General features: G+C 37.0%; 1 protein-coding gene across 3 annotated transcripts; it reads left to right on the top strand.

The window, feature by feature from the left end:
- The first annotated feature begins 24263 nt into the window (after window positions 1-24263).
- Window positions 24264-143537, top strand: LOC137122946 (glypican-6-like). 3 transcript variants are annotated; one of them, XM_067496203.1, is made up of 11 exons: window positions 24264-24870; window positions 50138-50296; window positions 84802-85193; window positions 98424-98589; window positions 111535-111665; window positions 113012-113155; window positions 115509-115538; window positions 132804-132934; window positions 136383-136558; window positions 137933-138061; window positions 138244-143537. In XM_067496203.1, the coding sequence occupies exons 1-11, from the start codon at window positions 24714-24716 to the stop codon at window positions 138348-138350; spliced, it is 1722 nt and encodes a 573-aa protein (XP_067352304.1). In that variant the 5' UTR covers window positions 24264-24713; the 3' UTR covers window positions 138351-143537. The 3 variants fall into 3 exon arrangements, with proteins under 3 accessions (XP_067352304.1, XP_067352306.1, XP_067352305.1); XM_067496205.1 differs by lacking the exon at window positions 115509-115538; XM_067496204.1 differs by having other exon boundaries at window positions 24265-24870; window positions 137933-143537.
- Window positions 143538-144179: the final 642 nt, after the last annotated feature.

Genomic DNA, 144179 nt, shown 5'->3' with positions numbered 1-144179 from the left:
AGAAGAGTGAGATAAAATTCACATAATGTCTACTCTGGTGATGATTTAAAATGGTTAAACTTGTTTGATGTCACACAATTGATGGGAGATTGGGTCTGATGTCTAAGGGTGCTGAGCAGAATCCACAGTTTAGTATGTCTCTTGAAAAAGCTTGAGGAAAGGCTTATTTAGGCACCATGACACAGAGAGTGAAGTAGGAGGCTGAGGATAAAGAAGCTAATCTTCTCAGCCTAAAGCCTGCTCGTCTTTCTGAATAACACTGCAGTTTGGTATTCTTTGTCCTGGCATTTAAATGGAAATATTATGAGGCTTGGGCCTGTTGACGAACATTTCACAGCTGTCTCTGCCCTAAGAGAAAGCAGACAATTTAGCATTAAGGATTCTGCAAATGCGCTGCATGTGTTTATCTGTTCTAATGACCTTAAGAGTATGAATATTACCAGCATACTAATCACCTGTGTGCTCTGCTGCTGTTTTGCATTCAAATAGCTTGTCAGGAACAACATACAGTACATGGAGGCAATGCCAGTTGTATTTTTCTTCCGCTTCTCACCTTTATCTGTTTAAATGAAATACAATATGTTACATTGTAAATGTGCAAGAAAATGCCACAGTGAACAAGGTAATAAAAATTTTCAGCGAACTGAACCTCCTGTCATCATGAGAGTGAGAGAGAGGGTGCAATTACGTTGATTTGCAGCGATTAAAACATCATCTGAGTGTGTTCCAGTCACATCTTGTGGGTGATAGAAATATGACTCATACAGTGTAAGACATTTCAAAAACCTACAGACTGGGCTGCTGTCACTTGGCGTATGTATTTAAGTTGAAAAACATTGGCTGTAGCTGCATTTAGACAACCATTTCCAACACTGTGGGGGGTTCAGCTTCAGTCCTTTCTTTTAAAATTGATTGAGCCTGCTTGTAGACTAAAAGAATGTTGAAAGCTACATTTTTCTCAACATTTACAATTAAGTTTGACTTGAAATTAATATTTATTGGATCACAACCTGAAGCTTTAACTGTAAAAAAAATAAAAAAAATAAAAAATAGTTTGCCAGAGCTTTTTTTATTCCAGTGACAAAAAAAATTACCATTTGCCGCTTTACTTTTTGTTAAATTATATCTGTAATTACCTTTTTTATTTTACTCCGGCTTTTGCATTTTCACCTTGGTGCAAGTGTAGATGCTTTAACTGCCACTGTTATAACAGCCACAAAAACTGGCCAACCACACAAAGACAAACCACAGATCCATAAAAAGTCACTATAAAAGCAGTACCACCAGAATATTTAGTAACCTCAAAGGTGTGTACAATAGCTATTGATACATGAGTTTATTTTAAGACACTGCAACATACCCTTGCTAGGCATGTATTATTCATACATTTTAGCAGCACAATAAGCAGTTTGTAGATTTGGGGCTGCCAATCATTGGCATTCTTTAAGTGGTCTGGCTTCTCATTGAGTCGGAGATACATGAGGATGGGGTGCTCCATCACTCTTCTCCTCTTCCACTAAAAGGCTCTGACATATCTCCCTGGAGGCCTAAAGCCAGCCTGGTGCTCTCTGTACACAACTTAATGGCTGCTGTCACTGCACAACTCATCCATGATAGCCCACTCAGCAGCAGCCCAATTACCACTTTTTGGAGACAGTTTTGATATACATGCTGCGTAGAAACAGTACTACACAATAATTCCGCTGTTATCTCAGTTGTTACATTCATAGTAAGAAAAAAGAATGGTAGAAATGTATTATAGCCTCAAATGCAATATTTACATACTGTAAAGTAGTACACCCCCCAAACATGTCCACCAAACTTATTTATTTTACCAAATACGTTCTGCGAGTAATGGCTGTCTCAATCAGGTTTACTGTAATTTTTTAATATTTGTAAACCACACATAATGCTGGAATTATGTTTCTCCCAAGATACATGAAAACTAAGTGCAGAATGCACATCCTTTTCTGAGGCCATTTTGACACTGGCATAAAAGCAAATGTACTTCTAATTGTAAAATTATACAAATATACATTTAATTTCAAAGAAAATTCCCACAGGTATACAGTATCACTGACCCCTGTAAACATTCGCCTATAGAACTGGGAACTGTAATTCCAGTTTGGAATCCAGTGTTCTGTGTAGAGAGTGGGAGTACATGATAATATAGCTGGGAATCTGCAATAAAAGGCCAAAAAGGGGAAATCTGCCAGCTCACAGGGCTATAATCAAACCAAGTTTTTTCTTAGTAAAAACATCATTGCAAATGATTTATGAGGAAGTAAATGCACAAAACAATCTTAGCTGAAGACAAGACACGTAGACACAGAGTGTTTTACTACAAACATAGCTTTGTATCTTTGCAATACAAATTTTACAAGACACATTTGACCAGGAGCCTTGGTGCCTAATCAGAACCATTGAAACAAGCTGATGTTGTAGAACAAAAACCCTACATTGTCTCTGAGTTTCCTGGTAATATTGATAAAAATCTTACTTGTTGTGCAGTACATTGTTAGCGGCTGTCATTATTGTGTTTTAGGTGCTCTCCTAACAAAACAGGAACCTGGAGCTCTGCGACCAAATGAGGACACTCTAAATCAGTGAGAAGCCTCAATTCAGAGCAGTGGGCTGACGGACTAGCTGTATGCTGCGCCTTCAAATAGCTGTCTTGGGGACTACTCTGCACAGAATCAATATCCAGTTAATTTGAGGCCACACTCAGATCCTTCAGCAGTGGCTCATACGTACAGGCCTCCTCTCCGGAGGAAAACTGTCAATGAGCAGAACACCTGCTGAAGGTTTAGGAACACATCAGGGCACTGGATAAACCTGACAATGATTTGTACAATAATGATCATGGTTTAGTCTATGTTTTGTTAATAACTATTTCTTTGTTCAACAACTGATCATTTGACCTGGAACATTTTGAAGTTATTTTGGTGTACAGCAGGTTCTAGCATGAGCTCATTGCCTTGTTGTGGAGTATAATCATTTAATGTGAGATGTGAAATATTTCACACAAACTAAGATTTGGTTTATCAGAACTCACACAGGTTTCCTAATGTAAACAGGGCTTTTGCTGGCTCGAAATGAAAGTGGTGAAAGGAAGTGGTCACATCCTGATGTGCATACAAGTACACACGTGTACTGTGCATTACACATTTTAAACCCATGTTTAATTAAGTTGTTATAAACAGCATGTTTTAGGAAAGTAAAAAAATGTAAATAATAATATCACATTCACACAATTTTTGGAACCTTGTCCACAGTATCATGGCTTTATGAGTGATGTAGGTCTACTAGATTTACAGATTTTGGACTGGAAATATTAGATAAAAATTACAGAAACAACACAACACACACACGGGATACACAGCAGCAGAAGAGATCAAACGGTGATTAAACATGCATTTACACATTGCCAGGCAACTGACTCTGGTACAGTACATCTCATTTTCTTAAGTATAAACCTTTAATGGGATGCTGGCATACTGACACTGATACTGACATGAGGTCAGCTTTTATTAGAGAAGTAATTTTATTCTGCTAGAGTTGAGACTACAGACTACAAAAATGTATTTTCCATCAGAGTAATGTGACTAACCTTATATAGATCTGTGGGTTTACAGACAGCAGTGTTGTCTGTAGTCTGTCAGTGACTGACAAAACGCTCACACACACAGCAAATTTCATTTCAACCTTGAGTTGGTTTAATTTGGTGAATCAATGTTAGCTAGCGACAGCTGTTTGAACTCTGAGGCATTTCATTGCAGCAGTGGTGATCATCAGCAGCTAAAAACACAAAGCGGTTCGCTAAAAGTTTTAGTTTTCCCTGAGCTTTTCTTTCAGGAGAAACAGAAGCACCCAATCACTCAAGTCTGTTAACAATAATGGAACTATTAGTTTGTAAAGTACATCAGGTAAAGCTGATAATCACCACCACTGACCCTTGAAAGAGAGTAACTGTAGATATTAGTTTAAAAAAAAAAAGAGTTTTGTTGAGAACTGGAGGCGGCACAAATTTTGACAGCCTCCTAATTCTCTATGCAGGAAAACCCTAGTAAAGTAAATATAGGGAGAACATCAAATTGGCTTTTCAAAGGTTTTACAAAATGCAGGCCAAGAAGTCCCAGAGGCATACTATACATTCTAAACATACAGTCCCTGCTAATTCTATGTATGTTTTATTTGAATCGACATGTGAATCTTTACACTAGTCCGTCTACGATAAAAACATCCCAACTTCTTTCAAAGGACATGTCTGAAAGGAAGCACTTAGGCAATTAAGTTTGCTTCACTATAATTAATCTGTGAAATCCATTATTTCTGTCTTCACTGTGTGATTCACCAGGACAACAGAATAATTGCTTTCCATAAGCTTTAGGAACAGTGGTGTGTCTGATGGTCTTAAATGCATTTTTTTGTTCTGAATCTGTAATTTAGCCCAACAAACGGAGATGGTGTGTTTTTGCTAAAATCAAAGATATCATCTTTTGAATTATCACAAATATGCATCTTTTCAGACAGAGCAATACTATGCATATTTACTAAATAACACTACAGCCAACCTCATAAAATGTTGTTTGATCTCAACAAGACAATTAGGTGCAGTATTGGAGTGAAATGGAAGCAAAAACGGATCGATTGAATGTAGCGATTAAAGTAATGACTGCATTTTTTCACAATTATATCCTGGGAGCTAAATTTTTCTCATATTCAATTTTTTAAAAGAATGTATCGATTGTTGTTTGAAGCTCCAGAAGGCACAAATTATATTATATAGCAAAATTTAAATGGGCAAAAGTACTGTTTTTACTGTCAAGGGTGATTATGTACCAATGCTATATGATAAAATACTTTTTAAATTGATGAGATGGAATACAGGCATGCAGTGGTGGTAGTGTCTTTGTATGTCACCTATTGTTGACCCTGAAATAGACTGGTGACCTTTCCAGGGGTTACCCTGGAGAGTGGGGATTGGCTAGATGGATGCATGATGACGAACTAGACATAGGAAATTCTTCTGATTATTATTAATAAGTTAAATTGTTGTACATTGTTAAAAATGTCATGGTAACAGATGATGTTTGTGTATTGTCTTATCAGAACATACTGCAACATGTTGACTATCCATTGGAGAAAGACTTCTTTTGATAAATAATATCGGAACTAAATGCATGGTGAGACAGAGGCTAATGGGGTGAAGCAGGAGGGGAAAAACTGAATTGGAAGAAGGAACAATAGAAAATGATGAATCTAACCCAGCTGTTTGCCAAGGCAGGAGGTTTCTGGGACTACTGCTGATATGAAGTTGGCTTGGATGTCATCCAGGAGAGCTGAGTGTTATTTATGACAACAGCAGGAATCACTTGCTCATCATCAGGTGGAGAACAGTCTTCATGAGGCAATAGAAGAATTAACTGTAGTCAAGGAATGCAGGGAATTCTGGGGGTTGGAGCCAACTCCATTAATTACACTTGTATTGTCAAATACATTTCCACTTCAGCAGTGTGTGGTCAACTCACTGCCTTACATACACATACAGAGGCATTCACATAGAGATGTGAGTTAACAAATGTTCTGTGCAGTAATATTTACAATTTATGGTTCCCCATTTATGCATTATTTCAATGCACTGACTTTGATATATTATATACAAATATATCAACTTCAATCAGAGACTTGAAACGGAACCTAACAAATAAACATATAACAAATAAATAAACCCCAGCTCTATCCCATTTCCATTTAATGTGACCAGTAGGGCTTGAATATTAATTGAGCCACACTGTCGGCTGGATCTCTTTAATATCAGTAAAATAACATAAGAATCGGTCCTGTAAGGTGCTACAAGAATCTTAGAAAAAAATCTAGCCAGAAGAGGCCAATGTTTGGATTCACTACTGTTGTGCATTTTTATGAAGTCTCTTTGTCTCCTTGTCAGACTGTCTCTCAGGAGACAGGAGTGGGAGTAAAAAAGAAGTCTTTAAAGTATTACGTTTCTGCCTCCTTGTCAACTAAAATAAATTTATACCTAGTTATGGATTCAGATATTAGGGAAGACAGTGCTCCAAAGGTTTTCATAGTAACTCTTATTTAAAAGGAACTTAGGTACACACAAAGGGAAGTTTAGATCATCTTTATTTACTGTATGTCTATTTGCCTGCGTAGAAAATGTCCACTCACTAACAAAATTCTCAGTGCCAAAATGTCAATAAAATATAATGTTTTGGTCAATAAACTGGCAGCACCATGCACAGATTAGTTATTTACATCACTTTTCCACATGAAACAAATGCATCTTGTTGGAATTTGAAGAGCCTGTTTGCTATTAGTCAGTGCAGGCCATTTTTCAATGAATGGGACTTATTGCATCTGGCCACATGCACATGACTTTATCTTTTGAACCTCCAGATCAAAGAGTGCAAATCCAATTTTCTATTTGTAGGTTTAATGACTTTACTGGTACTGCTTCTCCAATCAAGTTCCATACACTTTTAGACCCACCAGCATAGTTAAAACACACCACAGCAAACAGTCTGAATACTTTTTCAGTCTCAGCGCCTTTTTTTATTCTTTCACCCATCCAAACACAAGACAGATAGTAGGGGGCACCTAAGGAAAAATTTTAACATTGAGTCTTGAAAATTTTAAAACATGGTTCCATTCCAAGACAATGAGGCATCTAGTCAGCAAATCAGTGAAAGCCAGGACCCTGGGTCAGACAGGTTGTCATCAAAATGAGCACCAGCAATTGATCTCAGTTGACTGGGTGTAATTGTTATGTCGTAAACGCTGTGAAGCATGGGGCTGAGATGTCTAGCCAGACTGGAAGTCAAGCATTTATTTTAAGTGAAACACTCAGCAGCTGATTGGAAATATTGGGGCTTTTAACGTTTTACTGTGAAAAACAGTAAAACGTAAGTGAAAAAGCAAGTATTAGTATTAGTTTAAAAGAGGTTTCTGTTTCAGTATGGCTTTTGTAATGTGCCCTATGATCCCTAAATAAAACAATTCTGTAGCAAAAAGAGCAAATAAGAGATCAAACACATCATCCAATCCATAAAAGAAATACATTTTGTCATCAAGTTCCAGCCATATGTTGTGAATGCACCATAATTATGAAAATGTATCAGCAATTTAGAAGCAACAGTTTGTGAAACAGGAAGCTGCCATCATATGTGACGTTAGCGTAAGCAGTGCTAGCAAATAGCTTTAGTGAAACCAATCAAAAGCTCACCCCACCCCCCTCTTTACCACAGAAATAAATGCATTATAATAATTTATTTATGTTTGCGGCAGTTTTTTTTATGTGTGTCTTGACCATGGATGTGATGGTGTCCACAGATAACTGTGGTGACATACAAACCATTACACACCAACAAAATTAAATTAGCTCCCCAGTGAAGGATGTTTCCTATTGATGCATCTGTAGATTTAGAAGTCTGATGTCCTCTGTTGAGGTCCTGTAACACAATCCTGCATGCTTTTTCCAGCAGACATGGTCTTATTTTTTTACCAGTAGTTACACTGCCTTATGATATCTTTACTGGTCAGCAAGAGAACTGTGTTGGCAGGACACACTTTTTATTAATGTGCGGGACACACTTACATCCAATTTAAATTTAAGCAGACTGGCTTGACTTTCTCAGACGAGTTGACATGGTTAAGTTAGCAATCCCCCATTGTTTAATTAGGTTTATTTTGAAGGTATGGTTATCTTTGCTGGTGGAGAGAGCTGGTGGAGAGTAGTAAAGAATGTTTCCACCAACTATCACAGATTTCTAGTCTCTGATAGTGTGGCACACACCTAACAACGCAGTAAAATTGGGGAAACACAATTAACAACTAGTTGGGAATGACTGGATGAATATACAAAACCCCTAATACACCAAAAAAAATTATTGCGTATTCTTAAACAAATATGGCGGGACCAGGATTTTTGATATGCAATATGAAAGACAGAAGTATTTTAATGAGAGCAGACAACAAAATTGCAAATCTTTCATGAACTGTTAAGACACACTTATGACCCGCCTCCTCACGTTTACACATTATGTATATTTTATCCCTGGATCACAGGGATGTTTTTGCTACAGTGGTGTAGCATCATGTTTATAATTTCAGTATTTGCTGCATTTTAACATTGAAACAGAAATGTATTGTGTTTTTACATGTCCAAAGTGATATTGAGAAGATGAGATTTAGGGACTTGTAACTTGTACTACCTCTATGGGTTTCCAGTGCAATATAAAACTTTTATTTATCCCTTTTAGGTTATTTTAATTGCTTACAGCAGCAACCTCAGCATTAACAGCCATGGCACAATCTTGTCCTTAAGCTTAGCTTCATCAGCAGAAGTTGTCCTGTATCACCCAATGCAGATTCCCAGAAAGTCAGGCTTCACTGTTGACCTATAATAATAGTGCTTAGACTAGAATTCCCTCAGAGCAAGCAATTTATTATGCTCCTTGTAGCAGCACTGTTGCTATCACACCTCGAAAGTAAGCAATCACTCCCTGTTTTATGTGACAGCAACAAGGATAGCACAATTACTTTGCTTAAATGCCACTGTTTTTAGGTTTTATTTGAAGGTCCTTTGTCTCAAATTTGGTAACTGCTGCTCCAGGAGATTTATTGTCTTAGAAATGTAGTGGGAAGTGTGCGAGAACAGACTTTACAACTTTACATATTTGTCTTTTGTTATACAATGCAAAAAAAAAGAACTGTTCTGCCATTTTATATTCAGCCCAGCATATTGATGTCAGCATTGAAAGGCAGGGTTCTATCTGTTTTTATTAAGAATATATAAATTCAGCTATTTTTTCAAATTCATGATATAAAAAGATGATAATTTATTACCATGTAAGGCTAAAGTATGTTTCTTTCACATGTTACTAAACCAAGCCTGCTGATAACCATCTTTACCTTTCCAAGAATCTTTAGGAGATCAAATGATGCATTTGAAGTTCAAGGCTTCCTATTTCATCTGTAAAGGTCAGTGAAATCGTTGGGGTTCTAGAGTTGATCTGATGCATGCATTTTTTCATTCTTAGCTTCACAGAGCAGGAAAGGCCAACATTGTCATTAAAAAGGAGATACAAGAACGAACCCTTTAAAATGAGACCAAATAAAGAATGAGGGATTGGCCCGGAAATTAAACTTGATCATCCCTGTACTTACCGCAGTGAAGATGAAGTAATACAGTCTTGGCGTCATTGGTGGTTGGTGTGTTGATCAAGGAGTCGTGTTTTGCTTAATGGCTTCTCATGTGGCAATATCTATGTGGTCTTCTTTTCTTTTTTAGCTTACCATTTAGATTGTGTATGTGCTCACGGATATGCAATCACAGTAACTCACACATTATGAGCATTTTCTCAGTTTCAGCTGATCGTAAAAGAATGAGACTGCATGCACAAGAAAACATAGCTTGTTTGTTCAGGCAGCCCAACCCTGTCACCTATTTCTACTCAACCAAATTGCAAACCCAAAACCATCTTTGTATGAAAAATAATTGCAACTGCTTTCTACTTGCTTTGAACTGCTTCTACAACTTGTGTGTATATGTTGGCTGGTTATGTAAGTAATTGTTATTTCTGCCAATATTAGCTAGCGCACTTGGTTAAATAAGGGTTAAATAAACAAAATGAGGGTTGTTTGAATAAAACAATAAGCAATAAATTATTATGGGTATTTTTACGATAATGTTGTGCGGAACAGGAAACAGGAAAATAGTTTTTCAATTTAATGAATAATAAAAATAATCATTAGTTGCTGGCCTATGCTTATGCTTGTCCTGAAAAATGGCTATGGAAACAATGACTATCCTTACAATAAAAAGGCAGATGCAGCATTCCATTTTTAAAGTGCTATGAAACCGCTTAAAAAGGAATTTGGACTTGATGATGTGTTTTTTTGTTTTTTTTTTTACAACTTTGAGGTATAAAATTGAAAAAGTTCCAATGATGCCACCATTGCCGCCATAGAGTACATATTTTGTAAGCAGTAAATGTGACAGAGAAGTTTTAGTGAAATGACAGATAAGAAAAAAGCAGCATAAACAAGAGACTACAACTCTTGCTGCCTTTCTTTCCAGAAGTAAAAATATATTGGAAGGATGGAAAAATGATGAGGCATGTTCTCAACAATAAAACTGTGATGTTTTACATTTGTATATTTTAGCTTTCAGATTATGGCCAAGACAAAGTTAAAAGAAAGGAAGAAAGTTATTTATTTCACTGAGTATTGAGCCTTAGAGACAGCAACATCTTAAAGGACAGAAAGACAGAGAAGAGAAAAATTATTGGGAGATTCTAACATGAATGTTCATCCTAGAAGGTTGGCAGCATCTGAAAGACAAAAGAGAAAAGACTGTGAAGTCAGACTGGAAGAAAAAAAAAAGAGGTTAAAAGGTTAAGGTTAAAAAAAAATCCCTGCTTATCATGACAATGACAGCTCTAACGGTTGACTACTGCTATCATCCTTAATATTTAATTTACTGTAGTAAAATGCTTTCTTAAAGAGACACACCACCCTTGCCAAATTTAGCTTTTTTTTGTCAGTTTGGATTTTAAAATGTATTTATAATGTATATATATATGTATATATAATGAATCATCTGGCTTCTCCCAAATCATAACAAAATAGGCCAGATTTTGGAGACAATTAAAGAACGAGGAAAATAACTGAATATTGGTGACTGTTTAATTAAATTACTTAAATTTAATTTCTATTAAATTAATTTCTCTAGATCACCTTGTTATTTACCAGTAGTAATAATAACAATAATATTCCCTTTGAATCACGGCAAAACATATAACTCTAATATAGCCTAGTATAGTTTAAATAGCAGTACATTCCAAACATTTGCCACTAAAGAAGAATAATGGAGAAGAAGGACATATTCAAAGAAAATTTGATCATCTGAAGCTGAATGGAGAGCAGCACATCACAAATGTAAAGTCACCAGTTCATTTAACCATGAACTCAGGTTCAGGTTCAAATGTTTAGTTCTTACCCAAGTTTTGATTTAACCAAGATGTTTAAATTTCTTTTGACCTCCAACTCACCAAATCACTGCTAGTGGGCTACAAAAACAGCTACAAAAAACCTTGGATGTAGTGTGAGGCAGTGAATCTTATTTCAAGGCAATTTTAAGGAAATGCATCAATCATTGGTTGAGGTCTGGACCAAAGTAGTGTACTGAACGACTGACAGACCGACACTGCTGTCTCTACACCCATGCGGTTAGAATTGCTAAAAATAGGAGCTCCTACCCCAAGACTTGTAATAGACTGAACTAGATCTGAACAAATGATTGATATTCCTAGCTGAATCGTCTGTCTTATCACATGAAATCTATGACTGTTAGCCAGTAGGGCCAGTAATAAATGACGTTATTCTGAAAGGTAGTGTGTTATACCAAGTGAAATTGTTTGTCAACCAGGAAAGATAGAAACACATAGAGAAGGCAGGTGAAGTGGTAAACACAGACTCTAAGGGAGATGGAAAGCTGAATAATATGAAGGTCTGGATTTGGTTTGGTTTGAAATCCCCAGGAGATTTGGCCAGGGTGGAGTGGGACAGCTGGGGCACTCTGGGAGACAAATCAAATGCCAAAGCATCAGCTGAACCTGACACTGTCTTCCCATCTTGCATCTGCAACTTGCACAGAGCAACACCATCAGTGTGTGGAGATGTATTTAAAGGACGGGATTCCCCAAGAAATATGTATCCAGAGGTTGCCTCACACCTGTCCAAGCTGTATCTTCTTGAAGGTATTTAGAATCTAATAGACTCTGCTTCTGTCCACCATGTTGCTTCCTCTAAGAGAAGTTTGACCACCCTGCGCCACCACCTTCAAACCAGGTTATGGAGAATCGCAAAAGACACCACACTACCTGAGTCATTCAGTTTCATGGTGCTATAGTTTAGCAAACTATCACTTCATTCTAGTTGAGATAGTAACTTTGATCAGTGTCACCCCCAAGCATGTCTTAATGAACAGTGACTTGTCAATGTAAGTCAGAATCATCACATTCACCATTATCACCTTAAGTGTTGCGGTGAATATGAATTGCATCTTGCTGAAGGTGGTATCTTCTTGTGCTCTACGACAGAGTGGGTTTTTGCAGAGAATTAATTTAGTAGCTCAGTAAAGTCCAGTGTATAAAGTACAGGTTAAAGATTTGTGGCGCAAGACCATATCTCAACCTGACACAATTTCTTCTATCCGTTATTAAAACACATAAATAAATGTACCGGCAGAAAGCCACTCTTTGATGAATAACTGCAGTTAAGCTCTGTGGCATTCTTGTACATTCACACTGCCGAAGAACACTCCCCAGCTAAGTCCATCAAACCTGCCATTTTAGTGTGGATTAATTTATCTGTTTGACAAGTTAACGGGAACAAATGCCTTTGTTTGTGTTCAGGTGATAATTGAACAAACACTGGTAAAAACAATCAAAAACACCACAATCCTGCAGCTGAACTTCTTATTGCATGAACTTATACAAGATTCAACTTGGTATAATCTTTTTGATGTCATGCAAGTGATTTCAATTACAATTTTAATAGCCACATGAGCACTCGCATTAATCAGTATAGTGCTGATGGTAGATGGCCTTTATAACAGAGTTTGTGGCTTAGACTTACATTATTATTTGAAATTTTTGTCAGCAGCAAAACAAAGCTTTATACTCAACAATGACATATTATCATCTTATAACAACGCCAGACTTGTTTGTGAACAAGTCCAATCTTCAGTCTCCCTTAGCCTCTGTTTTTGGTCTTCACAGAATATCTGGGGAAAAAGGTTTTAGTTTGCAGTTTGCATTCCCTTATGTTGAAATGGCAAAAAAGTAAAACAAAGAATGTTTTTTTCATCCACATCTTTAATGGACATTCAGCTACTACAAATGTTTCTTCAGAAGGGAAAGAAAGGTCAAGGACTATATAAAATGATAAACCCTGATAAACCCTCTAGGTTATTAACCTATATGTAAAATTTACTGTCAAAATGGTTGATTAATGGCAGCTGATGTGTTATATTTGGCTTGACTTTAAGTTTGGGTAGATCTGCAGGGACAGTTTGCTGAGAGCAACAGAAATAAAGACACAGGCCAATGAGTATGTGCACACCGAATGAGTTCTCAAATAACTATTTCTTGTCTGATGAGGCCAAAGTTGAGGAGCACAATTCAACATGATGGAGGCTCACTGGTGTTTTGTTTAGTGGGGTTTATGTCTGCCTCAGGGACCAGAGCGCTGCACAAAGTGAAAGGATGAATAAATGCAGCCAAAAATCAGAAGAGTTTAAAGAAAAGTGTCCTACAATTATTAAAAAAATAAAAAATGAACAAGATAATGATCCAAAGCACAAAGCAAGTCAACTCTGGTATGTTTAAAAAAATAATCTCAACGCTTTACGGTGTCTTTTCCAGTCTCAGGGATTAAATATCGTTGAAAACCTGTGGCTATACTTGAACAAGGCTGTACATGGCAGACAACCAAGCAATCTAGACTTTGAAGAATTATTCAAAGAAGAATATGGTAAAAGTACACCTGAGAGGACACTAATGCTAGAACCCAAAGAAGTTGAAAGAGGTTATAAAGGTAAAGTGAGGACATACTGTACAAATTATTAGAGGACTTTTTATACATGTGATGAATGTATACTTTTGAATTGATACACTAATACATACTATAACTGCCTTTTCAAACATTCCTTGACCATTTTTATTACTTCGGGAACAAGTAAGGAACATTTGTTCTAGCTGCAATATTAATGTGCATTAAATATTATGTTGATATGTTTTACCCTTTTTGCCATTTCAAAGTAAGGGGATTCAAGGTTTTGTTCTCAACTGTTTCTGTCTTTTTCTGTCTTCTGTTTGGTGCTGGGCATGTACTGCAAAATTTTTTTTTTTTTTTTTTTTTTTTTTTTTAGAAAAATGACTGATTAAAAGAGGTGAGAATGAACCAAAACATTACACTTATGGGCCATTAAATCAAATCAATGAGCTAAAAGATGGTATTAGACTCCATAGAGCTGAGGAGACCTACTGTACAGTGTTAGACAATAACTCTGTGTGTATCACTGTGATCAGTGCATTTCACATTGCACATAGTAATATGATTAAATTTAGATATAAAAAATAAGATTGTACCTGCCCAATAATCATAGACAATACATTATTAATTGATACATTAGTTTTTTAAAATATAAATATTTACTTTTTAGGAATACTGTTTTTAAAACTAGTAATCAATAATGAAACAAGGTGACAAAACTGTAAAAGAATGCTCTTGCTGTCAAAAAGATAAACAGTAGAGACTCTATTGCATGGCCTATGAATTTTAATGCTGTACTTTAAATGTAAAGGTCGCAGGCGTATGTGGGGGTCCTGTTACTCTGTGTGCGTGTGTGTGTGTGTGTGTGTGTGTGTGTGTGTATGCTCACTGTTTACAAACCATCCTGTTATTGTCGCCTTGATAAATCTGCTGACTTGACTGGTTTTGTGAAGACAAGAAAACCATCACAAATGAATGAAAAGGTTTCTTTTTTTTATTACACCCAGCTAAACCTCTGGATCGAGCTAAAAACACTGTTCAATTCGCGAGTTAATCCCACAACATGAATAATTTTTCCCTGAGGGTGGAAGTTTGTTGTTAGTCCTTCACGCCTCCACCTCAGCTGGTTAGATTATCGCAACACTTGTCATTTATCTTGATGAGCTGTCGTCTTTACAACAGTGTCTATCCTGAGGTGACAGGCATCTATAAAGCTCATACCAAGCATTGAAGAAGCAAGTAAATTGTCTGTGTTCACCTCTCTTTACAGGCAGTCTGCAATAAAAAAGCAGTGTTAGTATTCACCTTTGCTGTTGCACAGCTTGTCTGACACATGTTTAGTGTGTTGTTAGATTTTAAAATTTGCTGTTATTGCTTTGACTTTAATGCACTTGACTACCTTAGTAGCAAAGTCAACACTCTGCATCCAAAGTACAGGGTGGCATAAAGTCCTTAGCTCAAAAACCTCATGGCTCATGTCTGAGTAGACAAAAATACCAACTTCAGCTATTAAATGTTCAACCCCTATAAAAAGTGAGTAATACAACAGATTATAATTTGGGTGAAATACAATTTAAAGCTGCTTTGGCAATCAATTACATTTGTTATGGTGCATGGATCTGCCATGAAACATTTGCATAGATTTTAAATGACTAATTACTTGTTACACACTAAGAACAGTCTTAGTCACCTAGATAACAGTATCAAAAATGTTTTTTGTGTAAGTGCACTTTATTAAGAAAAATTATCAGCATAAATACTTCACTTGACAAGTGGCACTTGTCAAGTATTTAAATTTTCCATAGTCTTAAACTACAAACCTCATCTGTGAGTAAAACTGACACGTCACCATAATTGCACATTACACATGCACACTGAGTGTGTTCACAGTGACATCACCGGTTTTAAGAGTAATTCTACTCCTCACTGTAGGTGAGAGGATTTATAAGGTAAGTCCTGTTCTGAGGTAGGAGTATTTTAGTCTGATGTTAACTTTGAGTGTGATTCTCAAGAGTTATTCTGAGATGGTTGTTAAATACGGGTTTAGGCTAAAGTTTTGATGGGGCTCAAATAACATAGAAAACTTCACGTAATACAGTACAATGTAAAATTTGCTTTATTTGAGATCATCAAATTCTGTAACATATAACATCATGGGCAATAGATCATTATCATATATTAAATAACACATTTTCATATTAAGATCATCACTCTTCATCTTCAGCCATACCCCCTGTGAGTCCACAAACCCTATTTACGAGAAGATTGGTATCCCTAATTGCCAAGCCTTAGGAAATAATTATTTAGCTCAAAACTGTTTTCATCCTAGGAAAACAGCCACCTGAAACTATTTTGAATTATGTATGATATATAGAAATGGCTCACACTGCAATAATTTGAATACTTTTTCAACACTTAAATGCATATCAGAGAAAATGAAGTGTTCTGTAAAGAATTAGTTGAATTTGAATATGAAAGTAAAGACAAAGTTTACCCAGGAGATAAAATGTGATAGAGGTAACCTATTTAGAGAACATTCTCATTAAATAGTAGCTTGTGAATAGTAATTTTCTGATGCTCCTGACATCAGAAAATAATGGTACTTTCAACCAAGGCCCAATCTGAGACTTTGTTGAAATAATAGGTTTTCCAGGTCTGCTTGTTTAATCAAAAAATTGCCTGTCAGCGGATTGATGCTTCTCTGACACGACCTTTTCCATGTTGTGTGAAAATGATTAAGGACTGGGCATACTGTGATTTAACATTTGAGCCAGCATGCAAGCTATTGATTGTGTGTCTTAACATCATTAGTTAGTGTAGACTTCTTCAAATGAATTTGATTCTCTTCATTTTTTGTTGAGATATATACAATTTTGTGTTTCATTACACATCCCCATATGTAGATGCAGTATTCTGACTGCCTCAGAAATGTAACACCAGACTACTGCAACCCATATCTTCAACCAATTTGAATACACATTCTAATACCAAAATTTCAACATCTTTTAAAATATGTGAATGTAGTAGTAGTAATAATAATAATAATAATAATAATAATAATAATAATAATAATGTCACTGCTATGGGTGTTTTTGTCTTAAATGGGATTCTAACTCTGAGATCCAATACAGAATGAATGTGACGTCACAATAACAAACACTAGAGTTTTTGCTCTACACCTTACCAAAGTACCTCATTACGCATAATATATTACTTTTTATAGTAACGCTGTAATAGAATGCATAACCTCATTAGCTTAGTATTATTATTACTAGTTTCCTTATGCAGTTACATGTTACCACATTCAGAAACTGTGGTTGTTTTTAAAGCTAATTTATGTTTATTTTTTTTCATGAACTGAATCTCCTCAAACGTCTTGTTCATTTCTGGTCCACTCACATGTTACACTCACTGAGACTCTGAACAGCTGTCTGATGGACAGCGAAGTCTCCGTGCAGCAGGAAAAGTTGGAGCTGAATCTCGACCATTGGTAGACACACAGGGTATTTATTGAAGCTAAGACTCCTCGTAGTGAAATGCAGACACGATTAGTGGTGAAATTCCTGAGTTTTAGACCAAATGGATTCAGTCAAACAATGAAGTGGTGAGTTGTTTACATTAGCTATGCAGCAGCTCAGGCGCTGCTCATTTTGTGTATAATCAAAGCTGGTTTATCTTCAGGCTCTGTGGGTAGGAAACATGAATGTTGTTTAGGTAGGTTGTATGAGACCACAGGTGTTGACTAATGTTAGTTTGAAAAGCATGAGAAGCATTTTAAAGATGTGAAGCTGATGTTTATTTTGGCATCTGAGATTTAATAACTTTTGTATCTTGTTTAGTTTATGAGGAGAGCCAACTTACTTTTACAAGGAGGAGTTTTGTAGTTTGAAGGTGTCCTGGCTTATGAATTTGTGAATTTGGAGATTTTGCACAGCCTCTGCAAAACTGTTGATGAGGTTCAAGGGATCTGAGAAAGTCAGAGTATGCAACAGTCACTCGGTTCAAAAACAAAATAACTGACAATGTATGGGTATGTGAGTGGAGAGTTCCCATCAGGCTCGCTTTTTTGGCAAGTTGGCTCATTGTGTAGTTCACTGACACTACATTTAACCATGTAGTGTCCCTTTTTTTCTATCTCCCCTTTTGTCTCTTTCCTTCTCCATCAATTTTAAACAGGATTTGAAGAGCTTCTTACTGAAAGAAAACAAAAGGTATGCAGGTAATCAACCATCTGTAGTCGCAGGTAAACAAACCACATATACCCCAATATGGCTCCGCATCTCAACTTCTAACAGTGTGACGTACCTTCATTCTCTATAGGAAAAATTGATTTTGAAAATTCTACTGCTAAAGTTCATGGTGCAACAACCACTCTAACAACTAAATGGCCCCTAGCCCGCAAAACATGTTTTAAAAATGTTACATTTTGCCATTAAATTAATTTGATGAAATCCTACAAATATACTGGTAAAATGAACCTGTTTGTTTTCTGTGGTTTTCACTCACTGTGAACTTTTGGTAGTGGCTATAAACATAAGATTGTCTTGGCAGGGTGTCTTGTTTCAGCTAGTGATGGGATGAGGTGCCTAACATTGTGCTCCAGTTTAAAAAGTGTTAGGATTATTCTGCCATGCCAGTCTGAATGTCTCCTCTATCTGGACATTTACCAGAAATGTTGAACAGGAAGGAGGTTCTCGAAGATGCGAGATATATTAAAACTTGGAACTACAGGGATTGGGACTGCTGATATCACCTAGGGGAAGCTCGAGGACATGGCTGGGAAAACGGATGCTTAGGTGATGCTGTCTGCTCTGTTGCTCTTCTGGAATAAAGTAGAACAAATAAGAATGAATGAATGGCCATTTGTATACACCACACAATGTGTTTGTGGCTCAAAGTGTCATTACATATTAGCACAGTATGTTTAACCTCAACCCCACAACTGCACACACACAGACACACACACACACACACACACACACACACACACTTTGTTTGTCTGAATATTGTTATCAGTACACATATTGAAAAGCCAATGTCTTCTATCTGAAAAAGACTTTCCTCTTTACAGTAATTGCACTTATTTGTCTTAAAGATCCATGAATTATAAATATGTGATTAATTATTCATCTCTTTGCTTGCTGTGCTAATGTGAACAAAGTGACCTTATTTTTCATCTGTGTAAAGTGTATCTTACATACACGCGAGACTTTGCATGCTACAGCCTTTAAACTGTGCAAAAATGTAAAATTGTGTACTAGAACTTATACATGTCATTAGGGCAAATGCTGGTATACATGTTTAACTTGTGTCTTTAAAAACAGTGACATATGCTTTTAATGTTAAAGCAACCTGCTGTTTTACGTATAACTGAGCAGTTGAGGAAAAGCAGTTGCAACCCGATCCTTTTTAATCGCTGACCTTATTTTGCTGTTGGAGTTCTACCAGTGAGAAGTCTGTGTACATCTCTTCATTCATTCATCCATCCATTCACAGTATACAGGAACTGCGTCACTCAGCTGTGTTCTCAGTGGCTAGTGCGTAAATCCACCATCTAGTGACTCAGTTCAGTTGGTCCGTCTATATTTAGGTCTATTCAGTTTGACTGTCTTGTAAGGATTTGTAGTTAAAATAAAAATTTGGAACATTAATTACCCATGAAAAGGTGAAAATGTTTCTGATAGTTCACACAGTTTAGTAGAGGAAACAGCAGGCCTGGATAGTGAAAGCTCAGTTTTCCTCTTGGTGCACTAAGTATGAGTCATGATGAACCCTGTGCTGACTCCTCGTGGTGAGCTATCGATCCACTACCAGGATCACCTTCTGGCTATCATCTCTAGGCCTCATTAGCAAGGGCTTAATAGCTGAGTAGGACTATTACTGTGCTGTGGAGATGAAACTTGTGTTGAATGGGGAAAACACTTTGATCTCAGACTTTCATCCCTGGCTGTCATTGCCTTTCTAAAGGGGATAGAATAGATAATTGAATAAAATCCCAAAACAGTAAGACCCTTGGATGCCATAAATGAAAATCAGCTTTGTTGGTTGATTATTTAATTAACACAAACATGAAAACAGTTTCTGTCATTATTCTTAATTTTGGTGACTTATTACGTAAATGTAAATCAGAGACCCACATAGACGAGGGGTGTCAATGTGTGAGTTATGCACTCAGTCTGCTCTGGTTGTTACAGTGGATTATTGTATCTGCATACTTTGGCCAAATAGGGGTTTAGGTTTAAGCAGGACCTATTGGGTGGTGCATTTAAGAATAATGACAGAAAGTCAAAACACAAACTCCAACTCACCAACCAGGGGATCCTCACAACATGGTGCACAAAAACAAAATATTCAACACAGTGTGGCATTACCCTTGCATTCTTTATACTTTGCTCTTGCGAACTGAATCTACAGCAGTTTGACACTGGTTTTAAGTCAGTTTATTTCATAGATTCTGAGATGTCCATTGCAAATAAAAGTACATCTCATTCAGACAGTCATACATATTTCTACTTGGAAGATGCCTAGTGGTGCCTTTTCACTATTTCACCTCAGTTTTAATCCTGCCTGTCTGGGGACTAAACCAGTGAGTATCACCTTTTGTACTTCTAAGATTTTGGCCATCACTCTACCTTGTTCTTGATTTTTTTTTTTTTCATCTAAATGTGTATATTGATGTAACATGGCATGTACTGTAGCAGAAGTTGGTCATTACTCCAGATAGATAATTAGCCTTATTAGCACGTTTTAGTCACATTCCATGGACAAAAAAAAATACAGTTAAATAATATACCTGTAGACTTCTTAATCTGAGAAAAGAGAGAGAAAATATTATTATTATATTTTATTATATGTTAATTTACACAATACGTTTCTAAAACATCTTGAAATATCACATTTCCTTTTCAGTCTCCACAATCCTCAATAGACAAAAACTGATTTCCCCCTTAATCTAATTAAATCAAGGCCTTGTATAATGTGAGTAATACGAAGCAAAATTAATTTCATTTTCAATTTAATTTAGCTCACAGTGACCAAGTCTGTCTTCCTCAACAGCACAAAGATAATGTCCAGGTCTAACAGAGGAGTAATGTCCTGACTCTTGTCCTACAGAGCTCTTCTGTACTATATGATATACTGTATCTTGTAAGATTTTTCAATGTGATTTGATATTTATCTTATATTAAATCATATTCATAAATGTTAATTTTTACATTTCTAATCAAATGGAGATTTTCTTTATAAACTTTTTTTGTCCCATTTTAACTGTATGTTCTTAAATATAGTACAGTATTAGAGATCATGATTGCTGAAATAAAGTGAGGCTAATAGTAGCCATTTTAAAAAAATTATTTAGGAAATAAAGACCTGGCAAATGGTAAATTGTCACTTATATAGCGCTTTTATCCAAAGCGCTTTACAATGTTGATTCCTCACTCACTCACACACCGATGGCGGTGGCTGCCATGCAAAGTGTTCACCTGACCCACTGGGAGCAACTTGCGGTTCAGTGTCTTGCCCAAGGACACTTTGACATGTAGCCAGGAGCGGGGATCAAACCACTGACCCTGTGGTCCATGGTCAACTGCCTTAGCTACAGCTGACCTACAGCTGCCTGGCACAAAATGTTTCCTCAAACATGCAAAATGTAACTTTTTGACAATCATATACAGTGGGTGTTGAAAAGACACCGCTCTTGGAAACTTTCATCCATTCATTATTTGTAGCTGCTCATCCTGTTCAGGCTCGTGGGGGGCCTGTCCAAGCTGTCATTAAGGCAAGAGGTGGGTCAACACAGAGAGACATACTCAGACAGCCAATGGTTCACACTCACTTCACTCAATTTATGTCTTTGGACTGTGGGACGAAGCAGGAGTACCTGGAGGGAACCCACACAAGCACAGGGAGGACATGTTAACTCCACACACTCCATTGCTTGGAAAGTCTCACCTTCTTTTACATTGAATTAAACTCAAAAAAGAGACACTATAATGTAAAAGTAAAAATAAAATAGCTATTGCAGATTAATGAAAATTCACCTTCTTTAAATTAAGGCACCTAAATTATCATTGTTGCAGCCAGTTGGTTTTAGAAGTCACACAATTAGTTAAATTACAATCACCTGACTGTAGTTAATGTAGACTTAAAAGATTGTAGTATAAATCGAGGATCAGGTGTGTTCAGTCAATGGGAAGCACAAATATACCTTATCAGAAAGAGGGTGGAGTAGAGTGGAATCTTATAGCTTCTTATTGACCTTACACCTTACGCAGAGCAGGTGTTATTAAGGACCAGGAATATGAACCCCAGCTGTACTGGAAGATCCATTTGCTTGTTTACCAATGTCTACAACATGAAGACAAAAGAACATTCCAGTCAACTTTGTCAAAAGATCATTAAATAGCCAAAGTTGGGGGATGGATACAACAACATTTCCTAGTTCCAAAATAGCTCTTGGGGTACAATAAATTAATAAACAAGAAATGGGAGGAATATGAGAAAGAATAACACAGCCCAGTCATACAGTCAGTTAAAAATATTTCCTAATTAGTTTTGCTTGGTCAAAGAAATTATAGGGCATTAAGGGAATGGATAAACCATAATTCTGACATTGTGGCATCACCTTAATTTCCACATCACACTACAAGCCTATAGGCTGAAGCATCACATTCATTGTTTACAGTTTTATATTGATCTGCTCAATATTCTTCCCACACCAGAAACTGAGTTGTTTGCCATTTGCACAGGTGCTGTTCTACAGAATCCTTGCACAGTTCCCTCAGTCAGTTTTTACATGGGCGTTGCACAGATAAGGCAACTATTTAGATTTAGGAAGTAAATATCTGAAAATATACTGTTGACCCAGTGTGAGGTAACATATCTTGCAAAGAGCTGTGCCTGGTTTTTAACGAGAATATATGCACTCTGTGCATGATGGATGGCAGGTAAAGAAAGAGGTCGACTATTGATATTGCACTTAAAATTGCACAAAGTAATAGACCCATAAGGGCACTACATGTTGGAAGTGTTAAACAGAAAAAAGTGTAAATAATTAATTTATGGGCATAGGACTTCCTCTGTATTATTTACTGACTATTTAGATATTGACTAACCTAAAGATGTGATTTATTTTTGTAAATTCTATTGGTGAGCATTCCACTTATTCTGTCAGAATTTAGCAATGGACTTAGTACTATGGATTAGGGCACTGTGGGAAATGTATTTCCTATAACTTGCACGTTACACTTTGGGCAAAGATATGTATTGGCCCTCTTTACTTTAACTTGCCTAGGTGTCATGTATTCGTAGGATTTGATCGCAAAATTTTTAGACATGACTTTACCTTCAACATGAGCAATATCAAAAATAAGACACGTCAATAATGTTATGCAAATGCAAGAAAAGTTTTAAGAAAAGTATTTATCTGTACTGCAATACTTTTGACATATTGTGAAAAAGCTTTGTATTTGACCTGGATACCTGGATTGACTTCAAACAACCTCAAGTTCAGAATTGAACCTTTGTCATTACATGTTTTTCATGTTTTTAAGAAAAGAAAGAAAACAGAAAAACAAAAGAAGAAGAACAAATTTGGCATATTGCATAAAATAAGTTACTTGAAACATCTTTACATAAGTAAGGATCTGTCTTTCTAACCAAGGACTAATTATTTTGTCTTTCCCAAACAGAGCTGCAGAGAAGACATCATTCACAGGTGTTCACAAAGTTAAGAAACATATTTTGCTTATAGCATTAGCAAAACTTCATATTTTGCTAGCCCTAAAAAATTTAAATATGCCAATTCCCTCAAATTTTCACATTTATGGATTTCTTCAATGCAGCTTTTATGATGATCCCATTAAATTTCACAACCCAGGATTACAGCTAATTGCACTGTTACAGTGCGTTTTCAAGTTGATTTTAACTAGCCAGCTGTAGCTGTGGCTCCCATAACCACAAAAACACACTGTGGGATTGTTTGTATGGAATATTATATCATGCAGTCTACTTTTCTGGTCTCAAGAGAAAGTCTTTCAAGCTATAACAAGATAGTTTTTCTTGTTAGTTTTTCTTCATTATAACAAGAAAACTTCTCCGTCTTCTCCTAACAAAGTTTTCTCATTGTTAAAAGAAATATTTTATGAATGACAGACTTTGGTACTGTGATTGATTCTGAGATACATAATACATTATTTGTGGACGGTGTAGTTAAATTAGGTAAAATCATCTTTTGCAGTATAAAACCTACAGAACCATATGTTCTAATGAAAGCAAGGTGGTTTTGCAGGCAAAGAAAAGATCATCTTCCACATCTCAAGTAAACACAATGATTTGGGAATCTGACCCAAAAGTGGCCAATTCAATTGCAGTAGGAAAACCGCACCAAATGGACAGATACGAGTGGGCTTTATGTGCTAAAAGCTTCCTGGTGAAAATGTTGACAGCTGCTAAAATAACGTATTTTCCGCCCGGTTCTGAGTACATCTCACGACCTTTATCATATTATTTCCTTAGGTTATTATCGCCATAAAAACGCTGGGTGGTCAGAAAGGGGTCTGTGCAGTTTAGGGGACCAACTAAATATGTAGTTCTACCATGAGCCGAGACGACCCCAGCACCCCGCGCCTCCACTAATGTGCTCTGGTGCGCATTACCAAGGATGTATAAAGGCAGAGGACAGTGCGCGCTCCTGGACGCGAGCAGCTGAAATCGCGGCCGCTCCACTCCGTGTTTTGCTCTACCCCCGCGTGCGCTCTGCTCGCTGTGCAGCGTGCGCCTCCGTTGCACTTCGCTTTTCTTCACGCTGACACAAACGCGGGGCAGCTGTGTGTGCGGGAGAAGTTGTTGGCACAGACAGCCCCCCAGCTAGCAACTATCCCCTCCAAACGGATTTGTTCACGCAGGAAGCAAGCGGACTCACCAGGTTCTTTTTTTCTTTTCGAGGGGAAGCCACGGAGCTTTTGCGATGAGGCGGACGTATCACTATCTAAAGTGAGGAGCGATTTTTTTTTCTTTTTTAATGGACACCAGACATCGCGCTCAGTGGAGAAATCTTTCAGTCAGCCCTTTGGATTTCTTTTATTCTATCGGAGCTCGTATTTCCCCGTAAAACATCATCAAGGATTTCACTGATGTATGCGATGTGGAGACTGCAAGTCGCCTTATGTACTCTGTCGGTGCTGTCCCTGTCATCTGGTGAAAGCAAAGCTCGGAGCTGTAGCGAGGTTAGACAAGCTTATAACGCCAAAGGATTCAGCCTCGTCCATGTACCTCATCAGGAAATACCAGGTAGGACAAACTGACAAATCATCTCGGTCTGGACCCCTCACCACGTGTTGTGTCCTGTTTCCCCCTCACATTAAACATTTTAATGATTGCCACACCAAACCTGAACTATGTGATCTTCCTCCAACCTTTGATCGTTGACTCGCCCTGTGAATTCACTGCTCAAAGGCTTCTAACATCCCGTCGTCACGTTTATATTAAAGCATTCAAACGGAGTCGACCTAGCTGGGCAATAAAAGTATGAGTGTGCTTCAGCGACACGGTATTGGCATGGGATACATTTTATAAAAGCATTTCCCAGATTTTATTCGTCTTGCAGCCGTGTGATTATTGAGCTTATTGTAAGAAACTACAAATACATTTTGATTATTAAAAGGTTTATGTCTTCAAATTTGCATTTTGCACAGTAAGCTGCACTTACACTTGATTTAATACACAGAATACGGGTAAAATAATCCATCTGTTCAGAAGCAACAATCATGTTGCTCTTGTAAAATATGTGAGATCATATATTTAAAACCTTTGTTAATAGATTGTTGGCATTATACATATGTTGGCATTGTTTATAGAAAAACTGGCTAAACCCACTTTTTACTTAACCATTGGCTGAGAGTCGTGCCTCTGCTCAAAGTGGTGACTTCAGCCACAGGTTATCAATAGATAAAGGGATACAGCCAGAGAATCCTGTGATGCAATAAAAGGAGAGACATCAGTAAGTCATTTACCTGCAGTCACCCACATTTAAGTTCTTTTTAAAAATATGTCTACATAAATTAAGAGACTGAAAACTGACTTTGCAACATTGGCACCTGAAAATTTATTTTGAAACTGGCTGCATACCTGTTGCTCATATTCAACAGAAGATCATGTTGTGTTGCATTTGGCTAAATAGTGAATACCATTTGCCAGTAGGGGGCTGTATGATCTCAGCCCGAAATACTCCTTTTGCTGTTGATTTTTGATTTTAGATTTTTTTTTTTTCCTTTCCGATATTCCTCAAGGCTACAGCTTAGGTTTTAATTCATGCTCTTTGGTACAGCAGAGATATGGGGTTTTATTATCTCTTGTGTGGTGGTAATCACATTTATGGTCAAAGCAGGAAAGGAGATTAGTCAGTAAACATAGTCTGCTTCACGAGAGAGAAGAGGGGCAGCAGAGAGGCCTGAAGTTAATTCCTCTATTGCCTCTATTCCTCTATTACAGACAAAATAGAGCTACTGTATTGGTAATTGGCAGTGTCAGGCAGTAATGATTATACAGCCGCCTTATTTGGTTTTAACATGGTTTGGACTAGATGGGAATTTGATAGGTTTGTTACTGATTAAACATGTGTTTCAGTCCATGCAACGTCTGGGAGTGGTGTGTGAGGGGATTCAGCTTATTACAGATACATCTCTTACCACTTTCATCTAGTTATGAATATAAGTCATTCTATATTTAACATTAGTGTCGCTAGTTACTGTTCAAATACTGCTTCAAATAATAAAATTGAATTCATTTGCTCTGAATATCAGGAGCTGTAGTTAAATCTGACAGAGTAGAAAGGAAAACTCTGTGTACTGATTCTGCTGCATATAATGACTTTATCAGCAGCTCAAAAGGAGACCTCTTTAACAGACTATTCAAATAAAAACACCAGACACTGTTGTTAAAATGATTAGTCTTTTTTTCCACTTCCATGATATGCTTCTAAAAGCAGCAATACAGTGCTGCGTCTCTGTTGTTTTTAATTCATTATTTGTTTCTGATATGACAGAGCACAAGAAGTTACAAAGACATGGTGACTTCTGGTGTTGGCCCCTTTTCTTTTAACGAGAAGTGTTGCAAAGCTTGCAGTTTGCGATTGAAGATGTCAAATTGTCACACACATTATTAGGCATTGCGTGAATTCTTATGTGCAAATAGTAGTCTGCTGAGTAAGTCAGACTTTTGCACAACATATTCTGTAATAACAGGGTGCATTTCGCAAGTTTTGGATATCTAGTTTATATTTGAATCATTTATCCAGTCCTATTCGATTATTTTAAATTATTCAGACACAGAATCTTGGAATTCATTTGTGCAGCTGTTTTTATTTCATTTGACAGATTTATAGCAGTGATGAAAATCATGGAGTTTTCCAGTACTTGACCCCAGCTTTTGTTGGCCTCTGCCTCTCCTCTCACAGCAAGAACTTTTATTGTGTTAAAGTTTTATAAATGGATCTGGAAACTTGGACATCTTTTTATTTAATTATGTAGAGTTATCTAGTATTCCTTACTCTATGGCAGGTAACATTTCTCATCTGCTGGGACCCTCAGGAAGTTAAAGTCAAATAACGAATTCTGTTTGCACTCTTTTGAACATTATAGATCAAAACATATTTGGACCTGTGATCAAATCCTAATTACAATTCACATACAGTAAAGGTAATTGGTTTTTGTTGTTTCCAAATAACCTTTGCATAAATACAACAGTGTTTAGATTAGGGCCTCGGGAGATGGGATAGTAGAAAGCACTCAATTATGCCTAATTAACTATGCTAATACAAACGTGTGGTAAGCTGCATGAGCAGCGTTAGCATAAGCTAATGACTTTGATAGCTTTTTGCTTCAGACAAGCTGAGCTATATCATCTAAGAGGTGACAAACCAAGATCTGGTCAAACAGATGTTAGTTTGAAAAGCAAAGTAGGTTAATTATTACATCTACACTGCAATAAAACATCAATCTCATACACTTAAAGTAACGTATATGGAATTGTGAATAGACGTTTGTGTGCTTGCATTTTTGTCAAACCTTTTTCAATAAGCACATTCATCCAGCTTCCACCTGAATTCTCTCATCCATTACTGAAGGAAGCAGTGTTTGAATGGGTCTCGTGGGCTCAGTCATAAAAGTTTTCCAGAACATAAAGGATGTTATAAACCAACATGGCAGAAACCCGCAGTTGATGTTTGAAGGTTTACACCAAGGAGCTAGGTGTTGGATTTCATTAAAATATTAGCCACTACATTTCCAGCACTGGTCGTCTTAATAATGTCATGGACGACAAAGGTCAGCATGACCACTCGGCAGTCTGAAGCTACACAGCCCCATAGAAGGAAATGGTCGAGGTGGTAGAAGTAAACAAACCTAATACTCAAGTACAAGTATTGCTTTGAAAGCTCTCCACTGCAACTTTAAATCTTTTGCTCACGTTAAATTAACATGCAGATTATCTTCATTTACCTAAAATAAAGTTTCTTTACTGAGAACATTTATTTTAACCGATACTGATTATGATATTTTGTAAATTAAGTCTAATTAGTTTATATAACACGTTTTTATAACATCATGTTGACCAAAGTGCTTTACATAAACAGAATTTAGAAATAAAGTCATAAATGGAGGTGAAATGGGATCATTGCAACAAACAAAATACAGAGGAGAAAATAATGGCAAAAATGTACTGCAGTTAATAAAGAAAATGGGTCAAAGATCACTGTTGGTACAGGTGGAGTGTATTTATTTTATTTATTTTTTTTGCTGAACTAGTACTAACCCCTACCAATGTTATACCTGTAGAAAGCAGAAACTCTTGGTCTGTAGTCTCCTGCTGTTTCAGATTTAAGTGCATGGTTTCACCATGAAGAGGTGTAATGCAAGCTCAGCAGTCTAACACTTGTATCATGCTCACTGCTGTGCTTGGCAAATTGTCATCATACATAGTTTTATTCTGGAATTGAAATAACTGTTTGGCACTGATGCAGACATAAAGTAATTGGCAGGGTTAGCTGACTTGGATAGAGGTCAACCATACTTTCCACTTCCCTGATTAGGGTACTACTTTCTCCTTTTGCCTAAGGAGTCTTGAGTACAACAGCTGGCTTACAGCACAGGAGTGGTGGGAGGTAGAGGCCAGAAAGAAAGATCTTACTGGCTTTAGAGTAGTTTTTATAGAGCAAGTGGTCTTTTGGAAAAGTGCCAGAATTTTGCAAAGAGCAGGTGAGTAGGATGGAGAGGTGGTACTGAAATACACTACTGTACAGTATGTGGGGTAAATCTGACAAATCTCTGAAAGTGGCTGGTGGACAGCTTCATTAAACTCCACGAGGCTGAGATTTCGATTTTTTTTCTGCTCTTATGTCCATGTTATACATGTACCAATGTACGCCTGATGTGGTACACAACAGCCAGCCCTGAATTCTGCCAGCCTGTGAGGATCACACCCTTTGTGCACAGGCATGTTAGTTGTAGTGACACTCGCACAACACTGCTTGGTTGTCTGCCCTTTGTTCATGAACATAACTGCCCCTGAATGCATCAGTCAGTCCCTGCCATGGAGCTCTTGCTCTGAGGCTTTGCTGTTAATATAAACACCTACTTATACAGAACAGTTTGGATTCTCATGGGTGGACAACGGCTTGGAAACAAAACTACTTGATGTGCTGCAGCTCCTATTAATGCAGTGCCCGGGCATTATATTTCCTTTCTCAAGAATAATAATCACCTTTGGGGTTCATCTTTGGCAGCCTTAAAGAATATTATTAGATTTCTCTTAACAGAACGGTTATTAGCTGTTATTCAGCACTGACTAAAATTTCCTCATGTGAATTCCTAATGCTACAACTGTCTGTGTTTGTTGCTGTGATCTGTACCTGGCTGTTTGCAGGCTGAGGATGTAGTTCCCCAATTCCCTTAAACAAAGCTCAGACATCAGAGAATGTTGCTGTTGCTACTTACATGACTGTCAGGGCCCTTGTGAACCTTCAGTGTGTAGCCATAATTATTATTGTCAGCTTTGTGAGGTTTCATCACATCAGCTTGCATCAATGCCTAGATCTAAAATGCATGATTTATAAAAGGCTGCCTACAATATACTTTATCTAAACTAAAAACCACATAAAATATGTTCCATATTTTAGACATAATTTATGACTAGAATTCATTTGTTTAATTGCAAATGATTTAAAGAGATTGTATCATTAAGGTGTAAATACGGTTTTCAGCATAGTGCTCCATTAAGATTCCCTTGCAAGAATCAGCATTTCATGTTTGAAGCCATTTAGCATTATCACATACTGTCTGTCTCATCATTTCTGTCAGGAATTCAAAATGAGACAGTACAGCACAAAAAATGCAGACATTTTATCTGTGATCTTAATCTTCTGGCATCATATTTCTGCCTGTTGTCACAAAATGTTTGTAACCAACAGCCTCGTTGTTGCACTGATATATTTTTAATATGTAAATTTGTCATGTAGGGCAGGTATGAACTTTTTAGATGTGTTAGCAGCCAGATGCCTAATCACTAAGTAATGGAATGAAGTGAGACCTTTAGTGAAAGAGTGGGAATACCAATCTAAAAGCTCTAGATCATCAAATATCCATATGAAAATTCTGTGGGGCGTCTTTTTTTTTTTTTTTTTTTCCCAAAGCCCATTAATATGCTCTTGGCTGTGCCAAATTGGAAATAAGTCTCTTGCCAGCCTGTATACATCTTCAGAGAGAACAGTTAATGAGATGTGAGGGAGATTAGGCTGTATGTGTTTGTGTATGTGCATGTCTGTGTGCGCTAGTAGTTTAGCCTCAATTTTCATGGCTTTCTTTTCCTATTGTGGTAGGAAATGACAAGTGTTTTTGTTTTTTCATTGCATAAGACAGATTGACTGCATGGTACATTCAAATGAGTTTGATTGTGAATCCTCGAGCAGTACTTTTCCATCTTTTGTCAGATTTGGTAAATGAGAATGTCTGACAGTTGTCCTGACCTGAACAATGTGTCAACCCTCTGAGAGCAGTCATGCCTGAAATGTATATGGGCTGCAAACATCCTGCAAGCCTTCCTCAGCTGCATGTATGGTGTTTTCTGAGTAGTGTGAAAACCCTCCGGCTAGCGTAGGAGACTGCTACAGCACTTTTTCTACTTTTCAATCAACTACTGGCCTAAATCAGTAATGGAGGGGGGGATTAAGGATCTCTACCCTCTCAAGCCTTGACAGGAACTAGCAAATAACAGGAAGAAGTTACAGGATGGATGTGATTGTAATGTTTAGGGATTAGTTTGGAGAGTAAAGAGACAGCACAGAAAAACAAGCAGCAAAATCAACAAATTTATTCCATAAGAGAGAATATCAGCGTGGACAGCATCCATGACTAACCATGTGTTGAAATCATCACTTGAGTGGTGTGCAAGGTGGGAGAGGTGCTCTGGGATACGAGGAGGGAGTCAGGTGGGATGTAATACATCTGAACTTGAGGGATTGTTCGTCTGACTCGCTGTGTGTTGCAGACTGCCTTTCATACTTGTTTCCCCAAATAAAAAGAAACATTAAACTTTGCTTCTCTTGTTAATACATTAGTCAAAGGAAAACCGCCTCAGGCGGTAACAGAAGGGAAAGTTGCACTTTTCTCCACTGAGAAATGCATTTCCCCTGTGATTTCTCTTACAGTGGGTGAATGTGTTGCAGGAATGTTGTTGAGGGAGGTGAAGGTAACTGTAGCATAGTTGTTGACATGGGGAAATGGTGGGTAAGTGTTCACAATTATAGGCCATTTTCCTACTAATGTTTATGACACATAGGAACTTTAGAATTGACTGAAAGTCATATAAAACATATAGTTTACTACACAGAAAACACATATAAACTTATTCTACTTTCACCCTCTAGCCAAGTGGTTGTTTGAGGTCTTCATACTGTTATTCATTATGTATGTTAAAATACCAAATCATTCTGTTGTGTTTATGATCTTTCTTTAAGCCCACAGAGCCTTTCTGCCTCTGGAGGCTAGTCTGAGAATAGAAGTCCCAAGCTTGACACCAATGATAAGGCTCAGAGAGATGAGAGCCACACAGTGCTTTTGGAATACCCACATGGGTATTTCATATCGAGGTGTCAAGGATGCAAATACATTTCACACTGGGGAGTTTTTATTTTTGTTTTTCAGACACAGAGTTGTACACATGGCTGAGGTGGTTTGCTAAATAACCTATCCCTCAGAGACGTGGAAGTAAACAAGCATTAAGCACAGTAAACATGCTGTGCTAAAATTGTCATGGCAACATCAGATGCTGTCAGGAAATGCTGACAACAATGGTGGAATGGACGTTACAGACTAGACACAGTGATGACACTTGAAGACACTGTTGTTGTGTTAAAGAAACATAGACAGTTTCAACCCCTGAAAGACGTCCATGGTGTTTTCACTACAGTGAAGCCACGGGGGGGTTTTGATGTATCACAATCAATAGAACTGATGCTGCAACATGCAGACACTTTTTTAGTACAAAGGAAGTCACAGTGGTACATCAGTGGCTAGATTTAAGACCTGTGAACATCATTCAGAACGCTAAATATAGTAATGCTTTTGTTGCTGATTTATTGAAGCAGGAAAGTGAATGTTTGGATTAGACTTTTACCAGTTATAATGCTAGGATTGAAAACAAGGCATATTTTTATGTAAGGTCACATAGGGGTGTCTGCAAAGACTAGTAGAAGAAATTGAATAGGGTTTTGTTTTGTGCACAAATCCCAACCAATGACCAAAACCATATATGAGCTAGTCCATTTCTCTTTTTTTGTTTGTTCTTTTTTTTTAATGTTAAGTCAGTGTAATGTTTGCAACCTTTACTAAAACAGAAGTAACTATTGTTGGGGACTACAATATTTAGGCCATAGTACCACGTGACTTGATTTGAGACATTTTGTGGATGATTCCGTGCTACGTTTGTACGGTTCAGCCGAAGCTTGGGTCAGTTATAAAGAAAATCACTTTGTGGTATAAGGATGATGCCTGTGTGAAATTGTGTGTTGCTCCTGCTTCTCTCATTTCTATAAAACATACATTGCAACACTTTATCTGAATTGTGTAAGCAGTAAACTTGTAGTCTAGTTCAGTCGTTTCATCAGCAGTGTTGCAATAGTCTTAATAAGAGCGGTCCAACTGGATGACTGTATCTCTCAAGTGAGTGGATGATAGTGACTCGCCAAGTAACAACACAGTGGGAAGCTGTAGTGCCAACCTTGCAACACTCCTAAAGAGTTTTTGTAAATTGTAGACAAGACATACAATAAAAGCATGTTCAAGTTATACATTTATGCTCAATAACACGGGTTCATGACCCAGTTTAGTGCAATTTTGTTTGCGCCTTTGAGGTGGAGAGACTAATTGGGAATTATTATTATTTTTTAGGTTAATGCAAAAATGTAAAAGGCTGATTTTTAACCCCAGGTCACATTTCTGGGCTTTAATTATAACATTAAATAATAGGCTTGGTAATGATATAATGACACTCCCACGTGTATGAGAGATCTACCCTATGTTGCTTCATCTTGCGTTGCCTCATTTTCCTTTTCCACTGGTTTTGGGACTGTGTTCTTTTCAGTCAGTGATCTGTGAGAAGCAAAGTTTTATTGATGTTAATTTGTTTTATAATGACTGAGTCAAGAAAAAAACATTAAATCGGTCCTTTAAAAAATGCTTCTTTTGCCAACTGCTAAAAGTTCAGTTGGCTTAAAAAATGTCTGCACCATTTTAATTATAGTGGCTCTGTATTACTGGATGTATGTTGCATGTATAATGCCACTGCACATTGATGATATTTGACATTTAATGAAGCTTGTTGGATGTATGTCTTGCATAGTGCTGTAGGAGGGTACCAGAAGTTAACCAACAGTTCGTTTGTCACCTATCTTTGTAGCTGATGAGGGCACTGGGCAGTCTTGCAGGAAAATATATTTCTAGGCTCACCCCACTGACTTAACTGAGGCCACATATGTCTCCATAGTGTGTCTCCAGGAGGTGGTGAAATCATGACAAATGTGACGGGTTCATATAAGCTTAATGCCAGGAGGAAAACAAGTTTGAAGTGTTATCGAATGTTGATGAGGTGTGAGAAGGAATATCTCCATCCTTCATAGGTTGTTTTATTAATTCAAAGTCTGTTGGAGAAGAGGAGCATTTGGTAAAGCTTGTTGAGATCATGAGTTAATGAGCCTATGTCCAGTGTTTATACCTTTTAAATCCATGAATTTCTTTTTGTGTCAAATAAAACATCTGCAGTTGTAATGCTTCTTGGCACATCCTTGTTATTTGGCTCCTAGACTCTGAAAAGAAGCCAGTCTCATCTCCTGCTCCCAGAACTCCGCTGTTTCCTGTCCCCTGTGTAAGCTGGCGGTAAATGAGTGGGCTGGTCATCTCACACCCTGGGGCTCTACCTCAGGCTCTTCAGACCACCAGCTGTTGTGTTTAGGACTGAGTCATGCACCAGTTACTATGATGAATCCAGAGCAAAAGTGCAAGACTTTAACCTCACTGTATGTCTCTTCTTCCTCCCTCATAGCCTCTCAAATTGGAGCAAGTGTTATGAAGTGCACAAAAAAAATGATACAATTGTACGTTTCCAAGTCCCCCTATCGTTGAGATAACTACACCATACAAATTATGAGCAATCATGATCACGGCCAATAATTCAGGCACCACTTGAGTGGTTTTTAATGCGTGGCGGTACGTTCCTCTGGCTTTGAGCGTGCACCTTTTAGGCCACAGGACTGCTGGCTAACAGGATGTGATGGTTTTGAGAGGGTTAGGGATAAAGTTAAGCAAATTGTGCTATTATTGTACATAATCCTTCTGAAATATTACATTATCACATTAGTGCAAAAGATTAGAATATACTGTATACAACCGTATGTTGCCATGACGAGCTTTGTGTTGTATATTTATCATGATCGGGATTTTGCTCACACAAAGCTGAACTGTATACTAGTGAAACGTGACGGCTACGGTACAAACAAATGTAGATTTGTTATAGCATTGAAAAACTGCCAGTTTAAAAGACTTGTGTGTTCATTTTATGCCACGCAATTTTTCAGATGACAGGTGTCGCAAAAGCAAAGGTGTTCGTTCATCAGTTCACTGTGAAGCAGGGTCAGCATTTTTTAAGAGATGGCGCTTTCATCTATTTTTATTTAATATACACAGTGTTTCTGATACATTACTTACCTTGTGTTGGAAGAAGGCTTTAATCCACAAAAATCATGTAAGGCTAAATCATTAAATACAATGGGGAGATATAATAACAGACTTCCTGGTGCAGATAAATATTCATGAATTGAACAGTCTAGCCAGTTGGGTATTTACAAAATATTGATTTTATTCCATAGATTTGACCATTTGATTGTAATGCACACGACCTCTTATCTTTGTGACATTTTCCACACAAGGGTAAAAATACCCTGTAATCAGCTAGGGATTTATTTAGAAACAACTTATGAGGCTGCGTGTAACACCTCTTCCCACGTGTGTGACTTGGATATTCATATGCTGTTGTTTCTTTTTTCTCATACAGGGTTCAACAGAGACTTTGGTGTATGTTCTTTTGGAAAAATGGTCACAGGCATTACCCACAGCAGAGGCAAGCATGTTCTAGGTCTGCTCATATGGACACATGACTGAAGCTGGTGGCCATAAGCTTTAGTGTGTGTTAATTTGTCAGGTATTTTAAGATTTAGTCTTTGACTTTTACTTTTTATTATATTTAGTCACTAAAATTTATTTCAGTTTTCAAAATACTAGACAATTTACTCAAAGCAAGTCATTGACATTTAGTCTAGTTTTACACAAAACCAAGAATGTGCATTTCTGTCAATTTTTAGCAGTCTGTTTTCAGTAAGGACTGCATCGATATAGGGTTGCAGGCTAAAACAAAATGGATATGATACAGGCTTAAAATTAGAATAACCAGCAGCTTTGCAGAGAAGTTGGGTGTGATTCTTTTTATTTAAAGCACAACATTTAAACATAACAAAGAATGAAACCATGAAGTGTGGGGAGATAAAACCAAGTTGGCAAATCCAAAGCAAGTTATTTTCTGAAGTATGAAACAATCATCACCATAACTTTATTAAGAATAAAGAAAGCCCTACGCAAATGAAAAGAACAGTAAATCTTTTCTATAAACATACTTTATTCATCCCAACAGGAAATTCACAATCCACCATTCAAAATGTATAAAAAAGCCCATAATGTTGTTAATTTTATTTTGTAATATTTTGGGCATTAGTGTTGGTATGCTGTACTACAGTATATTTGTTAAGTAGATATAGCACGTATACAATGGGTTGTACCTCTACCATGGGTTGGATACACCAGCACTAGATAGCTGGATACTCCCCAACAGACTTAAATTAAGCTGAAAACCAATCTAATAGATGCCTGAAGATTAAGTCATGTCAACTGGACTTCTTTCTTCTTGGTTAGAAACGTTTTGCTACATTTCCAAGCAGCTTTTTACCACTAGAAAAAGGGGCTAGTCACTAAGTTGGCAACACTGATCACCACTGGCTCATCAAGTTTGACAGCAGTGCTGTAATTTTGTAAGAAGGGGACGGGACACTTATAAAGTTGATTGGCTAAACATGTTAGTTGGTTTGCTAAGTTGAGTGACCCATCAAATTTGACTAATCATGTTTTCAAATGTATGTAGGATTCCTTAACCCTTTGGAGAGCTACTTGGAAAGTGCGACATGTTGGAGACCTAGTTAGTTTTATGTTGTCAGTGCACTGTATAATCCTTCCTCAGTCAACAACACAGTCACACAAGGTGTGTTTGAATGTTGACCATTTGTCATAAACGATTAAATTTTTCCATCTTTCATCCCACATGATGGACTCATGACTTGTACATGTGTGTCACAACTTTGCCTAAATTCCACCAGTGTTTGTAAGCTTGGGAATATGTCTGGAAATTTTCCATTATTTGGATGTGTATGTAACTTTTATAAAACTTTTACAATAGTGTAATATTGGCATGATTTAAAATAAGCTCTTCTTTTCACACGTTTGGAATCATAGTGTAAGGTTCATGCCAATTGCCTGCAATTTGTTATATTGCCTTTTCATATTTCCAGCCCAGTAATAGCTTCTCATTTAGCCCAACTAGTTTTTCAGCAAAGAACCTGGCAGGTGCAATTTTTTCATTGTGCAAAATGGAATGCCTCCAGCCCTTATCATCTTTGGGGAAATTTAACAGAAGATGTTTGGAAGAAAATTTTTAAAAAATGTGGAAAAACAACAATTTTTTGAAAGTGCATTCCAAACCAAACCAAACCCTTTTTGACTATACTATATGTAGGGACACAGTAATGCTGTAAATGCAATTAAAACAAACCATATTGTTTTTATCTATTCAGATCAGAGTTAATTGTAAACAAAATCGTCTTCACATTGTGTTATACATAAAAGTTTTAACACCAACACTGCTGTCATGTTTTAATTGCTGAGATAGTTCATCAGACCAAGAAGAGTGCAAAGTTGACATCTGATTGGCAAGTGCGCCGTGAAATTCTGACATGCAGAAATGTCAGAATGATTCTATGCAGGACATTATTCCTCACCTCGCTGCTTTACACCCCACTGTGAACCATATATTTATTTCCCTTACTGTAATTTTATTTTTCCATATCCAGAAGTTATTTGAAAGTTAGAAAATCTTTTAGGAGTCTCCAAGTGCTGTAACATATGGTCGGAGCGATTGTGGGAATTATCTATGTCATCTTGTTTGGACATATTCAATTTGGGTCTCCAGCCCCAGCGGAAATAGTTGAAAGTGGGTGATTTGGGTGATGGAGTGGAGATCCAGATGGCAGAGCCGCAGAAAGATCAATTGAGCTTGATGCATTTTTCTCACTTCAACATGCCGACAGATGTGATTTAACACCTTAATTGGGTTTACTTCCAGTTCATGGAATTCTGTTGACAATTAATAACACCTTATAAAGCATGGTAACAATTATCCATAGCCACCCTCTGAGGTGTAAAACCTATAGAGGGCAACCTGTTTATGATCTATAACAGTTAAAGATTTATTTTTCTCTGACTAATCATGTATTCAGCCACTGATTTCAGATCCAATAAATGCAGGTCAATGAAACCTGGTTACTGTTTTATATGTATATTCATGCCGGTGCTTCTGTTAGTTTTCCTGAAAGCTTATGTCCTTCTGCACGTTAAAATGACATGTTTTTCAAAAGAAACATCACATTTCTTGAAATTTAACAAGATCTATTTTGAATGTGCCTGTGATCAACAACAAAAATTAGATACAATTAGATGATCATTTCTAATTGAGCACTTTTATAAATTAGCAGTAATTTGTCTCAGGGTATAAGTCACTTTCCAGCAGCCTTTTTATTTTGTGAAATAAATGTTTTGGGAGGAATTGAATTAAATAAGGTGCTAAAATATATGTTTTTAATAATAAGCAGCAAAGCACAGAGAGAATCATCTGACAGTTGGCAGCCTACTTTTGCTTTGCATTTTAAATACAACTCAGATGTGTTTAGAGGAAAATGATTTCCCATTACATTTAGAATGTCTTTGATTGCAGGAATCCTTCATTATGCTGATTTGAAAAGTTAACATTTAAACAGAATGCGTCATCTGGTGTATTAAGCCGACAACCGCACCTACTGATTTTTACCTTGTTTCGCTCAAAGCTGTTCTCTCTTTCATATACCATTATACAGCATATTCATACAGGCTTCTATCATTCAACAACCTTTAATTCTATCTGCGATTGTGATTGAGCTCCATTTTGCCCTCTAATCTAGGTCGTGTCAGCTGAATAAAGGCCCTTTTAAATGTGCAGACCAAATAAAGAAAGGACAGTCATGGGCCAGATGTGTGAGGGTACCTGAGCTGTACCTGAGTCAATAGATCTCAGAGATAGAGGTGTCAACCTTTCACAGTGTGTTCAGGCTCAGCCAGCCTTTTAGTGTCCAGTGTGGTGAACTTGGCTGAATCATTTAGTCCAAAGAGAGTAGAGAAGAGGAGAAAGGGAAAAGACAAAGAGCAGTACTGTCAGGAACTGTCATTTAGAGGAACTCATGACATTGCCCCTCCTCTCCCGGTCACATACAGTCAGTTTTCTTTAACCAGTGGCTTTTTTTGCCATATATTTTGTTGTAGTGCTGATAGATAATTGTGCTGCTTTTAAAGGCTTCAATGAATTTTTGTTGAGAGACAATGAAAACAACAAAATCTATGAAACCCCAAATGTCTGTAAATGTACAAATGTACATGTAAATGTACATGTTTTAACTTTCTTTAGGAATAATTCAGTGTCACACTGAATTTGCATTAATTCTGAATATGATAACAATCATGGACAAGCAAAGAATATGTAATCTTATACATTTATACTTTTTCTGAAAAGAATTTATAGAAGCTGTTAATTTATTGGTAGTAGTATTTTTTGGCTAAAGGTATCATCACATTATGTTAAACTAATACACCATGTTATTCATTTACATTATTGCCCTCAATGAAAAGAGTACGAAGTATAAAATGCTACAGCAAAAGCTTCTTTCTTCATGCGTCCACAGGAGCAGAGCCTACTGGCAGTCCCTCACACCAGATACAAGAGATGGGGTGACGTGGTTTCTTTCTAGTAGCACCTACTCTCTAGAACAATCGTCCCCTACAACTGCATCTGGCCCCAGATTTAATATCTATTAAATCAGAACTCAAAGCACTTCTTTAATTTAGTTGAGCCTTGACCATATTTATTGACACCATATTTATTTATTTAAGTATTTCTATTTATTAATACGTGTGTTTTCTTTTCTGTCTTACAGTATTTTAATGTTATGTTTTGTATTTTGACTTGGTAGCTCAATTATTTTATCGATGTGTTAGTTTTAAATCAGTCTAGATTTGTATTTCTTTTTAGTACTTGAAGCATTTATCTGGTTCTGTAGATTATTGTGATCAATAGCACCTTTGCATTTTATACATTTTAAATCTCTTACTTTTAATGTAAAGTACTTTGGTCAACCTGTTTGTTGTAGTAAACTTTGATTTGATAAAAAAAGTGACAAAATGTGTATCACACTAGACTTTCAATACTAAAGCTAACAAATGTGTGTTTTTAAATATATAATGCTGTATGATAAGTCTTCATTCAATGCAGGTATTTAAAGAAGCAAACAGTGTTATACATTGAATTGTTTGTCATTTATTCTTGTGCAGTTTTATAGTGTTGAGTCTGACTGTTTTTGACTGGTTGAAGAATGTTTTGTCCATCGTAGTTTTGACTTGAATCAAAGCTAAAAAAGTCGAATGATCTGAATTATGAATATTGTAGGAGGCCTAGTTCAATTGCTGAATTGAAATGTCAAGTACATGGATGTGTTTCTACAGTCCTCTGCCCTCATTTAAAGGTAGAGAGTCTCTGTGCACTGCTGCTGGACTATAAGATAAATACACCATAGACATTTCTGAATGAGACTGTAGCTGGAATCTGGTGGTAGATGAATGATAAAAAGTGTGATTCATTCCAGATGGTGTGTCACTGATATTGAGCTTGACTCTGATGAGATGTGAAAACCCCAATAAAAGGCAGCAATCTAAGACATCCCTGGAACCAGATAAAAACTAATCCTCATTCAGTCTATATGTAGGTCACTTGCATAGCACCTACTGTAGACACCACACATAGCTCTGTTTGGATCTTTATTAACGTTTTTTTGGGACAAACTTGAAATAAAACTCACCCACTCAGTGCACAAATAAATTTAATTTAATGCATCACTACACCTTTTTATAAGTCTTCGACATGAGTGAATAATAAAATTTTCTATCGACTTCATTATCTGTTGGCTTGTTTGGGAGGCAGCTTTGGTGAGAATGTCCTCACATGTTTTAAATGCTGGCAAGGGTGGTCAAGGGATGTACCAGATGGCATTGTCCATATGCAGTGTGCCCTTTGGCCAGGTAGGCTAATGAATCCTTTTGGGAGTTAATCACACATCTATGGCCACAGCTTTCCTGAATTATTCTGGAGCTTCCGTGTTTCAAACTAACATATGTTTATAGTTATAGGAATATAAGTATTTTTAGCACTTTAAATCAAGTAAAAGTTCATTGAGAAATCCTCTGTTAGAATGTAGACTACATTATGTCTGTAGATTAGAGGCCATTTTGAATAATCAGTTCTTTATGTGAGTCAGGGTTGACCTCCAGAATGTGGACGTAAAAGTGCTGCATGGTGTAGATAATTAAGCCTAGCAGGACTTTCTTGGGTGATTTCTTGCATTGTCATCTGTAAAAAGGCATAGTTTGATTAAAAAGCGAGAAACATCTCATACTGTAAAAGGGAATTTTGTTTGTCCAGGTAACTTGTAACTGACCGAGCAAGACGGCAGCTTCGGATGGTCAAACAGCCTGGTCAATATTGGTCCCTGGTTGGTTCTTTGTTGGCAAACTGCTGAGAATGCAGTTGAAACATCAAGATTTAATGGGGAGTTATAGAAGTAAGATTTCTGAAAACGGCACAGCCTGGAATAGACGTTTCATTTATTTCAACATCTTTTTCAGAGATTCTCTTGGAACAAGTTTGATAAAGTGGAATCCATTATTCCATTACTTGGTTTTAAAAGTTAGATGTTTACTACAGGACTGGAAGCTTGTCCAAGTACATCTGCTGATAACCTAGATATGTTTATTGGGTATTGTATATATTTGTGAAACATCCCTTCCATGCCACTGTTCATGCAATCCATGCTATAAAACAGCTTTAAAATACGTTTGTAAATAGAGTTCATCTCTTGGAAATTTTAAAAGCCATTTATGTCCTCACTTACCTTTCTCAAGTAAGCCTTAGGCTGTGTAAATGTGCATAAAGGCATTTTATTATATGTTTTATTTATGTTCATTTAAATCAAAAATATTATCTATAAATTGCCAAATCAACAGAACAGTCATTAACTGCATTACCTTGTACAACCCAACCTTTTTAGGAGTATGTTGTGATTACAGACAGATGCTGACATACCATCTCTGCACTTAATCTGGGGCTCCTTAACAAGTTTGTTCATCACCTGATGGTGGTTGCTTTGCTGAATAAAACTATAAACAATTTTTATTTAAATAAACCTGTGCGGAATTACACTAAAAGACATTTCTCAGCTTTTGCAAAAACGTGAGAGGGAGATGGGTTTACACCCTTTGTTTGTTTTTTTTTATTGTGAATTTTGCATTAACTCTTCACTTAAAATGATCAGCCATGTTAAAGTGAAACCCTTCCTAATCTTCAGCTTTGAAGACTCATTTTCTATTTTTTCTTTGAAACCTTATATGACTTGGCAAAGTGACTGAGACAATTCACAGTTCAACTCTCTGCTCTGTGGCTGTTGAGATACCACACCTTGTATCATGACACACAGACCCTCCTGCTTGCAACCATTTAGAAGATGACCAAGCAGAACAAGTATTGAACAAAAACAAGTTAGTGTTGCAGGTCCATCTGTACAACTGTCCACTGTCTACTCTGATATTAATAATGTATTTACTTTGAATTGATCCCTTTTGAGTCTTCTTACTCCCCTTTGTTGCTGTTATTTATTGCCTTTTCTTTCTTCCCTTCTTTCTATAATAGAAATAGAGAAACATTTCAACATTTTGATCCAAGTAAACATCCAGCATACTGTTCAGTCTGCCCAATCTCTGTTCTTCAACAATACAATATAATGCCTGAGATTTCTCTTTGAACAAAAACATATTTTTTTCAAGCAAAATATTTTAGAGAATTTTGTGTTATGTATTTGTCTGAACTCTAAATTCTTATTTTAAGGATCCACAGTTTCTGCTGTTATTGCCTTTTTTTTTTTTTTTTTGCAGTTTGAAATGTAAGATTCCTGCTCTGCTTTATTAACTTTCTATAAAATTTTAAACCTAATATATACTGTAAATGCAGAGTTAATTCTTACTTTTAGAAGCCATTGACCAGAATCTCTAGTCTTTAGATAATCTAATCACACTTTCTCAAAGGAAAAGGAAAAAATGACAACACTGCATTTGCTGTAGAGATTCTGAGTCATCCAGGTCCTGGTTATCCCAAAAAGTTTTTTTGTGGGTAACTGGACTTGACTATGTTTCACCTCTCATCCGAAAGACTTCTTCAGCTTTAAGTCAAGCTGGGGAGGCACCAGAATTTAGTAAACTCTGTAGAGGGGTTTAGTTGTGGGAACTTTGCATATTTTTGAACATTTTTGTGGGTTGTTGTCCCACCCAGCCATTGTGTTTGTTGTTTAGGTGATGTCTTAGACTCCCTCCTTTGTTCAGTTATATTTTTTCCTCTTACCCTGAACCCTGAACTTGTACAGACCTTACACAGAGGATCTGTATGTGAGAATGCAAATGTCAGAGTGAGATGGTCTGGGCATTTCCTGGACCTTTTTCTGCAAAGCTTATAATACACATATCAGGTAATGTCAGAATGTGCCCATGGGTGGAGAGAGCAGCAAACAGTTTGAAGGCGTGTTGATGATCTTTCTATAAACCACTGGGTTGGCTTTTTTACTTTTTATTTTTTTTTTACTAGTGGAGCTTTGATGTGCTGTAAACAAACACATCCTGCAGCATGCTGTACCTTTTGGGTCATGTCGTGCCCCCTACATGCTCCAAACAGGCATTGCTTCTCGCTGTAATCAAGCAACTTTTTTCCTCATGTAGGAACACGTTGAACGTTTGAACAGTGTCCTGCTGTGTGCATGTGTGAAACATCAAATCTAGACAAGGTGCATATGCAAAAGAGTATAAATTGCTATATAGTTGTCAGTTATCACTGATCAGGCAGCTTTGGGATAATTAGTGGCCACTATGTCAAAAAAAACAAAAATCAACCATAATGATTGTAGCCTAATAAAGTGGCTACTTTTGTGTTTGTCTAGAGTTTATTTTTACTAATGAAGAAAACTTGTTGGTACTTATGTCTGAAGAATTATCTGTGTTTTCTGTGAGCTGTGTTTTTTATTTTCCATTTCATGCTAATTAGGAATAAGAAAAGCTAAAGAGTATAAGGAAAAATACATGCAGTAAACCTTTGTAGCAGTCTTCCACTTTAGTGCATCTGAGGCACTTATAAACTGTAAATCTGTTGCATGTCACCAGAGCATCTGCTTCAATTGTTGAGCTGTAACATCACATGGCTGGCTAACAAACTGTAGCTGTGCTGCCAATTTTAATGAACCACTACCAGACAGGAAGGATAAGAATGGGCCGTGCTTCATGCCCGCCCATTAAACACGATTGCAGCATTTGCCTGCATACTGTACCAAACTCAAAACATGCAGAACACATGCTTCTTTAACATAAACAGAAATGGAGTCAAAGGGAACTGAAACCTAATACTAAAGCAACTATGGAATAACCGATAGCTGATGTTGCATCTGTAAATGATCGTACCTCCAGCTTCATCCACTTCCTCCCAGTGTCCTATCCCGGACAGGTGTCCGCTTTTGGGACACTTTGAATTTGGTAAAAGGGTCTGTAGCTGTGTGGCTTTTTGAATGTGTCAAACAGGCATTGTCTGAAGCCAGTCATCAGCATTGAGCCAGCCTTCAGTACATGAGCATTCTGTAGTCAGCAATTTCTCCTAATTATAATGCTGCGCTTCAATCATATTTAGCAGCTTGTGAAGATAGTGATCCAGAGGAGTCAAATACATCTGCGCATCAAAGAAAGTGAACAAAACAACTAATGTGGGATTGCATTTGTAAGCAAAAGAACAATATTTCTCATGCCTCACGTCCTTTTGATTAGAAAACGTTTGAGCTAATGCCAGAACATTTCACTGTTAAATCCCCAAAGAAGATTAGCATTTGTCGTTAATTATTTTGCCTTCTGTAATTGCATACATTTAAATCTCTGATCAGCTCCTTCTAAAAGATATGCAGCAGTGTCTTCTGACATGTGCGCTCGAGGCAGCTGCAAGGACAGTGTGGAACATTAGCAGCTGAACTGGGTTAAGCACATGAGTGGAGGCTTTCATCTGTACTTTTTTTCACAGCAGTTGCATAACTATTTGCTCATAAGTCATAGATAAACCTGAGTAAATAATGTATTCTGTATCTGTGTATGGTTGTCTGTCTGTGTGTGCTGATCCATAAATTTGTCATTATACTAGAAGTGTAATGAATCATGAATATGGGTGGATGTGCCAGACTTGAAGCTTATAGGATGTGTTGTTTTATATGTTAATGTTAGCAAGCTTCTCTCTGTATAGAAAAGCTGCTGTGACACACATCTTTTTTTAGTATAGTGGCACTTTTATCACTCTTGTCACCCTAGGCTTATTTACAGTACAGTATGTTTCTCTGCAGCTCACTCAGTTGAACGTAACTTTATTTTCCCTTCCAGCCTCTGCCCATTTCTTTGTCAAAAATATACAGGCTAATGGACAGATCACGTTACCACAATGACTGTAACCTAAGAGACAAACCTGCTTTTTTAATAAATGTGCAAAAGTTTCAACACGAAAGATTTGGTCGCAGTACTTATTTGGCAAACCATTTTAACAGATGCCATGGATGTGCTCTGGGACGGTTCCCAGTTTCCCACTTGCCCCTCTTTGCCTGCAGCCATTCCTAATGCTAGCAACAAAAACAGTGTTTTTTTTTTTCCTTCAGTGCTCCACTTGTTAGCAGCTCTACTTTGTCAAAAATCCTGAACTCATGTTTGGAGTTGTACAGTATGCGGTGCTATTTTCTTAGCAAATGAAATCAAAATAATTTAATATTTCTAATGTTTTAACATTGTCATAGTCATAAAGGGCTTTTTTTTAGTATGAATCCTTCACATATCTGTTTACAGTATGTTTATAATTGTTTTGCAACAAGTGGGCAATCTGTTGTATGTAGCAGTCCCTTTAGGAATTGCGATTGCAACAATTAATTTAATTAATCCCTCATGAACTCTGCACGGCTTTGCAATTTAAAAAGTGACAAAAGCATTGCAGCATGCATCATTATTCTTTTAGAGAAGCTGTTGCGAAATCAGGCATTTTAGGACTCAACAATCACAAAGTTCCCTGAAATCCTGAATGGATCTGATATAGGAGCTCTAAAATAAAATGCATTTCATAAAATCTGATCATTTTGCTTTGATTATAGATGGGAAGTGGGTGTGTTGATTGCCTTTATTTTAATTTCTTCAGTCTGTCAACCTTTCCTGATTGCACTAAGTGCCTGATTTAATTCACCTTTTAATAACGTATTTTTGTCCTAATGGCAACAGGCCCTCTACCCAAACAGATTCTGGTTTTCTTTTGTGTCCACCTCAATGTCTCCATTTTTGTTGGCACTGTTGATATTGAGTCTTACAAGTTAAAGCCAGCCTGACAATCTGAGCACAACTGTGATCTCGCAAGCGTGCAGTGTATTGACAGCTTGGTTTTAAATTCCATCTCGGGTGCAAATCAACCAACTAGAACAGGACAGATATGGTCTATTGAGCTAAAATCCCATCTAGGTTTGGGGATGATTAGTCCCTGAATTCACCAAGATAGGCATTTATCTTCATGCTGTTCTTTTGAAACAGAATTCACTGTGTATAAACAAAGCTAGATGTGCAGCAAAATGTCAAATAGTTTTGTCCTGTATTATTTTGGCATTACTGTTATTTATATTCAGCTGTTTGTTTTTGGTATCTGTGTTATGGAAAACAGCCAGAAAATAGACGAGTGAGACAAACAAAGTCACAACATCATAAACATTCAGCTCACACTTCTACCTGCTGCTCACAAAGTCCTATTTTGTGTCAGCAGCATCACAGTTTTCAAAATGGTGAAAAAAGTCGGATACTTCAAATTATGTGTTAAAAAAACAAGGCTGGAAGATGAATAGAGTGGTGCACAACCTACAAAAGCTAAAAGCACCAGTTTTTCCTTTCAGCTGTCATTCACACTTAAGGACAGTTCTCCCCTTCATTGATTTTTCTTTTTATGCCAACCTTTACTGGCCAACAGTGGTTGGTTCCACCTACTTTGACAAGTTAAGTCAATTGATTGCATCAACACAAACTTCAAATTGAAATTGAATTATTACAGCATTGCAGGGTTTCCTAATGCAGCAAGAAAATGTCATTTTCTGAAGTTATCCATCATTATGACAATAAACTATTTCCTCTTGTCCCAAAGTCTTACTCGGGCATTGTCTCAAACACTGCAAATTTAGATACTGAGAAACATGCTTTACAAGGCTGAAATGAGGTGTTTTGTTTGACATTTAACAAATAACTGATGCATGCTAGTAGAAACCGACACCGAATCTGCCTTGATAATACGTCCACTCGTCAATGTAAATGTCTTCCTCCAAAAACAAACTGTGGATGACCATGGTGTGCAACACTGATACTGTACTGAATTTCAGTGAGTGGGAGCTGAGGTGTAAGCAAAACAGATACAACACAGTAAGCAACGGGAACACTGGATGAAAAAAACAACTGCACAGACTGGAACCATGAAATATTGTAAAAACTTAAATTAGATAATGGAAAAAATAAAACCCTACCAGCATGTTACACTTAGCACAGACTCTACAGACTACTCTCAAGTGCTGCATCTCCACACACTGAAAACAATGTGGGAATTTTCACATTATAATCACCAAATAGAAATTGTTGCATTTCAGCTTATTTTGTTTTGAGAGTTTGGTCTCTGTGGCCAGCAGGCTTGTGTACTACTCAGGAGACAATAGGCTTGTGTTGAACTGTTGATGGTGCACCTCATTACTGTAGCTTGGTGCCTCTCTAAGGACTGATTAAGGATTAAGCACATTTGAGAGTGCCAGCACGTACATATTGCATCCTCCTGGTTTCATTATCCATGTGCAGCTGCTTTATCTATAGCTTACTGTATGTGCATGCAGAACACCAGTGTGCCAGTCATAGTCTGCATTGTATAGTAGGATCCATCAAAAATGTCCCTCTATCTGAGTCTATTCAGCACCAGTCCCCTACTGGTGCAGCAACAGCCCTTTTATCTTTCCCTTTCTCAAATGTTAATAGGTAGAAGTAGGGAAAAAAAAAACTCAAATCTTTCTACTGTAGGCCAGCTCTTTTTTCAAACCTCTGATAATGATGTGTGATGCTCTCAGATACAGAGCAGCAGAGTAGAGATAATACTGCAAGTTTTGCACAAAATGTGGCACCTCTAAAATTGCTTTATTTGTACGTATCAGTAACGAGTGCAAGACTAGTAATTATTTCCCAAACAATTTGCTGAACTGTTGTCTTATTGTACATTAAGCTTGAGCAGTTTCACAAATGTTGCTGCCCAGGAAGATGAAGTATGCATTATGACCAGTATACATTCAGTGTTCACAGCAACCACAGCCTCGTTTTTGTCTGTGTATGTGTGTGTGTCTGTGTGTGTGTGTGTGTCTGTGTGGGTTTTTTTCTTTTTTACGGATTACATCTATTGTTACAGACAAGTAGTCAATGATACCAGTCTTACATCCTGATCCTACCTTAACCCTGAAATACCAGGAACAACAAGAAAATGGAGCCTGTAAATTATTTTCAATCTTGTCAGAGGAAAGACATATCTGATATTAGTTAAATGGGACTTAATTTGGCAGTAGGGTTTGCTGACATTGATTAATGCTGGAAACTTATTCAAGTTAATGTTGTTATATGTGTCAGTTGTTAATTTTCCTTAGCTGTACAGCATGTCATTTAGAAAAAATAAAAATTACTTTTATTTGTAAATACAGGTGAACAAATAACTGAAAGACATTCACGAAATATAAACTAAACTGAGTGTTTTTAGCCTAAGCACTACTTAAAAACTGTATATACTGATGGATGTATTTTAAAGTATTTCATCTTTTTTTTTTATATAGAGTATAAAAATTGATATTTTAAACCATTCAGAATATTTCAAAGTTAGTTTGTTTTTTCATACAGCACAAATTACCACACAAAATCAAGTTAAGTTAGTATCATCTAAGAGGTTGCTTCGTGCAAGTAGTTATCAGTTATTAGTAGATATCATCTTTAAGTTATTCTATACAGTAGTTTGTCACAAAAGATTTATTTATGTGTTTTTAAAATGATGCACACAATGGCCCAGGTGTTTGGGCATGGCCTTCTCTACTAAAGGTCTTCAGCTTCAGGAGTCTGTGTGGATCTGACTCAGATAAGTGTTCCCTCTAATCTCACATCTCTCTGTTCCTGATATTAAGAAGCATACCTGCCTAGTGATGCTGTCATCACCACGCTCAGAGATAGAATTTGTGGAAAATGCATGATGTGTAAAGCCTTGTTTCTGGCAGATAGTGATGTGCATTATTCCTGTTGAGTTAAATTTTTCATTCAAACTTGAGAATCTTTTGACCTCAATCCTTTATTTAATTCATGCCTTTTAGGTAAACTGCTCTCCCAATCAAGCCTGATAAATTATTTAGTACCATCCCACAATCCAGTACTTGTGTTTTTGAAACTTTGTTGGCTAGTAGATCTATACTGTAATTCAGTCTGATACATTTAATTTTCCTGAAACAATCAACTTGGAGAGACTTCTTAATGACATTCAGTAGTTTTTCTAAACTCTCAGCTCACCTGGAATGAATCCTGTCTTCAAACCTGGAATATATCTGTTTTGAATAGAGGCTTTGACACTACATAATATGCAAATGGTGAAAAGTCCAAGGTTATGTAAAGAAACACTTTTTAAACTCTTGAAATTGACTATTTGTCTAAACACAAAGTATATTTTCAATTACAATTAATGTTTTCTGTCTCTTCTTGGTTTCTTATTGCAATATTTATGTGAAAGTGTATATAAATAATAAAAATATTTTGCTTAAAGCGGCACTAAGCAGTGTTCTGTTAAATATTAACTATGCATCAAGTGAGGATGTAGTCTGAAAAGGTTTGGGGGGGTCTTGAGTTTGTATGCCGTGGTGTCTTTCAGCTCTTCGTTTTCATTTTTGCCCCAGAACATTGTTTATGTTCACTGTGAACCCTCTCATTTGCATTGTTTTTAGCCAGAGTTTACAGTTATTTTTAGACTCTGATGATCCATTGTTACACTGCCTGCTCTGAACCAAACAACCGACAGAAACATCAGGTGGTTATGTAAATAAGTTAACATTTAGCTTTAGTCTTGTCTAGAAACTGAAATATAGTTTTTGAAAGCACAGCCAATTATTTGATGTACATACATAACACTGATGTACATAAGCTTGGTGGCCATTAATGCAGAGCTTTAAAGAAATTCCTGCATTAGGCCAATGCGCTGCTCTATCAAAGTTGTTTCACACGATCGCAGGTTACTGACAAATATTATCCTTCCCTATTTGCTACGGTCTGTGTCTCTTTGATAGCTCCAGTGATGAGAGTCCCAAAATCACAGAAGAGTTTTGATCAAAGACTCAGCGCAGCCTTTTGAAAACCTAAATCCTGTGGCATTGATGTGTGTAAAAACATTCACTTTATGCCTCGCTCTATGTCTCTGTCTTCCTCAGGTGAACACCTGCGTGTCTGTCCTCAGGGATACACCTGCTGCACGTCCGAGATGGAGGACAAACTCAACCAGCAGAGCAAACTGGAGTTTGAGAACTTGGTCGAGGAGAGCAGCCAAAATATGAGGGTGACATTTGTCTCAAGGCATAAAAAGTTTGATGGTAAGCCACAGTGGATGGGTTTGTTTTATGTGTTCAACACACATAGTATAGTGGTACTCTAGACACTATCACAGATGTGGTCTAGAAAAGTACTGTCAAACTTGTAAACATGATTAATAATTTCTATGTGTTATTAATAAGATATAGTTTTGTAAATTGGTCGGGCAGTTTTTTTGCCGCTTTGCTTCTTCAGCACAGTACTTTTCTTGTTCTTCATTCATAAGACAGTTTAGCTTGCTATTGTCTCTGCTCTTTGGCAATCACAATTGAAGTTTTTTTTTTTTTGACTGATGAAGCCGTGCTCAGCATGTTTGTGTATTTACTAATACTCACAGAGCAAGTTAGCACTGATTGGTTCTTTCTGGTGAAAATCTGTAAAGTAAAGCTAATGGGCCACAGAACCATTGTCTAGAGATCTAATTTAGATCAACGGCTTTCGGCTTGTCCCTTCAGGGGTCGCCACAGTGGAACGTGTTCTGCACCTGGATTTGGCATGACTTTTTACGCCAGATCTCCTTCCTGCTGCAACCCTCCCATTTTTATCTTCTAGGGGAGTGTAGGGAACCATCAAAAACATTTTTGGTTTTTCAAAGAATCATTCAAAAAGATATTTAAGTGGTGTTACTTACAATTTTTATACAAGCAACTTATACATCTCTGCTACAAATGAACATTTAAAATTCATTTGTAGCACCTACTGTACATTTCCACTGAAAATGACGGGAGGCACAATGTTACAACTTACCTAATGAGTTGGGGTAAGTTGAGTGGGGTAAGTCAGACAATTTGTTGTGACACTTTCTAGAGATGTCTGATTACGGAGTGCAAGCCAACATTTTCAATATGATTCTATGCTGTATTAAATAAATTTTTCACTTATATTACATTCTAAAATATCTATATGACAGACAAACTTTTTAATCAATGGAGGGATGTAAGTAACATTTATTAAATCTGGGCTACGTTCAAAGCAAAAAGATAGTTAAGATTTTTTGATTTACACACACATCAGTAACTGAAACAACACAACACACTGAAGAAAATTCCTTTCATTCCCTAAAAGTACTCTTTGACTCATTTTAAAATGCTGATGGATCTTTGTGACTTTTTGCTGACGACAGTGTCTGACCAATGTGTTAATGTGGTCAGAGCCAGAGACTGCCTAAAGGAAAAAAGTCATTATTAGTTTTTGCCCAGTGTTGGGTTGGTTCCTGTGCCTCCCTACTGTCTGTTGGTGTATTGTCTACGGCTGTCTCTTAGTAATGCAAAACTTATTCATTACAATGTTTTTATTTATTTAAAAAAAATATATATGAATTAATATCTGTCAGGTTCATATCAAGTTTAGTTAATAGCTTCGTAATTAGATGTTTGGTCAGTTTCCCTGACTGCAGATAAAAGATCGCTAATCTGCACCCATGACCTTGTGTACATCAGGAAAATCTTTGTGCAGTCCCACAGTCTTTTTGCTCAAATATCTGTGATACTGTGCAAGTAATGGTTTTGTACACGTTTGAGAGTGAATGCAGGTCCCTCAGTTTAAAAAAAGAGACACTAATGAATCTTGAATCAGGACATTTTTTGTGGTTTATGGTAAACCGCATGTCTAAAATCCATTTTTTTCCCTTTATGTGATATCAACTGTGTAACGGCATCAGAGAGGAAATAACTGGAAGAAGAGTTGATGTTTCACTTGGGCAAAACATATTAAGAATAGTTTTTCAAAGTGTTAAATGATCCATCTGTCAGCTTGGCTGTCAGCTGAGGACAATACCTGGATGCTGGACCTGCAGTTGAGTGGGAATTAAATTGTTGTTGTTTTAATTGGCAGGATTAGTATAATTAGGAAAGGCTGAAGGGCTGATAAGAGGCTGTTTTTTATGCTTGACTGAAGACTCTAAATAATATATATCCTTACCCAGAAAGAAATACTGACACTAAACATTTAGATTTAAATCACAAACTTTATTTTGTCTATTCTGCTTTTTTGATTTTTACAGTAGAGTTTTAATTATGTAGTTGTTTTTTTAATACTTGTCTTTTGGATTTAAATTAAATTAGATATACAGTATGTAAAGGGATGATCCATGCTGTCACTGTTATGGAGATTCACTAGAAATTCAGTCCTAATGATCACTTAATCAAAATGTGGTCCTTTTGTTTACTAAACTTTACTGTATTTTTTCCTTTCTCTTGCATGTCTGAGTTAAAATCACAGTTTGGGAAATGAAATTCTTTGATCACAGTGGTGCAACTGACTTTATGCTCAGAAACAAGTTGACAACATACATATGACGTGCTTTACTCTGCTAATAAATAACCGTGCCATGAGTGTCAAGACTGTCAAAGCTACAGTAAGTGTACAAAGCATTTAAGTAGCAACTTCTGCATTGCACGATTAAAGCCAGCAATGCTGCTTGTTCTCTTTGCTGATCACATTTGCTCTCCAGGGGCAGGTAGACTGCTACAATACCAGTGGTGAACCCCTTTGGCAGTATAGCCAGCACTTTGCGATTTGCGAGATCAGTCTTTTGATATAAGACATAATCTGTCACCACAACACTTGCTGGACTCCCTGTTGACTAGCAACACACCAAACATGTTGTTTCTGGCATGTTGGTGTGTTGCTTTGTTTAAATGGAATCAAGTCAGTTCTTCATTTCATGTTGGGTAGTTAATGAAACAAACTCTACCAATTTTTACAAGAACTTTATTGAACCCTAGGAGCACGTGTTATGGACATATGGACAACATTCAAGATGTAGGGGGTTTATTTCCCAAGAACACATTGACATGTGGTCATGAGCCTATGGGGATCAAACCATTGACCCTACTGTTCTAGGATGACTACCTTACTGACCGACTTTTTTTCTTGCAGATACATTTTGAAAATATTTGAGATTGGTGAACCTTACATCCCAGCACTGATTCCATGAAATAATAAAAATGTACCCCTTATATGTTGGAGAAACTCATGAAAAACAGTTTCAAAACTTCTGTGAAAAAAGTAGAATGAACCAATAATTACAATATAAAACGTTCAGCTCTGCTTCTGTAACTATTAATTGGTACCCATAAGTTGTCCAGGAAAGAACTGTAAAGGCTGAAGTGTATTTCTGCAATAATGGCCCCATTTCACAGACAGTGCCTCTAGAACAATGTCCATTTATCTATACAGTTATATTGTAACACTGGTGACACAAATCACTCATGCAGTTCCTATATGGCAAAAACATCATTCCTGCTTTTTGCTTTAAGCTCCTTCTAAATTGTGGACCTTGAATCATCCATCATCAATTTTACATGCTCACATTTCTGTCCCAGGTTATTTATAGGGCCCTATTATGAAAACCTTAACTTACTTTTTGATTACTGACTGCTTCCCCTGGAGGCCTGTGGGTTTTGATGTATTATTGAACAATCCTGAAGCCATAAATGACTGTTGCACACTTGAATTAGGGTTTGGGTATTCTGAATGTCCAATCATCTGGCTGAGAAATCCTTTCCCTCAATTCTCAGTATGCCTTGTGTTCTCCCGGAGAGATCTGGAGTCTGGCTGTATTCCGGGGCATGTACAGTATGGAGAAAAAAACTCTAAACCAACCTTGACGTTTGGCTCAATAACTCTACCAACAGTTTTTTTTCTTTATTATTATTAGTCAGCAAAAGCAATAGTTTTCTCCCTTAGCACAGCTCTAAGGTAACCTGCAATAGAGAAAATAAATAAATAAATATTTACAGTATTTATGCATGTCAGAGTAAATGCTGCAGAGACAGAAATAAAGCGAGAGCAAGACTGAATGTGTGAATGAGGCAGATGGGTGGGAACGTATCTTTGCATCTGTTTGAGATTAATTGCAGTGGACCATGATAAAAGGTATGATAAAAGGTACCTCATGCTTAGGCAAGTGATTTGAGATAGTAACCTCTTTACAAAGGGGTCTGTGGCCACTAAACTAAGGCTGTTATTTTTTTTTCCATTACTTTAATTTCTGAGCTTGTGTCTAAAATGTCAGTTTTAATGAAAATTACATTTTAGACATGATGAATCAGTTACTTGTCAGTCTCCAACACTGGTATGTTTGGTGTGAAAACTTAGTTCCATATTAAAACCAAATAAAATAAGAGTCCTGTGTACCTGTAACAAAACCAGAACTTCAGTTCTATGGAAAGCAGTTTGAGTACATATCCCCGATATCAAACTTAAACAAAAACCTTACTAGTTAAATAGTTGAAGCCCATTTGACCTTAACGATTAACTAGTGAGGCTGAATATATTTACTAGTAGTGCTAGTAAGATCCACAACATCGTCTTATTAACAAGTGACAGACATCTTCAACATACTAGTTAACTAGTAAGGTCCAAAATGCGTAGTTGAACTAGTGAGGTGAAGAACATCCACAAATTACCCAAGTGACCTGATGAGTTAACTAGTAAGGCTCAGAACATGTACTAGTTAACCAAAAAGAAATAAAATGCCTACTAGTCACACATGTTGTGCTAAATAAAAAAATATACAACCTTCCTGTTTGCTCTCCATGATGTTGACTACTGAAAGACTGGACAGTGTATGATGTCTCCTACCCCTGTTCATGACTGTCTCCTCACTGCACAGGAGACAGTTGCATGTCCATCTTCTGGAAACCAGCAGTAAACCGCTTCGTGCTTCAGTTTAACAGGAGAAAGCAAATTAAGTCTTCTCTCTCAAAAAGTGGACCACAATGTTTGAAAACATTTCCATTTTTAAATCGATGAGCAGAACTATAATTATTAAAATACCAAACCCTACTTCCTAACTGGCAGAAAAGGGTTGTGCTATGATAGCTTCTTTTGTTTTGGACTCTCCAGCCTCCCATTCAATCAAAAGGTCAACACTGCCAAGGCAGCTGCTGTTTTTCTGGAAAAATTATTTTTTCTGCAAGAGGGGCTGTACAAAGCATGGCAGAGCGTAGCAGATGTTAGAAGAGCATAACAGAGCGAGGAAAGGTAGGGAAGCATTTTAAATCTCTACTCTACTTCCAACAACATAAGCTAAGTTGCCTGTTGTAGCTTTAACTGACATTGAGCCACTCTCACAGTCACTAATTGTTTTCATTAACACTTCACACTTTTAGAAAACACAGTACCTTTTCTAAATGTGATGCATGTTTGCTGCCAAATAAATAAGTTTAATAAATCATTAAGAGAACACAGAAACACTTGAGTTTTAAATTAAACAACATAAAATAATGAATTAAAATAAGAAAGTTTCACTCCCATCAGTCTGTATTTATTCATAGCCCAGGAAAAATAGCATTAAACACCACAAACAAAAATGTAAAATTAGTAATTAAGTAATTGAGTATCGTATTTCAGTTTATTTCAGTTCTTCCAGTGCCAGAAGAGCTTTATGCTATTTCACCTCCCAAATCATTAGCTCTGAATGATCTGAAATATTTCTTATAATACATAACTCAAGCCTCCAAATTAAGATTTATTTTCTGCTTAAATGGCATAAAGGTAAAACTAAAAAAGTGTGTATTGTGTGACAATTTAATCTCTGCTTCAGTGATTCGATGCTTTGCTTGAAGCTGCAATTCAACTAACAATTAGCCAAGTTTAGACATTACAGGAATTAAGTGTTTGGCAGTACACTTGCAGTTTTTGAAAACTACTCGTAATTCTGTGAGAGTTTGGGAGGTTAATAGTGAAAGTAAGAGTTTGACTATTATGAATGGCCAGTATTACGTCACTATTTGTTATTTATTCTTTTAGTATAGTATACACTCATTAGATTCAGTTGTGTTAATGCCTTTCTGTTCTCTCATGGGACCCTGGCAAGAGATTAGTGTGTGTTGTTGGTCGACTAAAGTCTGGGTTGAGCAGCAGCCTTGCTTGATTGAGTTCTTTGATCCTGCCCCAGTAGAGCTTCTCTGCTTAACATTTAGAGCTACAGTGGCCCTCATTCACTCCAACAATCACTTATTCACACCCGACTTGAAACAAGACTGACTCAAACACAACAACCCATTCTCTTTAATCTGTGGTTTTTCTACAAATTCACATGCTCCTATTGAACTCTGCATACCAGATCGAACACACTCGATGAAAATACACACTGAGATATTGCATTCCACAGATTTGTTCTTTTTTGTAAAATTCTATCCCAAAGTGCCTTGGAAAAAAAATGTCTTAGTGGGTTTTAATAGAAAAGGGAAAAATCTCATCTGTACATTATGTCTTGAAAATTTTTGGTAATGTGGAGAATTAAACCTGTCTCAAATTCAAGTCGAATTTCAGTCATGAGTTTGAGGTCGGTATCACGTTAAACTTTAAACTTAATTATTCATTTTAATTGTTAAATTGTTTAAAAACTTTAAACACACCTGAAGACTTATTTAGGACTTGGACTTAAGACTTGTTGGTCATGACTAAGGACTTGACAGGACTTGAGACTAACTTGAAATTTGCAAAACAAGGACTAAGAAGAAGATAGCTTGGACTGAAACATACTGTATATATTACATTTTATAGAATAGCTAAAGACTGGCTGCTTATGACATCCAGATGAGGGTCTGGTAATGTCACATCACATGTTCAACTTTAATTTTGGGGTTAGTTTGGGGAAGTGATTGTCCACCACTGAAACTTGCTGGTGAAGGGACTCACCCGCTAGCTGACACTGTCCTGAAATTGACCATGTGCTGTCCACTTTGATCCGGAAGCCTATGTGCTACTTCTGAAATAAAATCATTCCCCAATTCCCCAAATTTCAAGTTTTGTTGCTCAGTTGCTGAATACTTATATTCTCCCCAAGTTGCTTTCAATGGAAGATAGTTGCTTTGTTTTTTTTCACACATTTACCATATGAATTATAGAACAGATACCTAAGTTGTAAAAATACTAAATAATTTTCAAGTTTGCATGTTGTTAATGCTTTATACCTCAAAGTTTGCATATTGTATAGGTTTCTTTTTACTTATCAGTATGCATCTGTATTTACAGTGCAGGCTCACAATTGATACAAAAAGTTGCACTGTTAAATCATTTTACTTGTGCTATAGATTATAAGTTGTATACTGTAATTAAAAGGGCTACCACAAAATTTTTTAATCTTCATCAACACACTGGTCCCGTGCATGATGCTGTGGCCTCTTTTGAACAAAGAGATAAAAAAACAAAGGTTTGATTTGAGGGATGAGTCACAGTCAACGGTGCACATCAAAATCTACTGCATTAAAACTGAGGCAGGGATGAGGGCCTGTTATCTCAACAATATCATCTCATGGACTAATGGACAATCATTTTCCATAAATTTAAACACAATGTATCCTCATGAAGAAAAATCTAAAATTATTGTAGCCTGTTTCATGTAGTGGGTGAATCATCAAATGCTTTTAACCCTTGCAGCTTCAGCTCTGTAAGCATTTCTGGTTGGTGCACTAGATGAGGCAATAGTGTCATTTTAAATTTACAAACCTGTCTCCTACAAATTACATTTATAATGGACTAATTTGCAGCAAGAAATATTTTTCTTGCATAATTGCAGCCAGACAATGTATTATCAATTGAGATTGATAATCTGTGTTGCTAATTTATATGTTGGGCAGTTGCAAATACTTGCTGTTGAGATTAAAGGCATCAAATGTTCACAGAGATCTAACTGGATTCCTGCCAAAATATAGTTTGGTTTAATCTAGAAAAAGCAAACCGTGATTTCAGAACCAAAACCCCAATCTGTTTGTCATTTGAACTAAATGTATTAGCCTGACCACAAACTGAACTATGGATGTGAACCTTGCCATCAGTGGCAGGCAAATTTAGGCAGGACCTGCCTCCAAATGTAATCAAGAGACCACTAATTGTTTTTAAATATGTGAATTATGGGTTGTTTTCCTGTTGGAGGAGCCATGACCTGCAATGGAGGTAGACTGCTCTGACATGTTTTTTTTCACTGCAAAATACCTTCTAATTTGACAAATCTAAGCACTAAGTCTCAGACGTAGCAAAGCAACCCTATAACATAACTGAGGCTTCTCCATGTTTCACAGCGGGGATGGTGTTTTAATGTTCTGTGAACATACAGCTGATGTGCTGCACTTAAAAGATCTCATTTTGTTTCATCTTGTCTAAAGAACGTTCTCATCATACTGTGGTTGTCAACAAACTCTGCACAAAACTCAGTTGGACTCTTTATGTTTCTCCTTTACAAGTAGGGATATCTGCAGTCTTCTTTCTTGACTCCCCTTTCAATCAGAAAGTTATATACAGTATATGAGGCCAGTTGGACCCTGACGGGATCTTTGAGGTCAACTTGTAACAGTTTGTAAGTTTTCCTTGATTCTCTTTTCACTGTTCAATCTATCCTTTTATTTGATCTGCAGTCCTCTTGTTTTTGACCATTGTACATCTAATCTTGTCTAAATTCTTGTATACATTTTATATATAATTCATAAAAAAATAATCATTTATCTCTGAGCTCAGTAACTGTCTCTCAGAAGATGTTGTTGTGTTTCTACTTTCTACTACACCATTTATTAGTTAGACACTGGTTTGTTGTGAGATAGTAAGTCCAGGAAACTATAGCCATATCTGAAAGCCAAACACCAACCTACCAATTAACCCATAGTGTTAAAAGAATTATTCTAGGCTATTACTTAGCCTTTAACTTAACCATACTTTAATTAATTACTAAGGAAGGAAATAATTTCTTTCCTTATCTAAACCGACAACATTTTACTTTTCTCTCTGTTGTCAATCTGTGTGTTCTACACAATGAAACTTATCAGCAAAATGAGGACTTCTTTCCATTCACATAGGCTGAATGAATGATTATAAGACTGAAGGCAAATGTGATGCTACTAAATTAATTACTCATGTTATTGTGACATGTTATTATAATTCGCCGGTTTATTACTACCAATATTTTTTAGAAAATAAATAAAAACTATTTTATTCTATGGCAAATGAAAAGCTTTCAGGCAGGCATAAGAATTGTTTCAAAGGCAACACCTTTACCCTTGCCTTTCTGTATTGTAGCGTATTGCATAATTTCTAGTAAGAGTGGAGAGCACTTAAAATAATTATTTGAAACTTTTTTTTATTTGAAATGTATTTGTGCTTCCAGTTATGATGCCTAGAAATGTCTTAAATTGGACATCTGTGATAGATCAGTATAGGTGTGTTGTTTCAGCCTGCATTTAGTCGTGATTGGGTCATGCCCATTTGATTTTAGAATTGTGCCAAATGTCCTGATCAGTTGTTGCATTACATGCAGTGTGAGCCGGCTCTTGGCTCTCTGATAATCAGCTTAATCACTAACAGAGCTTTCCTAGGACTTTTGGTTGGCACATCAGATTGCTGTCTTAAAACTTAATTAGTCCAAAGTTGAATTTCCTACATGGCTACTGTCAATAGGTCAATACATAGTATAAACACTAGTGAACTTTTTTTAATGTTGTGGTTATGGCTAAAGCTATATTTATACAGACAGCTGTGATATAAACCAGAACTTTACTGGAAAGCAGATGCACAATAATGTCTGCACACTTCCAGCCATCTGTGGCTCTATTAGTCCTTTGCCCTCCTCTCATTGTAGAAGGAAAATTGTAGAAATCACAAAAGTGAAGTCTGCCTTTTGTCTTTTTGTCAACCCATAAAATACAACCATACTGTTTGCATAATCTTTAATTGAATTATACACAAAGCAGATTAGGGACTTTGTGCTGATGTTCAGCATTAGCTTGTCATTGTGACTTATCGATTGACCCCATACAGTCTGACCGAAGACACGAGAGGTTCTGGCTGAGAAATATGGTCAATTAAAACAAGTCAACATATATCCCAATTAGCACATTGTAAACAGTTTGAACTTAAACAATTTCTAATTCAACATTGTTTTGAGCCCAGGTCTGCTCTAAAACTGTATATGGATATATAAAACCTCTGCAGTCCACTAATTTCCATTTCCACAAATTCAGTTCTTACATTTATTATTCATATTTGACATTCATTGAAATGCTTACCAACTAAAAATGTAAAAATGACCACAATTCATGCTTGACATCAAATGGTTACATCAAAACAGGATCTCAAAGGTCCTCATTATACTACACTTGCCCTGGTTCAGCTCTGAAGTTATAAACTAGAAATATTCTTACATGTTTTTGTCATAATGAACATTTGAATCGTTAAAAAAAAGGTTTACTCTTTAAACTTGAAATTTGGATAGACCCTCCTTAATATCCTCAATGTAACAAATAACATCTGTTTTGCTTCTGCAAACTTGACTGATATTTGAACACATTTAATTACCCAATGCACAAGCTCCACTGTTGCACACAGAGTATTTGAGGCTGTGGACTGATTTGTAATTCCCATTATCCTTTGCGCATAATATAATAGCCAGCATGATTAATTTATAGTATGAATAAATTGAATAAGGAGGTTACACTTGATACACACTGCAAAATTCTAAAGAGATTTGGCCCTATTTAGACTTTGTGCTGCGGCTGAATTTTGCTCCTGTGTTCAGATGGACACTGATTTTGGCAAAGGTAAACTTCTAAATTACACATGGTTGTTTGTGTGACCTTATTGACTGCAGCAGGGACCTTACAAGCTTTAAAAATGTATGTAATGGCATATCATTGTTGTGTATATACAGGCAGAAACAATAGTTAAGGCATAATTACTCATATACATGACAACAAATTTGTTCATGCATTTTAAAAAATGTTTACTAAGTTCTTAATTTGGTACAGGAATAACAACAGAGTGTGTATCACAAGTGCTCATCTTATATTTTACATATGCTATATATTTCAGTGTATGTTAAATATGGCATTCTCTCTCAGTATAGCTGTCGTGGGCATTTTGCATATTATAAATGCCCTTCAAATTATTTACTTCTTTGTAATCAGACATATGGTTAAATAAGTTTTGGTCCACAGCAATTCATTCTCCCTTCGGCGTTCACTAACATTATTGTCTTTTGTCTGCTTTTAGAGCACCAAAGAAAGGAAGTAGTTGTTATTTGAATAAATTCCAGTTAAAAGCCATAAGCCCAGCTCCCATTAAAGATGCCCAGTGGAGTTTTCATGTAAACAAAAGGAACTAACTAGGAAGCCTTCTTGTCATGGCTGAAACACTACTGCCTATCTTACCACCAACTGTCGATCAGTGGTACAATACAAAACCATTGGGTCATGTGTGCATGCACATATGACAGACAAAATAACAATTTCCTCAGTAAACCTCCAAAGTTGCAGTAAGTCTAAAAAATTCACAGATTTACTTTAAACTGTTTACTGGTAGAATTTATATCACACTGAATTGGTAATAGTACTTTTAATACATTTTATCCTACAGACAGGTCAAATTTTTTGTCATCAAATCTTGTCTTATCACTTTTATTCATACAGTCCAGTGTTGCAAATGGCACCTTCACCTCAGATAAACACAAGTGGAACACTAACAATCCATTAGTGACTTGATTTGCATGACAAGCCCACTCCTAACAGGAACCCTGCTAGTGAACCATTTAGCTTGTAATACAGGACACGTTACACAGGACATAAAAAAAAAAAATGTACAGGACACAAAGGACGCCACAGGACTTAGTAACCATCTGATGGTACAAGACCTTCATTACACAGGGGATGACACTAAATTACACACAGGGCAGGACACTGGTAGGAAGAGGGCATTCATAAATTTAACCCGTAACATTTCTCAATGACCTTTAGGGGTTAAATGAAAACCACTATGACAGTTGCATGTGCATTTCTAATGAAATTTAAAACCATGCGGACACAAGGTTCCTGGAAGTGTTCATAAATAAATAAGCTCTGTTTTGGTGTCCCTGTGTCATCCTAAGTGAATGTCAGGAAGACTGTAACTCTCTGAGGACTGAGGGAATGGAGTCCATCCAGCAGTGCTTTAGCTGAGAGTTGGTGGCAGCTTCCATCATCTGGCACAGGCTGCAGCCTGGTGTCACTTTTGTACTTCAGGATGGATGGCTCTGCGTGGCCTGGACGCTGTTACTCTGTCCCACTAGTTAGCTTCAAGGAGAGGTTATACAGTAAGAGGCATACCTTTCCAGAAGCTGCTGTAGCAAAAATGGAGGAGGAAAGGACTGGTGCAGTGTGATTCTTATTTTCAATATATTTATTAAATTTAAAATTTGTGTCAGAAATTGAAACACATACACTGTGAAAACTCACTTACAAAAAATCCCATCCTTGGGATATTGAGTTTGCTCGGGCTACAGCTGAGATTGTGGCGCCTATTGAGACAGATGGAAAATATGAAAAATGTTACCCCCCTCCTGCACAGGTGCTGATATGCTTCGTTCACAGATCCCCACTGTTCCCTCTGCTTTTGATTTCCATGCATCATTTAAAATTGACTGAATGTGGTGACTGTGAGGTGGGCATAATTTTTAGTTTAGCATTCACTTGAGATGTGACAATGAGTAATTGGCATGTCATGCCTTGCGTATAAATTGCAGCAGGAGAGATTTGACATCTTGAGTGCCAAAAGAAAAGGCAGGGATTGTTCTTGCGCTACTGACCAAAACCACCAATTTTCTCTGCTTGAAATCTTTTTTCTCAAATGTTTACTTATCTATTCTGCTAGTGTATCATTAATTTACTAAATTTGCCATGAGCTGTGCTGTTTATTCCATATAGCTGTTGAAATGAGACAGAACACATTAGAAGAACTCTATAGCCATATTTATTAAGCCATAGTGACTGTGACTTTATTGTATCGCATAATTTATGTGTGACCTCAAAGCAGTTGTGGTGCATCTACATTCTGAAATGCACGTTGATCCCAAACGAACATGTCGAGGTTGGCTTGTCCTTTGTGTGTCTACAGCAGGTAAAGAAAAGTGCAATTTAACTGGAAAATTTCAGAAAGGTTACTATCTCCTTATGTGTGGCACACAAAGTGGTGAAACATTCTGAACAAAAAGTTTATTTATGCCTAAAGGAACTTGACTTAATTGAAAATGGAGAGGTTGAAATTGCCTTATGATGTAACTAAGGTTAAGCATACATTATAACAAAACACTTGCTGTTAAATAAAATGTAAATTAACCTTTACATATCATAAAGCAATGTAATAATATGTTGAGTAATTTCCCAGGGAGTTAACAACACTTTTCAATATTTGTTGGTGCAGTATGTCAAGCTGTTTCTGTACACATTATGCTTATGCATATTAAGCTCAAGGCTCATTTACAGCTCAGTGCACCAAAATTGTACAGCAGAGAAACAAAGCTACAAAACTGTACTTGTGTAACTCTGTGTAATACAAACACTGAGATTGATGAGCCTTAGATAAATGCCATTCCATTTGACAACATTGGGTTCTGTTGTTTAACGTAGCTAAGCAATTTTATACTTTAAATATTTTGAACAGCAGTTTAGATTATAGCCCTTTTTTATATATGAACTCCAGACGCTGTTTGGAGAATCGGGTAGGGCCATTGACCAGAATTCTCGTTTCACACATGTAACGCACAAATTATTCAAGTCAGAATCATTCTCAAATGGGCTTCTGCTTCATTTCAGTGAGGGGTGGTGCCTGGCCGGACAATGCATGAGGCACAACATGAGAGGAAAAGTGTGCCGTGGGAAATACACTGTTTTGTTTACCACGCATCGAAGCAGTGCCAGTCACAAAGAAAAAAAAAGCACACATGGCTTTCTTTCTGTCTCCTCATTAAGGACAGAGCAACATACTCTATGCACACACTGGCTCACTCACATTACCAGGACTTTGTCCTGCTACCACGCTATTACAAAAACCGCTTAATGTTTGTGCCGTCGTACTGAGACGTGTCTTCTCGCATGCAGCTTCCCTGGGGAAAGTCTAATAAAGTTCAGGCTGGCAGTGCATGTGTCTTTGGCCGTAGCTATAGTCCTGCTCCTTCTTAGACAAAAGCTAACCTTCACTTAGAAATGACACAGTAACAAGGACAAAAATGAATAATACACAGGCTGTTTTTCTTTTCTTGTGAGAACCTCAATATCCTCACTCAGGCGCAGGAAACACTCTGCAGGATGGATTAGTCTGACAAAGCTCTGCATGGAGGCTTTCATGGGTAGAGGCACTCAAACAGCCAGGTTGAGACAAAGCTGCTTATCCACAGGGTCACAGTAATGTAATGGTGTGTGCAGCCAATTTGCTCCTTGCTATTCAATGGGTGTGAATATCATCCATGGGAGGAAATCACTTTGATTTTCTGAGCCTTGCTAATTGACTACTTCAGTGCCTCTCAACACTGAACTTTGAGTCAGACCCGGTAAGGAATGCCCTCAGCAAAGGTGAATTTTGTCAATATAATTAATGGAACAGACAAGAGGTACTGTAGCTTTATCTCTGAGTTTTGATATAGAGATAAGTCTGAACGTGGTTAAGTTAGTAACTTCTTAAAATTTTACTTCTGGTTGGTGGCATAGATTCCAAGGCCTATACATGTTTAAAAACAGGACCACTTCAAGATGCCTGAATCCACTAACATCAGAGATGAGGGCCAGACTCTAGAAGTCTCCTCTTCAGATTGTCTCTTTTTTGTAACTCATCATTTTAGTCTTTCATTTTCAATCTTGTGGTCAGACGGTTCTCACTAAATGTCACTGTTGCCATTAGAACCACCATTTATACTAACACCTGTAAACAAACCGTATTGTGTAAAATCCACAGGTGGACTTGTATCACTGGACTGCAAGGGCAGTGAAACACCCCATGTATTGAGTTTTAAACATCATTTAGGAGCAGAAATTACCTACTGTTTACTTACTACATTTACAGATAACATTGGGCATTCACTTTAGTGTGTGGCACTACTCCGTGGTAATTTTTATCTTGTGTAGGGGATATGCTAACATGGATCCCTGAACGTTTTGGCCAAATAGTAAACGTTACAATGCTGGCTCTATAGCTTTTTACAAACTAAATCAGAAAGCAGCTCTGAGCCTAAATGCACAGCTGTGGGGACAGACCGGCTCAAATTTTTCTTTTTTTATTTGTTCAGTGCTACTTGAACTTTTTGCTCAAATACATTTTGTATCCTAAATAATATAACTTGAATGTGCATACATTTACATGTATAGTTCAGGTTAGTACTGTACACGTTCATATTAACAGTTAGTTAGGTGAACAGTAAGTGTACTTACTGTAATAGCCAACACTTGATGTAATATCAAGTATTATAAATTGTGTACATAGTATTTTTGTAATGTGACCGTGTTTTAATGTGAGTAAACGTGCACAAACAAAATCATTGGCTCGGTCTTGAAATCAACAATAATAGCTAGAAAAACACCTTAGAGATGTGTGATTATCACAGGAGAAAAAACTCCTCTTACTGACTAATGTTAAAAATATTGAATTCAACATGTAATTACATAGTTTGTGCTTTTAATATTCAGATCATATCGTTGACAATGAATGGAGTGAATTTCTAAATTTCATTTAGAATAATCTAAAATAATTTCTAAATTTAATTTAGAAATTGAAGGTGTTTTTCTGGATGAAGGAAATGGGTGTTTGCTTTATTACAGCAATTGTGCAATAATATATTAATAACTTTTAATACAACACTAAAACAACAGTGTAACATGCCAGATGGATCACTCTTGGATATATTACACTGATTGGAGAACACTGGCAGACTTTCCATCTTAATAGTTCAAAGTTGTGTAACACCCTCAGTAATTTCAGTGGTTTCTTTTTTGTTTTGAGGATCAGCAACTATAAATAATGAGATTATTCTGTGCACACGTGGGATCAATCAGGAAAAACAATCCTAATCTTTGGTAATGTAATATTTATAATGAGCACATTTGTTGGTGGACCTATGCATTTGTGTGCTATAGTATCTCGATTGTATCCTACAGTATGCCAGTTTGTTTACTATCCATTTAGATATTCAGTGTTACAGCAGCCTTACAATGAGTAGGCATTCTTCAGAAATCAACGGGGCACACAGCCAAATCAATGCACAATGGAAACAGCAAACACTAGAACATTAATCAAGACAAGTAACAAAAGAGCAACGAGCTGTAGTTGGTTATGAGCTCTGGTTCTTCTGAAAGATTGGCTCTCAAAAGGGGTTGTGGCCAATCACTCCAACAATCCCAAACTTTTAATCGCTGACTATACTTAGGTTTTTGGATTGATTAATAACATGCGCACAAACAATGGCACAGACCCTTTGCGCAGGCCATTTCCAGCAGGGCAAAGAGGGAACAAAGAACTAGATTTTTTAAATGTCTTAGTTAGAATTTGTCTTTTAGTGATGTATGTTCGTGTTGTGTTCATCTACAGCAAAACGTTTGAGAAAGCAGTTGTCCAGGAACCAGTGGTCAGTGGTTCAGCACAGAACCCCTGGTTGCTCTGAGTGGGTCTTTCGTGCACCTTACATGGCGGCTGTGTGTGTGTGTGTGTGTGTGTGTGTGTGCGTGTGCGCGCGCACGTTTGTGTTTGCAAGCATGTGAATGCTAAGCAATATTGTAAAGCCCTATACAAGCAGACCACCAACGTCCAGACCAACTGCCTTGGACATTTGCATTCTCACATACTGTGGGTGATGTGTAGATAAGTTCCGGTTTCCGGTGCAGGTCTGAAAATGGCTTTAGAATGTGTGTGCTGGTTAAAACACTAACATCTTCAACCACTTGTACCGTCTTCCAGAGGTGGAGCAACCAGTCCCTGTGATTGGGTGGGATGGCTCTTCTATTCATGTAAAGCAAAAACTCTGTGTCTCCCACCTAAGAGTAAAAACCGGAAGTCGAGGGCCATAAAAAGTCAACATAGAGTGTCTTTTAAGGAGCTCTCCTGTGGACCAAGGCCAAATCTGGCCTACTCATTTTCAACTTTATATTTCAGCAATTTAACTGATCCATCAGCTCACCATAACAGAAGACTTCTCCAAGCATTGCAGAAAAATCAGCACTCAATTTCCTTAAACTCTGATGCTGTCATGATTGTTCACTTTAGTCAACAATTCAGAAGCTGTTGTTGATTTAACTTCCAGCTTCCTATTGTACCCCCCTCTCCCCCGCCATTTGCTTTTGTTTCTTTTATCTTTGTTCAGTGTTTACCATATGTCAACTAATGTTGGAAATAAATGCGAGTAATCCAATTGAACTTGTTTGTGGTTGCGTCTCCTCTTTTATAAGCCAGTTTAATTGCCTAATCTTCTATCATGTTCGACAAAAAAACATATATCTGCTTATCGTGTTGAGGTTCTTGCAGACTAAAGACTCAGCATGCATTGAGCCATAGGTTGGGAACACCCTTTATTAATATTAAATTTGGATCTTAAATATCTCTTAGCTTCACCTTCTTGCCTTACCGCATTTATTTCAATACTCATATGTGCACACTGTGTCTCATTAAATCTGAAGCAAAGTATGACCTTGTGCTGAAGCAGAACAGTGTCCATTCCTCACTGCAAAAGTGAGGTGTGAGAGTGTGCTCTACTTTTCTCATTCGTAAAACTCTTCAGGCCTCATTAACTACAAAAACAAGCCAACTAGCTGCTGTGAATGGTTTTGTAGCATTTGCTTGAGCCAAGAAAAGACTGTACCTCGCAGAGTTCACTGCTGTAGAAGGCAATCACTGAGGCAGGCAATAATGGGAAAGTTTCATGTTTTATGTGTTGTCTCTTGTTGAGTGGTAAGGTTTATAGTTCACTACAGTGTGGGAACTGAAAGTATGTTGTGGTGTTAGATCTGAGCCAGTGATCTTCAGAAATTTTAAATAACAATGGTTATATATGTTTTAGGCCATTTCAATCTAGACTCTACAAAGGCGAGACAGTCTAAAGCCACACTGGGTAGAGGCTCAGTAAGCCTGCGATTAGGCCCAACAGTGCTTTATGCTAAAATCGTTGGTGGCCACTATTTTAGTTGGGCACGTTCGCCTGGTAAAACTTTCCAATAAAACGAGTACAGGGCCGAAACGAGGCTTTTGCCTTTGATTCTCGATACACCTCCACTAGGCAGCACAATGGTACTCAGCTGATTTACAGCTGCTATCAAAGGAGAGAGTAAAGATAACGTAAGCACTGTTAACCCCACTGGACAAGTACACTGTCCAAATTATATCTGTCCCTCTTCTCCACAGTCAATGGTGGACCATTTAAGCTGTAAGAGTGGTTTAACTGACGTTGGTAAAAGTTTTCTCAACAAAAGAAACATTTTAGTGTAGTTTATGTCTGTGATAGACTTATTTTAGAAAGAAATTTTGAGGCAACAGTTATTGCTATCTTGTTGTGTACAGTTACCATATTCTATTTGCTATCTTTGCTCTGCAGCGAATGATTCAGAAGTTTCACTTATTTAATCTAAACTATTGTTCACTGGGTTCACTATGCTGGTGCATTTTTGAGGTTGTCTAATTCCCAGCAGATGACTTTAGTTTATTAAAGCAGTAACGTCAGGTGACAGAAAGAAAGTTACGTTTTTTAACTCTGGTTCTATTTAGTTATTCTCTTGTCTTCATCATTATTTTTATCATAGTTTAACAGACCTGTACTGCAGTGTTCAAATGCCAAGTTTTTTTTGCCTGCAAACCGAGCATGTGACTGAAAAGTATCTGACGGTCTGGACAGATGATGTGGAGTCTTATCCTACCACTAGCTTAATTTCCAAAAGCTGCATATTGTAACTTGTAAAAAATATCAAAGACACATGCACATTGGTATTAGTGAAGACAGGCTGATTCATTTATCGTATGCACTGGGAACTACTAACAAACTGTTTTATTTTCATGTAGCTTCTGTAGATATATTGCACATCATACCTTTCCAGCGGCAGTAACATAGTATTCAAATAAGTACAGTAATTTATTACTCTTCATACTGAGGACAGTAAATAAGTAACATTATTGCTTTAATATGGAGTAATGTTTAATAATTTATTATTCAGCCTGACTAATTTTCTGAACACTGTCTGAGTTAAACTACTCTTACAACATGCACTTAAGGCAATTGTTGTCTGCCTTATCTCTTGAATTCAGCACTTCTTACTTGGCTGCTGACAATGACTCAACTTCTTAAAATGGATAAACTAGTGCTGTTCTCAAGCAATCTCATACACACACAAACACTTCAAGCTCAAACAAGTCTCTATCACATTTGTCTTTTAGATACTTCTAAAATATTCCCCTTACCCCCAAACAAAGAAATTCATACTTAAATGTCCAAAAAAAAAAACAGCGATGGATCTTAGAGACCAGTCTAACAACTCTTGGTCCAAACCCAAGCAACTGTGCTTTCTCTGCCACAATGCTTATCCCTCTCTTTCCTCCATGGAGTTAGTGTGCTTATATTATATTACAGCCTGTAGCTTCATATGAGCTGAAAAATTTAAATCCATTGATCACTTCCAATACTAGCATAAAATTTCATTCTAGTCTACTCCTGATTTTTATTTCTTTTCCTAAATTACTTAAATCAACAGTCCACAAGTATTCACATTCTTCTCTACTTTGCTGCTGCAACGATGCATTGGTGATTCCCAGTGGAGTTATTTCAGGGAGTCTGTAGAGAAAATGGTGAGAAGTCAAAAAATTGTGTTTGGTGTAGGGAATGAGAAATGGCTCTGCATGGATAAGATGTAATGCACAAGAAAAATGAAACTCACCAAAGGTTAAACAGGCCAAAGAAATGTCATCAAAATGCCACTTAAACATGATTTGGCCTTTTGGATTCTTTCATCGCATCAAACTTTGTGCCAGCATTGTGGCATAAATATGAGAGAAAATGCACAGCGGTTCTGCGAAAAGGTCGATCAAGATCTGTTTTGAAATAAAACCTGTACTTTAAGATAAATTGCAGATGAACATATTTCATGCATCAGAAAGCATTTTAATTGAAATGCATTTCTGTAAATTAAAGGATGGCATACAATGGTAAAAATAAAATGTAGAAAGCCATGTAAAAGTTGAGTGTGGGCAAACTTTAGAAAATTGGTTGTACAATACCCATTCCTCACATCCTGAGTGGGAATTATGCTTTAGCCTAAAGCCAAATAATGGCCACATTTCCTGCCAACAAAACTGGCTACAAAAGCTTGTACTCTACCCTCTACTAACAACTGTAGCTGTTACAAACTTCTGCCCGACTAATGTTCTCCCATCCTATACAGTTCATGCTAATTAGTTTATGCCTGGCAGTCGTCCCTCGCCTGCAGCCACCGTGGCTATACTTCACCTTCATTTCCCCTCAGGTATTAGACACAACAGTCACTGAAAGTGGATGATTTCACCCCTTTATTCTTGAGCCTCAGGTTGATGGGCCCTATTCACTGCAAATAAAAGGATCAAACTAAAATTGGTGGGGGTGCAGTTACTCAGAAGGGAAAAAGGACTTGTGTCTATAAGCCTGTTTTCTCCCAAGGTGGGTAAAATTTCTAGAAGCAGGTCAATTTGGTTGGACAATTTAGAGTACTAATAAAAGTGGCCCCCCATTCTTTTCATCTCTTTGTCTATTTGATTGTTTCAGTGATGGGGATGTGTGATTATCTGAGGGTGCTCTCTTTGTTTGTGTTAATGGGAGCTGTAAACATGTCGTACTAATTTCAGTGTCAAACTAACCTTAACTTTCCTCAGGCTTGTTAAATTCTGATTGACATTGAATCTCATATAACAAACGTAGATGGATTTTTTTTTTTTTTTTTACTTGTCTTGACTGTTAACCTAATGATGACAGAATGAATTTTCACATCCTTTGTAGTCTTATCTCAATCTTTGAAGTGCATTGTAATTAGCAATCCCTGATTAATCTCTTCACATTACTATTTTTCCTCATGGTGGCAACTGCTTCTTGTTTTACAAATGTAATACAAAATATGTTCAGGACTGTGATGATTTGATACTTGTTTTGCACAACTGCTGAAGGAGGATTGACTCTGTACTGTATTTGTTTCCATTTTGGCCAGAAAAGAGACAAAGAATCTGTTAAATTCTCATGTGGCCAAACACGGCATGCCTGGAGCAACCAGAATTGGCCCTGCAGTTCAACCGACTTCACTTGCCTGCAAAAGGAGAATGTGTGGAAGAGATGACAGTGCTTCAGCTTTCATTAACTTAAAATCATTTTCCACACACAGTGTAACAATGCACATAGGTAATTAATTTCCTCAAGGACAATTATTTTAGTGCTTGGAGATAATGACAAGAACTCCTCCAAGTTCAATCTTGTTAGATACTGTAGGTGGTTCTGAAGGAAAATTATCCCCAACGGCCTTATTTAGAGTCAGTATTGCATAATCTCTGGTGACAAAGTAAATTTACCATGCAGCTTAGACCTACTTTTCTCAATACAAATATCTTCATACAGTACTTCAAAAGATGTGTTTGATTAGTATTTGTTGACTGGTATTTAATGCTTTACAATTCATTAAATAATGTTTCTTTTAGATCTTTAATCATTTCATTTTTTTTATTCCCAAACTAACAATTATCCTGTATTATGTTGTAGATTTTTTAGCATATAGCCTCAAGGCAGTGCCTCTGCATTTCACTGCACAGGTTGTATGACCATGTTATAAATAAACTAAACTTTATATTGTATAGAATTATATGATATTCTAAAATATTTATCTTACCTTTTAAGCTCAACAGCTTGCCAGCAAGCTTGTAAAGTTAAGAAGCAACAACCATATAGATTTTAATGAAATGTCTTTGTCTTCAGTTTAATTTTTAAAAGTAGTGTTGCCAACGACTGGCAGCGCCTTGTCTTGTTATGATAAATCCGGTGCACATAATGTGAAGGCACTGTGAATGACACACAGGCACACAAGACAGGATGATTATGGCTGTTATTTTTGAGGACAGAAGCACACGTCTAACCTGCAGTGCAGGTGGGAGTGGGTTGGGGTTAGGAAGAATACATTATCAGTGCATGCGTTCAGGTTTAGCATCAATCATTGTCTATCAAATCTGCCCGTACCTGCAAAAGCAGAACTCTCTGTTACGTGGTGCCCCATCAGTTTTGCAATGGAGAATAGAGTTAAGATTAAATTCTCCCAAGACAAAACCAATATGTTTGCCTCGGATAAGCAAAGTGCATATAAACGGCACTTTAGATGTGATCCAAATGTACCATTGTAACTTAAATACTATTAATTTATGTCCTGATTATGATAGAAGACAAATTTATAGCACAGACTTTACATCGCCTCTGGTTTACAACGACAGGTTTATCTAAAGAAAAGGTCACGAAAGTCTCATCTGCTTCCACCTGTTACACAGGCCACTGATGGTTGGTTGATTATTGTGGGAATGTTTTTTTTTTTTTTTCTCATGCTGTTCATGCAGCTGAGACTTGTTGGTTTTGACACAGATCAGGGGAAAAGATTCAAGCTAGCAGAGTATGTAGACTAGCCTGCTCACAGCTATCCAGACCACTTAACATTCATCATTCTGTGTGTCATTCTCTCTCTGCATGGTTGTTAATAATGCTGGGCAGTATTTTTACTGCTTTGTTGGTTTGTTAGGATCCTCTTTCTGATGGTGTTGTCACAACCTGTTGATACTCTGGCACTGGACAGGATTAGACAATGTAGTCACATAGTGAAAAGGAGGAAACACAAGCTATTAAAACATGATGGCTTTTAAAATTGCAAAGTTCAGTATGTCTGCTGAGAGTCCATCTCTTAAAAAGAATTATTCAGGCAAATAGTTAATGTCAAACTAATCTCTAATATTATGAAGGGGTATGTCATTTTGCTTCACACACAAATAATAATACATTTTGTTTTGATCTTACTTGGCAGTACTGGAGAACTGCTATATGTGAAAGTGGTAATAGGAATAAGAGAAGCTTGTCTGCATTCATTAGAGCTACATAAAACATGATTCAGAATGACTGAAGAATTTCCTTCTCTCTCCTCTGCTTCAAATTTCGTTACAAGGCCTAAACCATGCCTTTTGGCTTCAGTCCTCTCATGTAATTTACCGCTATTCCTTATTTAAAAGGCAACTCCCACCTGGTTCACGCCATCATTCAGCAAGTCTTAAACTATCATTGCCCTGTCTTATCCACACCAGAGGCAATCACAAATCACTGTTCTCTATAAATTATTTAGTTGTTCTTTTGTCATGCTGCCTTCTGGTGCCAACATCACACTATAGACTGGGCTTTGGAGAATTGGTTGTTAAATGAACCAGAATCAAATTCATAAGAACAGCAAGTGTAAGAGCATGCTTTTAGATTCCTCTTATTAATTTCTAAAAGTACGGTTCAGACAAGGAACACATGGTGTGTAAAGATATTATTGGTAGTAGTGGGGCATTCATATTCTCATCGAAATGCCAGTGATATCAGGAAAAAAGTAAGTAAGGTATTTAAAGCCAAATAAGGCTCTTTTAGTGTTGCAATATTATGTATCTTTATTTTTGATTATTATTAACATTTTGAAATTGTAGTTAGCTGGAATAAAACAACTTTTTCTATTATACATACTGTTATAGATATTTAAAATCTGAAATTATCTAGTTATCATACACTGTTACTCATGAAGTTGTATTAATTAATTTTTTTACCTCTTCTCATGAAATTATTGTGACAATGTGATTTATTCTTAGTAGATAAAGTGTATATCTTCCCAAAACTTTATTGGTCAATCTCTTCCAAACATATCACAGTGAAAATTAAACCACAATTAACCTTAACAAAACAGAGGAATGTGCCTGAAAACTAAATTATTTCAACTTTATGGGCAACAGTGTTCAATAAAATTTCAATATTCTAGTATAAATAGCTCAGACGTTAAAGGTAGTATTTTAACAAAAAGAAAAAGAATCACTTTACTAGAAAGTGAAACCAATATCTGACCACCACCATCCACATCAATTGATTTGGTAATGACCAAGCTGAGAATGCCATTTATCTCTATCGCCTATAAAACCCCAGCATCAAATGTATCAATAGTACTTTATATGTAATGGGACTTTTTTTTGACTTGTATAGAAATAGATTTCAAATTCAGTAAACCACCATAAGTGTTAAAAACCTAGTCAGGGACTGAGCAAGAAAGAGGATGTAATGGGGGACAAATCCTGCACTGGTGCTGGTAGTGTCACTAGAATTAATCATTGCCTGCCTTCAGGGAGCCTGTTTACCATACAGTACCAGTTATTTCTATCATGTATTTTCTCTACATCTCTCACAACAACACATACAGTAAAGCAAACAGGGTCTTATTCGTTTACTTTTGTGATTTGTCCTGTCACTGAAACATTTCTCGCTCTACTGTGAGCGTATTGCAGTCGAAGAGCGGAATATAAATTTAAGACATCAGACTTTAATGACAGCAGTTGTTCATGTAAGAAATGACAATGGGTGTGTGTGTGTATGAGTCAGTGAGAGTGAGTGTGAGAGAGAGTAAGACTTATTTCTCCCAGAATGTAGATGTTCATGTATACTGCGCATGGACAGATAAACCAGTTTAATGTGTAAAGAGCTTCAACAAGAAATAATGAATTGTCCTGAAAATTTTTATGTAGACAAGATTAGTTACTTAATGAAAACTAATTTATTTGCTTTGAGTTCATGCTCTAGAACTTTGGAGACTTTGGATTATTCCAGTGCAAAATCCATGTCATACGTAGCAGTCTATATCATAAGTCGTCATCATCATCAAGCCACTTTAGCATGAGATGGTGGCTCTGTTTTTTTCAACTCAAAGTAGTATTTATTTTTTCAACTAATATGTAAAATACTTTACAAAATGGGTATGTGACAGCAGTTTTTATAGGATACAAACAATCTCTCAGCTAACGTACAGTACAAATCTGCAGAAGAAACTGGCATGAGTATCTACTCATCCTTTATTTACAGAGCCAGATGGTACATTTGGACACAATCAAGCATTTTTTAATACAACAGATGCTGAATTGTGAAAATTCTCAGTTTTGGCTAGTTGGATTTGTATCATTACGTCCAGAAAGCCCACTATGTGAGGCAAATGCTTTACCCTCCTCTCTGCTGCTATCAGAGACCATCAAGTACAGCCAAAGTTATTTCTTTGAGAACAGAGAACAGGCTCCTTCTCAATTCAGTCTGTCAGCTCTCTGCATAAAAGTCTTCTACACTCAACCTTTCTCCCAGAGATTTCAGCAGAGATTCACTTAGCTGTCAGAAAACAATTGCTCTTTGTAAAAGGCTGCGGCTGGTGCAACTTTAATTTTGAAGATGTTTTAAATGAGCTGCCAATGTGTGATTGATGGGCTGTGAGACACTTTCCTCCCGTTCCTCTATATCCTACAACAGAGGTCTTTAATTACGAGCCCTTTGTATTGATGCTGTCAGTTCCGGTGTGATATGCATCATGTACAGTATGTGTGCAGAATGGGTTTTACCACCCGGTTGCCAGCTCTTTGGAGGATCAAGGACTTTGGTATTCATGTATTCACTCATCTGTTAAAGTGACTTTGATTATGATTAATGAACAATCATGCATGAGACAACCTACCATTTAATCAATATCTACTTCAAGTATGTCTATTTGTCATGCAATTATTAATTTAAAACTCATCCTTATGACAAAATATGTAAGCAGTAGAGAAGCAAATTTGGATAGCCTTCAAATGTAAAAGTTGTAGTCTCCAGTCACAGTTTTAATATTCTAGTAGAGACACTTAACAGATGTCCTTACCTTTGAATTCCTTTCCTGACCCAACCCTCACTAAGTCTTACCGGGCTTGGGACCAGCACTGCATGGCTGGGGATGGGCAGGGACACTTCAACATGTGGTCAAGGAGAGCTGGGCGCAAACCTCCGACCCTATAGTGGGTTGGCGGTCGCTCTATCCACTGAGCCACTTCGACCCCACAATCTTTAGAAAACACATGTATTAGTAAAATGCATAATATATCCTGACGTGCAGTGTAACATATTAGTGTATGTGTGTATTCTTGCAGTAACAAACCTTTAAAGAAAGATGACATTATTTTTACAGTTGGTAATTTTAACTGTAATTTACAGACTAATTGCCAGAAGACACTAATAGCAATGACAACAATTACCTGTCAAATATAAACCATAGACACTGTGCTGTGTTGATGAGTTCTAGTGCTTCTAACAGATATTTGATTACTACTTTGTGACATTCATTAACCCTGTCGTCTCTCATTTTTCCTTTTGCTGCATTAGCTTTTCTTGAGGAGGCTGCTTACCTCCTGTAGAAAGCTAAAGTTAAATTTACACATTGAAAAACACATCATCTAGTCAATATCAATTTCATAAATGACTGATTTTTACAGTTATAACAAAGAACTGAGAAATTATAACCTTGTAAAACTATAGTTCATGGCAGAGCGGATGTTTTACATTATACAAGTACCTAATAAGTCAGTAAACATACTGCTAACATGCAGTACATGTCAGTATTTTGTCTAGAGGCCATTATGGGAGTGACAGTGAATCATTTCACTGATATTATCTTTAGAAATATAAAAATTTAATATTTGCTTTAACATAGATTTCTCTTTTATCAGTTATGTATGGTTATTTAAAAATTAACCCAACGTGTACACTTCTTAAAGAAGGTTGTCATACGTTGTTCTTAGTCTCTATTTCTGATGACGATGCACAGTATACTGCATCTTCATCTTGCAAAATACCATCACAGATGGGAAAAACAACCACTGGTTTTGACAGCAAAGGAGATACAGCTATGGACAGGACTGAAAAACACTGCAGTTTGAGCATCTGAAACATATTGTACATAGTGTGTGTTTTGTGTGTAAAGTTGTGAGTAATATCAAAGTTAAGGTACTTCAAAGGTAAACATCAGTTGTTGATGTCTGTCCCTTACAATCAAAGTGGAAGTAGTTTTTCTTCTGCAGCGGAGGTCTCAATAGGCCACATTGCATTGCAGTCTTATAACTTATTACCTCAGGTAACTATGCCACTAACCTAGACCACATACTAATCACTAATACATTGAATACATGAACCACTGATTACACTATTTGAGATAACATGAGATTAACGCTTAGGAGTCTGCAATTGTTTTCCAAAACTTTAGATTTGTACCTATTAATGTACCACATTAACCAATTTTCACCATTTAACCGGTCATGTGATTAATCACGGCAGCAGAATCATATAGACTATTTCCTCCTTCAAATTTCCAGTATAAATGTTACTGAAAAATGTGTGTATTATTCAACATTAAATATCAATAATACAAATATCTGATTTAATGAGTCTAAAGGTGCCAGTGGCTGAGTGGCTGATGTTGATTTGCTGTTAAAAGGCTTCATATGAGTAAAATTAACACACCTTTAAGCAGAAGGATTGTTTCAGTCAACAAGCTGTTTAAAAGTTCAGATCAACTTTAAACATAAAATTTCCTGTATAAGATCCCCCTTAAATGTGTTGATTATATAAAGTAGGTGCTGAACTGATGTATTGTAAGTTTGGGTTTTACATACAGCACAGAAATTTACCGATTAATATTCCAGATATTTATAACAATTCTTTCAGTGTAATATACAATAATAGGTTTTATTCATTTGATGCTTTTTGTAATAATCGGTCCTATTACTTTATTGGGGAAACTCTGGCAATTAGTCAGTGTGGTGTCACTGTGACTCCATTCAAAATACATTACCAGGCTAAAAGATATAAAATGCAATAAAATCCATGCTGAGCTTTAACTGCCCTCTGGTCATTCAAGACTGCTGGACCATTAATTGAAATTTGGTCTTAATTAACCATGCTAAGAGATTTCCATTGTTTGAGCAAGTAAAAAAAAAAAAAGAGCAACCACGTTTTCAAATAGTGTGAAGAAAAATTAATGGATGAGTGCAGGACTTTCTTTCTATGGAGAATGTGTTATTATCAGAGCAACAGAAAGGTCACCTTTATGAATGATAATAATTATTTACAGTAATTAGGCCAGATATCAAAGGACCACTTTGTGCTGCTCTCAGAGAAAATTGATTCTTCACAGTCAGAATAATTTCAGGCGTATTAACTTGTTGTATATTTTGCATGCAGTATGAAAATGGCAAATTCCAACCTCAGTTACAACTGACATTAATATGGTAGCACATTGTTTAGACCGAATATCTGGCTTTTTATTCACTGTGGACGCGACAAATGTAAAAACATAACATAACACTAAAAAAAATGATGATTTTAGGTGATATTCCTACATAGAATTTATATAACAAACCTTTCTGTGCACTGTAGAGAGGTTAAAGATACAGTGTATATATATATATACCTATATAAAAAATGAGTTAATCCAACTAAAAAGATTATTATAAGATTAAATGTAGGAAATTCTATTAAAGACAGAGCTAACTGACTGGCCAGAAGACCTTGAGAAGGCTGGTCTATTGGGAAAGCTGCTGTAATGGGAAGGCTGGTCTATTGTTTATAAACTACTTTTACTGTATTGTGCACTTACTGAGCTAATTTATTATTACTTTTAAAAAATTTGAGAGTAGTTCATAAGGAAATGTTTTTTAAACCAAACACACTGTGCAGACAATGGCCAATGATTTTATTTCATAAATAAAATACAGTGATAAATGCTTGCCATTTTGACAATTTTTGTGTATTTTTTGTATTTTCCAGAGTATATACGGAATTTATGTCATGTGAAACACAGAGTTTTGGGATTTTTATGCAAAAATTTTGTTTTACTCTTCTTATTTCGAAATCATCTGATGTTGTACTATAAGAAGAAGTAAGAAATATTGACAGTGTGCCTGTAATTTGTACTGAAATTGTATCAAAGATCAATGGGTTTCAGCTTGTCCCTTCAGGGATTGCCAAAGTGGAACGTGTTTCGCACATTGATTAGGCATTTGGCAGTTTTTTTACGCCAGATGCCCTTCCTGCCGCAACCCTCCCATTTTTATCTGGACTAGGGACCGCCACCAAGGTAGCCCTTGGTGGCTGGGTGGTGCCACACCTGGTGGGGTTTGATTTTATCCCACGGCCTTCTGTACCCTAACCCGATGCTCTACCCATTCATCCACCAGGCCCCCTGTATTGGAATTGTATAATGAGCAATTAAATGTATGCAGACATCTTGAGTAATCTCTTGAAGCATTAGGCATTTGGGAAAGTCAAGAATCCAAGTTTCTTTGCCCTAATTTTCCTTTTTTTTTTTTAAATATCCATATAATTTCTTTTACTTCTTATTTTAATTCATACAATTTTCATTACTTACTATCTGTATGTGGAATGATTCCTAAATGTATTGTGTTAGGAAATGTATTGACAACTTTCCAAGTATTAATACCCTAAAGGCCAGATAGCTGAATGTTATCCAAGGTCAGCAACTGTCAAGGAAAATTCCTTAGCCAAGTATGTATTATCTCAGTCATTTAGAAATCAATAGCCACAGTCCAACAATATGACCAGAGCTGGGTTTAGTCAGGCAAAACTATCAGACACAGCTGTTATACTGTGTCAATCATCACTGGGTTTTAAATCCTAGAAGTAAATTATTATCCAAGTAATTTTATATAGGTTAGATCAGTAATGGTGGCCGATGGGTCTAACCGTGGCTTGTTCAAGTGGGCAATGTTGATGGCATAGAATATTGTCCTCTTGGAAAGCTATCTGGGGAGCCCTGGTTTAGATCAGTGGATTATTTCATTGGTTTACTCTGGTCAGCCACAGCATTAAAACTGATTATCTTAATAATGTCGTGGAGGGCAAGAGTCAGCATTGCCACTCTGAGCAGTCAGCAGCTAGACAGCTCCATACACAGCAAAATGTGATACCCTGTGTTCAGAGGTGGTACATGTACAAACTCAGTAATCAAGTAAAAGTGTGAACATTGGCCTGAAAACTCCTCCACTACTTGAGTGCCTTTTACTCAAGTAAAAGTAATTACATTTTACTCTGAGTAGAAAAATATTTGTACTTCACTAAGAAACACTCATTATGATCATTATGGCAAAACATGTACAGTAATTCTAAAAGAAATAAGGTTCCAAAATCACTGGTGGTAAAGTTGTATTTGATAATGATATATCTGCATTTATTAGCTGATCTTATTTTTATAAAAAACCTAATAATTTATATTAAAGCCACCAGGTGGTATTAATGTTGGCTGATTGGTGTATAATATTTAAATTATTTTCTCTCAGTCCTGTGTCTGTAGAAACTTTGCTTTACTATCAACTAGAATACTGTGTGATCTGTTCACTACCTGAGTCTCTATTAGCCTGTGTAAAACTTAATTAATTTGATTAATGAGTCCAATTTTTTCTTTGCACAAATCCAGTCTTTCTACTTAAAGTACTTAATTTCTTTCATTGGAGTAGTTGTAATGTGTCGTTTTTAAATTAAGAATATGGACTTAAAAAAGAGCTAAAAAAAAGGCCACTGAAAATATATGTAAGGGAAGGTTTTATTTTACGTCAGAGAGGACAAAGGAAAAGAGTCAGGCTTCTTGGAGTACATTTTCATTTTGTTTATTTTCAGTACTTCACAGAGGGCTTTAGGATATTTTTCAGTGTTGACATTTTAAAACTTGAAAGCTTATTGTGATGATTAAGATGGATTTCTAATATTAACTTCATCTGCTGCTGTTTGCTTTAAGGACATCTTTAAATCCCGCAATGACAAGTAGCATAAATAAAAGACTTGGTCAAAAAAAGGACATTGTATTCTCAAATGTGTGCAAACAAATCCTGTGGAGAATGTGCTGTGCCAGCCTCAACCCTCACTAAATATTCAGAAATGTTATTGAATTTAAATGTCATTTTATACATTTCTAATATAAATAATATGGTGTCACCTATTGCCATATTCATTTCCCATCTTCAGAGCACTTGAAATGGTAACACAGATATTACAATGCATACACAGTACCCAGGGGCTTACATGTCCTTGATTCAGGTGTAATAGGAAAAATGGAATAAAAAAGACCCTGCAGGCTCTTAGTATTTAAACAATTGTTGGTGTAATGGCAGGTCATTCAGTTGAACAAAAAAAAAATCTGGAATAAGTGACTGGGGACTGGTCTCCTACTTAAGCTTGGGGTGAGAGGTTAATGGCACAGCACATGTTAGTCAAGTCAATTCAATTAAAAGAAAACAGGTATGCTAACAAAGTGGCAAAAAACAAATAAATCAAGGTGAGAAATCCAAAACTGGACAGACCAGGGCCAGTTGAACATCAACTAGAACTTTCACCAGTCTTAGATGTTGTGGGCAAACAACCCCTGGTACCATCAGCATGTAATGTAAGTCAGATATAAATATTGTATGTTACACGTGGTCAATTTGGTAGCTCAGCATACTTTAAAGAATGTTTGATTATCAAGGCAGTCCCTGTGAATTTTGTCTGTGATGTCTGTCTGTTCAGACTTTCATTGTACAACCCAGCTGTTGGATGAGTGTTTGTAATATTTCACTTAACATAATCATCATTGGTTTAAACATTGTCTCTTGCCCTCAAGGTCCTATGAAGCAGTTTGCACTATCCTAAAATGACTCATATGGTTTCATAGCATTGGATAAGTGCAGTATATTATGGTATGATTATGTAGGGGGCGGCAGTGACTCAGTTGGTATAGTTGCCCCCTACCGACCATAGGGTTAGAGGCTCGCGCCCCACACGTCGAAGTGTCTCTAGGCAAAACACTGAAGCCCCCACAGCCCACACCCATCTCCAGCTGTGCAGTGGCAGTTCTAAGTCTGGTAGAAATTGGGGAGGGTTGCGTCGGCAAGGCCATTCACCGTAAAAACTGTGCCAAGTCAACATGCAGAAGAAATTATCTGCTGTGGCGACCTTGAAGGTTAAGCCCAAAGGACAAAAAAAATAAAATATGGTATGATTATGTAAAGCATCACCCTGCTTCACTACCAGCTAATTATGCTTTCTTTACTTTACTTCATCACCAAATTTGAAAATGTGAGAGTTAAATATTTAGTTTGGTGATGTTTTTAGCAAATCAAGGGTATAAACTGTAACATTGTGCCTTATGGATTAGTCACGGAACAAAAGGGAAAATTATTATTATTATCACACCTGCAGGAGATGTGGCCACTGTGTAAGGGTGTGAGCAATAAGAATGCAAAGAAATGTCAGAGAGAGTGGTTTACTAGCAAGTATGGCACACCAAATGTCTGCAGCTAATAAGTTTACAAAGGAGGGTAAAGGAATATCGGACAGGTTTCTATAGAGAGATGCGCTACTACCCTTGCAACATTTACACCTGTGCACAGGAACCTGGGATCCCATTACCAAGGTTTCAGGGAGACTAATCTGCTACTGTGATTCTGCTTTCTTCACTTTGTTGGCTGAAATGCTCAAGAGTTCAGGGGCCTCATTTATAGCAGCTGTGTACCCACAAACAAGGCTTGAAAGATGTATACCTTACTTCAGAGCAAAAAGGTGCTGTAACTCACTCACTGCCTTTCATGAATTGATTTTGTTGCACGTGTGTATTTTGATGTCTGTTGGCATGAAGTTAATCCAAGGTTGAAATGAGAAACCAAACAAATAACAAATGCACATGCTTCCACACAGATGCCCTGCACCGTAAAACCAATCAATTGACATCCAGTCAGAATATGTGGCATGTTAAAAAATGTTGAGGAAGCCCATGATTCAGTTTATCAATTTATTTATTTTGAAAAAGTTTTAGACTGGCATAACGGACCATATTTAGAACCGTGGTGGTCTGTCAGTCCATTAGAGTTCCTGAGACTTGTAGAATCATTGCCACGGTCCAGCAAAGCTGTTTGGGTGGCCATCACCTTACCGAGATACAGTTTCTTTTTATTGTAATTTGTCACAGGAAATTTTAGGGCTGTGACACACAAAGCTTGACAGATGGCCATCAGCCAACATCAAGCCATTTGTGAGCCTCCATTGACAATGTTTTTTTTTGTGTGTGTGTCCCACACCTTCAGGATTAGTTGGACCCCGGCTTTATCCTCAATTAGAATTAGTCATTAACCATCTGTGGTGTTGTTGTGAAAATGGTGCCATGCCGGCCAAGGTGACGCAGCAGTTGGTCTTCATTGCAGACGACATGGTGTCTCCTCATTATATATTTATTTCTTCTAGATACTGTAACTCAGTTGTTTCATTAATTGTATTACTCCTCTCCTGAATGATGATTTTACTCATCTGATTGTCACTGTAGTACTGATTTTACTCATCTGATTGTCATTGTAGTACTGATTTTACTCATCTGATTGTCATTGTAGTGCTTTGTGGTTGCTCCCACCTCAAAATTATCTGGATTTCACTGAGCAATTTGCATTTGGATGAGGACAGAATATTATTATTATTCAACCATGTTTTGCTGAGCTCTTACAAACCTGAACACTGTTGCAGCTACTGAAAATACATCATATGAGTAGGCACTAGGATACTTGCAGATACTGCAAATGGTGGGTATCGGAAAGGACCCAACATGAACGTGAAAATATATCCAGTAGCAATGCATATGTCAGCAAGCCACCATACCTAACTTTTACTTTCAAAGAGAAAGGAATGAGCCTAACTTAGCTTGGACTATCTGAGGGGCTTTCTGAAAATAGAGAAGAAAGGATTTGTAAATGTGTAAGATATAGAGTCTGATGTTCCACAGTCAGTAATCACAGAATTTGACAGTGTGTGTCAGAGTAATGCCAGCTCTCAAATCAGTCAGTCAACCATTGCCATGGGAAAACACCCACCCAGAGGGTTGAAGCTTAGACATTCTGCAAAAGATGTCTAAAAATAAATTAATTCCCTTTTGAAATATAAACAAAATCTCCACAGTGATGGGAGAATTATTATAGTTTAGTTTGTCTTTGAAGATATTTGGTATAGTTTAATTTTTTTTAAGTTTGGCAACGTCCGAGCTGAGTACAGAATCAATGCCAGATATACTAACAAAAATACAATAGATATTCTTGTCACATGGTGAAATTTTGTACCTTATGTATTACATACTCTTCAGATAATTTGAAGCGAATAAAGCTTCTTTCAATAAATTGTAACACAATATTCAATTATAGGCTCATAGGCCGGCTGCCTCAGTGGACAAATAAATTGTTTCAGTGAGAAACTAATGCGTCTGGGAATAATGGTGGGTGCTCAGGATGATAATGTATACTTGTGTGTGTGTGTGTGTGTGTGTGTGTGTAAAACTTATGAATATTTTGTTACAGTATGCAATCAGAACCTTTACATTAATCATTCATAGTCCTTGTGGCCCATTATTTCTGCTTTTCAATTATTAATGCTTTGGACAGACTTTCTTCACATAATCAAGCACCTATTGTTGGCTACTATGCATTGTTCTTTTATATGAAGACGGAACCAAAAATAAGACATTAAGTTACAGTATATACAACAACAGTACTCTGAGTAGATTATACTCCTGCTTTTATCTTTTATAGCCCTTTGACTGGTTTGTGTTAAATGAAAAGACCTCCAATACTGTAAATGACATGACAGAATGACCCAGCTGTGTGTCCTTTTTATCTCCATTTCCTCTCCCCAAACCATCCATCCATCTAGAGTTTTTCTTGGAGCTGCTGGACAATTCTGAGAAGTCTCTCAACAGTATGTTCACACGGACATACGGGAAGCTGTATATGCAGAACTCCGAGGTGTTCCAGGATCTGTTCACTGAGCTTAAGCGCTACTACACAGGAGGCAACGTCAACTTAGAGGAGATGCTGAATGACTTCTGGTCCAGGCTGGTGGAGCGCATGTTCCAGTTACTCAACTCCGATCACCAGTTCACAGACGACTACCTGGAGTGTGTCAGTAAATACACAGATCAGCTAAAACCTTTTGGCGATGTGCCGAGGAAACTCAAGGCCCAGGTCACCAGGGCCTTCATTGCTGCACGAACGTTTGTCCAGGGGTTAATGGTGGGTCGGGAAGTCGCCAACAGGGTCGCCAAGGTGAGTTTACTTTTTCCTTATGGCTGGATAACTATTATTTTTTGGGATCCTGTGCCATTAAGCACTGTTGCATTTTTGCCTTAGGATAAAGTAAAAAGCATGAATGACCTGCAAGATTTTTACTGCCATTACAGTAATAAACTCATCCTTTACTGTGACATTGGGTTGATTACATTAGTCTAAGCTGCATTGGGTGATTTTTCTATGGGATGTTTACTTATACACAAGAAGGATGGTTATTGTGATATTTAATCATTCATACTGATGGTATGTTATGCGCATTGAGAGTTACCTGTTGTAATAAACTTGACTTGATAGTCTACAAGATATATGATACATGAGAGACTTTTATTAGGTCGCATCTGATCTGCATCGATCATTTAATCGCAGAAATAAAAAACAAGCAATTCGATTTCATATTAAGAAGTGCATTGAATGCTTTTGATCTCTGGTGTACGAGTCAATGTGAGACTTTTTTTAATATGACTTGTGGAACACTCCGTACACTGTATGTTCCACATTTCAGTAGAATTGCCTGCAGAGAGCAAAGCTTTCCAAAAGAGGAAGATTAAAGCACATTTCCCCAGAGGTTTCTGATGTGGCTTTGTTTGCAGCATCCCTTTTTGCTACTCTCTCTCTTTTTTTTTTTTTTTTTTTTTTTGAACAATGTGTATTAGGACAATTTGTGACATTTTCGATGCTGACAGTTCATTTGAATATTATCATTGTTTTTCTTCCCCATTGCTGTTTTTTGTTTTTGAGAGATTAGTTGATTTAGATTCTAAACAAATAAATATGTTTTTGGAGTATTATCAAACACTAGCGATTAGAAATTTATTTTTAAAGGCTTAGTGGATATGTTTTCTAATTCTGTGTTAAAGTTATGCAACAGTTTTTTTATGGACATCTTAACTGTAAAATTATATAACCAAAGCTGTTTGCTGCTGATACCCCATACAGCCCTGCTTTATGAAAGAGATGCAAGAACTTAAAATTCTTATCATTTGATTTTCATTGAAGTTTAACATTTTAAGTTACTTTAAAGTTTTAGTCTGTGTCCCACTCATACATCAGATTCTCTTTTAGAGTAACAATGAATTTGTGATTATAAATTGAGTTGCACTCATTAATCTACAAATTTAATTAACTTACTTGTAAATCAGAGTAACATTTTCTATTTTGCAGGTTGCTGACCCTTTCTAAAATCAATATTGTTCACGTGGAGTTTAATATTATGTGAATTTTAAAAAATCTGCTTTAAAATTGTCTTCCGAGTTTAATAGTGACGTTCGTTTTTAATCTGCTTGTATGAAGCTCACTGTCTCTTTCAGTTTAACGGGAGACAAATATGTCTGAAGAGGAAAAGAGAAAGAAAGTAGGAGCAAAATTCAGAGGGCAAAAAAAAAAAAAATGTGTTCAGTTTGAGGGGGAAAAAACTTTAATCATTCGTATGTTGGAAGCTTAACCAATTCCCTGTATTATGCACCAAGCCTCAAGAAACAGATGATGGAACTGGGTTGATGAAGAGCATAACTGACCACATTATATTATATAAGTGTTTAGTTATAGGACTGCATGTGAATTAGAAAATCCTGTTTCAACAAATATTATAGTCAAAAATCAACAACTAACAATTATTATAATATAACAATTAATTTCAATATTTACAGATTTGCTATTAATTTTCTCCATTAATTAGTTTAACTTATGAATTAAAGGCAACATCTCAAAGTGCTATTTTGTTGATGTCAAACAGGATAATTATAATGATTATTAGATTAAAACTACTAAACAGCTGGAAACATTCCAGCAAAAAGTATTAAGTGGCAGCTAAGTGACAATTCACCAGTTGGCAATGCTGCCAAAATCATCTTATTGATTATTTATTCTGCTTTAATGTCATAAGAGTACAAACCTATCATTTTCATTTCATTTTCTAATCCCAGTCCAGTATTACTATTAAAAAAAAAAAACGAAACTAATTTTGAAGACACTGGGACTAGATTTAACGCAAAATCGAAAGAGAATAATTAAACTAGGGTGTAGGGCAGGGGGCTAAGGCGCATTTCCCACAACCACTATGTTTATTGTTCAAACTCAAGTGACTTGTTTAATTTCACACCCCTGTCATTTTGACCGTATTTTTTGTGTCTCTATTGAAAAAAAAAAAAAAGCAGAAGTGCCAAAAGCCTCTTTAGTCTGAACCAGTATAGTTTTTAACAATCACTGCAAATTGTGTTGAGAAGAGATATGTTACTCATCTTTGACTGCTATTGGCTTTTGGATCTAACATATAGCATATATATGTAGAAAATATAACTGTATCTTATTAATCATGAAAGTTTATGTGAAAAGAAATTATTTTATGTTGTCAGTTTGTGAAATCCTCTAATTAATACTATTTTACACAATTAAACCTTTTTAGGATATATATATAGTGCAGATTGAGTAATGCATTTTAAAAGATAAGTCTCTTAATTTTACACATTACTTGTGCCCAATAATGGGCTACATTTATAATCTAGTGATTTCAATTCATTAAACCAGATATTGAACCATTGCCAGCTTTTATTACGATTGTTTCTGAAACTGAGCCATCGGCTTGATTTATTATCAGCATCCTCCTGTCTGCACTGCGCTCACATAATTATGGATGACTATGGAAATTTGCATCATGTACATATTACAGTCTTTATCCTCCTGGTTATACTGTACCTTGCCAACACATACGTCTCCAAAAGGTCAGTTATCTTAAATTGTCTATTATTGTGTTTTACCTTCACTCAGCTAGCCTTCCACTGGTCCTCAGTGGCACAGCCAAATCAAACGAATGACTTAAAATGAGCATCTCCATACATCTGTCTTGGGCTTAAAAGGCACCATCACTCTGGATCAAGTCCCATATTCCCTTCCTCCTCATCAATTATGAAGTGGAGCCAGGAAACAGTGCAGCATTGCTGAAGGCTGTCAGGCTGGTGAACAACCATAGAACTTTAGGTGAAAAGTTGTTCGATGTGACAAATCACCTTGACCTAAGCATCACCCTCTGTACTAGCTGCTTTCAGCAACAGAAAGCCACTTGCATCTCCTTACCACACAGTCTCAGAGCACATAACAATTTTCTCTTCTTGGCTGTAAGCTCTGTACACTATACCGTGCAGCTTTTCTTCACTTTTGTATCCATAAGCAAAAACAATTTGTGTTTTATAGCGGAATGCTACATTTAGGTGGTGTTAGTGCAGTTATTATATTTTCAGAAATTCGTGTTTTGCTGTTTGGTGTCAGTGTTTTGGTCATTCAGCAGTTTGATTTAATTTATCAGATCAGTCATGATAAAAATGTCAAACACACCTCACTTATAAAGCATATAGTAAAAAAGAAGAAGAAACACAACCCTATGTAACAAAGCAGTTTTTAGTGGAAAACCCACGTCATTTTCAGTTTCTGGCTTATCAAATAAAAGCTAGGCTGCTTCTCCTTGTTTAAAAAAAAAAAACGAAACTGTTCGAGGACCAAAAAATTTCACAGGTTTCTGACATTTTACATTGCAGACGGCCAATTAATTGAGAATAGAATCAGTCATATTACTTATAGCCCTACAGTGCTTCGATGTGTTATATTGTTTCTTTCTTACTTTCATATATATCTTGTGTCTTTTAGTGTACTTCACATCATAGCTTGTAAGCTCATTTTTGTACATAAAATAAGTAGTAAAGTAGCAACTACAAGTAGTGTTATACATATTATTACAACCTGCAGTATATGTGAAGTATTTAATATGCAGTACATGGCCATGATGACAAAACTAGACATCTTAAAATGACAAAGCATGCCTTTTAACATGATACTGGTGCTTTCAACCATTTGTCTCTTTAATTTTCCATGATACTTTAACACAGCATAATGCAGCAAAGATGATGAGCCATATATAATTACTGCTAACTGACAGCTCTATATGCAGTGAAGGCAGATATCACTCCACGAAATGGGATCACCCTTGACTTGCACTGAACAGTTTCCTGGACCTCAATCCTGGATTAAGAGCAGAATCTCCCTGGATTACAGTTTATGATGACCATTAAGAGTTTTATCCTGGGTGTACTTAAAACACAGCCCAACCACATTAAGACCTGCTCAGAGAAGATTGCAGGGATTTGGACCTTTTGAACGGTTTAAAGTTCAGGCATTTAGAGCACTTATCACTCTCTCTGCATACACATGGGAAGTGGGCCTAGTCCATGGTGCTTACTCACGATGATGGAAGGAAGTAGGGTATTTTGTACTAAGGGATTTGTTTTTCCTGATGGCTTATGCGGTTATGTTGATCTCATTATACACTCAATTCCTACCACGAACTGTCAGATAATTTAACATTAAGCTCCAACGCAGTTTCTGATCTTTACACAACATTTACCTTAGATTAATGCTCTGCCAGATTATTGAGCCTTTGCTGACATGTAAGAAATGCCACCAGCATCATCTAGGGTGTTTTTCTACTTTATGTACTTGCTGCCACATATCAGTTTTTTTCTCACTATCAAGACAAAACAGTAATGTGCAATCAACACTCAGCACAAGCCTGGGCAAACGTGTATGGGTCAGTACTTTGAGTTTACTTACTTTCCCACTCCCATCTGCAATTCGCTTTTTATCCAGCTGTGTGTAGCTCCTCTATTTTCTTTGTGCCATAGATTGTTGGAAAAGGGTGTCCATCAGAAGCTCTTTTGTTATGCACCACTTTTTACATGCGTACCAACTTTTTGGGTACACTACCCCTTCTACACAACACATTGCACGTAAATGAAAGAAAATAGCAGTTTCTACACCCTTATTGTCACTGCATGTTTGCATTCATCATCACTGTGCTGTTGAAATGCTGTTTCCAACACCTGCTATGAAGCTACAAATAAAACCAATAGTAGCTTCAAAAAGTGCTTAGTGTGTGTGTGTGTGTGTGTTAAACAATACAAGTGGAACGAAATTATTAAATTAATAACTGTTGTACACATACAAACTTTTTATTTCACAAGTTACAAATAACTAATATACTAATTGTAACACATTCATATTGGTCAAAGAGAGTCAAAGTGTATATATGATCTAACAGAATGACAATATCTGAAATTGTAATAATGTGTTGCACAGTCACATAGTGGACTAGAACAATTTGACAACTGATTCTGCTCGGGACAGATAAAGTGACCTCCTCCATGTGAGAGTATGGTCCATCCATGTTTCTCAGCTGAGGCCCACTTTTACAGATGCACTGGGCAAACTCTCTCTCTTTCTCTAACTCTCTCTCTCTCTCTCTCTCTAGCTGTCTGTCTCCTTCTCTCTCGCTGGCTCACAGCTCACACAGCTTGCTGGGGATAAGGCCTCAGCCACAGTGCTGTGACGGCAGATGGCAACTGGCTCAAAAAGGTTGGCACGTCATCGGGAAATGTGCTGCACCAAAGATGTCCTTTTTAATTAAAAGATTTTGATCTGTGGTGAACTGCAGAATGTTGGAAAAAATCAGACAGCATGTGGTCTCAAATACAAAGAGATGATATGAAAGGATAATAAAGAAATATACAGTATACTCCTCTCTACAGTATATGGTCTCTTCCGTTTTATGATGAGAAACTCTAAAAGATACATACTGAGTCAACCAGATAATCAGTGGCAGGATATTTTTAACAAGAAATGAAAAGATGGAAAATTGACAAAAACTAAAGAAAACATCTTTTTCTTAAGATAAAAACTTTTATCTATCACCATTCAGAATCTAGTGAAAATGTGTCACATCATCTTTCTGTACCAATCCAGATCCCATCGTATGACTATGTTTTTGCACCCTGATTTTGAAGTATATGGCACCACATGTTTATTTAACAAGCACTTAGATAAGGTTGTCAGCACCGATGTTGTGACATTTGTCCCAAGGTTTCTTGGCAGCCACAACAGACCTCTTTGCCCCTGACATTCAGAGTCAGATGGACACGGGGTGAGTGCTGCACTTTAATCCACAAGGCACTATGACAGAGGGATAACAATATAGCGTATGCAGGTCTTGTACCCACTAGAGATGTAGAATGGCTTGTGGTATGCTGAGTCTAGTCATCTAACAGCGTGGGCTTGGCTTTTAACATGTTTGCACTTGTCTGGGTAAATTAAAGAAACAGTTCCAACTGCTGCTACAGACATGCCACATAACATGGAATATGTCAGGGAAGATCAACGGGCGTCCCATGCCTCACCAAAGACAGACACTTGAGCTGACTCGTGGTGGGTCGCATGGGCCCAAGTACCACTGTGTTGTTTCATGGAGGCACAGCTGCTCACATGTGGATTATTCTGTCAGTCTCAGACATTCATTGATTTGACAGCAGCTGAATTTAGTGCAGCCTCTTTGGATTTGTCTTTGGCTCTGTCTTACATTTAACGTGCTGAGTGGAGGGAGATTCACAGAAAGGAGACGTGATTAGTGAAAGTACAAAGTGCTACAGACCGTGTTTTATTATCAGTGACAACCTCAGTGCACACACTGTTGTTTTATTCCAAGTCTGTGACTGTATGCACTGTACCAAAGGTTTGCTACTTATTATATTTGTTTGTCTTTGCTACCCTCCAATTCTCTGTATTTGTGTACTTGCATATTTGTAGTTTATAACAGCAAATAAATGTATAAATCCCTATCTATATATGTAAATCTTTACAACACTTCTTGCCAAGAAACACACAAATGCAGTTCAGCTAGACTGAAACATAGTACGGAATTCCAAAAATCAGAAGAACAATAGAGCTATATATACAACTTTAATCAGCAATTCACAATGTAAACCAAATTGTACACTTTCTTTAGGTACACACTTGACTTGAAAACACTTTGAAATAAATTTATATATTTAGAATTGAACAAATCTACCCACTTAAACCAGAGAATAGAACATTTATCAACACCTTCCACAATGACCCATATAAGCATTTTCTGCTCTGGCAACCTTGTGATTAAGATGCAACTATGTTTAGGCAACTAAAGTTACGTGGTTAAGGTCAGATCACCTTCATGGTTAAAGGAAGGCAATGCTTTCCTGGATAGGGCAATTTTTTTCTAAGGCACTTCAACTGCTCATTTATCACAACAATTGTTCCCAGGTTCCCGAATCTCCATTTGATGCCTCTTTAACTAGTTTGTTTTTACAGAGACTTTGTACCCATATTTTTAACGTATTCTAGAAATAATAGCCAAAACTGTGTGAAATAGTTACCTGAATAAGGCCTGGTAGCACAAAGCAATTTCTAACGGCCCTCCCCACTCTGTTACCCCTAAAGGGACTTCAAAGCAAATGAACAACACCTGGTTGGATAGACAAGGTGATGATATGAGTGTCTTTTGGAGTTGTCTCCCTTAATACTAGAGAGGCTTGTCATTTTATTGGAATGATGCATTTCCTCATAAATGTTAATACATTTGTTGATATTACACTAACTAACTTTAAAAATTTCTACAAAATATAAATGTGCTAACATAAATCTGTTATAGAATTGGTCAATTGAAATACTTTTATTGGAATGTATCTATATGGATGTATGTCTCTTTGTCTTTTTGGTTATGAATAACCAAAAAGAAATTAAAAAAGTAAATATTAATACTCTGAGTTACCACCAGTGCTCAAAGCCACACAGGTTATGTTTACACATAAAACAGTATACAAATAAACTTTTATGTAGCTTTGATTATCTATGGAAGCTCTGTTTACTGCATATCTTATGTACAATAAAAGCTTTATTAACTTTTACACATAATCAACCTATGTTACATTAAGCAAATGCAGTCATACTATAAAAATGTATGTGTGCTAAAATAGATATATTTAATTGCAGATTAACTGTTGAAATACTTCAATATTTCTGTTTACTGGATAAACTTTGTTTGCTTTATGATTGTCTTGAGTTTTTTAAATTTTTTTATCCTATGATTAAAAAAGAGATCTATTCTCTGTTTCACTTATGATTTCATAATGTAGTCCTTTGGTTAGGAAGAAATAAGACCTGAAGTTTTTACACAGATGTTTATTGTGACCAGGCACATCCGACTTTTGGCAGCAGATGGTCGTCTGATGTAGTCCCGATTTACACAGTGGCAGATCACTCATATTACCATTGACACTAATGGCTATGGAATTGAGTGGGGACACTGGGGCAGCAATGCAGTCTTACATCCATGTCCAATCAGTGTGAAGCAACACAGCTTGTCACAATAATTATGACAGAACTATCAAGACAATTTTTTGGCGACAGTCTCACTGTCCCACTAGTGTTCTCCTTGATTGGCCTTGGTAGCTTGCAAAGTCATTGTCATTTCTCACAACTTCATTACTTGGTGGCACAAAGCAATTTCCATCGTTTGTGCTCTTCCCACTCTGTTACCCCTAAAGGGAGTTCACGCCATATGTGCATGACAACACCCTGTCGGATAGAAAAGGTGATGCCTTCTAAGAGTGTCTTTTAGAGTTCTCTCTCATTATAATAGTGAGCCTTGTCTCTTTACTGGAATGATTTAGTTATCTTGGATATGTCTCCTGACTGATATTGAATGCAATTGAGTGTAATGGCTCCTGACTGCTGCCTTTTTATAAGGTGAAATTGAAAATGTCTTGCTTTATTATTGCTCAATCTTGTTGTAATTATTATCTTACATTTTTAATCCTCAACACATTAAATGCTTACATCAGGAGTTTGGTTGAAAAGCTGACTAGATCTTCAAATTGCTCTTTTAAACCAGCAGTCGAATGAGAATGCTGTAGATGTAGATGAATGATGTAGCTTCATCTAGACAATTACAATATGCAACTTAAGATTTAAGTCCTCTTATACCTGCATCCTCTAGGCAATTCTACCTAATATGTAGAATTGCTGCTTAATCATTTCATGTACAAATATAAAGTACTTTTAATTTGCTACATACTCCACGTTTTACTCCAGTAAATTGATTTTAAGTATTATATATTTCAGATGCACAATCAATAAAATACTTTAGAAATATGATTGTTTAATACAAGATGAACTACCCAACAGCGCAAAACTTCTTGTTTTTAATATGCTCACCTTTGAAAACTCACATATTCATTAATGCATTAGTATTAATCATCCAATAATATAATATAAAGTTTACTTGAAGTGTACTTTTTAAAGATCTGAGTAACTCCCCCCCATTTTAAAACATACATATACATACATGTACATATACAAGACTCACACAAAAAGACATTATCTCCATGTACTTATTATTGGCACTTAAACATCAGATGAGTAGATTAGTGTTTTAATCTTACTCTGGATCAGACACATCCTGCTCCCCAGTCCTACCTCTCAGCCTGCTGTGAAATATTCCATCCACTCAACTGTAAATAAGTGCTAACAAGATTATCAGATTACCCTCCATCCAGGGCACCCAGTGACTGCTGGGCACAGTAACTGCAGTGATCTAAAAATCCCTGTAAGATAATTGTGTTAGGTGGCACCATTTTAATGCAAATTTTCTAAAGGCTCACAAAGCTCAGGGGCAGCTTAAAACACTTTTCCTGTTTGCTGTGTGAAATATATTTCTTTGGTTACCACTGAAAAGCCAAACTGAAAATGAAAAGTGTAGTTGGAAATGGTCTATAGTTAAGAGAAATTTCCCAGTGTTTTCTTCATGGTTGTCTGGAAAGTGGGCCAAGTTTAATTGAATTGACAGAAAAAGATTAATCCCAGAACTTATTTAAATTATTTAATATTCTCAAGAATAAATACTGTATGTTATTGTATAAGTCGTTACAAAAAGTGTGAATGTGTTAAACTGTAGAAAATTACATTTGCATTGCTTTGCTGATGGTGAGTAAATGATACAGAATACTATATTTTCATTAAGCTCCTCTGTACCGCTGCCATTATTTATACAATAGCAATAGAACACTGAATTTATTAAGCAAGTATATTTAAATGTCATCCTGTCTACTAAATTTGTTATATGATTGTGGTTTAAACTGGATATAAGTCTTTGCCCAGGTACAATGACTGGGCTTGACTGAGCCAACAGAGAAAACAAAAGGGACAAGCTCTCCCTCTGTCTTCCCTCCTGTCACTATAGCAAATATATTTATATGCAAATTAGCCTGTGAAATGAAATGATTTAAATAGCTTGATAGGAAAACATGATATTTAATCCGTGAGGTTTGAGTCATCGATGATGGATGGGGAAGAGAGTTTGTAGGAGATGTATGGGGATGTGGGTGGAAGTGGAATAGTAATCTAAAAACTGTGAATGTCTCAGTTACAGTAAGCTGGTGAATTGGATGTAGCAGTCAGATTTGACTTATGTATTTAAATACTCAGATTTCTTTTTGCCAACAAAGAAGTTGAAGTAAAGGCCTAGAATGACTTGACAGATCTCAATGTTATAGCTGCATGTAGGCTCTCACTGAACATTGTTACTGTAAATACTGTACAAACTCTCTGTGTTAAGTCAGTAAATAATTAGTAATAATAGTAATAATAGTGGAGCTAAGCTTAATGGAGTGTCAAATTTAATGAAATATTGCATGTATCCTAAAAAATACATAATTATAGAAGTCGTTAAGTGTGCATTGCAAGTAAAGATTCTTTGGAACATACAATGATGTTCTCCCCCAAAGCACAAAGGGTGATTGGCATGTATTTGGTTGTGTTTCTCTGTCCAAATGTGGCACTAAAACCTGCCTGTTCCTTCTGTTTGTCTGCTAGTGTCTTGTCCGGTTCTCTCCATCTGTTTCATCTGTATCTGTCTCTCTGTTTTCTTGGTGTTTGTTTCTCCCTGTCTTTGGCAGCGTCTTTGGCTTTCTCCACAGTCTGTTTTCTCTCAGTCTCCAGCACTGTATGTAAATCAGAATGTATAAATGATATACAAGATAATGAATGATAGAAAGTCTGAGCTAATAGCAGACGCCAATGGACCAATAATGTACAAATTGACAACACATGACTCTTATTTAGCACTCATAAACAGCATAAAAATTTAATAAACTGTTTATTACAAACAATAATGTAGCTTTAAGAAGATGATGTTTCTTTGTCAACAAGTATAATACATCCTGTTAACACCTATAAGTGGAGACTACTGTTTAAAAAAGATACAGAATAATAATATAGATATACATTTAGAATGTTATAATTTGCATATGTTATAAAAAATTATTAGAAGAAGTTAGTAAATGTTGACAAATGCTGTTCTTAAAGCTCTGTACAATGCCATTATAGTCGGTTATTAACTACTTCATAAACATTTATATACTGATAATAACTCAATGAAATTCAGCAAAATGCCTATTTTGCTCCATAGGGTCTTTTGATAGCTAGCAAACTACAGTCTTTATGATTTAATTATGGGCTTTTCTAAAAACAACTAAAAACAATGCAATTTACACCGCAATACTTACGTTTTCATTCAGATAACCTTTTATATGCATACATGTATTTCTGTATTAATTTGTGTGAATCCCAGGTCTTTTGTAATATCCAATAAAATATGTATAATCTTCTTCAAACTGGCAGCAATATATTTCAAAATGCTTTTTATCCAAAGTGAATATTAACATATATAAAATACTACTCACAACAGAGCTATTAAAATTACCACAGCTTCCTGAGATAGGTCTGTTGTCCCCGGGATGACCGAGGACGTTATTAGTCAGATTCTCTCAGATGCTGGGCTGCAGCCTGCTAACATGTCTGCTGTCTCATCTGAATGAACGGTTCCCACGGTGCAAATTTACTTATGGGAACAAAACAGACCTCATATTATAAATCTAAAGTCATAATTTCTCGCATGAACAAATATTAAAACTTGATAAAGTGGTGCAATAGCAGTACTTGGATGAATTTAATCAGCTCTGACCTTAGCTTAAACTCTCCGCCAAGACTGCTGGTTGGTCTGCAAGGCATTCTGGGATACCTGGCTACCACAAGTCCACACTAGTCTGCCCCCAGAGCATCCTCGATAAAACGGGCGGAGCAAGAACACTTACGGGTATTTGATCTATACTTGGTTAGAATTGGAACAGTCCTTGGGCTTTGACCGATGGTGCTTCACAAGTCCGTGATTATGCAAGTATAGAACGCATATTGAGAAATGCATTGTGTGAGTCTGTCCAGCAAGAGGTGTCATGGTGTAACCACGGGTGTAGAGGGTCTGGAATAGTGATAACAGATCCGGCACAGAACCACAGTAAACAAATCAAAGAAATAAAGGCCCAAGTCTTAACATTATGACATGTCTGCGCCCCATCCTTCTTTTCCATAATGATATGATGCTAGTCTGTCCTCACATGCTATTGGTCACATTGTGTGCCCATCACGTCTGCATGGATTCTTAGCAGACCTGAGCAGCTCGGCAAAGAATCGGCTATTAGAGCTGGCTCTTTCGTGAAAGACACATCACTATTGTGGAAAGATGCAGGGAAGCTTGGGCTACAGGAATGAAACCCACTTGATTTGAACTGACTTTAAGAAAAAACAAAAGAACCATAGTTTTACTTTGATGAGAGAACACTACTCTAGGTTTAGCCATTTCTTTCTTCATCACAAAGCTGATTTTTTTTTACTTTTCTATGATGAGTAGTTTGGTTGAAGATGGTCTCAAATTGTATGGTCTTGACCAATCTGCCAGCCATCCCCGTACACACACACACACACACACACACTGACACAAACACCAGCAGTCTCAAGAGTGTGGGATAGACAAAATCCAAAGTCAAGCATGAATACAGAGGATGACAGGCCAATTATCAGATGTACTCTTCTTTCTGCATCCCCACCTCTGAAGGGAAGCAGATGTGAAAATCCTGTCGCTTTCACTCAAGTTGGTACAATGACATGACCCAACAACAAAAGGCACAGCCTTCACAAGGAATCAAGACAGACAGAGTTGTATACCTTGTCTTGTCATACAATTTTATCTGGTGGGTTTTCACATTTCAAGCTTTAGGAGATGTGGTGTGTGTGAAGATGTTTGTCAAAGGTTGTGTCTGCACTGAAAAACTTTAACTGCACTCACTGTGGTAGTGGTTTCTGTGGAAAGCTCATGATGTGTAAAAACATGCAAATGTCACCAGTATTACTCTGTTTTTCAAAACTTCTTTCTGGAGTTAGGGATTTGTACTGCATGTTGTCAAACAATTTAATGAGCTTGATAAGACTTTACTTAATTGAAGACATCTGTTTGCCTCACAGGTGAATGTAATTCCAGCGTGTGTCAGAGCCTTGACCAAGATGCTGTACTGTCCGTACTGCCGCGGCATGCCTGGGCTGAAACCCTGTCACAACTACTGTCACAACGTTATGAGGGGCTGTCTAGCAAACCAGGCAGACCTAGATGCTGAATGGAACCTCTTTATTGGTAAGGAAAAAAAAAAATCTGATTCAAACAAGTGTCCTTAGGCCCGTTTCTCATTTTCTCTTTGTAATTTTTGTAGGTTTCTGTGTGTATCTGTCTGTCTGTCTGTGCTCACAATTGAGCTTGTACTTCTAAGTCTGCATGTTACTTTTCTGAGGCACTGTCTTTGAAAAGTCTCTGTGGGAATTCAGTAGGATGCGCTGTGTTAGATTCAGCTTTAAAGGATTTACAGAGACAAACCTGAAATCTTATTTGTGCGACCATTCCTTCTTTTTTCTATCTGAAATGTTGTTTGCTATTGCTGGAACCCTGGCATCCTGCTTAAAGCTCTGGTCCCTGCTGTTTGGGATTGATAAAGGAGTGGAGATCCTAGGCAAACACATTTTCTATAGTGTTTCCAGCTGAGCTTGGTGAGTAATATGCCACTTCAGTTAGGCTGTATGTAGCTGGCTGCAGTAAGCCCTCCTGTTAAATGGATACCAAGGAGGCACATAGAGTGTTCCCTCTGGATCCTTTGTAGGCTGATGCTTTATTTGTTATGTACCCCAGTCCCATCCTCCCACCCGCACTAACAGATTTTTTAAAAATGGGGCAACATTATTTATTTTTTATTTATTTATTTTTTAAGAGACATCCCTGAAGACTGTGTGTCAAGTGAACTGCACTTCTAAGCTCTTGGCTGTTTTGTGACAGGCCCGTCGTTCAAGAAACCATCAGATGACGTACCGCTGGTTCTCTCTGATGGCACGTCTGAAGTCTCAGATCAACACAGGCCCCTGTGCACTGAATGAGATGTCTCACAGCTTTATGACATGTGTTAAAAAGTTAGTGTCTTGTTCGCTTGTGAAGAGGCAAATCTATTGCCGCAAAGGGACGTTGTGCTTGACAGTAATGGGAAAAGCTGTTGTTGCAACAGAATGATGAATCTGGTTAGACAAAAACACCCCAGAGGTGTAGAAAAAGTGGATTTTTAATTTTCAACCAGCTTTTTTGCAGACATTGTTTTGTGCTTTGTAAAGACTGTGTTGTTGAGGGTTTTATAATTAGAAGTGTACACCCCAAGGGATGTTTATTTTCACCATGAAAGACTCATTTTTGTGATGTCTACTGACATTCTGTATTCATTATCTGTTGCTAAAGAATTTTGATTTGCTTACCAGGCAGCTCACAAGAAATATTGATTTGCCTTTTAGTGACAAATTCTAAATGTATCACAGGTCAGTTCCTGCCACTGGAGCACAGCCTTGCATTATAGAAATTTATAGATAGAGCTCATGCACGCTCTGTCACTGTCATTGCTTCAAATGATGACTTATTAGAGAAGGTTAGATTAGAAGGCGAGCATTCAATGACATTTTTCTGTGGACTTTGTTCATGCTTAAATGTCAGAATTGGCGCCATTGATTACCACAGGAGGAAGAGGAATTTAGTTTTAAACTCCCACAGCAAGAAAACAAAAATTGATAAGGTCTATCTTTTTAAATCGAGCTAAATCACGGACATTTATGTAATAAATAAACATTTTTCTTCTCTTTTATTAAAAAAGAATAGAATGCCAAGTCGGCTCTGCTCCAAAAAGAGAACTTAAAACTGGAGCTTCTCTCTCTCTCTCTCTCTCTCTCTCTCTCTCTCTCTCTCTCTCTCTCCCCCTCTCTCTCTCTAATATACCTAATGTACAAAGTTGAGTTCAACCTCTTTCTTACATTTGTGGAACAAATCAAATCAAAGTTAAAAAAGTTTTATATATGTTCCAAAAGATTAAAATAGTAGCAAATGAAATTATAACAAAACCTCTTCAAACCTCTTCTTAATTACCTGTAATTAAAACAGTTGTTTTCCTAACATTTCTTCTGCATGTTGAAATATTATTTCACTCTGGCTTTACTTACATACTCACACAAAAAAATGGTGTAATTGTGTCAGTGTCAACTGATATTTAGCTCGCCATCGACCGTTACAATGTGACACCGTATTCCTCTGGCTTTTAAAAAGTTATACCTAATTTTAACCAGTGGAAAATTCTACTTACGGCTTACGCAGTCACTGGCCAATTTATTAAGTACGACTATACAATCTTTTTGAGTGAGGGGCTAAAACATTAGAACCACCTCCTAATATAATTCACTCCAGTACAACATTACCACCCACTTTGACCTCAATAGTAATCAAATAGTAGAATTATCACGTTTTTGACAGTATCGGCTTTAAAAAATGGGGAAACTAACAATGTAAAGGAAGAATCCATGGCAAAGCTGCTGTATTGGCCTGCATTATGAAGTAGCCACTGAGTATACTGCTAACATGTAATACATGAAAGTATCAGCCAGTGAGGGTGTCTGCTAAGCACAGTAAGTTTGTCTGATTGCTATGAATCCACCAAACCCCTCCCTCTACCAGCTTTACCTGCATGGCAATAAACTACTGTATGTCAGAGAGTGAGTTATAGTGAATGAATTCTATAATTTTAAACTTCATCCAGTGTTTAACAGTTTTGTATATAGATAAAAGGATAGGTGAGATATTAAGTCTATGTGACTTTGCTGTTGTAGAAATTATTCACTCAGATGTTGATATCAGTATAAAAACTCGAAAAATGTCCCTTTACAGTAAATTCTGGTCAGATCAAACAAGTGCAGTTAATCTAAATTAATCACGACTCACTATTGACAGGCATGCAATTATTCACTATTCAATGTTAAGTGATGGATAGGAAGAGCTCTGTCTCAGCTTCATGGACTAACGCTCTTTATGCACTTATATGCTGAATGTTTTCTAACTGTCCTTTCGCAGAACATTTCTGTAAATGTTAATGTTCTGTCCCAAAACACACTTTATCTGTGTGTAGACAACAATATTTGGCAAGTACATAACAATAAATAAAGCATGCCTCACTTTCTCTGTCTCCCTTTCAACAAACAAAAGTCATCATATGGCTGTTTCTATTTTATTAGGAAAATGAATATTAGGATTTATTAGGATCACTTTGCCAAAGAAAATATCTTTTGATGAAATAAAGCAGAAGACCCCTTGTGTTTCTTGCATATACTGGATACGTAGAAGTAGGTCTTTATTTTGTTTCATTGGTAATGTTTTTAATGCTGATAGAAAATGCGCTAAATGTCTTGGTACTCCACAGTAACAAATCATATGAGCTTCCCTGTATCTTAGCCTAAAGGTAAATAAATCAGTTAATAGGCGTGTGCAATACTTGAAATACTTGAAATCATTGAAATTATTATCATAGTGCTAATAATGGCTGCTGTTCCAAAATAAAACATTGTCTTTTATCAGTAATGTTCTACATTGCACATCATACTGTATTAAGATTTTTGGTGTTCCAAAAATATATGAATTGGATGAAAATAAATACATAGTAAAAAACATAACCTGAATTTTATTTGTAAGCATGTAGAGACAGTGATGCCAACTTTTTCCTCTGGTGCTCTAGATGCTGTTTGAGCCATTAAAATGTCACCTAGCATAAAGCACTAACGACGCAGAACCACAAGAGTTTATGAGACACACTATAACACCAAGGAAAACAAGAAGACTAAAAAGCTTAACAGTGAAAATACATTTTAGGGAATCTGACAAATTAATATTCAATAGTGACATTAATGTGCATATATAAACACAAGCAGTTTGGATATTAAGATGTGAGTATCACACTGTGGCTTTTACAAGCTTTACTGTGGGGAGTAGAACAAATGCGCTGCTGCTTATTTCTGAAATCTCATCTGTGTATTGCTGAAATAATAATGACCTGGGTGAATACACTGATATATATCTTACATATTACTAAGCAGAAGTTGCGGGGAAAATGATTACAGCATTCATGCTGCACATTTTAACCGTACAGTCACAGGGCAAGAGTACAGTTTGGAAAGCTTACTGAAATAACTTCATGGTTTTGCATATGGAAGAAAGTGAACAATGAGCATAAACCTGAGGAAGGCTGTAATTCGCCTGCTTGTACCAGTGCTGAGTAATTTTAGGCATCCTGAATTAAGAGTGTGTGTGTGTGTGTGTGCGCGTGCGTGTGTGTGTTTGTTTGAAAGTTTAAGGGGAAAATTTTAGGGTTTGGCCAATGAGACCATCAGTCACCTGCCATTGTGACAAATTTACCAAGCTCTGCATCATGACAGACACATCATTATCATTTTTCTTGTCACCACCTTGTTGTAATACCTTTAGAGAGAGAGACAGCCAGACAGACAGAGAGCAAGACAGAGAGGACTCCTGCTGTTAGTCACACACTAGTTTTTCAGGCTTACAGGACAGTCGACAGTCTTTTAACAGACAAGTGACCTACACGTGGCCAAAGTTAATGACAGTTTTAATTGACTGTTTTGATTCAAAACCCCTTCCCCAAACAGTGATTGCCCAATTATAGCTTTGTAACTAGAGGCACTGTCGAACTGTCAAGAGCACAAGAGCAGAAGTGTAAGGAATGTTGTTTTTGTCTGCTGTGGCATAAGCTGTAATTGTTTGTTGTGTGTCACATTAACTAGCTTACAGTCTACAGAAATAAACCAAGCATTACATATAACTGGTACAACTGTTTAATTTATTTAAATATGTAATATATTTATTCTATGATCTCAAATATAAACTGCAAAAACTGCATTTTAAGTTGAACTGACACATTTACCAGCCATTAACACTCCCCGCCACACGCACACGTGCACACAGTAGAGTTGAGTTGAGTATCAGGTATGATGGTCTCAATAACAGAAATGACAGGAACAAACAAGCTAGCTTCTAGATTTCAGCCTGTCATTGGGCTGAATGCTACACGACTCATTTAGCCTAGTGGAATTGATCTCCATGTCTTCAGCCTCATCAAAAAGTTGAATATTTTCTTTCTAATTGCTACTGGCTGTGCAGAATCTGCAAATATCTGCTTTTCTTTACTTGTAGTAGGGATGCTTACATAGCTAGGCTTTATATATATTTATATATATTTTGGTTCTAAAATGAGCTACCACAGCTGATGGACAGCTATACTTACTTATTCTTTTATTCTTGTGGAATGCATATTGACCTATGTTTAGCACATTGAAAAAAAAATATATTTAATGTTATTGCATGTGTTAGCCTGTATATATTGCATGCATTTAAGGACTCCTTTGACATTTTGGGAAGTGTCCTCATTCATTTTCTTGCTGACAGATGAAATATTGAGGATATTTAAAAAAGAAGCTAAGTCTACCAGTTAGTTTAGCCTATAATAAAGACTGAAGGCTTGGAAGAGCAGCTTTCCTGAATCAGATTCAGCATCATTAAAGCTACAAATGATACACTAGATTTTATTTTGTTTGTTCAGTTTGTTAAAAGTGCGATGATTTGTGCTTTTACAGGAAAGGGCCATGTTACTGTAGCTGTTTCTCCTTTTTTCCTGTCTTTATGCTAAGATAAGTTGATACTTGACTACGATTCATATCAATCCTTTCAACCAACTCTCGGCAAGAAAACAAATATATATTTCCGAAAATGTCAAACTATGCATTACTGGTAACCATTTTGTAGAGTGTTAAGTTCATAACCGTTAGCCTTGTGTCTTTGAGGAACAATAGTCATATTATTTGCGAAAAAAATCACTCATCAAAAAATATTTGTTAGTCCCATTACTGAGCTTTAGTCCAGCTGTATGAAAATGGGAAAGAATCCCTGTGGAGACTCCCTAAAGACAGACAAATATGTTGGCAAGTTAGTGACTCTTACAATTGATTCATTCCTGCAGCTGCAAACTGGAAAAACTGCTACGGGAAACTGACTATTAGAAGAATTTTGGCAGTTTGTGTTAAAAGGAAGAGCAAAAGGGTGAGGTATGTTTTAAGAATGCAGATTTTATCTTATATGGAATTTTGATATTGATCAACCCTGATGGGACAATGATTGATGGGAACATGTTCCCTCGCTTGATTTCCTTTCTGTCTGTTTGATTAATAAATATATGAAGCACCTGCAAGTCATTTTGTACATTGGTGTGTAAAATAAATCACAAACACACTGCTGCACTGTGGAACACATCTGCAGAGACATACTGTGCTTGTAATCTCTTACTGCATGTCTGTGTGATTTCATTCACTGAGACTGAGACCTTTAAAGAAAGGTCAAAGAGCTCAGAGGTCTGTTGGGACTAAAATTAATCCAAAGCTTTACCCTAGTTAGTCAGTGTAGGGCATAGACTGGTTTAAAATCATCTAAAGGCCTCCTAGCTTTTGTTTAGTCATTGTAAGAAGAGTGCTTTTAATTTATTATTGTTCAATTATTGGTCAACTGTTTAAACAAAAAGATGAAAATCAGTGCTGTTGACATTGTAAGCAAGTGCTTAATGAGACAGGATCTAAACATCAGACAAGCTTCATGTGAAGCCTGTGGAGAATGAGGAATTAGAGTGAATGAGGAAGCTGCCGTTAGTCAGGGACAACAAGAGTGTAAAAGCTGGATAGTTCGGTACATCAGTTGGGTGGACCTGTTTTAGATGAGAGGATGTACAGAAGATTCCTGGCTAATGTAGAAACCATGTGAGGCGAGAAATCAAACCCAGAGCTCCCGCTGTTACTAAGAGTTGAGTGGTACTTCTGCCTACAACAGTAGAACATTTAAAAAATAAAAACAGAAGAAATGGTCTAATAAACTCACACTGAAATTTAGGAGTTGACAAAAGTAACCAATTTGATGTTTCGGCTTTACTGTAACATCATAATCTAAGTTTTTTTTTTTTACTAGTGTCCTTGTTCACACTGTATTATGACCTGGTATAATCTCTAAGAGGCACTGCATGAATTCTTTACTGGTACTGAGTTGCAATTATATGCTGTGATGGACAAAACAAAGGAAGAGATACAGCAGCAGGTGACAACACATCAAAGAGCCATACACTTGTATTTAGGTGACAGATTCCCTCGCTGAACAGACTATGGTTTTCCGTGCAGCTTGTCAAATTAGCAAAACATGTAAACAAGGAACCATGTCCATGAACATGTGCAATGATGCAGTGTTGTCTCCCCGAGATGGTGCTACTCTCCAGATCGTAGACATAGTTGTTTTTGTTGTTGCTGGTGTATTTCCTGCATATATGTCACTTAAATCACAAAGGGAATTTGGTCAATATACAGTTAAACATCAAAATCTTTAAATAGGCTTGGGCTTTATCTTTTTTTTTCATGGAGAACTCAACTACATTTGAGTTAAACATTTTTGTCTTCTATTAACAGATTCTCATGTCTCTATGATAGAGTTTATCATAGCCAGCTATAGGAAGTTTTTCTAGAAAATGTTCCAATTCATGCACTGTTTCTACAAAACATTTGTCAATTGTCATTTTTCACTTTCCAGCATGTGGAGAAACACCACATTGGCAGTGGAGTAATCAGCTGTCACTGACAATTTATGCAGAGTGTCATCAACTTCTGTTGCTGGATACATGGTGTTTGTATGCAGATATTTTCTCCAGTTTGCACTGGCAGATGGTGAAAGTTGTTCTTTCCATTTTCATCACTGCAACTGTGAAATCATTGGGCAGACTTGTCTTTATGGGCACTGTGTGCCAGTTGTCTTTGCATCATGCTCATCAACAGAATTATCCCCTGATTAATCCATATCAACTCTGGAAGTGTAATTACAATAATAACAAACTATCAGTGATTCTCAGTGGAAATATCACTGAAGCATGTTCTCCAGCTGAATAAGTGATTTCAACATGTATTTGATAAGAAGAGAACTTCTGTTTTAAAAGACAATGGGGGGGAAACGGTTCATACCTTAGTCTCCGTTTTCCACCTCCTCTCCAGCCTCTTTGTTACTAAAGATTAGAAAAGAAACTGACCTTACAGTATGTGACAATGGAACAACCACTTTACATAATTGGGAGAATTATATGCCTTTAAATCCTAAAGACTAGGACACGGAAGATGATGCTGGACACACTCCAAGCCAGACTGGACCATTTCTATACAATGAATTTGCACAAGACTTGACATAGCCTTCCCGCTGACTCCAGAGCAGTCATGAACAGCTCTTTTTTTTTTCTCATGGTTTTCATTTCACTTGGGCAAGTCTGGCTTATGCGGTGTAAAATAGTGGAAGATTTCACAGTTTTTGAAGATTGAGAGTAATCCAAGGGAAAACCAATGAACAAGAAGTAAAATGATTGTACTTTTGTTTTTCCTCATGGAATTAATCAATCACATTGGAGATTTCAGTTAATTGCTCAAAACCTTTATTTACTTAATTATTCAGGAAAAAAAGCAGTGTCCCTGGATTGGTGCTTGTCAGTAAAATTTTAAATTAAGTAAAAAAGGGCACACACTCAATATTTAAGATTATTGGCAAGAAACCAGAGAGCACATGCATAATAACTGATTTATCTGGCATCTGCTCAAGGTGAACTTACTAGTGTATGTGATAGAAATGTATCCTATAGTGGGTCCAGTTATTTAAAACTAACCATAATAGTAGTAGTAGTAGTAGTAGTAGTAGTAGTGATGGTGATAAGACCCATAAAATTAAACAGGCATGTATTTAGAATTTCCTCTGATAATTCAGAGCACTTTTATATTTGTTTCTTAACACGTTCACATAAAAGCTGTTGGTTTGTCACTGATTCATACATGAATAACTCCGGTGTCCCCCTAAGAGACTCTGCAGGTAGTTTGTTGGCATCTCTCCAAATCCCTTTGGTTGAAGACAAAAAAAAGGAGTTTTCTATTTGAAAATAACCAAGCATGCAGCCTGAGGCAGAGGAAAAACAGTGGGCACCATGCAGCCAGCAGTAAACAACTATTCCAATACAACCTACTGTGCCATTTGATGGAAATGGACGAATGTTAGTATAAATGCACAATTTCTTAAAATACATGGCAAATTAATTACTTTATCATTGTATTAACTTTGTTCTTAAAGGAATATATATCACTAATGATCAAGCACACTTTCAGGACCAACAGAAAAACATCGACGCTATCAGCTTTTTCTGTTGCATACACCGTTCGTTATTGTTGAGAAGTTAACCTGTTGGTCCCATAAACGATGACTAAAAGAGACAAACGCCAACAACATATGCCTGTGACTATACAGCGACGACCAAGTTAAGTAAAAGGTGTTGTACAAGTGGTTTAAGCTAAAGACTTTGCCAGATTTCAACAGACTAGCCTGTGCTTTGTAATAAATTAATTTCTTTGTGATCCTAATGATTTATGGTTAGAACAGATTAAACCTTAAGATGCTTTCCATCAACAGCCCTTCATTTTTAAAAAGTATTCCCACATGTGACATAATTTCAGAAGTCATTTAGACATGTAGACGTAACCCTTCCTCAAAGGAATTCATATGGCTGACTAATATTCACAATCCATCAAATATTCATTAAGCTATATGAAAAATAAGTTGTCAGAACTCTGCTGAGGACATCGTTCAGGGTTTTGAGTCTTTTATAGACGTGAATAAGAGAATTACTGCCAATTTCTGTTCTGAATTTCACTAAGGCCTTTTCTGCGTTAGCATCAGGGCAGTAGTCTGCTTAACATAGGCAGAGAAAGGACTTCACAGGACTTCGGCTGGCCCCCTGTAGTGACCGCCAGCCAGCTCCTGATGGAAATCTAACAAAGCATCATGCCTAATTTAAGACTCCAGAGTAAACAAACAGGAATGCTCCTCAAAGAAATCGCCGCTAACAGACCGAAAAGGGGAGTCTGTAGCTGTATTTATAGCTTTATTTATTTTGTTTGTGATTGTATCTGTGTTTATCAAGCTGTGTCACTGCTTAAAGTTATATACAGACATATAGTATATGAATATATTTTGATGATTTTAGGTTGTATTGTAGATATCGCACAATTCTTGGCTGAGACATTGCCTCTGGATAGTATTACAACTTAAATCAATGTAATTGGTAATACCAGGTTTGCACATTAATCTTTATGCTTTTAATTCACCTCTCTACAAATAGGCTAGTGCTCTCTCTGCTCTATTCACTTGTCCTCCAAGTCACTCCCTCAGTCTGGGGGGTGAGCTTAATATCCTTCCCTGTCAATAGCAACCGAGAGAAAGGAGACTTTATGTTCTTTGGGTCTCATGACGGGCACTCTGAAATGCCAGCTTGAGGGCAGGAGCTCAAACTCATTCTGCCAGGCCTGTTCAGGACAGTCTTGAATGGTATTGGCTTTCCTCAGTGCTGGCCTGTTACACTGTAATTATAACAGCTACACCTGACTTACCCCAGTGATCTTATTTGTCAATTTTACAAGGCTCCTAAGCTTTTTTTACTGAAAAAGTTAAAGTTTCCACAAAAGGCCACAGCACACAATGCTACTGTAAAGCAGGCTGTATAAAATGTTGGTACAAAAGTCACTGCAGTACCAAGACTGCAGCTTTGACACTTAAGATAAGGGATAAGGTTCCATAACTTAACAATGGTCAGTCCGTATAGGTTTGCTTTAACCACTACAGTAATGTTAACACTATAGAAACCATGAACAAGTAGTTATGGTTACCTAAATGTCGGTGGCAAATCAGAAAACACTTGAAGGTCGTGCTGTTAAGGAAGAAAATGAGGCACTCTTTAACTACCCAATTTGCTCAAAGCTTTGAGGTGATGTTTTGCACTGGAATAATGAACTTTGTTTAAATAATGAATAAGGCAAAAATGGATAATGGATAATTTAGTTGTAGACATTTTATTTTAGTTTGATTATTACCAAAAAAATACACAGAAAAGATAAAAAAAAAAAAAATTGATCTCTGTAGCTTATGTGATTAGGTCCTCCACTGTTGTAGTTGCACTTGTTTAAACATTCTTTAATTGTGATGAACCTCGCCACTGTCCTGCCTACTGCTTTAAATACTCAGTACTGCATCAAATCTGCAGCAGCAAATGCTTCCCGACAATAGTACCAGAGAATTCGGTCTTGTTTAGCTTTGCACAAAACCTTTATTTTGCTTTTTATTGAAAATAGACGTATATACTGTATTTGAGGGTTTAAAGATTTCCAGTTTCAAAAGGAACCAATGTACTTCAGACTAGATATGTCTGAAGCACTTAATTTTATTTCTAGTAAAGTATATAAAATGAGATTCAAACAGGGATCAAATGCTTAAAATGCAACATTGGATATGTGATAATTAAACAAAACAATTTTTTTTATTTCCCTGTATGTACTTCATCTTTAATCATTTTTTTGCTCATTAACAGTTAGGTTCTTGTAACATGAACATAGTCTGAAGGTGGAAACAAACAAACTAACTTCATAAACAAATTTCTTAAGAGTTTAATGTGAGATTAAGTCTCTTTTTTTTCACAGCTGATGGTGGAAGTTTGTCCTTTCTTCCAATATCACACCAGAGTGTGTAGCCATCACGCTATAGACAGGGTCAGTTTACTCTTTGACTCATAAATATTTTGAACACATTTTTCGACCGACATTTTATTATCATTGAGACTTAACCTTCATTATAAATGTGTGTTAAACACATTTTTTGACCGACATTTTATTATCATTGAGCCTTAACCTTCATTATAAATGTGTGTTAAACACATGTTTTGATGAAACAGAGGTCTCCTGATGCTCAAAATAAGCAGCAGCCAGCAGGTTAATGTTGTAAAATTGAATGTTAACCCGCTGTAGAGAGTCTCTCAGTATTAGCTGTTTAGTGCAGCAGAGCTGCCCGTAGAGCTGCGTTCGTGGCCAATGATTACTTTTGAGCTGCTAATTTAAACACACATTTCTGTGTGCCAGTCTGCCACTGCTCATGACCCAGTGGATAAAGAACAGTGTTTCTGCTGTCCTTTTGTAAGAGCAGCCCTGCAGGGTATATAGGCTTTGCCTGATTTGTCTACATCCCTGCAAATGTCAGTGTACAGAAGAAGTCTTTTTGATATCACTGCCTTCTCATTTAACCAGTGTTAACCACTGAACGAGTAGTAATTACTTTTCTTTAAATCAAGATAAAATTTAATGAAAAATTTCAAACACTATTTTCACCACTGACATCTCCCAGTCGGACAAGATCAATAGTACCAGTCCTCTGTATAAACATTAATATCAAATTGCATTAATGAAATGAAAAGTGGCAGTAAGGTTGGCAATGAGTTTTAGGTATTGATTTATACCAGGAGTCATACAGAGTATAGGTTTATTTTTTATAGGTGACCGTTGTTATTTTACCTGTTAATTAGAGAGATAAATAGAGTCTCAAAGAAGAAGTTGTTTAAAAAAAACATGTGCCTTCCATCAGTTGTTTCTAAGTGATGCATGATAGTAAAGCTGAGCATTGGCATAATGTTGATGTATAAAGAAAGAGTCTATATTTAAAATGTTTGTATTCACAGCTGAAATGTACCTGTTGTGATAATGGGAAATCATAATAAACAGCACCAGACCATCCCAAGAACGACAGGCATTAAAACAGTTTTAACACAGAGTTGAAGAAACCTAAAGTGCATTATAATAAGAATGAGCACTTTTTAGAATTGTATTGTAGTTAATACTTTAATTTTTCACAGTATACTAATACAAACTAATGTGAATGTTTGTCATTTCTGTCTAACTGGAGTGACACATGCACATCACTGATTTGTTTGATGCCCTCTTTGAGTTTAATATGTTGGAGTTTTTTTTATTGATGTTACACATTGTCTTACTACAACAGAGATCCTCTAGCTTTCTATCTCTTTCTTACGGCGTATGTGTTATTTTAGATAAAGGTTCCGTTTGTGTTTGTAATCATTGGCAGTCAACACATTTGGAAAAAACTCCACTCTTCTTTGTAGTCAGAGTTTGACCCATGTCATAGAGTACTGCACCCAAAGGGGTTTTTCACCAACTATTGTGTGTGCTCAAAGATGTTGTGAGCATATCGATGTGTGTGCATACCCATAAGTAATAAACTTTGTGTATGAGTGTTTAACACCTCTGAGCTGATGTGTCTCCTGTGTTGTGGCAGATGCTATGTTACTGGTGGCAGACAGACTGGAGGGGCCCGTCAACATTGAAGCAGTCATTGAGCCAATTGACATCAAGATCTCTGAGGCTATCATGGCCATGCAGGACAACAGCATGGTAGTAACAGGAAAGGTACTGTATCCTGAACTAGCTTTGTTCATCATGCTATTCTTTCCATGCCACAGTTATGAAGGTCAGTGTGAATTATATGTCACATCCTTTTTCTGTATCAAGAGGACTGCAATTTCCAACTTTGCCCATCATCTATTCACTAGATGCGCCATCCCTGCAAGGTTGTGCTTGGCTGATTGCTCTGAGATTACAGTCTTTCCCCCATTCACACTTTAACCATAACGTCCTTCCCCAATCACCAAGCTTTGCAGAATAAGCCAGGACACATTGTATTGTACTTTCATTCCTGCAGGGACCTATTGAAAATCTGTTTGATTATGTGATGTACAGAATAGTGGAATTGTAATCATGTGAAGAATTGATAAATATTCGAGGGAAGACAACCTCTTGTCATGACAGCCATGTAGCACATTAGAGTGCTCCATCACATACTGAGCTGGGGGCCAGCAGACTGGCCAGAGAGGAATGCTAATGAGGTGCGTTGTTTGGGCCTGAAGTGCCTGTAGAGACCAAGTCGTCTGAAAACAATCTATTCTCAAAATGAACCTCTATAAACTACACATTGATTAATGCATGGTTCAAGTCATATTACATCTGCACTTCTGTTTCTGTCCTCACTACAAACAACAACATTGGAATTCTTTATTAACATTCTCTTTGTAATAATCATTGTTTGTCTACATGCATTCATGGCTACATTCAGTGTCCACCTTTATTTAATCAGGTAAAAACTCACTGAGATTACAGATTACATTTTTAAGAGAAACCTGACCACTGAGCTCTCTATTTTAAAGCCAGATTTTAATTAAAATGTTTTTTTTATTACAAGGTACACTGTGGCATTGTAATTATATCTCATGAGTTAATTCTTTTTTGTCACCAACATGGCGCTTTCTGCTAAAGGAGACTTGGGCATTCATAGACAGCATTGGTTCCAGGCTGGCTCTATATAGTTTTCTATCTCAAACAGCAGTCGCACAGAAATGGTGCTCTGAGCAAATTGACAGACGGTTTTCAAGGGAAAAAATGTCAGTGGTGTAGGCAACCTCAACATTGGGGGGATCAAAATTGATGTGTATTCTATAAAGAAATACTTTACAATCACTGCAAAGTTCATGCAATATTTGACTGCTGATAACCTGGTTTCTAACTATTCAGAGCTGCATTAAGAAGCTGAAATCACATTATGAAGAAATATTATATTAATGTCACAAATTGAGGCAGTGTCCTCAAAATACTGTAAAAACCAAATACTTTTTAGACATTGACATTTGTAACTTCTAATCAGAGTATCTTGTCCCTTCCCCTTCACTTTTGTAATTCTGTCTCCCCTATATGTATTTAAGGTTTTCCAAGGGTGTGGCCAACCAAAGCCATTGGGAATAGGCAGGTCTGCGCGTGGCATCTCAGATGTGTTTAATACTCGCTTCAGACCCTACACCCCTGAAGAGAGACCAACCACAGCAGCTGGAACAAGCCTGGATAGATTGGTATGTGCAAAGACAATATAAGGAGACAATGGGCTGTGATTGAAAAACAAATTAATACATTAATATTAAAGTAGAAAAATATAAGTTGAACTTTAGAGGCTGTTTTGATTTGCATTCATAGTCTTAAATATCAAAAAATTACAAAATATTAATAGTAATTCATAATATAATACTGTAAAAGATACACATTTAAAATTAGGTTCTTGGGGATAAATGAGTAAAAGTAAAAGAAATCTTGAGGTCACTTGTTTGAGAAACCAATACATTTATAAAACTAATCCCTAATGGTCAGCCCCATTTAAAGCTGAGGTAATCAATATATAATATGACTTTTTTTTAAATAGATCTGGATTTGCCATTAAATTATGCTGAACACTACCTTTTTCACTCCATTTGTGTTTTTCAAAAGTGTGAAATGTGTTCAGATTGTATTTAGTTATTTATATATTTAGGTGGAGATAGGCTTAGAGGCATTATGAACATAAGGTCAACTTACCAAGGCCCTCAAAGTTTCCAGGAAAGAAAAGTCATGGTAAATCTGTGTTCATGCTGTATACTTCATATAGACCCCAGGTGCTGTGTGAATTGCACTATTATTGTACTTGGATATAAAAAAAAACTCTCCCCAAACATATTATTTAGAATAAAATCCTCTGAGTATTACTGCAGGTAAAGTGCAGGAAACATGTTTTATTAGAACATGATCCTAATCAGAAAAATGACCTCTTCCTTATCCCACAAATAGCTTTATGTCGAGCACTAGTCTTGAAAAGGCTAAAACTAAATCAGAATCTACCCACCACACTTCAAGGATGATAAAAAACCCGATGACATTAATTGAGGCTATAAAAAGATCTATTGCACCACCCCGTGCCACTGAAACACATTGTGTGGGAGGCTGTCTGTGTCAAGCTTCAGCACATCAACACAGAAGCCCTCAAGTTGACAAAGACTTTGAAACAGGCCACTCTGCATTTTTCTCTCTTTGGCTACAAAATGAATGGTGCTGTGATGTCTCCAGGTCCTTACATAAGCCTGTTGAGTATCAAATCTTAGGTGTAACATCACAATGTGAAATGGGTTTAAAAATCCATAAGATTAGCTTTCTTTTCAATATCAAGTTGCATTATCATAAATTTGAATTTCTTAAAAAGGAACCTTTATGATAAAAGGAAACTTTGGTGTAAGTGAAATTGAGTTTTTAATAGTATGACCATCTGTGTTTAAATTAACACTATTAATTGTTTGTATTAATGACACATGTTGTCTAGAGAAACCTTTACTGAATTCTACATTTGACTACTGTGTAATGTTCTATGACAATAAAGCATGTTTCAGTGGGACGACTACTGCGTGTCAGTCCATGGACCGGACATATTAAGCCGTATTATTTATGCCTTTAATTTATCCTTTGGCAAATCCATTTAACACAATTGTATTTGTGTAATCCGTTGTCCAATTATGAAATTCATTTAATACGTACACTTTTAAATAAAAGGTACATTTGCAAGTCTTCTGCTGCATAAGTTGTTTGGCAGGATTAAAATGGAAAATATAAAGGAGCACAGAAGCAGATTAAAGAATGCAGAGTGTACCACGTCTTTATAAGTAGTGTGTAGTTCCTGATTTCTAGCTGTGAGAAATAAACATTTCTTATGTGCACTGTAAAGCCAGATACTTTAAAATGTTATCCTTGAATTCAACATCTTTACATGCAGGCCTTGTTTGAAAACTCTGACACTCTCTTCCCTTATAACATACACATCAAAACCATGAGATATGGAAAAAATATTAAAAGGCAAAAACATATCCACAGGTTTCAGAATCTTTAATAATTAATCTTCACATACTCTCAGGAAAATGTCTTACAAAACATGAGAACATTTCTTCTATTAAAAGTGAGTTTGGTTTCTCAGGGTAAAACTTGTTACTTGATCACATCTCACTCATCTTACTCTGAACCTCCAATTCCCTGTGCAGGGGGTTAGATACAACACTGAAATATACTCTATCTGTGCTAGTCACAAGAGCTTTAAGTGTTTATGTGTATTTTTACTATTTTTACTGTGGAGATTTCATTGAAAAACAAAAAAGCAAACATTTTTGGACCAATTCAGAAAAAAAGTGCATGTAATGCTACCGTTTGTATCTAAACACAGATCTACTCATTGATGTGTATGAAGTGTGTGAGATAAGGCTGGTGGATGGGATATTTCAGCAGCACTATTTATCATTTAACTTTTTGCTCCACTAACTAATAGACATTCTTTTGCTCCTATTCTCTCCTCCACTCTCTCTTTTTCACCAATGTCCAATTAAACCTCTTTCTTCTTCATTTCTCTGCTGCTCCCAGAGGGTTGTCTGGAAGACAATGCAACACAGCGTAAGCCTTCCATTCCTCCTCTTACTTTCACCAAGTCGTCTGTCTTGTGGTGTTTTAATCAACCTGCCCAAAGAGCTCAATTTCTTTACATTATTCAAATTTTTATATCTTGCTTGTTAGTGACGTGGTTGTTTATTTACTTTGGTCAAGTTATTCAGATTGCTTTCTAGTCTGCAGCTAAACTAAAAGCTTCCGAGGTTGATATTTGTAATTGTCTTTTTCCATATCTTATTTTGTCTAAATAATTTTGATTGACAGCATATCGGTGCAGGGGTTAGGAATGTTATTGCCTTACAGAAAGACTAAGTAAGAATTTCTTCCATTTTGCAATTTCTTTTCAGCATTCATTCATTCATGTTTTACCCACAATTTCAAGAAACACAGTTCTACTTAATTGGACACTTTTACTAATTTATACTTTTGTGACCAAACATAGAAACAGTGTGCATCCTATTGTTTTCATTTGATGTTATATATTATTATGAGCATGATGTTGTATCCTGATTTCACACATCTGTGTAGATGGACCGAATGAAACCAGGTAAAGCACCAGCTAATTCTACAGTATATGCCTGGGACCAACTTCAGCACATATTCTGTGAGTGGAGGAAAGGTCAAAAGGTGCACTTCAGTGGCAAGGCTTGTTCAAGATCAGCTAGTTGGATTTAATAAAAAAATAAAAAAAAAACGACAACAAAAAAAATTGAATGACTTCAGGCACAAAAACAAGAAGCAACAATGTTTTGCAATTATGACTGTGATTACCACTGAGCATTGATGTTTATGGATGACTAAAGCTCTTAGTCATCATTGCTACTTGTTTATTTAGTCAAGAGCGTTTTCCTCTGATATCCATTTGTAGCATGTTTCAATCTCAGTTGGTTTTCAGATGATTTGTGCTAACGTATCTTTAAAATCCCAGTGTGTAATTTGCATCTCACAGCAGAACTGAATTAGATACAAATGCTTACATGCTATCTAATCCACTTTCTTTTCAAGTTCACTGCTAAACGATTTAAAGCTGAAAGAGGTCTGTCTTTGTTAGTTTATAATGAGGGATCGTGTTATGTTTGAGTTTTATTAGCTGCAAAAAATTACTGTAAATATAAATAGAAATACTGATTTGAACAATGCCTTGTTGAGCATGATGAGCAGCTTAGTCTTTAGCTTGTTTTTTATTTGCTTTGATTTATGATTATCTTGGTGCATTTTGCTTTATCTAGGATTCTTAATTTAAGTGAGATGACTGGACTATTCCCCTATACAACTGGATTCTAATTTACTTTGTGTTACTGTGATAGTGTTTACAATGAAATCTGTTTTTCTGTAGCACTGATGCATCACTGCAACTTAACAACCTGCTCCTTCCAATTCATAGAAAAACGTCTCTTAGACACAGGAGGCTTTTCTACTGTCCCCTCTCTGTAGCATTAACTATGCTGAAGAATTGTACGATCGTGTGCTTGTCAGCTCATCGTTCTAATGTGTCCAGTTATTTGGTTTGTGGCCAAATAATGTGTGACCAAACCTACTGACATTCCCCTCAGCATGAGCTGTTCTTTGTGTTTAGTTGTAATTGGCAAATGTTAACACGCAAACACAGAGGTTGAACACAGTAAACATTGGCTCATTAGCTGACATTTAGGAAAAGTACCGCTTTGCCCGAGTACAGCCTCACACTTTAAGCCTTGCTCTACAAAACAACATTACAGTAATTTGACAATACTATATACTATAATAAGTGTGATGGAGATGCTTCTTTATTCTCAAAAGAAGATGGTCTGCCCCACAGTTAAAATGATACAATAGTTGGAAGTCACCCAACTGTTCCATCTGTTCATCACAGTGTTTATTCACTGTTGAGAACATAAAAATCTTCAGCGTAGACTATTCAAGCATACCATTCATTATATGATTCACATTTGTATTCTGAGAGAGCTGAGAATACGTTTGGGTGTACAATAAGACTTATGCTCTTCATTTGTTTTGCCAAAGATAAGCAGATGTCTGATGACACAATTCTGATAGAAACGACTTTGTTGTTGGCTTAAACTCACATTGCTGACAGGACATTATACTGTCAGTTCCTCCATTATATAAATACTTCCAGAAAAATGGGATGGATGTCCCCAGAGGATTCAATTATTGATTTATTTGAACAATTTCTAAATATATTTTGAGCCGCCTTAATGGGTTGTATTGTTGTTGAGCACTGTTGAAATTGGATGCAGTTGGAAAGAAAGTAAATCCGTCATTAGCAGTGGCCAGGCCTTTCTCCACGCTCTGTTTCATGTTGTTTGAGCAGCACGCCAGCGCCAGGAAATGATCTGGCAATGACCATTTTTCTCAGGAAGGAAAAAGTGTGAAGTAAATGATCAGCGTTTTATTTCTTCAATCAATCACAGTAATCCTGTGTTGATGGGAACCACCTTTGTATAGGTTAGTGTGTATGTGCTTTTGTAGCCACACCATACTGAGAGGACTAAAAGGTTTTATGGAGATTTAAGGAAACACACTGTGAATTTGAATTAATGGAAGGAAACTCAGGACATATTCCTCAGATTTTAAATGGGAGTAGAGCCACTGTTCCCACGCGGAAATTTCTTCTTGCCAGAGTGATCAGTCATTGACAAATCACTCCACCCAAAGTAATCGCAGACACAACTGCTAATAATTACTAGTGGTAACGTGGCCAAATTGGTTAAATCCATGAGTCATGCCATAAAATGGATCCAGTTACAGCCCTAATAAAATTCTTGCATGTACTACAAATCTGTTCTCTACAGTTGTTCTATTTAATGGCCACAGTTTTCTGTGCATGCTGAGCTAATGTTTTAGCAGTGTAACAACCATGAGGTGTAAGTACCACTGGGCTTTCCAATATTGCACTGTGCTGAAAAAGATTTTGGGGGAAAGTATTGAGTACTCTGTGGTCTTGGACTTGGACTAGGACGTGATTGCATTTAAAAGAAATGCACTATGTCCACTGGACTGTGGAAGAACACAGGTGATGCCACCTGAGAACATGATTCTTGGGAAATCTGTGATTATGGCAGGTTATGTATTGTGCTAGAGTTTGCAAAACATTTTACAGCTTACAAAGTCAATATATTCAGAAAAATGTATGCTGTCCTCACCTCCTACAATCATTTTCCAACATTTTATATTTTAAATCTTAATTTGATACCTGTTGATGACGTGTTTGACACAATGGGACTGTGTAAACTGAGTTGTTATTCACCCTAATGGCTTAATATACTGTAGCTTAATTGACTGTCTGTCAAAATAGATGGAAATTGGACAGAGACTGATTCATAATCGCTTGTGCTCGCTCAGAGGCCTGTCTGTGAAAATGAATTAGGATTAATACTCATGGACAGACACAACAGATCAATTTGGCCAGCTTCTACAGTAACTCCTCACAGTGGTTTAAGGCAGCTTCACGTATTAGCTTATTATTACACCTATGCCTTCCCCCATCCTCATTACTTCCTTATAGTTAATTTGGTGCAGTTTGCTCTTTTACATCCTGTAGTTAGAATTTTATGGCCCCCCTCTTTAGCTTCAGTCTATTTTTTCTTATGCTGAGCCCAATCTGTAAAATAGCCTAAAGTTGTCTGTACTCTCTACTTTCCAGTACTTCCATGCTTCACTAAGTTAGCAGTGTGCACACCAAATGATGCATCACAGACAATGCATTAAGTAGTATAGTATTCTTTGTAGACGTGATTGTTTGGAATTTAATGCTCCAGTCTCACAAAAAACACAGGAAGGAAGACCAACTCCTAAAGTAATCTGTGTCAGTGTGTTTCTGCTGAACAAGAAAAAAAAGGCAGACACCTATTGTGTTGGACAGCTGCTTGAGAGATGCACACAGCATGGTGCATGCTGTGGAGAGATATGCTGGTAAATTACAAAACCATGTTGAGTTGTTTAGTAGTTTCTAGGTCCTCTGCCTGGCCTCTTTGTAAGCTCCTCTAGGCTCTTACTGCTCACTCTTCTAGGAACAGGTCTTTACAGATTTTTACAAAGATTTTATGTTGACAGTTGACAGAGTCCATGTTGTTTTGGAAATTTCTGACTGCGATGGCACAAAGGCTTGCTGTCAGATTTTTAGTCTCACCCGCTCAAGAGTAATGAATTTCACTGACAGTCTTATACACCTACACATTTCAAACATATCTTTGTTTTAGATTTCAAAATCATGACTGAGAAAACAAAGCTTGCGTGTGTTGGAAAGTGTGCTTCTTTTGTGTATTATTATTAAACTTAATTCAAGCTGCACACAACAGAGACAATTTCATGTGTTGATTTTAAGCTGGGTGCGAAATTCTGGAATAAAAGTAGAGGGCAGTGATTGTATTTCCACATAAACTTAATGATCAACAATAAACCTGACAACCAAGACAGAAGTGTTTGATACAAGCCATTACAGAATTTCTCTGGGGGCCACCCAAGCACAGCTTTGCGAACATCAGTGCATTATTTCATACATTGTATCTTTCTATCTTGTGTGAGTGTGTACTATATGCAGGAAAAAGGTTAATTAACATCTTGCTGCATATACAGCAAATATCAACCGCGTGGGCAAGATGCACTCAGATGCACACACTAGGTACAGTATGCTGTAGCATTTGCAGTGTGCTGGCCTGGACACACTGTGACTAATTAACCAATCATTAGACTCTATCATGTACAGTAGCAGTGAGCGAAGGCTTCCTCGTAATATCATCGACAGAGAGGATCTAACCATGTTAGTTGCCAGTGTTTAAATAGTATGGCATAATGTTGAAAGGGCACATCATGTACTGGAAGATTCCTCACTGCTCATCACAAGGGTGTTAAGCCCACTACTGTTTCCCATGTCGCAGTGTGGTTAGCACATCTGCCCAAAGGTGTTTACCTTGCTTTAACACAGCAGAGCCTTGAAAGCTAAACTCATCTATGTGGGTCGGTAGGCAAGCTGAAATAAACCACAGTCTGTCCAAGGAAATCCTATAAAGTGCATTATTCAAAGCACTGATTCCCAAAATGCAGGGCCATTGTGTGTGAAGTAAGCTAGCCCAATTGCTATGAGCATGACATAGAACTGACCATTTTGTGCTGCTCCCCTTTGGAGATATTCCTGCTTTTTAAAAATCCGCCTTAGCCATGCTTTATGTAATTTAAATCCCCAGTGTAGAGAGTCTTCAATCCACGATACATTACGTGGTCCCTCATGCTGTCTATGTGACCAAGAAACAGGAGTCTATCCTTGCATAGGTATAGAGATTAGGTGACTTTTACTTTGGCTTGGGTTTGTTCATTCTTTCAACTTATGTGACGCTTATCTGAATCTTGCTTTGTTGAATGTGCAATGAAGTGTGTGACTACTGATGCTAGAACTGTGTCTGGGTCTATTCTGTCTCACTTGTGTGCATTTGGATTGTGTTTGGATCAGGTTTAGTAGAAGTTACACAGGATTTGAGTCTCATGTGCTGTGACTGTGATGATTAGGTGGGACATTATTGTGAAGAAGACGCATAAATGAACAAATTAAGCCCTTCTGCTGTTTTTGATCCAACATTTTTTTAGACCGAGGTCAATCAGTGTGCAAGCTAAACATGCTGTAAATTACTTATATTGCAGTCTTGTACTGAAGAAGGGGGTTTAGTCGGTTTCAGTGTGCTCTGGCAACTGAAGTAACAGAACACATATTTGTATTTTTGATTTTTCAAATCTCCTGATTTAGAAACTGAGAAATAATTTTAACAGGTTGTCTTTGTTTTTACATCATGTAATAGCTTGGGTTTCAATATTGGTTTGTACCCATAAATTTCAGTATCACATATTTAACACTGCTGAATAAATACAGTGCTTTTTTTTACTTCGGTCCAGATGTTAATGCTTGCATTATTTGTGTGCATTTATCAAAACTGTGACCAACTTAGCAAAGTTGCTTTATAACTTTACCTTACAGAGAAGCATCTGTTTATAAAGGCTTTTACCCTAAACGATGTGTTTACCCTTGGGAAGGGCCACAAAACCAGCTGTGTATGAAACTTCCATCTGTGCTTACATTAGTCAGGTCACGCTTTGTTTAGCATGAATGTGCTGTACTAAAACTGTTCAGCATCCACATTGTTTGATCCAATTTGACTGTTTTATAGTAACATGAAGTCAGTTCTGTCCAATATCCAAAAGTATGAAGCTGTATTTTTCTTAGAAACTTGTGAAGAGTTTTTTTATTGTAAGTGTTGCAGAAACTGTTTGCTATAGTAACTATACAAACTGTAGTCCATTTTCAGGTTACGTAGGTTGTTTGTCTATCTTTATATGTTCGTTTCTATAAATGAGGATGTTTGCGTTAAGGTGTAGAGTTATCATAATGTATATGTGTGCTACAAAACATTTAATTTATTTCGCTTGCATGTATTTCATCTCAGGACATAACTAAGTCATTATCACAGTGTTGACTCTTCTTTTATTTGTCTTTTAATTTTCTCCCGGAATAAAAAGTCAGATACTGATTTAAAGTCCCTCCTTTGAGTCTATGCAAACACTTGCTTATATTGGTGCAGGTGTTTTTCTTTGTTAAAACTTCACAAATAAATTTTTTTCCAAAAAACAGCAGAAGGCTGCTATTCTGCTGTATTGTATTCGTATTTCAGAGACATTTCAGAGATTACTGGACTATGTTTATATTGCTGTAGCCAATCTCATATTTGTTACAAGCACATTCTAGGGTAATTTCTTTGGTCATTTTCTACAATAATGACATTGTCTACAAACATCATGCTAAAACCAACAATGAATCTTGTCTACTAACGTTTGGTTAGTTGTCAGCTAGTCAGCTCGATCCTCTGTGCTGTTGATCTGTTTTTGTCCAGAAAATATTAAAAACACAGCCACCAGACAAACAGTTACAAAGAATGACCTATTTCTTCATTTCAAAAAATGTGGTCAACATAAATGCGTCTCCCACATGTGCAATTGACCCACAGTAAAAATGCCAATTATGAGCATATAGTGCAACGTTTCTTAAAAATATGTCGACCAAGTTGCTGGCAGACAAGCACCCAAACATAATTAGAGAAGATTCAGTCAGACTCAGGTTTTGCTTCATTCAGTTACATTATGTAAATAAGCACATTTTTCTTTAAAAGGTCCAATAGGTAGGTACCCAGATTCTTGTTGGTTTCTCGTGGGTGTCAGAGTTCTTCCATATTGGATTTCCTCTTTTCTTTCCAGACACATTTCCGAAGGTGGCTGGGTGTGTGTGTGGGTGTGTTTGCATCTCTAATCTATTCATGGGAGTTAGCCTGATTGCAGTTAATAACAGCTGATTTTCAGAATGCTGGATTAGACACTGGCCAGCAATAAAATGCAGCTTTGAAGTGAACTATTTCATGTCGTTGATTTGTAAAATGCAACAAATTAATAATAAATATTCACTGCAACTTGCTGGCATGTGCATATAACCTGAGAGCAGAATGACGATGACATTCCGTATTGTCTACATACAGTGTGTGGGTTCTTTACCACTGATATCTAAAGATGTAAACTATAAAACACTTATATAAACATTTCCTTTTATGGCAATATAATTGCAATGGAAAATGCACACAAACACATATAGTGTTGTAAAAATCATAGTTATTTGACAAAGCAGTTGTCATGGGGACAGGTTGTGAATTGCATACTAACACCACCTACTGCCTGTTGTTTAAAGTAAGAGATGTGAAAGACATTTTACCATTTACCATTTATATATTATGATTACAGAACAACCAGTTATTGTATAATTAGCTGCAGACATGATAAGTAGGATGGGTAAAATGTTCTAGCAACCACTTTACTTGTTGTGAAAATTAGAGCACTGATAAACTGTCTTGGACTTTTGCTGTGCAAATGATCACTTGACACTTTGACTTAACAAGCAGTTTGGAAGCACATTTTATACATGTAATGAAGACAAATTAGCATCTAAATCCTCAGGTAGGCATTGGTAAAAAAAAAAAAAAAACAGCAGTGTTTTATACCACCTATAAAGCAACACCACTTTGATGCAGCATTAAAAGTTGAGATGGCAGTTGAAGGAGACCTCGTGTGTAAGTTCCTGCAAACTGCTCCTCTGATACCTTCTTATCCTGCCAGAAACTCAGCCCTCTTAAAAGACTCCTACTGACCAGAGGTTTTTATTTCCCATGTCAGCCATTTCTCCAAACAACTCGACATCTGGCTGTGATAACTGCTCTTGTCTCTGTGAAACAAATAGGTCCATTACTGAAGCTCCTGCACTCTCTTGGTTCTTCCACAACACCACAACACTAGGGCTGGATTCCCTTCCCTTTCCCCTTGACCTCTGCAAATCTAACCACAAACCATATTTAATATTCTCAATGTAATGGCCGTAAAGTTGCAAGCTCCTGAGTTCTTAGATATTTCTCTGTGCAGATATTACCTTGACCCTCATGTTTGTCATAGCATGAGTCAATTAGAAAACCTTGAGCCTGTGAGTGCTGTGCTTAGCTCCAGAGCATCTACTTCACCCTAGCCATCAGCTCTGCTTATCAGTGACTGCACAGATGGAAACATTATATGCCAGTAGATAAAATCGATGTTCCGTCTCAGATACAAACAGCCTGTAGTTCCCTCTCTCATGAAAAAATCTCTTTATTATTCATTCTTCCCAAAGCGGGTGTTGTATGAGTCATTTTGACAAGACTGACAAGCTGATGGTGCGTACTTTGGTTGCAATTAATGTTTTCTTCTCAAACATAGTGAGTCATGGCAGATCACGTCTTTGTGAAATCGATTAAGATAGACTATTAATGATCTGTGTGTTCTTGGGCAGAGAACCCCTGTTGTTAACAAATGTAAGCAGGGGGCTAATTACAATGTTGAATCCCAACCCTTTACAGTGACAACCAGTGACAGAAAGTTACTTATAACACTGATTAGCAATTTATTGTTAAGCTTTTGTCTTGACATATCACAGGTATTTAACAGAAATGGAAAGAACATAACAATGACATGGTGGACTTGAGTTACTTTTTTTCAGATTTGCAATTCAGTCTGTGCGTTAAATAAGGTTAGATCACTGCTATGTTACTTGTAACTGAAGTAGGTGGGTATGACCTGTGAAAGTCTTAATTAAAGTACTGGACCTACATTGCTAGAGGGTGCCATACATGCCTCAATAAATTAACAGCCACTTCACATCACTTCCAAGACTCAGCAGTAAAGCCTTGGATGAATTCAATCACTAATTCAGGCACTACACAAAACAAAGTAGTGAACAGATTAGAACTCATAGGATAACTTAACTATTGAAACAGCAGATTTGGGGGAGATATTTTTGTTATGGCAAGGGTATTGGTGTTACTGTAGTTCCAGGGACAGACAAAGGATCCATATTAGTAGTTTTAAATGATTCCCAGCCTAAAGATGACATATTGCAATCATGTCATAAAGTCATATCCTCTCTAAATCATAGGCCTCTCCTGTCTTTGCTGTAGTTTAAACATCATCTCATTTTTTATAACTTTGAATTAGTGTCATTGTACCAAGACTTATGCTTTTCTGCTTGTCACGCCAACTTTAAAAAAATTACTTTAAGCAAATACGGTATTGTAAATTATTCCAATATATAAAACTAATTAAAAGCTATTATGTGTCTAAATTCTTAAAATGAATAATGACAAGGTTCCAACTGAGAAAAAAACTGCATTACTGTTCTCACTATCTTCTGCCATTTACCCTGTAGCTATTGTCATCATTATCTTTATTTAGAGGTTTCTGTAAGCAGTACATAGTCAGCTCAGGGATACTAGTGAGCAGAGGAGAAACCCTGAAGGTTCAGCTACATCTAACCCCGGGGCTGCAGCAGCAGAAGCACAGATGTGGTGAAAGCACTAACTATTCTAGCTGAAGTCAGACTTGATGCCTTGGGCATTCATGTAAAGATTTTTGTCTGGTTAGATTTTTGTCTTCACATTTCGCCCCCAGTGCACTGTTTGTATATACTATGTGCTTATGTGTATTTAAATTAAACTTTAGGCAAAACTCTTCAAACTGTTGGCATAGACTTTACATTATCTTATACAGATGGAAGACACAGGCATGGATACAGACATTCCCAAATAAGTGTATACATGTTTAAATATGAGTTATTCTTCCATTTTGACCTCTGTTCACCTAAAATATTCCTGTCTGCAAACATTCTTGTGAGAACAGACCATATCCATATGACAAAGAAGTAAAATCACCAAGCGCATTCTGATCTGACCCATATTATTTGTTAGTGCCAGGGTGCTGTGGGCAATCATGAATCAGAGCCACACCAGCATGTGTTAAACCTAACCAGCTTTGGTGTCTCCATGACGAGATTATCACATCAAATGTGAGGGCAGTCTCCTGCAGTGGCATCCTGTTGGTGCAGGCCCTTTCATGTCCTGTTAAGACCCGAGGCTTCACTGTATGCACTCTCCCAAATCCCCAGTGTAACTAGGACATGAGGATTGCGTGTTCACTTGTCTACTGATAAATGTGTGTGCTCGTGCTTTTGGCTATCGCTCGTGTCCACCTTTAAAATGAGTAACGAGAGTTCCAACTTTAACTAGAGGGTCAAGCATAAAACAAATGGCATGTTTTTAGCCATGGATTTCCAATAGAACTATGCATAGTGAAGATGGCTGGAAGCAACATACTGGATAGGCTTTAATCGGTTTACAGCATTTATAGCCAGGACATAAAAAAAGTAACTACTTTATTTGGAAACGTGGCATTAACAAAACATAAACTGAAAGTTGTACTAGTCAGTAGAAATACAAAATACAGAAAAAGGATTATAATTCTTAAGATGCTAATTTAGCAAATCAAGTGTAACTCTAAGAAATGGATACAGAGAGATGAATTCAATAACTAAAATATGTAAATCCCAAAAACTGAATCCAAATAATTTGTAAAATGAGTCTGAGACCAGGATACCAGGTAGATGCAGTAGTGGTTAGAGGCAGGAATGAGTGGTCCTTTGTAAATGTGCAAGTCTTTAATTGGATAACCAAGAGGTTGACCCCTCTATTTCCTAACTTTTAATTTAATTTTTAAATCTCAGTAAGGGATAATTTTCTGAGCAACAGCTGGCACATGCAGATGTGTAACGTTGTTAAATATTTAGCATAATGAGAAGTAGTTATATAAGTTGTCGTTTTCCATTGTAGCCCCCCTCAGGAATAGCACAGTTAATTTATACTGCATACGGTGTATACTCTATTCAGCTATGCCTTTATTGAATAAACCACAGGCTACTGTGGCCTAAAGCCAAGATAAGAAATGTTGCTGCTCACTGTGTTATTACCTCAGGCTTGGCAGAGCTGACGCGATAGCTCCTGCTCTTCTTCTACTGTCTCTCCCACAGCCTCACACACAAACTGACCACCAAGCATAAAGCATTTTATCCCTCTTTTTATAAAAAATATGTTACCCAGGTTCTGAAGCCAAATACCTTTACATATACTGCCCATTTAACACAGGTTTACAAGTCATTACCCCTCATTAGTAAGACTCCAATTTTTTATTCTTGCTTTTTAAAAATTTTGTAAGTTCAGCTTTGTTTTGAAGACAGATTCCGTCCGACCTGGCATGGGTCTTCAACAGCTGTGTGGAAAGATGCTTTGTCAGTCTTTAAAGATGAGTCTTCTCAGTTGCTTTGTTGAGGGAGTTTTGTTGTAGAGTTGTAAATATAGAGTTGTATTAGAGTCTAGGGAACTGGACCATGAAGAAAACCACCTCAGCCCCCATTAGGCAGAGAGGCCACTGCAGTCTACGTACTTGCTTTTAACGAACATTTGCATACACAAAATGATGACCTTGCTTAGCCTGCATTGGTTTAGACTGTTGTGTGTGGATGTTGTCAGAAATTAATGCTTTGCAAGATGCAATCACGCAAATGGCATGTGGGGCAGTATCAGTCTCGAACCTCTGCCCCCTCATGGCTAGCTTTTTGAATTCTCTAGACTTAGACAAAGTATGCAAGGAAGTGTGTGAACAATGATGCAGGGGATGTTATCATTGTCTACGCATATGCATGTGTAAATTGCATGTACTATCCAAGGCCTAAGGAGTCAACCCTTCAACCCTTTTTTGTAACAAACCAGGATAGAATACATAAACATAAGGAGAAATTGTTTATGCACATTGTAGTCAACATTCCGGACTTTATCTGCTGTCAATGATGCCCGTGATATGACTGATCAGGATGTAGGCAGTGCATTTAGCATTTAACAAGGAGAATGAGCTACTTTCATGCCTTGTTTATGCGCATGGATGAGAACTAGTGATATCATCGGCAACTGTATGCAACGCATTAAGTTGCCCCTCCCTTGAGAAGGGACCTAAGCAAGTTTTTGGGTTGATTTGTTTTAGAAACAAGGAAAAGACAGCGTGAGTACAGCATGCTTTCACTGCAGAAAAGTATTTAGGTAAAAAGTCTACTGAAGACACCAAAGATTTAAACAATTAATGAATTTACCACTGCTTGCCAAGTGCGTAAAATAGCCAGAGCATTTCTCTAAAGAACGTGCTGCTGTGCGATGGCCATGGTTAATGGTTGAAGTTGAAGGAAAGCAGCTACATTCTCTACAATTGTTTGGTAAGAATGAGACAGTCTGAAAGACGTTCAGTATGAATGTCTGACAGTGTCAACATTTGATGCTAAAGAAGGAGCAGATCTCTCTGTCTCTCTGTCTCTCTCTTGTGTTCTCCTTGCTTCTGAAGCTCTTTCTGTGACAAATGCAGCACTAAGGCTGAACATGGTATGAGCTTCAATACGAAGTCCCTCCACACTCAGACTGCAGGGGACTACCTTGGCCAGGTCATTCTGACAGTTTTCTTCTTTAAAACCTTTCACAGTGACTTTGAGATCATTGACGTGGTGGAAAATACTTGATAGTGTCTCGAGACTGGGACCTATCTTTTCATTTTCAGTTTACAGATTCATCTTCCTCTCCAGTACACTCCCACCTCCACTTTTTATGGGGGGCACCATGCATTTACTGTTGTAGTTTAGGCTGGTCCCACACCTATGATGCTGGGCCACAGCTGATCCAGAGAAATGTAAATTGCTTTTCTCTGACAAAAGTGTTCTATTTGGCAGACTGTTTATGTTCAGTAGCCCACCTATCCACCTATCCACTCCTGAATCTTTATTAGTTTGCTCAATCTGGTTTCTTAAATGTTCAGGCAAAGCCTTACCATGAGGAGAGCTATGTGACATTAGATAACACCCGGGGCAAAAAGGAAATTTGGTGTTTGCAGGCTATCGGTATTGCAGTTAGTCTTCAGTTGAAACCACAGGTGCAGTCATTTTTGCAGTGATCACCGACGATGGATCAGGCCACATATTTCCTGGAATTATAGACCCTTTGTTTTGAAAATTACAAAATATCTTGTGTTTGTACTCTTTGTAGTGCAAACATTAATTTATGCACTACTTTCTACTTTATTGTTTATGTCATCAAACAGAGAGCTTGTATGGAAAGTAACAAAGACGGGTTTAAAAAGGAGTATTTGCAATTCACTAACTGAACTAACTTCATTATTTAAATTCATTTCGAATTAAACAGCACTGGTACAGTACAACTAAACAGTGCCCTTAAGCTCCAGGGGTTATAAATTGTGTGCAGTAAATTTAGGTAAGTCTTTTCTATGTACTGTATATTCTAATACAAATGATTGATGATTTACAAATGTATTATAAAAAGGAACTTTGACCTCTGTTCTGAACACAGCTACCTGTCTGACTCCTGACTTGTGATTTTCAGCAGAAAAACTTTGCACAATACTTTAACACAATAGTTAGTACTGGTGAAAAATGTGTGAAACCCGATCTGCTAACAGAATGTGTAAATGAACACACTGATTAATACCTGTTACCTAAAATATGCAGTACAACTGGAAAAGCATATAAAATATTTTGAATTAAAATAGGGACTCTAGCTTAATTGATCTTATGTAATTAAAAACAAACTTGTTAGACTAAAAACACTATGCAATAAACTTACACCTGCATGAACAAGATTATAAAAATAACTGAATGCCACAGCTTTGCCACAGAATGCCATTGGTGCATTTTCTTTTGTGTCCATTACCAAGAACAGGCCTGAAGTTACAGAAGTTACATTAACTCATGTCACTCACGCCACACTTGTTAACTAATTGAGTTGGAATAAGCAGTGGGAAGCGTGTGATTTCTCATGTTTGTTTACTGTTTCTGGAAATGTAATTTTGTTTCTGCTCAGTTACTACCACAGCCCTGTGCCAAGGGCTAAATTCTGAATAAACTCTAATAACCTCTGCTAAGACTGTGTGGTTCAAAGACTTCAGCCATGGCAGGTCTTCCTAATTTAACAATCATTAGGAATAACATGTGGCTTTGTCTCTGAGGTTGAAATCAAATACTCTATGTAGATGTCTGTGTACTTTGAAAACTCAGTTGAAATGTTACTAAGAAAAGATTAGGAATAGACGCTTTGGGCTTTGCATTCATTCTTATAGTTTGAAACATATGGGTATACACAATATGAGACAGATATTTTGCAGTCTGTGTTTTCCAGAGCCTTGAATTCAGCAGTTGAAATTGGTTTAAGTCCAAAACAATTTACCGAAAAAAATGCAGCACTGTTGAAAGCAATAGAATTTCACATAGACGGTCGTGACCCATCAACAATGTTTCTCTTGCCAAAATATATTTTAAAACGCACACACATTCAAAATGAATATATCACCTGTCTAATAGTGGGCTGTGTGTTTGTGTGTGTGGCTTCACTTTTTTTTTAATAGTGCGGGGTATACTTCTATGGAATTGTGCTTTGTTTTGACTTTTTATCAATTGCTTTCTTATTCTCACTTACTGTATGCTTTTTTGTGCTGTAGCTGCACTCATTTTCCTCACTGAATTTGTCAGCCCCGCTCTTGGGCAAGAGGTGGGTTCCACCTTGGACAGGTCGCCAGTCTTTGTCAGGGCCAACACAGAGAGACATACACAGATAGACAACTAAAATGCATATCTTTTGACTGTGGGAGGAAATCAGAGTACTCAGAGGAAACCCAAGTGTTCATATGATGTAGGTGTTAGTGACTTTGCTGCACACTACATTGGTTTTACTGTATATTTTTGTTGAAAATGACAATTCCCTGCAAAGTCTTGTTGTTCAATTGATTTTACATTTATTGTGCTGCTAGCCTGATGTGTTGATTTTAGCTGCTTCAATTTTGTGGCTCTCTTCTCTTACTCTCACAACAGTTTGATTCCTGGTGGTCATGTTTAGTATACAGTGGCATTTCATCACTCTTCATAATGACAAGCTGTGTGAAAATCATCCAAACTGGTCTTGTGTTTTTCAGTTAAAATGATCTGTATATATAAAGTACATCGTCAGTCTACTCATCCTTAGATGCATGTTGTCACCATTGTACATCTTCTGAAACTTATGGAAACAAGCTTGTAAATGAATTAAGGTTAATAATAGCAATGTGTCAGATCAGGTTACACTAACATTTTGTCAGGGGTTGGGTCAAAAAGAAGTGTACCGTATTTCCTGAGTATTGAACTGTTGCTTTAAGTTTTATAATCCAGGAAACTATCTTAACTTTTTAGTTGAACTGGTGCTGTGTATATGTATCATCTTACTCTCCTGTGACAGAAGCTTAGCATTGTACTTGCACACAGGATTCTGTTTAATGAACACAGGTAACTGTTACAAATGTTTTATTTAACATATGCCAGGGTCAGAGTAATTTAGTAATTTTTTTCTGACATGTTCTTGACATACTAACAGCAAAACTATTTTTTTTTATGTTACTAGAGGGAAAGAAGAGAAGAGTCTCATTCAAAGCTTGGTTTTTTGATTTTTTTTTTACCCTTATTTGCTGGTCACCAGGTCAATCTTCGTGCTGAGTCCAGATGGAATCAGTCAGGGGTGACCACTCATGCCAGATATAAAATTCAAAACCCCAAGCCTGTCTTGTATGAATCAGAGATGAGCACAATATGGATGGAGGTGGACAAGAAGCACACCGAGGAAGAAGAATTCTAGGCAGCTCAACAGTACCCCTCTCCTAATGGAATAAAAGAACAGAAGGGGTTTTGCAACTCCACACACTTTTACTGCCATATGAATGTTTAACATGTGTCACACTCATATATAGAAATGAATCTATTGGAGTCTGTGGTACTCGTGTTAGGTTAATAATTTGATTGTTTTTAGAAGAGGTATTGTTGCATATTTTAATACGCTATCAATAATGAAATCTTAACTACAACAAATGGTAAGACGGGTTTTTGGAGTTTTCTTTGGAAGTTTAGAAACAGAAAGTGGATGATTCAGTGGAACTACATAGGCTGTGTGTTATTGTTATCAATGGCAATCCTAGAGTCTGTCCCTAGGCAAAAATGTGTTCAATGTAAAACCACTCTGCTTAAGATATGGAAGTTACAATAAAATATACAGCACACTGCAAAATAAATTACAGTAATACATCAGTGATTTACAGTACACTTTTACAAATTTCTTTGAATCTAAATTCCATAACTTAGGACTCATAGCTCAACATTTGAACAGAGATTTCATCATTTACCACTAAAGTATTGTCCAAGTTAGCTGATTATTTGCAGGCTGCTAGCTAAGCTCACAAATTGACTTCTGGTGACTCCAGGAAAGATGGACACATCAAAATAAACAAAAGAAACAATGTGAAACCAGAGGAAATTCTGTTATTCAAATGTCTCTTCACCACAATTATAGCCACATAACAACATTAAGCTAAAGCTATTCGGTTTATTATATTTATTATTTTCTCCACTGCTCCACTTACAACTATCTAGCTTTTTCTCCTGTTCTTCATGTTTTGCTCCGACAATAACTCCTCTTCATTTCCATCAGCTGGTTCTCCTTGCTTCATTTGTTTACACTGAATCATACGCTACTTGCAATGTAGTGATAGTCGAGGTCTGCGACTGGTAGTGTCACTGTAAACTTTGCAGACAGTCAATGCTGTACATAGTTTAACCTTTGTCACCCCACGGGGGCCCCCCTGCTGGCCTGGGGCCCCAAGCAGCTGCTCGCCTTGCCTGCTGGCACAGAGCACCTCTGATTATTATTATCCACAGCCACTTGACAGTAGATTTATTTCTCACCTTCAGTCACTCAGACTTTATAAAATACAAACGATACAATATTCTCTACCTAACATATATCTGTCCTCTGTTTTGGCCCATGGCAGGTGAATGACATCAAAGGGAAGTTGAAGGAGTCCAAAAGGTTCTGGTCCAACCTGCCCAATGACATCTGTGCCAAGGGCAAGCTCACAGAGTCTGATGAGGAACAGTGCTGGAACAGCCACACTAAGGGCAGGTGAGGACTTCTGCAGCTCTTTATAACCACAGCAAAGTCACTCTGCTTTCCGGTTATCACATTTTGCCTGCCAGGGATTAAAATAACCACACAGTGTTCCCAGATTAACACTCTCTCTGTAAGTACAATGGTTAGTGCTTATATGGAGAACTTCTATATAAGCTCTGCGTCTCTAATACCCGGAGGACTGAGGAGTGTCCAATACCTCTTATCACCATTGCACTGTGTAGAGGATCACCAAGCTATACAGTAGATTGGACAATGAGTTGTTTTGTCTGACAGAAAATCAGAGACACTGGCATAAAAAAATTATCACCCCAACACTTTGGCCCCCTCAAAATAACTAAATCACCAGATGGTTCAATAAAAGACATGTTAATTCTCTTGCTTATCATTATCCCTTATCCCTTGCCAATATCATTTTTAAGGATCACTCTAAATTTGGTAGCTAATGAATTGCCCAGAGACAATAAAACGTCAGTAACAGACAGGCTATGTTAGGAGCATGTTATGAAATCATCAAATTTGCCTGTGCTTAAAAACAAACTGTGCAACTTAGTTTGCATAAAATGTATTAAATAAAACGACCAATTCTGAAACCTCCACACACACGAACTACAAGTCTAAAATATAATCAAGACTGCAATTACTGCAGCAGCTATCTTTCTTCTTGCCTTTTTTATGTAGTCTTGCTTTTGCAATATGTTTTCATTGAACAGCAGTTAAATTGTTTTTGATTTATTAAGGTGATGAATTTAGTCATTTGTGGGCCCTAGGCATTTTGAGGGTTCTCTGTAGTAAAGTGAAACCACCACCCAACATGAAATAGACTATTAAATCTGACATGCATAGTGCACGTTTTGTTTGATTTAAGCGTCTGTCATTACAGAGAATAGCTCTTAAAATTATATCTAATTTTCCTTTGTCTGCTTTGTGAGTTCCCAGCCTGTTGCCCAAGAAATAATTCACAATACTAGAGATTATCTGTGTAGTACATGGTTATATTTGGTGAATTCTGTATTTGAGAGTTAGAGAGGTTTAATGAAGTGATTTTATTTACAACTATTGGGTATATGACATGGACATTCGATGTTTACTTACTATCTATGTTAATTATCAATTTAGTGTCCATTTTATCAGGGTTAGGGATATCATAGAAAATAAACATACAGTTGTACGTAATGAATTTCAAGATTTATTTTATTATCATTATTCATTTATTTTAACAATTGTTTTTGGGAAATTGCTTCTAATACAGAATTCTTGTTCATTCGCGTGACCTGGTAGTTTAAAATCTATTTTTTTCTTTTTTTTAAAGCACTGAGTTAGGTTGAAACATGAGCTTTTGGAATACAGAACTCTAAATGTGCTCCTCCTTTGCAAGTTTTCTTGCTTGTTTAAGTTTTCTTATGCAGTTGAGCAAATGTCCCAGCTGTTTGAACACGGCAGCTGCAGCTTATAAGACATATCTGTATGGTGTTGTGGAGAACACAAGGATGTCAAAACACTTCTTTAAGAGAAAGATATGGACACAATGGCTGTACAACAACTGGATCAGCTCTCTAACTTCTGTAATTGTATTGCTTTGGTGGCAGACAAACATTGCCACACAACCAAGGTAAAAACAAAACATCTTCACCACTTTGACAACATACAAAATATGCTGCATTTAAAATTTTCCAATTTTCCTCACGCTCGAGAAGCATAAAGACCAATGTTTTATTCATTTGCAGCTATTTTGGTTTAAATGTGAGGTGCATGTCTTCATTTGCTTGTTTTGACAATTTGCATGTGTTTTCTGAATCTGCGACGTGTTGAGCTCGGCATCATACAGTAGATTTTCAGCGATTCAGTGTCACCAACGCTGCTTGATGGCTTCATTTAAATGATTTGTAGTGCTTTAGTGACTCTACTGCTTTTTACATCTCACAGTGTGAAATCAGCATGGATTTTAACGTGATTTTGTTTATATTATAAATATAATCTTGAAAAAGCTTGATGTTCACATTGTCCAACTCTTGCTCACGGATGCTGAACTCAGTTGACTCTGAAAAGGTTCCTATCTAATGGAATTCTATTGTATGAGATTATGACTACTGGGGGTCTAAAGTTCAGTTGAAACCAATATGAGATATGAGTTTGACTTAGACAAGAGCAGTTAGCGTCTTCCAGAGTTCCAGAGTCTTTTTTGTCCAAATTCTATCTTTATATTTCCTGGGCTGCAGTAAAGGACCGTAATGCAAAAAAGCCAATATCCTCAAAAAGTCTAAAGATACTAATTTTATCTGGCTAATGTAGACAGCTGCAGCCTCATGATTGCAGGATATCAGGTTTGTTTAAACTTTGAGATCTGTGAATTTTGTCCGGCACCTCCAAAATTTATAAAAAGAATAAAGACAGGGTGTGCTTCTGTATAGAAGCTTTGTATTGGTAGAACAAATTTGTAATTTTAATAAAAAAAAATAAATTTCTACACAATTTATACTCATACGAACAATTGAGGCTGTTTGAATAACACATTGTCTACAGATGCAAAGCCGAAAACATGTCTATCCAATCAGAGGGCAGATGGTCACTTTCCCATCACAGGTTCTAAAAGCTGTTTATTTGACAACAGACGACTGGCTCTTCCACTCCATGCTGCAGCTGGGATTAGTTAATACTACTGTAAATAATATATATTTTTAAAATGTATGTGTTATTTATGCCACTTGCATTGAATTGGCTGTGTAGGATTCCAGGATGGCTGCTTTATCTGGTAGAATGTATTATCAATATACAGCACCAGGTTACTGTTGTGACAAAACCAATTCTGCCTGCTAAGATAGCAAAGTGTCTTAGTGTGTGTTAGTATCCCTGTGAACTTGATGTTCTCACCGGATGGTGTTTGTGCCACCCCTGAAAAACACAAGAAAGCTGCAGCACGGTGAAGTAGACAGTCTCAACCTACTACACTTTTCAGGACCTGCAAAAGGACCATCTGCTCTCTGCCTAGCATTATGTAATCAGATTCATACTTGTAACCTCATCGTCACACACGCTTTGGGACATTTGAGCACTGAGTTGTACATGTAGTTTTCTGCTTTGTATCTGTAGACATAATAGTATTCATACAGCCTCAGCTGTTTACATGAATACAAATCATTTTTACAAATGCACAAACATTTTTAATGTGAGTACACATCCTTTTGAAACAATAAAATGTATGTGGCTCTTTTATGACCTTTATAGACCTCTCTGTGGCCATAGAAAAAAGAAAAAAATACAGCTCTTCTTTCAATGTATTTTCCTGCGAGTACTGTTTCTTGAAAAAATCTTGACCTGTCCTTTCACAGGAACTACGGACTTGTCTTATGTCATCCTCAAGCTTTGTAGTAAATCTAGAAAATAACATAATTGTGCTGCAGGTACTATTATAATATTGTTTTCTTGGTGTGTGATATTCCAGATATTTCCCTGAAGTGGTGAAGCAGGGTCTAACCAACCAGGTGAACAACCCAGAAGTGGATGTGGATATCACCAGGCCTGACACATTGATTCGGCAGCAGATTATGGCCCTGCGTGTCATGACCAACAAGCTAAAGAACGCCTATAATGGAAATGACATCTACTTTCAGGACTCCAGTAAGTTCTCTAAACTGTCACTGATTTGAAAGTACAGGTAAAGGTAAAGTTTCCCTGTTGATTTTGAGATGAACCCTTCTACACACATGCACTGACACAATAAACCACCACAGAAATTGGAAAATGTTATTTTTAAAATAAGATCTCATGCAGCGATTCAAAAAAACTACACAGGATGAATGAATGATGCACTGAGGCGAGACTGACATTATTAGGAGAATAAATAGCTGTAAGTATGGTGACACATACAATGATAGACGGCCAATCCTATGTTTAGGAAAATGTACATCGCAACTGCTGCCATGTCAGAAACTATTCTTTCTTTCTGATGCTGTGGATCCCCTTGAGCTGACTAGATGGAAGGTTCTCTGAGCTGGAAATAAAACGTGTGGCTGCATGACTGCTGCCACCAAAATTTGTTTCTCAACTCCATTTTATTTTCCATCATATTTGTTTTTCTGTATTGAGCTGCATCTTATTCAACATCAGATCAAATGGTGAACAGCAAGGACTGTTGCAGAGGTTCAAATCTCACAGAAGCATACAAAATAAGAAAAGCACTATGCTATGCTACTGTACTTTGTTAGTGGAAAGTCGTAAAACATCCAGATCAACTTTTGGCACACACTACTATTGATAACCACCATCTTTGGCCATTTTCTGTCACAATAAGCACATTTTTTTGCTATGTGAAATTAATTAATTATTGTGAAATGCTGCATAAAGTGCCTGAGCAAATGAAGGTTGGGCAGGTTTTGTACTTTGGAGTCTGCAGTGAATATTGCCCAGTAATAAACTGTTTTGACATTGTCACTGAACAAACAGTGTTAGCTCACCTGCACCATCAACTTTTATTTTAATCTTCTCTGCTAAATTATAAACTTGATAATACAAATACAGTTCTCAAATAATCTGTAATTATGTTAGCGACAGTGCTAGCTCAGGACTTACAGCTCTTTACTTCCTTGTTAAAGCTCTTTAAAAGAATGCATATATACTCTGAAACAATAATGATGTGATACTTAGTTAAGTTGTAGATGTTTAGCCATTAATCTTACAAACATGCTTGGCCTAGTTTTGTAATAAACTTGAATAGAGGATAAACGAGCAACATAGTAAATTTACTCCTCACAGTCAGAATAAGGTCCAAACCTAATAGCATTATGAAACTGATGCATTCACTCTGAGTGTATTTGAATGGTTAATGTCCTTTGCTTAGTCCAGACAACTCTGTGGTCAGTGGCTGCAAATATTTCCACTGAACACGGACTTATTTAGATTAGCAAAGCAAGTAACCAAATTCTTAACTAATAGCTGCTTGTGATGTTATCATTGATTATGTACATCTTAATTTGTGTGATTTCTTTGCTGTAGGTGACGAGGGCAGTAGTTCTGGCAGTGGCAGCGGCTGCTCTGATGGATGCACAACAGAGTTTGTTTTTGTTGGAACAGAGGCTCCTGTGATTGGAGCGGACAGGAGCGACGAACGCGCAGCAGCCGCAGGCAAGTCGCTTTCCCGTGGACCTTCCCTACTGTTGGTGATGGTTGCCATTACGCTCCCACACTGGGCGATCCAGACTCAATGGAGATAATACACGGGTGTGGCCTAGTCACTGACATTTATGCTGGCACATACAGTATGTTTAACAGAAAGTTCTACTTCTGTTCCCTCACTGGAAATGTAGAACCTCCTGGAAACCTGTTGAGAATGGCCTACTGTAAGGTAGGACTGGAAGTGAGTGCAGTGCTGCATCCTGCTCGTCCCCCAAAGAATGCTCGGTGCCATCACTGAACCAGCTTTCACATCTCTGAAAACAAGAAAATGTGGTGTTTTTAAAGTTTCTCTTCTGAAATGCTAAACCATCTTGAGATGGTTTTTCCAGTGCTTTTTTTCTTTGTATGATGAAGTTGCAAAGACAAAACCCAGTTTATCCTATTAGTCTTCTTCCCCCCTCACACAAAAGTCTTAATGTGTGCATGCGTGGAAATGATGTTAAGTGACAAAATGTTCTTTTACATTTCTTTATGCAGGGGACACTGTTTTGGATTGGTTGGTACTGGATTGTGCAGTGCTAGCTGGGTTCCCTTTTGGTCATATCAGTGCGGCTTCAGGAAACTGCAGTTCTTACAGCCACTTTATTGTTGTATTTGATTAGCTCTAAGAAAGAGAACTACTTTGCACAGATTATTTTTGTTGGCTGCATAAGTTTATAAAGCTACAGAAAACATTCATCCCATAGAAAAAGATTTATATTTTCAGATCATTTAACTAATTGTATTGTACCTATTAATAGTTACAGTATATATTGTACTGTAATATAATTATTACTGGTTTAGTTAATGGCTAATTTTTTTATGAATTTATTTGTTTTTACAAATTATTCAATCACAGTAAAATAAAAGTAAATTTTGCAACATTGCTAAGCCATTAGACTACAATTGCCTGCTCACAATGTTTAGTTACCCAATTTACTTCTTTCTGTTTGGGTACTTAACATGCACTTAAACATCTTTTTATTTCTCAGAGGACTCAGAGTATATTAGGTATATAACTATGGAAATAAATGTCCATTTATTTTGTTTAATTTACGATTATGACTTATTTTGTAACTTGTTTATACTACATAGCTACATGAGAGAAAGGTCAAGTTAAGTAACCCTAGTTCTGTGAGCTGACAGCCCAGTGACAAGCTCTGCGGGTTCACACCTAACATCTTCTGATGCACCACAATGAAATTTGCATGTAGTGAGAACAGACCCCCCACCACTACAGGCCACAGGTTGTGTAAGTAGTCATGTGTTTTTAGAGGACATGTAAAAATTCTGCAACTGAAAAAAGAGCACAGTGCCAAGGTTGGAGGGCTCTGACTATAGAACTAGTGTTACTATTCATAACCTTCATTCTATCTCCTACGGGCTTTGACCTCTAATAGGCTCTGGAGGCCCAGGGAGCAAAGCCAATAGCTTGCACTCCACCAACACAATACAATGGCCATGACATCAGGTCATACAGAAAAGACAAATTGGAGAAATGTTGCAGGCATACTGGTGAAACAAATAGGGGTAAAGCTTTGTTGTTATATAACAGAGGGCCTTTGAGTCAGCCACCCTCACACTGGAGTGTGTCTGAAGCGTCCAGACCCATCTGATCATAAGCACCTCAAATGGTTTAACATGGCCAATAAGCAAGTTGCTTGTGTCAGCAGAGGTGTGACACTCTGCACTTCATGTAGCATTTTAAACCAAGCTTGGGACATAAGTTCTCCTTCTGTTTCCAGCATAAGAGGGAAGAAAAAGCATCAGACTGCACCCTCCAAGATCCAAACGAACAAAAAAAGTGATGCTCTATTTCCACACAAATGACAGGTGTAGGTGTACACTGTTGCTTACATAATTTTTTGAAATCACCAAACAACTAGAGCTGACTGATATCGGCTATGCCAGAGTTTGTGCCAGCATCAGGGGTGCCATCCTAACCCAGACAGAACCATAAAGAACTCCCTTCTCCGTTTGTTAATGCGACTCACAAGAGAGCAAAGACCCAAAGCACCACAGGAATCTCACTGCAGAACAGTTGACCTCTGTCACCGCACTACCCACAGAAACCACTACAGAAGAAGGTGACAGTCGCCCGCCAAAATCAACATGATATAATTAAATCACTGATGTAAACCTTAATGGTAGAATGTGACAGGACTGAATAAAAGCTGAAGCGAGAGGAAAGGAGACACTGAACTGATCGCATCCATCTGTTTAATGCACATTTTCAACCTTGGCTGAGGAGAAAAGTTAGTGTATAGATAAAGATTTTATGTGAAAGTGCAGAGAAAACAGAGCACGTGAAGACACGAGCAGCAGCAGTGTGGACCAATGAAGCACCTTTCTGAAATGGCCATATTTCATTGACCCTTTTAATATTGTTTTTTAACTTTTGATGATCGACTCAGTTTTGTTTTTTGTTTTAAATCATATCTCTGTGCCCTCTTCTGCAATGGGTCAACAGCACAGGGCTTGATATTTAGCACCAACAAGCACGTTTGTATCAGTGCACCCAACTTCATTCACTTAACATACGTTTTCGTATGTTGATTTTTTGCAACTTAATTTTAAATTTACATTAAATCCAGATGAAAACTTGAGATAAGTAGGTATAAAGAGAGATAAATAAGTATACAAATAATATATATATATAAATCAAAATATATATCTGGGCCTGTCTCTTCAGATTTGCAGAAGAAGTGCATGCAGATGGGCCTGTTGAGCTCCTTACAGGTCAAAAGCTGTATGAGATAGAGACATAAGTGCTGCATATTGTTTATGCAGAAGTTACGGTACACATGACTTACACCCTATAGCACTTTTCTCTTGCATATACATTAAGGAACTGCTCATGTGTCCTCTGCCAGATGGTATCTTGGTATCAGAAAGTCCACCACCCAACTGTGCTAACGAAATATAAAAGATGAGGATCCTGATCTGGAATAACCAGTGAGCCGGCAAGATGAGACAGATGGGAGGTAGTTGGACAGGATGGACATCCATCAGTAACTTTTTAATGCGCTGAATATTAAATAAAATACCTTCAAAGTTACTAGCTGTCACGATTCCTGGATAGCAGATAATTGCATTCAAGGAGAACTTGTATGAAAATTATAGCCTATTGAGTTGGGCTGTTGGATTGAAGCTCGGGCAGATAATTATAGCTTCACATGTTTACATTTCTTAGAGAATACACAGTGGCTAGAGAAAGTATTCATTCAGTACCCTTCACTTTAACATACTGTCTTGTGTTGTGGATTAAATTTTAAATTGCTAAATTTGCCATTTCTGTCTGTCAATCGCCTCTCAATAACCAACAAAGGCAGAGTGCTGAAATGTTTGCATATCTATTAAATATTAGACATCTCATTTACAAAGGTATTCAAAGCCTTAGTTGTTGCAGTCTACATAATTATTTTTCTCGGAGATGTGTCTAGAACTTAATTGGAGTCGGTCCCTCAGGCCTTTATGGTGGCTAGACTGAATCCATCCTTAACTAAAAGTCATATGACAGGCTGCTTAGAGTTTGTCAAATGCCAATTAAAGGAATCAGAAGGAGAAAAAAGGTTTGATATTACAAAATTAAACTCTTTGATTAGAAATTGCAGCACTGTTTCTCCTGATTCTTTTTAGCAGCAGGGTCAGAAAACACACTTAGAAGAAAACCTGCTCTAGACGATCATGACACCTGAAACTGGGATGACTTGTAAACTTTCCCGCGAGACAATAACCTGCAGCACACAGCCGAGACAACACAAGTATGTGGCTGTCTTTGAATGTCCCAGAAAAAGCATATTTAAACCCCACGGAACATCTATGGAGAGACATGAAGATGACAGTTCCCAAGTGTGTGCCAAGTTGGACAAAGCCAACAAAATTGAAAGTTGTAATTGTTGCGAAATGGGCTTCTACAAGGTAATAAATTAAAAGTCTAAATACCTTTGAAAATGAGAAATTTTAGTTTTTATTTTTTTAATACATTTGGCAAACCAATATAAAAACATGATTTAATTTTGTCATTATGTGCACAATGTCTTTTTCAAAGTGAAGAGGTGTGACTATTTTCTGAGGTGACTGACTACAGACATTCAAATAATCTGTGTTTTAGTGACTTTAGAGCATAAATTAGCCACATATACAGTATGTAACAAGGGGAAATGGATTAGATGTGCAAGTTAGTGTGTTATATATCACTGCAGTCAAACACAGCCATAAATTCAGCTTTGAAGTACTAAAAATCATTGTGGAGGCAGGTATTTCTAAATCAGGGCTGGAAGTGAGGCAGAACAATTGGTAAAGTGTGTGTTCGATAATAAGGCAGGAAGTTAGCTGTGTGGCTTCAGACACTGACATTGTTTAAGCTTTGGCACGGCTGCCTCCTCAGTGAGGCTTAACAACTGTGTTTGTGAAAGTGTAAAAACCCAGTAACCATCTGCAGCCATACAATGGTTAAGTGCACCCACAAGAGCCTCTACAAGAAATGTGATTGCAACAAGGCTTTTGGAGGATGGAGCAGGGCTTCAGTGGCGTTTCTGAAATATAGTATAGAAAGTGAATCGTGAAAAGAGGCGTTTCAGAAGTTGGTTGAATTGGTACAAACAGCCGTCTCTCATTATGATGAGACGCAGTCTTGCCATTTTCCATGGCCTTGTGTATGCTTCTCTTCCATCCTGACAATCTGTTACCCTGTTTGAACATTCAGTATCACTGTCTGAAATGTCACCGTGCTTAACTTAATTTGTCTGTGAGCCTTTTTCTGTTTTGTTTCATTCATTGTCCCTGGCATTTCAAAACAAGAAAAGTCCAATTGCAGCTGGTTGAGTTTGTTTTTACAGAATGTTTAGTACAGAATGTGTTATGCATCTCCATTTTGGTGTTAATCATTTGTTGCACTTTTGCTAAAACATGCTGTGAGTGTGGTGCTGTTGTGATTTGCTAAATCAGATAACTAAGGAGCACATTAAGGTTTTTAGAGCTGTCGGTGCACGCTGTTTAAAGTGATTTGGGGGAACAGAAGTTGATGGTTATATAAAGCAGACATGCCTTACCATTTTTTAAAGGACTAAATGGATTGCTTATTTGGCTTTTGTTACACATCCTTGTATACAGAAAATAATACAAAGGTAATAATAAAAATTTTATTAAAAAAGTCTGTTCGTTGTAGTTTCTTCAGTAAAGAGAATGTATGAGGATGATGAACTAATAATTAACTATTGCATATTTTTGTAACTTATTTAACACCAAGCACCGTCTGGTCCAGTTCAAACCTCTGACCCTGTAACGTCAAAGTTAATTGTCATATTTTTTCAGATGTGTCATCTCTATATGATAAATGTTGTTCAGCTAATTCCAACCTTGTACTGTACACATTTATGCACAACGCTTCTAATTAGAAATCTGCTAATTTATGAATAAAATTGGTCAGCAGTTTGAATCACAACCAACTTTTGTCAAATTGGAGGTGTCTGACAATGTAACTACCAATTGCATCACATTTACACTTCCATTAAATTATGGTGACAAGTAAAATTATAGCCAGGAGGAAAAAAAAATTACTAAATCCTCTCCAACTGAGGTTTCTGTAACTGAAAATATATAAAAACTGGCGATGCAGTGGCTTGCAGAAGCAACCTTATAGCAAGTCCTGCAAATCCCCTAAATTAAACTGCCTTGTTAAATTGCCTGGTCTGTACATACTGTACAGCACATTGGATTTTCTGAAATGACAGCCCAGTTAGGTTCCCGATGTCATTAGCTGCTGTGGCTTCCGAAACCATTACGGAAAATAGGTTTAAATATGATAAAACAATACTAGGATTTGGCTAAAGAGCGACTTCACCAATTTCCAACTGGCCTTCTATGGCTTTAGTTTCTTCCTTCTGAATTCCCCACATTAAATATTTCCCTGTTTATAGCTGAAAAATCCCTCCAGATGACATCACCCGGAGGAGTTTATTTTTATAATTAGGAGTTCAGATGATGTCATTTGCTATAATATGAGGAAAAAGACAACATAATCTAAACTGAAGGTTCCTCCAAGCTGATGTCATTTCAAGGCATTTTTCTGCTAGAAGTAGAGATA

Source organism: Channa argus, chromosome 2, assembly GCF_033026475.1.
Source record: "Channa argus isolate prfri chromosome 2, Channa argus male v1.0, whole genome shotgun sequence".
NCBI lineage: Eukaryota > Metazoa > Chordata > Actinopteri > Anabantiformes > Channidae > Channa > Channa argus.
This window is presented reverse-complemented; position numbering and strand designations above follow the sequence as displayed.

Bases quoted from the DNA above. Each gene is read 5' to 3' on its own strand.
- LOC137122946 (XM_067496203.1), top strand. From the start codon at position 24,714: ATGTATGCGATGTGGAGACTGCAAGTCGCCTTATGTACTCTGTCGGTG. The intron at 50,297-84,801 runs GTAAGCCACAGT...CCATCCATCTAG, and splicing joins AAGGCATAAAAAGTTTGATG to AGTTTTTCTTGGAGCTGCTG. The intron at 138,062-138,243 runs GCAAGTCGCTTT...CTGGAAATGTAG, and splicing joins CGAACGCGCAGCAGCCGCAG to AACCTCCTGGAAACCTGTTG.